The following is a 144,179-nucleotide window of genomic DNA, read 5'->3' on the forward strand; positions in this document are numbered from 1 at the left end:
TTGCCAAACAACACCTAGGCCCATTTCTGCATACCCAGGTTCCCATGCCTGCAACCCTCGACGGTACGCATTACACATGGTTAATGTGTGCGGTACTGGGATGTGGACGCACTTCTATGGACTCGCCACTCTGGGGATATCTGTTCATATGTCCTGCATTTCATGGACACATGTGTCATCAACCTTGAACCCGCTTTTAGTGCATGTATAGCTGTTCCGTAGTTGCGGCTGTTACTTCTTTTGCGTCAATCGCAGCAGGTGTTGTGAATGGAGCAATTTTTGGAGTCCTACAATGGACACCAGTGTGCATGTGTAAAGTGTAGAACTTGCTGGACTGTCACCTTCTGGCCAGTGGTTTTGACTACTGCTGTATGTTCCCCATTCGTAGATGTCTGTTTGACTACCCATATTATCTGTTACTTGGCATATTTATATCCATGTGTCATATATACGGGACGTAGGTCTGTTGTGTGTACATATATACATGTGAACCCCTCGTTTCATACCTTGCTTTGTTACTGTCTGTGGATTACCTGTGTACACACATCTATAACCATACCATACCTTTACACTGTACAGGTTCTGGCAGAGTGTACAGATGGTTGGCCCTTTATCTTAGGTGTGTGTTAAATTGACCGGTGTCTATCTGGCAATTTGCTGGCATTTCATGTGAGACTTACTTGATTCTATAGACTTGATTCTATAATTATGACGTGCTTCCACTGACTATGTATTTTTCTTTGTCTTCTGGAATCTTTATGTAACCAGTCCTTTTTGGACACTTTCTATTGTTGTTCATTTTTGTTTACATATATGACTACTTTGGTATGTTGTGCTATTATTGTGTGTGGAGCATTTCTCCCCGGGCCTCTACTGACACTGGACATATATCCAGCTAGACTAGCCTGGTCAACAAATGTAAACCAACATAAAACTTACATAAACATACGGTGGCACCTTCTGACAAGTAGGTCGGGTTACAGATGCATACCCTTCGTCGATCCCTGCTACTAACACACCCGTTATTCTATTCACATTCAATGTTTGTCTTATCACATATCATGTGTTTCTCACTATTTGTACCAGTACTTTGCATGGCATTGTCCGGTTCCATACTTTCAGAGGCTGAAAGTTTTGAGACATGTATAACTAATATGGAGGACACAGCATTAAGTTACCCTGCTGGGAGCTGATCACACACGCACAGGCGCACTTGCATTTCCTCATTGTGGGTTACGCGCAGGTGTACATGCATATCCGTATTCTGGGTTACATATGTTTACTGAGCCTGTGTGCTTATGTGGCCTGTATTAGTTGTGACTGTTCCAGTAACATATCTCTGATCCAGTTAACGGGCGTGTGCAGAACACACTTTCACCTTTACACATGTAACTGTCTTTGCGGCACAGATGCATAACTTACACATTCACATTTATATGTTCTATAGTCGTAATTCAAACGGGACTGCATTCACGTTGGCCGGTTGATGTGACCACTACACGTTTGCTGTTCTATCTCATTTATATGCATACCCATGGTACATAGCTACATTAACATATCCCCCCCGCACTCACTTATGTCACAGGCATCCATTCTCCTGCTGGGAAAAGTGCGGTACTACATCTTACACATTCCCTATTCCCTACTGCTCTTGACCCAGGATGCATATGGTGTGACCGCAGGGATATTCAGATCACAGGGGCTTATAGCCCCAATGCATACAGGTCTTTGATTGTCAGGGTGTTCCTGTGGTGCTCTGGGTTTGGTCTTGTCCGCCTAGTGTACAGAACTGCCCTGACCATGTACGAATGTCAAACGAGGCACATGGGCACGGTTTGTCCATGTCTATTATACCATAACCCCCGCATTATTCCTAACCGTGCATGCTGATTGGCCAGCGTGTTCGTTGTAGATTGGTTTATAGTAATGGCACACGGTCCGGTCGCACAGACCTATTTCCATTAGTATACCTCGGTATTTATAACCTGTCTCGCTATGTTACATGGATTTAACATAGCGTGACAGCTTTAACTGAGCCACGGAGATGTCTGTTGCTTACTTTGGGGCAGTCTCGCTCTGCTACACACATTTAACATAGCGGGACAGGTTGTACAACACAGCAACGGGGACATCGAGCTCTCTGTTGCTGTTTTGTATTGATTTGCTATGTTAACTGGGTTTTACATAGCGAGACAGTTTCGACATTAGCAACAGACATCTCGCGCAGTACGTCAGCACCGCCGTGGATGCCAGACATGTGCGGATGGGCGGCAGACAGGCATTATGCTGTGCCATTATGTCTGGGGATTAATAGTTTATTTTCCTAGATGATATGGCATAATAGCAATAACCCACGTCTGGGTGTGGGTACTGCTGTATTTACCCACGGTTGCCTTTGTTTGGTCCCTCGGGCTTTGCCCTCGGGACCGCACCACATCTACCATGGGTATATCCAGCATTACCCACACCCAGGCGTGGGTTATTGCTATGATATTCATTCCGTGTTTACAGACACGAGTGTTTGGACAACCAACAATAGCTTCTGCTATTGGCATACAATGCTGTGGGTGGTGCCGGTTATCATACATATGCCATGTTCTGCGTTTTTCCCATTCACACTTGTCTATCCCCTGTCCTCATTCATACGTGGATATTTATGTGGCACATGACTGAAGTATGTATTACCTGCAGGTATGCTGTGTACAGTGCACATATGTGACGGTTGGTTACAGTGTATCTGTGTACCTACCTCTGTGATACTGGGGACTACCACACATCCTTCGCAGCATTACATGCGTATGTACATACTATTATTTGGTGGCTTGTGGAAGGTTGTCAGAGCACCGATTACATGTGTCCCTATTTGTGCACGCATAGTGTTGGTCTTTGTCGGGCCTTCATTGCTATCATGGGTTGGACGGTGGTGTTGGTGTGTGCTTGGGTTGTATTTATACTGCCGATATGTCAGTGGGGGGTGGGGTTGGCACTTGTTCCTCTTTGCAGGGGGCCCCATTATGGACATTTGTGTCCTGCATCGACACTTGACACGTGCCATATGTCCTGTGATATTAACACAGTCGTGCATGTCTTCCTGCATTACTACTTGCGTGTTACAGGCATTTTGTATCTGGTACACATGACTATTATGTTGGATAGCTTAAGCTATTCGCATGCTATGACATAACCATTCATCCGGGCATATACGTGTTATTCTATCCTTTGCATTGGCCGTGGGTGTTTTGCCATATGGAACCACACATATCTACGAGTGATGTCCCACCTTGACAATCTGTGCATGTGGCAACCCTGCTGGGGTGACCTGCTTGGTGGATGGCTGTTCCGCCCTGTGTATTGTGTTTGACATGTCTGCATAGCTAATCATCGGTACAGTGGCTGCACATACTGCTTTGTCCAGATGTGTACAGTTATGGACACCGTGGCGTGTGAACACCTATGGGGTTTCGACAGGTCCGTAACCACATGCGGGATGTCCACATTCTGCCGACACATTCACATGCAGCCATTTGGATATCAGTACCTGGGATGGGATGTTGACATGTGGGGTACATATCTGCACGCCTGTCACTGCCTAGGACAATACTTCCTACTACATATGGGGTATACCCGCTGTGTGTAGGTGTGCAACTGCGCAAGGCTGCTAGCTGGATTGGGTGGACATTCGGACATGGGTGCGGGTTATGTGCTATGACGGGGTTGTTGTGTATTACATTTGCATGCATGGGTTCTGCTTCTGGATATTCCGATTCGGCATACGCCATCATATGTGTATGTGACGGTTACGTTGCTGTGTCTCACACATTTTACTATACACATGTTTGTCTGTGTTTGGGATATCTACTTTCTTTCTGGTTGTTATATGGCCACGACTGCCCAGCTGTGTACTCTCACTACCACTGTGGGACTGCTGGTGACCATGCCCATGGGGCTAGTTGTGTGTAGTTGCAGCGCGCTGACATGATGCAGTACACCTCCACTGGGTATGCCTGCTGACAGTGCATTGCGTGATGGACACGGTATTCCGGGTATCCTTTGTTCCGTGGACGGGAACATTTTGTACTTCGTGGATTTATGTTTGGTTCTCCATTTTGTGTGGATGGGTACTATGTTGCATACTCTGCATACGTTTCATTATCCACAGACACTGGTTGGTGCGGTTACTATTGCAGGCGGCATGTGAGAGTCAGCACTTTAGGTTGCTCATCGCCTGCCGGCTTGGCCACGCCTACGGGCGCATCCTACTTGGTCTCCCTGGACTCGCGCACGTGACCTATGCACGTGGTTGTGGTTGCAGCACACACTCATTACTAGCTGCTATGCCAGTTATACGCTGCACGGTCGGCGCAAGCCTTACGCCGGCCTTGCGCCGAGCTTCATGAATCCGGGGGCCTGTCTTTTGAAACATTTCCAAAGCTACTATATCAAGTATTAAAACTAAATGATATTTCATTGACTTATTCATGTAGTAAATTAAACTAGTTAGAATACAAAAATGGTGTACTAAGCCATTTTTTAATAATTCATAAATCAACTTACATGGTTTCTTTTTATTCTGCATGTGTTTGTTTTGTAATTTCAAAAATGGTGTAATATTATTTATATGTCTCATCTGACTTTAGAAAATAGTTATTTGCACTGAAGTGATTTGTGTGTGTAAGAACTGATTCTTTTATGTTAGTGTTCAAACCAATGACAGTCTTTGTATTTGCAAACCTATTCTCATCCACTGTTGCTTTGCTGATGTGCCTTCATAATTCTGTTTTTTTACTGCATGTTGATTACATTTCATAACAGGATTTTATTACAGATGTTGTCTGATTCCTGTGTGATTAAGAGTTGTGTAATTTAACAATACCACACATAGTCATACATATACCCACAATAAACCACAGTCTGCCATGATTTGTCATTTAGACAGCTTGTATGTGACATTATATCATAGCAAACTTAATATGATCGAGACATGTTAATTTCTAGAAATGCAATACATATCAAAGCAATGTAGATTACAATTCATTTATATAGGGTTAATTTTACTTCTGATGATCTGCATGTGCACTGCACCATTTTCATTTTCAGTGAAGGCTTGGGGTGGTGTTCTTCAGAAACAAAAATAGTATGCAGTTACTTTACAAAAGTACACTTAAAATAACATGATACAGTGTACTGTAACAGCAACATGAACTGCAATAAAACCATAAACATGTAGATGCAAGCTAAATAAAACAAATTAATTATGAAATGTTACATGGTAGACTACTGTAACAGAATATACATCATATACTATTAGTATTTTACCTAACATGTTTTGAAGCAAAATGCGAATGTTGTTCATGAATGAAAATACTACAGTATTTAGGAGCAAAAATTGGTTTTCATGTGCAGATGAAGTACAGTAGAAGTGATAAGCAACAGCTTAATTTACAGTCAAAGAAATAATGAAGGGAGGTAAGAAGATTAGGATATTAATGAAAGATGGATGGAAAGATTATGGGCTGGATTCATGAAGGCTTGCACGGAGTCTAAGAGTAGTGTAAGACTCCATGCAGCCTTCGCGATCCAGGAACAGCTCAAAGTCCGTGTAAGAGACAAGCTAAAACGGCTCTTACACGGAGTGGGCGTGGATAAGCTAATCACCTCACTTGCAGCCAAATAGCATGCAAATGAGGATGATTAGTGATCCAGGAAGCCTAGAACAGCCCGTGTAAGAGCCGTTTTAGCTGCAGAAATGTACTCAGTTGACAACTGAGTACGTTTCTGCAAAAACTGCAATGGAGCCATGTCAGCTCCAAATAAAGGGTGCATATGTGTCAGGCAGCATGCCAATGGCCAAATATGTAGCCATTGGCAAAGTAACCTGATGCAAATATATTAAAAATATAATTATTTTTTTTCAGCGATTGCCGATGTTTAAACCCAGCGCAGCCCCGCGCAAATGGGCTGCGCTGTATAAAACATAAAAATGAAGGTTATAAACCCACAAATGTGGGTTTTATGCAATACATGGAATGTCAATGCAGGGACCAGCAGACCAAAACCAACATGGCCACCGTGTAGTGGTTGCTAAGGGGGGAAGCCGAGTCTAAGAGATGTAACTAAGCATTAGTAGGCAATCTGATGCAAATGAGTGTTAGGATACTGAATTCCACTGTCACATAGCAAATGAGCACAGTCTGAGTAGTGTAAGAGTTACAGAAGGGGAGGAACAGAGTAGGAGATAGGTGACATCACAGGGGGGAATGGTAGAAAGAAATGCAGTTCATTGGAGGTCAGAGTTACATGACAGATGTCAGACAGATAGCATGGAAAGAGGTGTGCCACTAAATAAGCATGAGAAAGTCAAGAAATGGAAGGTGTACACTGTTGCCTACACCAAAGTTTCTTGCTGGGTGTGTATGCGCACGTGTGCACACCATGAAGCGCAAGTAAGGCAGTGTGCAAGCGTGTAAGGCAGACTGAGCATGTGGGAGCGTGTTGGGAGATGTTTAACACTGTTTGCGTGGGCGTGCACGCGTTTTAATCCGAATAAGCAGATTCTGAACCGTGTAAGCATGTGTACGCGTGTGTAAGCCACTGTGAGCGTGTTTCTGCTGGTTTGCACATGGCTCCTCCCTGAGGAAACAGAAAGGAAAAAGGAAGCAACAGATTTAGTAGGAAGCTAGCAGGGAATACTGCTGGAGCTAGCAGGTGAAAACAATTAGATGCAGGCAATTACACAGGCAGAATAGTAGCCCAGCCCAGCACTTAAAACTCTGCAAACAGCAGTGCAGGATGTTTCTCTCAAGAGACACTGGAAGACAGGAGTTAAGTTATCAGAAGTGAAAACTGAAAAAGCTGAACTCAGAGCAGAAATGTTAGGGGCTGCCATAGCTGTCATAATGAGAAATAGGTGACTTGCTGAGGGTGGTGACAATGCAGATGGTGCCAGACAACCCACAGTGAGGAGACGGAGAAGAGTGTACAGGCCCAGGGTCACCTACCACAGGTTACATGAGCTGGAGATAGTAGAGTACTATAGAGTGGACAGAGACCTCCTGCAGCAAATAGTGGAGCTGTGCAGGCCACGCCTCACACACAGAACCAACAGAGGGGAACCCATCCCAGTGGAAACCAAGGTATGTGTTGGCCTAAGAATACTAGCAACAGGTACCTTCCAGAGACCAACTGGTGATATGATGGGGATATCACAGGCATCAGCCTCCAGGGTACTGCACCAGTTCCTGGATGCCATGTCAGCACATGTCGGTGATCATGTATATTTTCCCAATGCCCGTGAGGTATTGGCCAGCAATATGCGTCTCTTCCAGCAAATAGTGGAATACCCTGAGGGAGTGGGTGCAATAGACTGCACGCACATACGCATCAAAGCACCAGCCGGTGAGCAGGGTAGGGCATACATCAACCACAAGGGCTTCCCCTCCATCAACTGCCAGGTCGTGTGTGATGCCCAGGGCATAATAATGAATGTGTGTGCTGGCTGTCCTGGGAGCTACCATGATTCCCACATCTGGCATTTGACGCAGCTGTACCAGACATTTGCCAATGGGGACATCCCGCACAGACACCTAGTGGGGGATGCAGGTTATGCACTGGAGCCATGGCTGATGACACCCATCAGAAACACACACACACCTGAAAAAGAACGCCATAATGAGGCACAAGCACAAACACATAATGTAATAGAGCATGTGTTTGGGCTGCTCAAGTAACGGTTCCGGTGTCTGGACACATCTGGTGGAGCCTTGCAGTACACACCAACTACATGTACCCAAATTGTCATGGTATGTGCTATGCTACATAATATCATCTTGCGAAAACAGCTGCAGCAGGACCAGCATAGGGCCGGGCCAAACAGCCCTCACCATTGCCAAGGCCATCACAGGCAGAGCGTGACTCGGAGGAGAAACAACCTGAGCCTGCCCCAGTAGGCAGAAGGAGGCATGCCCAGTATGCCCTGGCCTTGGCAAAGAGGCAACGCATAGCACATACACTGGCTCAGTAGGAACCCTGGGAATGATACCCCTCTCTGACTCACTCATATAGTAACAGGGATGCCTAACATGACACAACCTGCTCTCAAACATGTACAGGGAAGTGTAATATGCACATCTGACAGAGGCAGCCCTGCAGCACCACCTGAGGCATGAATGCTATGTGTTAAGTAATGTAACACCATGTACTATATGCACACCTGAGGACCCTGACTAACATCCTACCCTCACCAAGCATCATGCCACAACATGACAATGAGATGATCAAGTGCAATAATTGACTGAAGTATCACAGTTAGTCAAAGGGGATCCAATGTGTGCCAGTCTGGGATGACATGCTGAGCATGACATGATGCACCACCTGCTAGGACTGGTGTGCACCTATCAGTGCAGGCCATATGGATACTGGCAAAGGCTGTTGTTACCCACAGTGTGCCCTGAATAGGCAAGGCTCAAAACACAAACCTATCTCCATAGGTATCAGAAGGGATAAGAATAAGATAAGGGATAAGTCAAAACAGCAAGATGCATGCAGTCTAAACTCACCCAGTATGGAGAATGTTGATATCTGCGCTGTAACAGAAAACTGAGTCAAGGCTCACAACAGCACCCTAACACTACAAAGTTACACCTCATACTGTGCTGTACAGCCACAAAACATGGAACAAGCTACAAAAGGAGGGTGACTAGCAAGAATTGTCAAGGATAACCACACCCCCATGTTGGTACCACAACAAAAAGCAGCATGGACTAGCCATGGTCAAGTAACAGTGGCTAAAACTGCCCCCCAGTTTATAGCCTGCTACAGACTACTGTCCCAACATCAGGAACTGCACCTGGCCTATGCTGGAATACATGAATATATCAAGTCCTCCAAACCACATTATACTGGGTGACTGAAAATACCCAGACATAGACTGGGAGCATTATACTAGCTCCAACAGTGTAGGACAAAAGTTCATAGAATCCATAAACCAAAAGGCCCAGGAACAATGTACCACTCCCACAAGAGGGGTAAGCATACTGGATGTGATAATCAGCAACATGGGTACTGGATGGCAAGATGAGAAGTGTATTGCTCACTGGTAAAACCAGACCATAGAGTAATCACACTGGATATACAAATCCTGACCACAGTCCCTGGCCAGAAAACCACAGTGGAAAACATGTGTAAAGCAATATTTGCACTCCTCCAAACTGATGTGGAATCCATTAAAGATCCTGTGCAGGTGCAAAATATGGGCCACACATCAGAACCTGTAATACAGCCATTCCATGAACACTGCCAGGAATGCTTGGATTATGCAATCCTAAATTAAAACAAGACACAATGCCATACATGCAGGCATCTGGCATGGTGGACACCAGCCATAACCAAACCATGCAAGAGAATGAGGAAGCTACTACATGATAGAGCAAACATAAACAATGAAGTAATCACTGATCAGTAGTATGGCAATAAAATCTGTCCACACATACAATCCACTAAGGCCAGCCACAACAAGTTGAATCTGTGAATCCTGAGGCAATGTTACACCTGCCCCAAGTACACAGACAACCCCAACTCCACCCAAGAAATACAAATATATGTGAGAGATGCAACCATCTATCCAAACTGGAGGCTGAGCTCCCTCAACTCAGTACTCCCAAAACTAGTCAGGAGGGGAAGGTAACCACACACACCACAAACACAGTCCCACATAGACCTATCACAACTGCAAACCAAACACATAAACACAGAAAAACATTCCTGGAGGCACAAATTACAAACACAGCCCACCAACATATGCCTCTAAAGCAGACACCCAATCAAACAACCTCCAAACATAGCACATGCAACACATAGTACACAAAGCTGGTGTGCCAAACAGTCACAGGCCAGAAGGAGAAACAACATGCCTGATACAGTTGTAATAGGTGACTCCATAGTCAGACACACTGCTGTCCCGCACACCAGACTGAACAAGGGAAAGGGTACAGTAAGCTGTCTGTAGGCTGCCACAATATGCCACATAACAGAAGTATGCAGGTCACTCCAAAGCAAGTAGAAATATGATGCAGTCATAGTCCATGCTGGTGTGAATGACCTGAGATGTACCTCCCTAGACTACATGAAAAGAGACATAGATGAGCTCTCTGATTATGTGGTCCAGGCCGGTATGACACTCACCGTTTGCAGCATCCTACCCTTACCAAGAATAATGCCACAGTACAAACACAGAATGATCAGTCATAGCAAGTGGTACACTTACTGGTGTCATTCCAAAGGGATCCAATGTCTGTCTGCTTGGGATGTCATGCTTGACTAGCCACACAGCTGTTCTTGGGATGGCTTGCACCTGTTACCCCTGGGCGTCTGGATATTGGATAAGGCCTTTGCCACCTCCATAGAGCCTTTTGTAGGCAAGGCTGAAAAGACTGACCCACCACCCTAGAAAACATAAGTGGAAAGAAACGTAAGGGTAATGCTGACCAATGCCAGATGTGTAAACCCCAATATGCATGCTCCCAAGGCCATCCCCAGTATGGAGAACATCGATGTCTGTGCAGTGACAGAAACCTGCTTCAAGCCTCCTGACAGCACACCAGCACTACCAGGTTATACCACATATCATGTGTCATGGCCCCAAAACCTGGAACAAAACATAAAAGGAGGGTGAGTATCCATATTCAGCACAGACACCCATACGTCCAGGTAACTGACAATGCACAAGGCATTGGAGTCCACCCATGTGCAACTAACTGTAGGCAAGACTGCTGTACAGTCTGTAGCATGCTACAGACCACACTCTCACACACAGGAACCCCACCCAGCCGTCCTGAAGATACTGGACAGTATGAATGTCCCACCAAATACCAAACAAGGTACCACAAATTACCACATAGGTGGTAAACCATTATGTATGGAAGGAGTAACCAGGGACCTAGGGACACAAGTGGACAGTAACCTGTTATGTGACACCCACATTGCCAATGTGGCTAGGAAGACTGTCTACATTTGACACCGTATCAGGAAAGGATTCACATCTACGTCAACAGAGGTCATTGTGCCCCTATACTGTTCTCTTATCACACCCATAATCTAGTACAATGCCTCATATGGGATGTACCTTACCTGACAACTGCAGCAGTTAGAAAGACCTCAAAGGTACCTCACCAAGAGGATAAAGGTTCTCAAATATATGTCATATGCTGCCTGGCTGTAGACACCCCAGCTGAATGCAGTCACATACTGCCTACACAGAGGCATTGCATGCCTGTTGTAGAAGGCCATGCCCAACACAGGAGTAATGGACATGCTCCACCCCAGAAAACTCAAAGCCATCGGAGCTGTGAGAGTGAGAGATGTCAACCTCAACAAATAATGAAATAGGATGTGCTGGTGGGACAGATACATAATCCAGAGGCTCCCCACACCCTGGACCAGAATCCCACTCCATGTTAGGCAGAGCCCCTCACTGACACTATTCAAAAGGAATCTTGCCAAGTGGATGGATGATTGTAGAGTTACACTGGGGGTCTTCACTGTGTCATGTCCAGACAGAGGCACAGCAAAGCAAATCATAAATGGCCATCATATTCACATAGCAAGGTGGCAAAGCCACACACACTCTGGCTAGGCTAACAAATGCCCTAGGGTGGATAGCCTAGTATGAACCTATGAACCTATGAAGATACAAATTGTACAGGACACTAAGGATAATCCCAAGGCTTTCACAACTGATGGTAGGAACCGTGTTGGGAATTCACAGATATGCTCTGAATCACACAAATATCACAAACACACACACATATTGCCAACATACATCCTGACAGGTGCAGTGCAACCCCGAATGCAGAATATCTATCCCAGCAGACTGCTGGCCCCCTGACATTGCAGATGCTGAGGTAACAGCCAGCATCTACAAAGCAAAACACACAGCAGCAATGGTATGAGATCTTGTCCTGGGCTTAGTGCAACATGGACTCCAAGATGAATGGAATGCCAAATCACACTACTGCTCAATGTCAGCCTGACCACAGAATATGTACCCAAAGAGCAGTGTACAACAACAGTGGTCCTTCTCAACAAAGGTGTTGCCTGAATGGATACTGAAAACTACTACCCCAGAATCCTGAGAAGCTCGGTCTGCACAGCTATGGAAAGGATCAGCATGTACCACAGACATAAAGATATTGGGGACCTACTGACACCGGACCCTACCCAGTGTGGCTTTCTTAAGTGCAGATCCTGCCCCTAAACATGTTTGACTCAATTGAAACAGTCATTAAGGTCATTGACGAGGGCAATGTGGTCCACACAGCGTAGCTGGACCTTGCAAAGGCTTCTATTCAATACCCTACGTGTTCATTATAGATAAGCTCACCTGCTTAAATATAAACCCCTATGTCAGTAGAGGGGTTGCAAACCAGACCAAGAACAGAACAGACATGGTCAGACATGCTGCAGCCATGTCAGACTACAAACCAGATATAACTGGCATCCCACAAGGCTTGGTCCTGGGATCTCCCTCGTCTGGTATATATGTCCCATAGGTACAGGCAAACATGGAAGGACTGTGTCCGAACATGTTTGCAGAGGACTACAAACTGCTCACCACATATGATCCACCAGCTGACACAAGCATCCCACAAAAGGGCCACATAGAAACAGACAACTGGTGCCATAGCCATGTCAGCAAGCTAATTGCAGAAAAGTGTATAGTCAACCCCGTGGATATACAGTAAGTGCCCACCAATTACCACATAGGTGTTAACCCATTATGTAGTTAACATGTAATGAGAGACCTGGGGACACAAGGTGATAGATATCCTGCATTGGACAAACATGTGCTGTAGTGTTTACAGAAACATACCATATATCCACCTAATCATGAAGGTTGTCAGATCTAGATAAGGGGAGGTCATTGTGGCTCTGCAGTCATCCTTCATCAGCGGTACAATTGACTACAATAGCCCCTGTGGGATGTACCTCAGTGGACACCTCCATCAACCGTAAAGTCCCCAACAGTACCTCACCAGGAGTATCAAAGAGCTTGCACAGATGCCATGTGTTGCCTGTGTTGCTGGTATCAATAAACATGCTGCACCTTGTACAATCTGAATGGCAGTGAGCTATGCACATGAGAGACCTGAACCCCAGCACTGACTTACATAGGACAAGCTGTACTGCATGATCCATAACACAGAAGCCACCCCCACCCATGAGTGAACTCCTAGTACAGGCTACCCATAGAGTCACTTATCAATCTTCCTCAATAGGAATCTTGATGAGTGGATGGGAGATGGTAGCTTTATCCTGGGTATCACTGTCATGTCACAGGTAGACAGAGGCACAGTATACTAACCATGACATATGTCATGGCAAACTCCACTTACAATGTGTGTTGAAGGACAAACACACTCTCCAACTAGCATTAGACATGGACTAGGGCACATCGCTAGTGTTTGCAAATGTACACCTATGTTGTGGAATACACTACCAATGTTGGACAAGCCTGGTTTAAGTAGTTCATATCTGAACAGAATGCAACATGGTCAGATGTACACAACTGGCCCCTAACCAGGCTGTTGTGCTCACTATCGAAATGTAAAGCAGTGAGAGCACTAAAGCCCAGGATACTGTCCACCACAGTCAAAGTACTACCAGTACATTATACAGTACTACAGTGTTAGGTCAGTGTGAAAGGATGTTGACAACTGTATGCAAAGTATCCCATGCAAACACTGCAGGCACAGTATAATCCTGTTGTGTTCACACACAAAGCAGTTGTACAGTAACTACACAACATGACACACAACACACAACCATAAACGGGTGATATTTGTTGAAGTTCACTCTCATCCACAAATGTGGTGGGCTGCAGAGTCCAACATATGGAATGCTCACACTGGGCATGCTCACACACTTTGATAAATGAGACATATGTCAGACAACATGCCATGGGAAGGCTGAACTGGGCATGCTCACACACTTAGGCCAAATCTCAGTTTAGCAGTTGGACACACATATCTGGTATTTTTACGTGTTATTCCAGGAACCAACCACATTACAGCAGTCTGCCCAGTGCACACAGTTAAATGACTACAGAGACATACGTGATATAGTGGATCTCTCCCATATGCAAACATCTTCCACAGATGCACAATTTGTTCATACAAACAGGGAATGCTATGGCAATAAAGATGTGCAAACAGTCTATCAGCAACAAATAATGTGCATTTGACAATTAAACATATGGGTGTAGAGGTCAACACTAGGCTGTTTGCCCTAGGGAATGACAGCTTAGCCAGAGTGTGCTTGGTGTCTGCCTCCCCACAGGATGCACATTCCCCTTTCTAAACACCGATGATGTCAGCACCCTATAAGTACAGCAGGAGAAAAGAAACTTCCCAGTAATGCGAATAGCGTGCTCTGCTAATGCATCTGTCACAAGTGTCGTAACATAGTTAGGTAGGGGTTTGAATCCTGCAAATGCTCAGTGTGTGTATGTGTGGGGGTTGGTCTGTGTGTAAGTCTGTGGAAGCGAAATGTCCCTTTTGGCAACTGGGAAAACACACTACAGGATGCACATTCCCCTTTCTAAACACCGATGATGTCAGCACTCTATAAGTACAGCAGGAGAAGAGAAACCTCCCAGTAATGCGAGTAGTGTGCTCTGATAATGCGTCCATCTCAAGTGTCATAACATAGTTAGGTAGGGGTTTGAATCCTGCAAGTGTGTGTGAGTCAAATTTCCCTTTTGGCAACTAGGAGAACAGACTACAGGATGCACATTTCCCTTTCTAAACACTGGTGATGTCAGCACCCTATAAGTACAGCAAGAGAAAAAAAACCTCCCAGTAATGCGAATAGCACACTCTGCTAATGTGTCTGTCTCAAGTGTCATAACATTATCAAATTGGGGTTGGAATCCTGCAATTAACAAGTGTGTCATTTTGGCTGAGGGGGGTTAGTGTGTGTGAGGACAATGTCCCTTTTGGCAACTAGGAGAACAGACTACAGGATGCACATTTCCCTTTCTAAACACTGATGATGTCAGCACTCTATAAGTATAGCAGGAGAAGGAAAACTTCCTAGTAATGTGAATAGCGCGGTCTGCAAATGTGTCTGTCTCAAGTGTCATAACCTAGTTTGGTAGTGGTTTGAAACCTGCAAATGGCACGTGTGTGTGTTTGTCTGAGGGGGGTCAGTGTGTGTGAGGGAAATGTCCCTTTTGGCAACTAGGAGAACAGACTACAGGATGCACATTCCCCTTTCTAAACACTGATGATGTCAGCACTCTATAAGTATAGCAGGAGAAAGGAAACCTCCCAGTAATGCAAATAGCGCGCTCTGCTAATGTGTCCGTCTCAAGTGTCATAACATAGTTAAGTAGGGGTTTGAATCCTGCAAGTGTGTGTGTTTGTTTAAGTGGGGTTAGTGTGTGTGAGGGAAATGTCCCTTTTGGCAACTAGGAGAACAGACTACAGGATGCACATTTCCCTTTCTAAACACTGATGATGTCAGCACCCTATAAGTACAGCAAGAGAAAAGAAACCTCCCAGTAATGCGAATAGCGTGCTCTGCTAATGTGTCTGTCTCGAGTATCATAACATAGTCAGTTAGGTGTTGAAATCCTGCAAATGGCAAGTGTGCGTTTTTGGCTGAGGGGGGGTTAGTGTGTGCGAGGACAATGTCCCTTTTGGCAACTAGGTGAACAGACTACAGGATGCACATTTCCCTTTCTAAACACTGATGATGTCAGCACCCTATAAGTACAGCAAGAGAAGGGAAACCTCCCAGTAATGCGAATAGCACACTCTGCTAATGTGTCCGTCTCGCGTGTCATAACATAGTCAGATAAGAGCTGGAATCCTGCAAATGGCAAGTGTGTGTTTTTGGCTGAGGGGGGTTAGTGTGTGTGAGGACAATGTCCCTTTTGGCAACTAGGTGAACAGACTACAGGATGCACATTCCCCTTTCTAAACACTGTTCAGCTGAAGGCCATGGATCTGGCACAAGTTGTCTGTTTCTATGATGCCCCTTTGGAAGATGCTTGTGTCGGCTGGAGAGTGGATTATGGTGGCCAGTTCGCAGTCATCTGCATATCTGGTCAGCCACAGTCCGTCCATGTTGGCCTGTACCTCCAATAAATATATACCAAACAAGAGAGGTCCCAGGACTGAGCCTTGTGGGACACAACTCGTAACTGGTTTGGAGTCTGGCATGGCTCCAGCAATTCTAACCATGTGGGTTCTGTCCTTGAGCCACTGTGCAATCCATCTAGTGACATAGGGGCTTATATTTAAGCTGGTGAGCTTCTCTAGAATGCCCAAGTGGGGTATTGTTGTGAAGGCTTTTGCAAGGTCCAGGTAGGCTGTGTGAACCACCTTCCCCTCGTCAATGGCCTTGGTGACTGTTTCAAAGAAATCAACCAGGTTAAACCTGGTAGTGCTGGTGTGCTCTCAGTAGCCCTGAACCAGGCAACTGTTACTGCACAGATATCGATGTTCTCCATGCCAAGGAGTGTTTTGGGTGCATGCATCTGGAGGTTTAGACTTCTGGCGTTGGGTAGCATTACTCTTAGTTTCTTATCCCTTGTGATACCTATGAAGGTGGGTTTGTCATTTGAGCCTTGCCTAACATAGGCACTATGGGGGTAGCAAGAGCCTTCGCCAATATCTGAAAGCCCAGGGGTGACAGGTGCAGGCTGTCCCTAGCGAAGCAGGTAGTTCAACAGAAGATGAATATGTGAAGGTGTAGTGCCTGTGATTAGTTAGCAGTAGCATGTATGACTGCTCACGTGGACACATGCCAGGTAAGTCATATGCACTGTGTCACAGGCAATATACATGTGAACAGGACAAACAGTGACATCCTGTCAAGTGGGACATGGACATACATATACTAAGCTATGCAGATGGCACTAGGAGTCCACAGAAGTCCTATAACCATGCAGTGCAGGTGTGATCAGTATTCCAGGGTAATTGCAAGCAAACATGCATGCAAACAAAGCTACAGTAAACAGGGCTGCATGTAGTCCATTGTACAACAAACAAGCTGTACCAGTTCCAGTAGGTAACACTGCAAATATGCAGGCACTATGCACATGTACATGGAAATACATGGGTCAGATGGCTAGGGTCCAGTCTCAGTGCACACAAGTGTACAGACCATGTACTGTCAGGATGTACAATAACTGGATGGAAACCCATGTGCTCATACCTGCAGTAATACACATGTCAAATAACAGACAGTGAGCCTTCACTCAGTGGTTCCATACTTAGTAGGATGTATGCTACCTGGCCTGCCACCACAGTATCCCTGACATATATGGGGACTCTCCCTCCTGTGACAGTTAGTTTTGTGTGTTGGGGCTGTCTAGCATGGTATGAGATGTGAGCATGCAGTGCTAGGGTGCTCCTGTGTGTCCTGTACCAGTCATGTAGTACTGCACACATATCAACATCCTCAAACATCTGCATTGCAGAGTCCAGTGTGGGCAACATACCACTTGCAATTTTCATGTCCATTATTGCGTATTACTGCATTCATTACCTTATCCCCTGTGCTACCTATGTATGTAGCCTTCTGTTGACATCATTACCACCAGTATGCCAACATGTGCAGATGATACACTATGGTACTTACCATGGGTGTAGACAACAGGACATGACAATCACACACTTACTGCATCAGGCATGCTGTGATATACCCACAATTAATTCAGCACACAGTACTGTTAACAACATGATACTATTCTACACATCTATGTGGTCATCCTGTGCATCAGCAACATGTTAACCTGTACCTTCACAGTTGTTACAGATTGCAGGAGGTGGCACAGTTTCATCATATGCACAGAGTGTGAACTTGGTATGCCTGAGTCAGCCACTGATACCACCAATTGACATGTATGTGTATGTGTGTTGGTGAGGGACAGCAGTAGAAGGTGGGGCAATGTTGATGCAGTGTGTGCGTGTATGCGGTAGCCCTAGGTGTTGTCAATTTGCATGTGTGTATGGATGCACACAGTTCCACCTCATGGTTGCCATATACTGGTGTTTGTGGACAGCCACAGACTGTACCTGCCAGGTCATACAGATCAGTGTCTCTGGCCATGGACACGGTACCTGTGCCTTGCAGGGGTGCTACGGACCATATCCAGTACCAACCCAGACTGGGTACTGTCATCAGAAGCAGGTGTTCGTTGACTGGACACAGATCCCTGTCGGGCCCAGCCAGAGCCACGTGCACGTGGTCTCCTGGGGCGATCTGATGACAGCACAGACACAGCATTGCTGGGGCTGCTGCTGGCACTACGGGGGCGGCCGTGGCCCTGTTGTCGTCCGCGACGACTGCCAGCTGCTGCTGTTGCTGGCATACGGCCATGTCGATGCCTCAACCACCCACCATCGCCCTGGCTCATGGACATGTAATTGTGGAACCGGTCTAATATGTCCCCACAACGTCTGTCTATGACATCGGTGAAATCACGGATGGCAGCCACAATGTCACGCATACTGTCAGTCATGGCTGTGCGACATGCTGTCAACTCCCACAGACCCTGTCTGGTGTACCGTTCCATACGTGACTGTGCCTGCATGACAGCCCGAAACATAGCTGAGGTTGTAAGACCTCTGTGGGCACGTCTGACAGGGGCAGTATGCCCACGGATGCTCCCATGAGAACCCATGGACATCTGTCTGTGTGGTACCATCTCTGGGCCATGCCCATGGCTGCTGTGTGGGGAGGCATGTGCCACAGATACCACATTACCCTGGTCAATTCCCACTGTATGCTGTCCATCACCTAGGGACACTGGTGACAAAGGGTGTATTGGCAGGATAACTGTGCGCATTGATGGGGTCGACAGCTGTGTACTGTCAATCGGCTGACCAATGGTGGACCCTGGCATACTTTCCTGTGCCATTACACAGATGTCATCATTATCAGTACCCATGGCACCTGATTCAGGTTCTCTGCTACATGACACCAGAGCAGCAACAGAACCTGTGGGAGGGAAACAGGACACACAGTTTACAATGTCTACACATTACCAGTGATGCACACATGCACACATGCACAGATGCACACATGCACACATGCACACAGGCACACATGCACAGGTGCACACATGCACACATGCACAGGTGCACACATGCACACATGCACACATGCACATATGCACAGATGCACACATGCACAGGTGCACACATGCACACATGCACACATGCACAGGTGCACACATGCACCCATGCACACATGCACACATGCACACATGCACAGGTGCACAGGTGCACAGGTGCACACATGCGCACATGCACACATGCACACATGCACACATGCACAGGTGCACACATGCACACATGCACAGGTGCACACATGCACACATGCACACATGCACAGGTGCACACATGCACACATGCACACATGCACAGGTGCACACATGCACACATGCACATATGCACACAGTTTCACACAATTGTACAGTACTCAGTATGTGATATCAACACACAGACACAGACACACCTACATGCATACAAAGAGCACTACTAAGTGAGCCAAATAGTACTATTACTATCAACACTATTACAGGAATTGTTAATACACACTCACCAGCATGGATAGGCTGCATTGCTGTTATACCAGAGGGTCCTGCAGACGTGAAGAAACTAATGTCAGTGGGCACAACTGTGCCATTGTTACTGAGTATGATACAGGTCAGTAGTACAACAGTCGCCTTTCACAGGTCAGCTGCTAAAATTGAGGATATCACACTTGCACATTAAATACTATGGTGACAGCTACAAACCAAGGACACACCTCACACATGCATTAACTACGAGTGTACACAACAGTCAACTATACATATGGCATATTACCTGCACGTTCACTGTCTTGCTGCTGCGTGGCTCCAGCCTCCATCATAATGCATGTCTGCTGCTGTTGTTGTTGCTGGTGGACTGGAGCCACTACACTCATGAGTAGTCCCTCCAGTCTGGTGAGTGGGGGATGTGTAGCCACCCCACCACCTGTGGCGACCTGTTGCCTGTGGATATCTGACGCACACTGACGGACATGTCTGATTAAATCACTGCAGTGATGTTGTACCTACTCATATGTCCGATTATGCGTGCCTAGGTCATTTACCCAACAGACAAGGTCTTGCCACAGTGCAGCCCTCTCCTGCTGATTCTGGCTGGTGCAAGAAAAGAGTATTGCATAATCCCGCACCAGGCTCTGGTGTATCTCCTCATCCTCAGCTGTGGAGTAGGTGGGATTCCGCGGGTGGGCCATGTACCTGAGGAAGAAAATAACCTGATATCAGCAATATATGTCAGCAGAGTTTGGCACACATACTACACATGCTACTCAACTGTTATGATACAACATATCTCACATATATAGCATCTGTCTGTCTATTGGTGGATACACATGTAAATGGCCAGGTATCAGTGCTCAGCCAGCAACTGTGCAACAGTACCTGGCACACTCCATACGACATACTACCAAACCCCAGCAGTCAGAACACTGATTCAGGTCAAGAGCACCTCCTCACTCTGGGGGTTTGTAGCTAGGTATTGTATGGCCTACATCATCAGCTACTGTGAGCTGACCACACACTGATTGCCCTGGATATACATATCCCACCTCCACCACCAGCACAAACGACTATAGTGCATAACATTACAAATGCAAACTTTACACATTGTAACAGTGACATGGTATCCTTTCAGCCCACTGGGCCAGTGGCAGATACAACCCACAATGCTGACCCCTACACAATTGCTTTCTACAGACATCTCCGAGAATGCATGGATCATGCAATCCCATATATGACCAAGACACTCTCCACAAAGGGACAGCATCCTGTCTGGTGGACCCCAGCCATAGACAGCTTGTATTACAGAAGATGGAAGCTACTGCAAGACAGAGCATAATTCCATAAAGGGAGGGCATGTCTGAGCAGCACTAGTAAGGATCTATTTTCCATCATACAAACATCCATGGGCAACTTTGAGAGGGAAATCAAGAGGGACACTACAGATAACCAGAAGGACTTCTTCAGTTATGTTAGCAACCTGGTCAGGATCCATCCTCTATGCCCATAGTTAGTACACAACAACACATATTTCACTGACACCACAGATATTGACAACATTGTGGCAGACAGGTTCAGTGCAGGTGTCACCCCGCCCTCTCCCCAAAATAAGACATAGTTATCCCAGCTGACTGTAACCTCCCTGTCATCACAGATGTCCAGGTGAGAGCCACCCTCAGGACAGCAGAATACACAACATGAATGGGACCTGATGGTATCCCCAGTTGCATGCTACATAAACTCTGACAGGAGCTAAACACACACATATAGAAGTGCTATGTAACACTAGCCTGACTACAGGATATGTACCTGTACACTGGCGCACAGCAGTGGTTCCACTCCACGAAGGAGGCACCTCAACATACCAATACAATACAACACAATACATTACATTACAATACAATACTATACAATATGCTATTGCCCCTGGGACTACAGCAGCATACTGCTCTGCTACCCTGACCATTGTGACACATGTGGTGTGATGGTACCTGCTGCTGTCACACAGTTACACAGGGTGACTCATATGGCATATTACCTATCTGACTAACATTCAGCAGGGGTATGTGTGACATGTACTCATGGGGAGTCTTGCTTCTTAACATTGTGTGGTTCATTGCAGGGTATGTCTTATCTGTGGGTAGGAACTTTTACCTCCACATGTGCACTCTATTGCAGTGGCACGGACGACACACAGCAGACATTTAGGTTGTGGATGGTGTGAGGTGTTACTATGGTTGTTGGACATCTGTCATGGGTGTGACTTACATATGTAAATCCGGGAGTGGTAACCTCTATGTGGGTAGTATATGTGTACACTGTGGTGTTGTCAGTCACTGTGCATTGGTAATGTGTTTGAGTGCATTGTCACAGTGTTGTACATGTCACTGTGTCCTTCTCCATATCTGTAGCTGTCATGTGAGGTCCATACCATGGCATCCATTATGTGGTGTGGAGGGGTACACTGACCTACATGTCCATAGCTGACACACCATGTCCGCTGACACATACCATGTGCAGGTATTCCAGGGATAGTGTGCCACTGTGAATATCATTGGGGCCACTATTGTACACATTTATGACCCTGTTCACCCCTGACACATGCAGTGGTGGGCAGCCAATCACATATCTGGTGGTTACTGGTGTAGGTGATTTGGAATGTGGTATGGTACTACGGTTTTGACACTGGTGTTCACTCCATGCCTTTGTCACCAGGCACCTGTTGCAATACATCTGTACACATGTGCCTCACTCAGAATTTATATACATCTCTCTCTCTCTCTCTCTCTATATATATATATATATATATATATGTATATAGATATATCTATATGTATATATATATATATATATATATATATATATATATATATATATATATATATATACATATATCTGTCTCCTTCTAATGACCGATTCGCCGACAGGGAAATCACCGACAGCAAACGACCGACCACGCAGTTGACCGACACGCTCGAATCGCGACAGACGGAACACCGCCAAGGGGAATGTGTAAGCGACCTGGTAAGTATGCGATAGTGAGGGATTTAGGAGTAGGGAGCGGACAGGTAAGTGTGCAATACTCAGGGATGTAGGGTTAGGGTGTGTGATAGGTGAGTGTGCGGTAGTGTCGGAGCTTGGGGTTCGGGGTGTGTAAGTGAGTTAGGGTTAGGGTGCAGGTAGGGAGAGTGTGCGGTAGTGTCGGAGCTTGGGGTTCGGGTGTGTAAGTGAGTTAGGGTTAGGTGCAGGTAGGGAGGTGTGCGGTAGTGTCGGACCTTAGGGTTAGGGTTTGGGTTAGGGCTAGTGGATATGTGTTGTAGTGTACTGTGTTGTTTACGTGTAGTGTGTCGGTGTTATGGTGTTCGGTGTTTCGCGTTGTCGGGTTTGTGTGTTGTCGGTTTTCTGGCGTCGGTGATTTCACTGTCGGCGAATCGGCGTTTCGGTCATTAGAAGTAGACCCATATATCTATATATATATTTATATATATATATATATATATGTCTGTATACATATACATATATATATATATATATATATATTGATGTACATATATTTCTATAAATGTGGAGGGGGGGACACAGAAGGGGTGTGAGTGACAGAGGGGGTGGGACAGGCTGTGTTGAAGGTCGTCATATACAGTCATACCTGTAGATAGTCAGATCAGTCTGTCTATGTATATGTATCTACATATATCTATATCTGTATGTGTGCATTACATAGATATGTTTGTACAATATTCTATCTACATCTGTCTATGTATTCCTACATCTCTCTCTCTATGTATGTATACATATATGCATATCATATATATATATATATATATATATATATATATATATATATATATATATATATATACATATACACATACATATGTTGACATACATACGTATCCATATGTTAGACAGGTATATCAAAATGTTTGTCTACCATACTGTATACACACACTAACATACTGCTAAACATACATAACTGTGAAATCTACTTTGTACATGGCACTACAACCTACAATCAACCAACACTGATATGTGCACATAGATGCTCTCACATACAAATGTATGTACAGCCTTCACTGATAGTTGCTGTATGTCCCCTGCCCTTTACACATCTTCATATACATATGGATACAGACCAATGACACATATGGAGGGTTCACAGTATGTAGACCTTTATAGAATTACTTTACATTACCTGTGTTTGTAACAGCTGCTTGTGTTGCCATCTGGTTCTCTGTCCTGCTGCTCCACTTCCCAGTTGTCAGCTTTCAGGTGGCTGTTGCTGAACAATTTGTTTGTGTCTGCTTAATTGCAATTTTCTCTGTCTCTGTCTCTCTCTCTCTCTCTCTCTCTCTCTGTCTGTCTCTCACGTCCTTCTCAGGGTGCAATGAAAGTATTGCATGTGTGGACTGGGAGTACAGCATACTTTGTAGGTATCTGCATATGCCCATGTGATGGCCTCTGCACCAATTGTTAGCCAGCATTTGCTAATTGCATGCAGCCAGTTGTGTACTGATTGCAGTTCTCACTGTGATTTCAGAACAGCGCTATAAAAAGGTATGTGAGATAGGCGTAGCCCTTTCAGATTTTAAGGGCAGGGACCATGCTGTTATGCTGTGGACAATGCTCTGTGAGTGTAAAGGTTGGTATCTCTCTCATATTTCCAGGTGTGTTGTAGATTAACATTCCTCCATTCATTTCTCCAGTTTCCTGTACTAACTGTGTATGTACAATGACACCTACAACTACTACTACTGTTAATGTGTGTGTGTGTGCTTTCCTTTCACTTTTGCTTGCACTTTGTTGCTAAGGCTTCAATAGTTGCCCTTTACAGTCACTACTTGTATGCCTGCTAGGTGTCCTGACTGTAGTGTGCTGCTGTAGCTTTCCTATTTTCCATGTACATTCACACCTTGGAATGCTTGCTATATCTGCTAGGGTGTTACATCATGCAGTGTGGTCTGGCCATGGTGTGGGCCTTGACATCTATTAGGGTATTTGAGTATGCTGCTGAGCAGGCCCCAGAGACTTTCAGGTTCATCTGTTATGTGCCTCATGGAATGGTGCATATAAGTGGGGTACACCCATTAAAATGTCTGGTATGCTGCAGTTGTGACTGTGGGTTAGCATGAGCATATGTATTACTACACTTTTTCTGCCATGCAAGTGATGAATACTTTCAGGACTCCATAGTTACCATTGCATGTGTTACACCTTTCTGCCTACTGTTTGTACATTTCACATGGGGTCTGTGGGGCATCCCTGTAAGTCATTCACTGTTGCTATGTCTAGGCTCTTAACTATTCAAATATGGTGGTGTCAGACCCGTCATGTGTACAGATATTTGCAGGTTGTCCACATTTCTGCCTCATATTTTGGTCAATATCTCATGCACACCTTTTCCTGGCAAATCACTCTGGGCTCAAGTCAGAATATGGTGACAAACATTCAAGTTTCAGACTGCATAACCTTCCAAACATCCCACAAAGTGCAGACCCTGTTACTCTCTGAACTGTCTGCGTTTGTTGTAACATTATTTGTAATGTGTCCCTGGTTTGGGCCTTTGCTCCACATATTTTATTACTTGGTCCAGATGTGTTCCTGTAAGAGGTTGTGGGGTATGGGCAGTGCTTATCCTGCTGTGAGTATGTGTGTGGCTTGCAAGGTGCTATAGTGACATTACTACCTACTAGTTTCCAACTAGCATGGCTGTTTCTGTTCACGCACTACTATTATGGAAATCCACTAGTTTTGATAGTAATTCTAAATGGCATGCTTTGTGTACTACACATCTATATTCCCTTTACATTCATTCCTACTATTACATGATATATTTATTTTAGCACAATGTTCTTGTATAAGAGTCATGGCTTAGTGGTAAGTCATGCAGACTACTGTTTCCTGGGTTTGGGACTCACAGTGGGATTTTATTTTGCTTTTGAACTGAGTACAGGACCTGTCAATCAAAGTGACTAAAGCACTTTTAAGCAGTTGTAACCGGGTTAGCGCTGGTTTGCGTGGAGCTTACGCATGCACACTGGCGGTTAGCTCCGCGCACACCCACTTACAACCGCTTAAACGTGCTTACTCATGCGCACACCTGCGCTATTTTCTTTGAAAGAAAAGAAAATGGGGAGACAGGAAAGTGGTGAAAAAGGGGTCACAAAGAGAGTAAGACTGTAGGGAAACAAGCTTGGGATGTGCAGGAGGGATGTAGGTAAGGCCCATAGCTGCCCTTTCTTCATCAGCAACAGCTGTGCATATGTATGTAATTTGGTGTGACATTTGAAACCTTCCACCCCTGAAAGAGGTGTCAGGACAACAATAATACTTGTTGTACAGCCAATTGTAATTGATAGGTTCCATGTCCAGCAGACATGTGTGCGGAATGGGCAGCTACGTATGGGGCGTAATTATTTTGTGGGTACAGAGTGCCCTTTTTTTTTTTTCAGGTGAGAGTGGTATGTCAGGTGAAGGAAGTCGGTACAGCTGGGGAGGTAGGTTGGGTAGGTAAACAGACAAGACAAACAAGACGCATACAGGGGCGGTGTATGACATGTGTGGGGGGTTATGCAATTGACGGGGATGGAGGTTTGGATATCCAGAGCCCATGAGCCCACAGATGGCAACAGTGGAACTGATATCCCCACCCATAGGCAGTTGCCACTGTTCCTTCACTGCCCAGGACGGGGCTGTGCTGGGGGCTGTGTAGGCGGGGCAACAGGCATGCCCATTAGTTGCACCACCCGTGCCTCGAGCTGGCATAGGGGCTCTAGAACAAAGTCCCGAATCTCCCTACGCACCACAGTCCGGATGCTACGGAGGGTGAGTGGTGGTTCTCCTCTGGCCACACTTGCAGAGGGGGGGTGAGCCCCATCCCCTGCAGCGCTTCCACCCGCAGGTGGAACAGGGCCACTGAAGGAGGGTCCGGACTCGGCACTAGTGCCAGGTGCACTCACCAGCTGAGGTGGGAGAGGTGGGTCAGCTGGAACCCGCCTTTCCTGTCGTTCTATGTTTTGCATTATGTCATGACAGTTTGGGTTAGTGACATATAATACCATTCACAATTAGTTGTAACAGCATGCATTAGTATTCCCATTAACCAAACACCCAGATATTCACACCATTGAACAGCGTGCATAACACATGCATAATTTGAACAGAAATACACAGTCCAACAACATGCAGGGTTAATTGATGGCAACAGGCCATCAGGTGTGGATGTATGAACAGGGCAGATGCATCAACGGACATGCAAATATATATGACCCAACAGGACAAACGTCCAGGGGTGTTAATTGTGATTGCACATACCATTTTCACGTGGAATGGGTTATATGTGGTTATAGGGTGGGGTAAAGAAAGTAATATTAACACCTTGAATAACAATACATATGCTGTACATTTCTAATAGCTACAGTTATATACACACTACTGTTCTAACTACAGTTTCCTATATGATAACTATTTCAACTTGGTGATAGGACTGTTACTGCAACATCAATATACATTTTATGGTTCTTCATGCACATTCATATCTAGCTTTGTTCAGCTACATCATCCTGCTACATTTGCTTTATATAGCTGTAGACAAGTGTGGATGTTTGGTATATCAGACAATCATCCTATCTGCATATTGCCGACTGAGAGCAACATATCCAGATTTTGGGATACACATTCCAGATGCAGCAACACTTTGAACAGATTTTGCTGTTTGGTTTTGAATCTCACATGCATTTCATTCTGTCTTGACTGCAGTATACTTTATTCAGGGGTTATTACTACTCTATTGCTGGATTCATGACACTTTCTCACACTCTCTCACTTGCTTTCATTTTACTATTCAGGATGGTACTTCTAGGCTTTATTGACATGTTTTACCAGTAGTTATTACAATCCTTTCTAGCAGTCTCACTTCTGTCATGTTTCAGTATTTCCACAGGGATATATTTCACACATGTGATTTCATCATCTTCTGCAGCTATACTTTTCAGCCTGCTGCAGGTTGTGTAGTATTTTCTTACAGGTAGGGCATTTTTATTTCAGAATATTTGTCAGACAGTTTCATTTTTTTGGCTAAACTTACAGGCTGAAAACACTTTTGTAATCAAGCAATACTTGCATACACTTTCACACTGTTACTTGCAGATTTTATTCCTTACTGACTACACTGCACTCTTTTGCTGACTGTCATACTTTTACATTTCTTTACAGTTACTGGTAGTGGATTACTGACCTGCCTGGTGGCGCAACCGCACCAGCCTATCGCCATAGGCTCTGCGGTTCGCAGAACGGACACCTGCAGCTGTAATATAAATGAAGTAATATTGGAATACACATCTCCATAATATCAGCTAGTTTAATTTCTTACATACATAATTAAATGTTACTTACTCAGTAGTGGGGTGTTGGGTGTTTGCCAGGCCTCCTAGATCCAAAGGTTCAGTTGGTCCTGCTTGCGTCTCTTCAGGTCCGCATGGTGGTGACGGACCTGCTCACCAGTCCTTGGAATCCCTGTGGCACTGGTGAGATCATGAGCCAACTGGCCCCACGCCTCGGCCCTGTATGCCCCCAGAGGACCTGGCCCTGCATGAGTTGGGCCTCATGATTATGGACTAGGAGCCAGACCATGTACCTGGACTCCTCAACACCCCACCTCTGTGCTCGAAAGCGACTACCCTCTCCTACTCCTGTCATTCTGCCTGCAGGTCAGTTCTACAATTGTTTATGCTGTGTATTCCCGCCTATGGGGCTTATATAGTCTGTTTTTCCTGCACATATCTGTGATTGGCCATTTTGGAATTGTATCAACTTCAGTAAACCTGCATTGTCATGCTCCAGTTTGTATTCATTCCTATATATTAGCTATTATTGCATTTCTAAGTACTGCTGTCATGGCTTAGTGGTTTGGTACCTTGACTATGGTGTATAGTATCCTGGGTTTGAACCTGGCCACTGCTTTTTATTTTTCATGACTGTCTAGACATGCTGAGGGGTGTATCTGTGTAAAGGCAGTTTTGATACAGCTTGCTCAACTTTGCCCGTCGGTTAGCTCGTTTGCATGGTGCACAGCTCCGCGCAAACGGGGTACACTGCTTTAAGCCTCATTTGGCTATCGGCACGTATATTATGCTCAGCTCAGTTAGGGGCACATAGATTTAGCATGTTAGACCACTGCTCAGCTACGGGCACTCATTTTCCGCCAGTTAAACCACTGTTCATCTACGGGCACATGCACTCACTCTGTTAAACTGTAGCTCAGCTATGAGCACATCTGGCATTTTTTCTTCTTTTGTTACCTCACATGTCTTCAATATAAATGGGCTATTTCATTACATTTTACATAAATTGTGGTTTTATGTGTACATATTTGTCAGGGACTTGTTTCCTGCTTATTTTGAAAAAAAAAAAAAATTGGTGTTGTGGGGTTCGAACCATGAATGCCTGCTCTTCAGCCAACATCTCAACCGCTACGCTATTGCTTACTGGCTTATTTTGCATATTTAGTTCTTATATGCTTTCCCACTGACTGCTAACTGTAGCTGCGCTACGGGCACACCCACGCAAATGAGCGCACTCACGGTTAAACATCTTTACAATTTTAAAAAAATATATAACATGTTCATTTATATATATTTTATGTTCATAGTCTGTGGGGGCATGTGTTGTGTTGTGTTTATTCACATTTCCGTGGACTCTGTTGTGGGTGTTTACTTTGGGCACTTTTACACTTCTGGGGGCGTGTCCGCTTGCAGGGCTCAGCCTACGGACACGCCCCCTACTGTCTTACACGGACCGTGTTAGACTTAGGTGTGATTCAGCATGCTCTCATGAATATGCAAAGCATGCTGACATCACTCCGTTTAACTGCAGCCTCCGTGTAAGAGTTATAACTCTTACACGGAGGCTTCGTGAATCCTGTCTTATGTATGAAAGTATGAAATTAAAGATGGGTAAAGTGCAGTGCAAAACAGAAATATTTAAGGAATAACCGATGATGTGGTGTGGTATATTGAAGATTTGCTCACAGTTGGTGTGGTTTAATCACGAGGGCGAAACCTGAGTGATTAAATAAAGCCAACTGTAGGTAAATTTCAATATACCACAACCACGGTGTCTGTTATTGCTATTATCCAATGGCATTCTTTAAAAAAAATACTTACTTTTCTTAAATAATGTCTTTGTATAATGCCTCCATGCTGCCCTTCTGCATTTTTGTGGTATCCTGGGGCTTTTTCTGATGTACTGCGCATGCGTATGGGACTTATGTTCCCACGCTTATTCAGTACATCAGTATCGTGCAAAGGAAGCAATGGAGAAAGGAAGGTCTCTGTTGCTTTTTTTTATTTATTGAAAACAAAACAAAAAAAAGAAACTGGGAGACTTTTAATTAATGAAGGAGAGCTGGGACAGACAAAAATAAAAGGATAATCAAGTAAGTTTCTATAGTTTTGCAAAGCGTACCTGATTATCCTTTTATTTTTGTCTGCGCCATCTCCCTCATCCGTTAAAAGTCTCCCAGTTTCTTTTTTTTGTTTTCAATAAATAAAAGAAAGGCAAGAAAAGTAAAACACCTACGAGATATACTAATGGAAAAAACTCCAAGTGACCGGACCTTTTTCCATTGGTATATTCTCGGATTTACAATGGGCACGCTGGTTGGGCTGACAATCAGCATGCTCATTTCTGAATATTAATGGCCAGTCATTGTATAATTAGCAATAACCCATGCCTAGGTGTGGGCATCACAGGATTAACTCACAGCTGACGTGGTTTTATCATAAAGACAAAGCCTGAGTGATGAAAGGAAGCCAATAGTGTATCAGCCCTACGATATCCACCCAGTCATGGGTTATTGTTATTATACAATATTATTTAAGGAAGAAACTGCTTACCTTTCTTAAATACTATCTTTGTATAATGGTGTTGTAATTTACTTCCACATTCTTTCTTTCTTGTTTACTGATGTACTGCACATGTCCATGGAACTTACATTCCCACATTTGCACAGTACATGAGTTTAGTGCAACAGAAGCAATAGAAAAAAGGTGATCTCCATTGCTGTTTTTTTTTTTTTTTTTTTTTGCCTGTCTTTATAACCTCTTCCTGCAATAAACCTGGACAAAGAACAACATAATGGGGGGACAAAGATCCAAAAATAGGGAAAGCTTTTAAATACTGCTCCTATAAACTTAGAAAATTGCTGTAATAATAATAAGACATTTTGGGTTAGTTTGCATTTTCTGAAGGATATGAAGACTGAACCTGAAATATCTATCATTATTTAATGACTTCAATGCCAGTGGCATGCCAGAAAAAAATACAATTTTTATGATGAACATGGCAAAACTAGGAGGCAAAAATCTGTACATTTTGCAAAATCTGGACAGTTGACAGGTATGCCAGTCTGCTGAGATTTTAGGAGGGACAGCGCAGAAATACAAAAAAATATCAGGTACATTTCTATTTCTTTAGTTTTGCAGAATGTACCTGATTTCTCTTGTATTTTGCTCTGTCCTCTAAGCATATGACAATAGAAAATGACCAAAACCACAAAATATACACTCAACCCAGAAAAATAACAAATCACAGCCTACAGATCCAAATAAAACTTTAATTTTCTCTAGTGCTTCGGTCAAAAACCTTCAAGGAGTAACATACCATATTCCAGGAAAAAACTTTATATACAAATTCAATACACAATTATTCCATTATACAATTAGATAAAATACTTCCAATTAACTTTGCAATTCAAGCCTATAGGTGATAAAGTGTTGTATTTCAAAATAAAAACAGACTCTTTACAAAGAAGACATTCTTTAATTAGATACCCATCATCTGTTTAAAATTCACTTGTTCCAAAATGCTACTCTGTAATAATGAAGCATCACTATTGTGTTTTTCTTTAAAATGTACAGCCACCATTTCATCTTCTTTTTGATTTTTAAAGTCCCTAATATGCTCTAATAATCACTTTGAATGTTCCTTTTATTTCACCAAAATAAGACAAATTACATAGACATTTTAAAACATATATAATCCCAGTACTATTACAAGGAAAAATTCCCTTAGGCACAAATCTGGCATTATTAATAAACTTAAAAAGCACACCAAATAGTGGCATACAATACAATTATTACAAGGAAGTTCCAGAAATAGCTGGTTGTCGAATTAAAGTAGAGTTAGGTAAAACAAAATTACCTTGAACTAATTAAGATTTTGTCCATGTTTATATGACATACAGAGAGACTTATTTAATATTTTACACATATTTTTATCTTTAAACACAAAATTCCAGTAATACTTCAACAGAGCACTTTTCTTTTACTCATAATAGTATATGTCATGACAAAATACATTTGTTTTTTTCCTACTCAACATACGATTGTCACAAGTTCTGATAGTGCTAGTAACCTTTTCTGATTTTCATGATACTACAGGTTGTAAAACCTTTCAAACAGCTTCATTCAACACCTCTAACCTATATCCTCTCTTCAAGAACATATCTACAGATCTATCCATGCCATTAAAAAAAATCTTTATCTTCACTACAAATTCTAGATAACCGTAGAAATTCCCCATAGGGTAGTGCCAAGAGAAGGTGGGATGGATGACAGCTATTGCCGTATAAATACTGGCTCCCATCCAAGAACTTTCTGTGTACCCCACTATATATTTCACTATTTTCTAAACAGTGTAGAATTAAATCTAGATAACTCACCTTACTACCACATTGAAGTCCATCAAAGGCCAAATTATACATATTAGTCTGTAAATCTGAAACAAACTGTGTAACATCTTGTTGACTACCTTCACATATAAAGATCAAATCATTTATGTATCGAAAGTAACATTTAACATATTTTTTCATAAAGTCATGTCTGTATAAACCCTCCACTTCAAAACGAGCCATAAACAAATTAGTATACATGGAGTCAAAAGGTGCCCCCATTGCTGTGCCCTGCTTCTGTTGATGGATTTTATTATTAAACCTAAAAAAGTTGTTCTGCAAACAAAAATACACTAACTCAATAATAAAATTTGTTAAGGGTTACTCCCCCCAAAAAACAATAAAGACTGTATTCTTTCTTTGTGCCTGATAGTAGTATATAACCTTTTGACATCAAGTGTCATCCAATACATTCTTTTATTCCATTTTAAATGTGAAACTTTACTCAAAAAAACAAAACTGTCCTTAATATATGAAGCAACTTTTAAAACATATGGAAGTAACAATTTATACAATAAAAATCCAATATTATGTAAAAAATACCCACAAGCAGAAATAATTGGATGTCCTGGGGGGGTTATTCATGCTTTTATGTAGCTTAGGTAAACAATAAAAGGTGGCAAGGACACATCCTTTACTGTTAAATTTTCCTTTGACATCCTCCTGTGTTAAATATCCTAACTTTACACCTTTTTATAATAAATCACAAAATTGTATTATAGCATCTTTATATGCCCTAATGTTACTTCTTTCATAAACTTCCTCATCCGCCAAATGTTCCAAACACATTTTAAAATACTGCTGACAATGCATGATAACTATTTTATTTCCTTTGTCCACAGGTTATATGACCAAACCTTTCCTATCCCTCAATTCTTGCAAAGCAGTCCATTTATTCTATTTTAAATTGTAACATATTTATGATTTAGTAGCCAAAAATTCTTTATATAACTCTTCAAATGCAAAATACAATGTATCATACTTTCATTCGTGTAAAGTGGAATAAATCTGCTCTTAGAAGAAACAAAGTGTCAATCAAACAATACGCATTACGATGAGAATAATCTACATTAGTATCCAAATCAGAGCAGCATGAAAAAAAAAGCTTTCATTCATACTCTCCAATTTATTTATTTATTTATTTATGTATTTATTTATTTTATTTTACATTTGTTGACTGGGATAGTCCGACTGGATACATGTCCATTTTCAGCGGAGTCCCGAGGAGAAAAGCTCCAAAGGTAGTTACAAAAGAAAACATACATAGTACAAATTAAGCACAGTTTTCAGACTCCATAGAGACTAGTAAGTTATACAATCTCATAAACATATGAAATAGTTTAAGAAATTACAACAAATAAATTGCAGGTGAAATAGTATTGGTACACAAATATAACTAAAGATTTAGTCAGGCTTAGAGCAGGGACATAACCAATGAGAATTAAAATACTGCTTGAGACTTTTTTTGAATTGAGTTAGAGTTGTCTCTAGAGTAATGTCAGCAGGCAGTGACTTCCAAGTTTTGCCAACAGAGTTGGCAAACAAAGAGTCACCAGCTAAGTTGTTGGATTTGACAGTCTGGACTACCAGTCTATTAGATGAGCGAAGTAGTCTGGGGTTGCAGTAGCGGTAGATAATGTTTTTAAGTGCAGGTGTTTTTTCAGGTTGGTAAAGTACTTTATGGGCCACTATAAGTTGGTTGTACTGAATTAGCCTGGGGAGTTCTAGCCAACCAAGATTATTTAGGTTTGTACAGTGATGTGTTCTGTAAGGCAAACCAGTGGCAAATCTAGCTATGTGATTATAGCAGCTTGATAGTTTGTTAAGATCAGTTTCATTTCATTTCAAAACATTTCTGTTTCATTAACTCCATTTTAACTACAGAACATACTAGATCTTACTTAATTTTCATAAAAAAATCTCAAATGCATTTTTAGACCAAAACAGAAAATGTCCTGTTTCAAAACATACATATGAGGCAAACTGCTGGTATTATATGATAATAAAAAAAAGTCTGGATGGTCAATGGTACTTCAGTGACCAGACATTTTTCTATTGGTATATGCTCAATTTACAAACAGTACTCTGGATGGGCTGTCCAATCAGTGTGCACATTTTTGAATGGCATCTATGTTTAAATTGAGATAAGATGTAATGTAGTGAGAGATTAGACTATCATCACATTTGTAAGTACAAGTGGTATTTAGTAGGTGCATTCTAGATGATAGTTTACTGGATTGTGCATGCAAGTTTCAGAGAGAGAAAGCGTTGAAATGTCATTATATTCTCTAGCACAGTGAAAAGTGAATCATTTTTTCTTGTTCTGGAATTTTCATAACATTATATGCTCTTCTAAATTTAAACCAAAAGAAAGAAATGACACACTGACTGATTTTCATAACTGACTGACCACATGTATACTTTGTCAGATTTAATTTTAACTAGTATTGACCAATCTGTCATGCAAAATTAATGTAATTATGCAAACAGAGACAACAATGAGCCAAATTCCATAAGTTAAATTAATACTGTAGAAATAATATAAACAGTATACAGTGATCCATACGAATAATCCATTGTAGTAGCAGAAGCTACAATCAAAGTCAAAAATTAAAATAGCCTGATGGCATACCAGCACAAAAGCAACCTTTGCAAAGTGACTTGGCCAGGAATAGCATACTAAAGAAGGAGACCGGGGGATTACTACAATAGCTCTGAAGGACAATGAGATATAACTACTTTTATTTCATTTAATAATATGATACTACAAGATGGAATAAAACTTAATTCCATGCCTTCAGTATAAAGGACTTAGGCAACATAATTCATGTTGAGCTAAATCATGCAAACAAAGACCCCCCCCCTAGAATTCAATAAACTCCATGCCACCTTTGCGTGAAGCCTACATGGAGTTTATGTGTTTGCGCAGTGAGCAGCAGCTCTTAATGCATATTCATACCATGCACTGCATTCAAACATAACCAAGCAGGATTTCATGGTTGGCTACAGTGTTGGCAGCCAGGAAACTGTAATGCAACATGGATAGTGAACATGTTTACATTAAATCAAATTGGGTGAGGATTGAGTGGAATGCTATAATGATTATCAGGGTTTATCATATACTAATGTGTATGTTCCAAGTACAGTACAGGACATTGTAGACAGTGCAGAGTATTGTGGAATCCCATTCCAGGCAATGGCATCTAAATATGTTGAAATGTGTCAAGTGACCTATAACTCATGTCCAGTGATTAAGTCTGTACATCAGGGCTGTCTGCTAGGCTCTTTCCTGTCCATTATTTAAGTCACAGACATCACAAATGACATACAAATCCTGTGTCCCAACAGCTGTCTGGAGGACTACAGATTGTGGGCAATCATTCACTCAAACTGTGATATTAGTATAATACAAACAGTATCAACACACACCAAAGATTGCTGCCACAGCCATGACAACACATGAGATGTAGCAGTGGTGCAAGATCTGGGAACACATGTAGATAGCAATCTGAACTTCAATCAATTGTCCACATGATCTTAAACACAACTTTGTCTTCCACTGGCTGAAAGAGACAAGGTGGATGACATCAGAATTAGGAAGACTGGATGACTCAATAACATCATTGGCTGCGAGCCCCCCTAGTGAAGTGGAATCTCGAAAAACAAGCTGCTGAATAATGAAACCACTACTGTTAGAACTGCAAAGTATAGTGAAGCTGCTGGTGATTGAGATAATTTTTCTGTAGATTCTAATCAACTTGAAACTACATCACAGCACAAACTAGTACTGGCATGATTTCTGTCTAACAAACAGTTGGAAACAACAACAAGGAGAAGCCGAACGAAAGCAGGTTTTTAGGAAACAGCCTTATTCAGGTGTAATTACCTATACAGGCATACCTCCCAACCAAACTGAATTATTCACTTTTTACCAAGTTTTGGGGTCCAAATAATGGGGTGCCACGATTCCTGAGTGGCACCCCTTAATTTCCGAATTTTTCCCAGTTTTTATTTAAATTTTTTTTTTGGCTTTTTGAGCTGATATCATCGCCTGTGTGATGACGTCAGCTCCAACCAGCCTGTCGGAATTGAGCTCAAGGGCTCACGTACATGCATTTCTAGCTACCAGCCAAGCGAGAACATCTGGGATGTTATATCAACTATTTGCAAGCAGGAACATAAGGACTGCAGACAGAGGTGAATCGTCTCCTCTGGGATATCTGGTGAATAAATTGTCTCTTCTAAGAGGTAACAAGCAGGAACGTAAGGACCACAGAGAGGTATGCAAGCAGGTATCTGCAAGCCCACAACTGTTGAATTAAACTGCAGAGAGGTATGTGAACAGGTATCTGCAAGTCCATAATTGTTGAATTGAACTGCGGAAGTACGAGGTATTTTGAACTGAGCCCAGGTATCTGCAAGCCCGTAACTGTTGAATTGAACTGCAAAGGTATGAGGTATTTTGAACTGAGCCCAAGCCCAAGCCCATAATTGCAGGGTGTGTGTGTCCCATAATTATTAAACTACAGAGGTTGCAGAGGTACAAGGTCTTGTAATGAATAAACTGCAGAGTGTGTGTCTCCAGTAATTGTTGAATTGAACTGCAGAGATACTTATTGAACTGCAGACGTTGCAGAGGTACAAGGTATTGTATTGAACAAACTGCAGAGTGTGTCCTGTAATTGTTGAATTGAACTGCAGAGATACTAAGAGCCCATAATTGTTGAAGGGTGAGTGCGTGTGTGTCCTGTAATTGTTGAATTGAACTGCAGAGGTACTACAAGCCTGTAAGTGTTAAAGTGTGTGTGTTGAAGAGTGTTGAATTGAACTGCAGAGGTACTGCAAGCCCATAATTGTTGATGTATGTGTCCCATGTCTGATCCGTATATATCCCACAATGTAGCTATTGCACAAATTATAGGGCTCGAAGTACTCTAAAGTTTGCACATTTCTGAAGTTTGGCACACTTGATGACTCAGCTACATCTGCATAGAATGCAAAAGACTATTGGTTTTATTTTATCAGAATTAAAGAAGTCTGTTGAATTGTCCATTTCATATCCAATTTTGGACTGGGAACCACCACGACTAGTAGCAAACCATATCCGAGTGTCTGTACCCTGCCCATCGCACTCTATCAAGTATGAGTGCATGCTGAAACTGCTAATTTAGCTGTGAGTGTGAAGGACTTGTATACCCAATCACAAATGATACTTCTTATTTTGAGCTTAAAAAACATGATCTACATCAAAACAGAGGCATACTCTGTGTATATTTAACCGAATATATTTGTTTTTCTTGGTCATAGAAAACTTTATTTATTGCATTTGTTAACCAGCATTAAGCTTCAAATAATAATATTTCTATTTAATGTAACCTTGACAATTTATTCCTCAAGGGCAAAAGGCACTTTAGTTGTAGATAAAACAATGGAATATTAAGTTGTTTGCTAGCAACAACCTCTTCATTAGTTACATGTCTCTTTAATGTGGAATTATTAAGATGACTTTTACTTCTGCAGAAATTGTGCTTATTTACTGATACTGGTGGATTGTAGAAGTTTAAGTAGACTTTTATGATGGAAATGTTCTGAATTGGGCAGTTTTGTCATTATTGGTTCATGCATTTTGTTTCATTGCTTACTGGAAAATGTTCAAAACATACATTTAAAACGCGTTCTAACAAGCGTGCTGTATTATACAAGGAATATAATTTAATACATTCAGGAAGGTATATCAAAGAACACATGTATGTTTCATGTGGAAGAGGCCTATGATTTGAAAACATCCCAAAGGTAATCTTTATCCGGCGCTGACCAGATGCATTTTCTTTGGATGTGAGTTTCATTGCTGTTTCAAAGGGCAGAGAAGTTAATGCTAAGTATATTTTCATTGTGAGACTGTATTGCTTTATTTAGTAGATACCTATTAGTGTTTGTGCTATAAAATGTAAAAATCCAAATAATCATTGCAGAAGTAAAGCAGTATGCATATTACAGTGTTTATGGTAAGTGGGGTGAACTAGCCAAGTAATGGGACATTGGAATGGCTGCATTCTGGGGGACTCTGGGGCCATATTTTGCTTGTTTGTTCTTCAGTTTGCATTTGAAAGTTGGTATCCCATAATTCCATTGGAGTGGGTGAAGTTGCATAATTATGTATGCAAATCTTATGTTAATCAGTTTACAGATTTGTACCTATTTTTCATTTGCCTTTGTCCAGATTTTGATATTTTTATGTTGAGAGGTATGTATACAGGTGAGACCCCAGTCCAGATGGAGAAGCAAATCCAGGGCACTGATCCAGAGCAACAACAGGGAAGAAATCAGAAGTTCTCCTTCACTACAAAAAAGACAGACTTCGGTGCGCACTGAAGTCTGTCTTTTTTGTAGTGAAGGAGAACTTCTGATTCCTTCCCTGTTGTTGCTCTGGATCTAAGAATACCTCATACGTTTATCCGGGGTCTATATTGAAACTTCGAATGCTGAAAACAGTGAACGATGTTTCATCGACACATTTTCAGTGAAAGCTGAAAAATGTCGACACCACAGAACAGCGATTTCTTTCCTAGGGAAAGAAATCGCTGTTCCAACCAAAAAAAAAACATTAAACACTTCCAAACACATACACACATACCCTAACCCTAATTGTACCCCCCAAAAACAGTAAACAACTGAATACACATATGCACATAACCCAACCATACATCTAACAGAAAAAAAGTAAACATTTTAAAACATATGTACTTACCTTAACCCGCACCCTAATCCTAAGGTCAGTAACTCTTGCACATTTACGTAAACAGTTCCAAACACATACATACTTAACTTAACCCTAATTCTACCCCCCAAAACAAAAGTAAACAGCTGAAAACACATACACACGTAACTCAACCATACATCTAACGCAAAAAAAAACCCAGTAAACACTTTCATACATATGCACTTACCTTAACTGTCACCCTAACCCTAAGGTCAGTAACTGTTGCACATTCAATTCACACTCGGGAGCTATACCGGACAAGGGACCATACTACAGTGCAGAATATGGCAAAGCAACAAAGCAGTCAAGCGACTTCTTTCCCAAGGAAAGAATTCGCTGAACAGCCACTTCGCTGTTTTGCCTGTTTGCTCTTGATGTGTCAATGAAAACACATTCAACAAAATGTGTTTTCATCATTCTAATAGGAACCCATTTATCCCATGAAAGCATTTATTGATATGTATGAGCAAGCTATATATAATTAATTTTTTAACGAAAACAGTAAAACAATGTACTATAATCTTATTCATAATGAAAGGGTTGCATTAAAAAGTCTGTCAGAATCAGCTTATAGTAATAAAACAGGCAGATAAAGGTGAAAAAATAGTCATTATGGATGTGAACTATATAATGACAATGTATGATTTACTTAATGATACACTTACTTTTAGGAAAATAAACATCTCATTAGAAAAGAGTATGATCTTTGAAGTAAAAAGCTTTCTATATGATCTACTCCTGGATGACTGTATAACACCTGAACTTTATAACTATTTATATATGACAGATCCCAAGTTACCCGTTATCTATGGGCTATCTAAACTACATAAAAATAAAGTTAGACCACCTATGAGACTCATTAAGTCTGTCGATAAATGGTTAACCACAGCCCTATCAAAATATTTAGAAAAACATTTGAATCCCTTACTTAAGTTTAGTAAAAGTCTTATTAAAGATACAAATTATTTTTGACAAGTTTGAATGAGTGGTCATTTAATAATAGCTGTACTGAACTAGTTTTGATGACTATAGATATACATTCGCTTTTCACGGAAATACCAAATGAATATGCAGTGCAGTATGTAAGGGAATATCTTTGTTTGCATACAGATTTTGTTGGAACTAAAACTGAGATATGTTCAATGTAGAAAAAATATTACATAACAATGTATTTTTATTTAATGATTAATTATTTCATCAGCAACGTGGGGTAGGTATGGGTACCTCTATGCTAACTTCGTGCTAACTAGATGGGAAGAGGAACATATATTCAATAATAATGGAATGAAAGAATTTAAAGTGAAGGAAGTATTGTACTTTAAAAGATTTGTTGACAACATATTTATGCTTTGGTTAGGCAACTTAGATATTCTTACAAATGTTGTCTCCTATTTACAAAGCACCACTAATTTTCTTCTCTTTGATATGAATTATTTGAAAAAAATAATTTTCTTGACATCTGTGTTATATATATAAAGAAATTAAATTTAAGACTAAAATACATAGAAAGATGTGAAGGCTATACACTACATTCATTCAAAGAGTATGCATCCCCAGCATATATATATATATATATATATATATATATATATATATATATATAAAATTTATTGAAAAGCCAATTCTAGAGGCCACTGTGGTGCAGTGGTTGCAGTGTCACCTCACAGCAAGCAGTTATTTTGTCTAATTCTTGGCTGGAGTGCCTTCTGTGTGGAGTCTGCATGTCCTCCCCGCGGTCAAGTAAGCTTCAAAGAAGTGCAGGCGTTCTGTGAAGGTTGGGTGCTGGACTGACAACTTGACACAGAAAAACTCCACTGCCAATCAACAGTGGACTAGTGATCCACTGTGGCAACCCCTAACCAGGATAAGCAGAAAGACAACAACAACATTGAAAAGCCAATCATAAGAGCTAGCAGACTAAATGCAAAAGGGGAAGATTTTGTGCAAGAGTTAGATAGTATGGTCAATGATTTTTAGAATTAGAGACTATGATAAAAAAACTGATAGAGACTACAAACGAAATGGTGATAAATGAATGTGAAGGTTTAGGAAAACCTTATCTTCATGGTACTGATAGAAGAAGAGAGAATAATGCTCATGCTAATAATATGCATCAGTTGAATCAACAAAGGTATATTACAAAATATAATAGACATGCAAATGTGGTACAATGCATTATCAGGAAAAATTGAACAATATTGCAGTTTAATGTTGGTATTAAGAGTATTGTATGTAAAGCACCTAGGTATACGTATAAGAGAGAAAGAAATTTACTTAAAACAAATCCTGTATCATGTAAAGGTAAAAAGAAAGGTACGATACCCTGTTACAATTGTGTGTTTTGCACATTTATTAATATAGACTCTACTTTTCTGCACCTTATTGCTAAGAATGAATTTGTGTTTAATACTTATGCTACATGTTTTACTGAAAATGTGATATACCTTGTGAATTGTGTAGCTTGTGACCATTTTTATACAGGAAAGACAAACTAGAAATTCAAAGAATGCAGTAGCTCTCACCTTTCAGATATAAGAAGAAGAGTTGAGACTAATGCTTTATTTAAACACATTGCAGTAAAAGGGAACATTTTAAGTTTAGAGTCCTTCAGAAGGTATATCCTCATCCATGAGGGGGTAGCTTAGTTTCAAAGATGGAAATGTTAGAATATAAATGGATCAATTATTTCATAGCAGATGTACTACCAGGTCTAAATCGTCAACATAGTATTAAGCTACTATTAAAAGTTAGGCATGATTGCATATGAGAATAAAACTAGAAATGAAAATATAATTTAGTTTATGTGCATATAAAATGCAAATGTTTGATCCATTAATTATTGGTTTTCTGGTGTGCATTTTTTATTCCTGTATTTTCCTATTTCTGTGTCTCTTTATTGTTTGCACTTATATTTATGCACTCAAACATATGTATATGCATATTTATACAATAAATGCATTTTTATGCTTTTAATGAGGTTAATTATATTGAATTTCCTATAGGCTAGCCAATTAACTTCTTAAACTAGCTGTTAATTGTTTTTTTATATATAAATATGCATGATGCAGCTACTATTGTTGAAGCATTGAAAAAGAGCTTGTCTCAAAAGCTTTCCATTTGATATTACTATTGCTGCTATTTTTGTGTTTTAATAAAGTATTCATTGTGCGAACATTGTGCTCCTGTTTTTTTTTTCTGCCAATTTTACATTTTTACCTTGGAACAATTTGGCTATCTAGAGGTTTATTTTGAATTTTACACATGTGAGGTGCACATTTATTTTACTTTTCCCTGTTTGGGTGAAGTTAAGCAGTGCGCAAATGTGAGGCTCATTGCTGAAATGATGAGATGTATTACTGAGTGTATGGAACACACTTTCTGCTTAGCTGACTCTGTGGCAGGTGTAAATGCACTGATATCTTTCTTTTTGAGCCCAGATGATATAGGGTTCGAATCCAGGTGTATATAATAATTTTGAAATAATAATGATAATGGAATGAAATTATACTTTCAGTGACATTTATCATGTGTTACTGTAGTGCAGCGTGTTTAAGCGGCATTGCACAAAGCTAACTGCACCAAGAAAGTGCTACTTGGCATTAGTGTGTGATGCCAAACTCCATGCAAACATGTCAAGTACCTAGGAAAACCCTATGCTTAGCAGATAAAGATTCAAAATAGGAGAAGAAAGATGAATTATTGATCAGACTAGCATCTAAATAGTTGAGCTGCTGCACTGGGCAAAGGGAAACCCCAATGGTGATTTTACTTTCCATTTCTGTGAAACTTGTGACAGGCATTTGACTGTGGAACTTGTGACAGGCATTTCACTGTTCTAAAAATCATAGTAGTGGACATTTTGACATTTAGAGACAGGCCTAAGAAACTGAAACATGACCAAAAAATCTTGTGGTAGGTTCCAAGTATGGACTTATTGTGAGTAGGTATAGAATCAGAAGATCCTATAACAATACTTTTGACATAGAACAAAGTAGGGACATCAGGAAGGAATAGTACTGAATACATGAATGAAAATGTAGAAAAGCAGAAGACCTAGGACAGAACTTTGAGGAATCCATAGGCTGACGTGTATTGCATGACAGAGAGAGAGACAGAGAGGAGAGGAAGAAAAAAAGTGGAAACTTCCTACTCTAACTTTGAAAGACCATTAAGTAAGACAGCAGTGTATCTAAGTGACACTGGTGAACTGTTTAGCCTCTAAAAGAGCTTAGGGAGTTGCGTTTAATCAGTTGCATTTCTCAGTTCAACAAAAAACTGTTCCAGCGAACTTCTCTGTGTCCATATTATCGAAGATGACTTTTTTAGTACCTATGTTGCTGAGGGCTGTACATGTTAAGGAAGCTGAGCTGAGCTGAGATATCTGATATATAAGTTACAATAACTCCCTTCAAGTAATTCTTAGAGAGGGAAAAGGAAATCAATGACATGGTAAGAAGAGACGGTATATTTGAACGTGTACATTTCGCTATCTTTTTGGTCTTTATTGCGTAACTGATCTGCACTCGATTGAATATTCGGTATAGGAAATCTACCTACATTGAACTGAGCTCTACTTGCTGAATCCATCAAATAGAAAACAAACTTTAAATATATCAACTCCAAGATCACACAACAGTAGGGAAAAAGGCACATTCCATTACCGCATTGTCTGCAATCTCAGGAAAAGTACACACAGTCCCATAATGTAGTAGTGGAAGTGAATGGGATGAGCCAACTCATTTACTTTGCTACAACCGTGTAATTCAGAAAATGAACTTTTAGACTAAGTGCAGCTGAACAAAATGAATTTTACCTGGAAGGCCTTGACCATCTGCCTCCAGACTCAGGGATCTGCTCCACACGTCTGTTAGTTATATGTACTAACTCTATTATTGCAAAACCAATGTCAAGCAAGGAATCACCCCAAATAGCGAATCACGTTTTGTAACAACATAGACGCATCACCTGCAACAATCCTTCACAATGTAGAGTAGAAAATTGTGCTCTGTCTATAAAACCTCTAAACAAAAGTGCACATATGAAAAAAGATTTGCATTTCCTACTTTTCTTAAAACTACAAATATTGCTACTATATGTATGCAATACTACCTCTAGACTTCTGCAAGCACATAAAATATAAAAATCCCTTGATAGCAACGCCTATTTTAAAAGTACTATTTAAACACATTGTTATGGATATTGGCAAGTAACTAGTAAAATCTATCAGCGAGTTTCATATACATACAATGGTCTATGCAACAACATTTCCATATGTAGTGCCATTATGTAAATGCTAAGTCTAGTGCCAAAGTACTGGTACTGTTATTATTCTTTAGAGTGGGTATCCCTAAAGAACTATTTACTGACCAAATAACATGATTTCAAAGGTGCTGCATGAGTTATACCAGGTTGTTGTTGTTGTGTCTTTCAGTTTTTCCTGGTTAGGGGTCGCCACAGCGGAACTCTGGTCCGCTAATGATTGGCAGTAGATTTTTATGTGCCGAGTTGCCGGCCCTGATGCACAACCTTCAATGAAGGTATGCCCATTCATGCATGTCTCCACACAGAAGACGCTCTAGCTGAGAATCGAACAGGACAATGTCTTACTGTGAGGCGACAGCGCTACCGCAGCACTACACCAGGTAGTTAAAGTCAAACATTTGAAGAATTCATTCCAGCATACATAGACTGATGGATAATTAGAGAGGTTCAATAAACCACAGACATCTTGCAAAGGGAAGTTATTGACAAAGAATGTAAGAAATGGAACCATTTATTGCCTTACATACTGTTTGTTATAGCAGAGGTATCACAAGCTCCAAATGGATTTAACCCCTTTGAATTTTTGTACAGCAGGCATCCCAGAGGGCTGTTTAACACTAATACTGAGATATAGGAAGAAGAGAAGACATCATTTAGTAGTCTTATAGAACAGTATGTTAGTTTGCAGGATACACTTAAGTTGGTTATGCCCATAGTAAAACAGTACTGAACAAAATTTAACATAGAGAATTTAAGCAAACAGATCAGGTATTAGTGTAAGTACCCTCCACAAAAAACACATTTTTAGCTAGCAAACAAGTGCCATATGAGGTGATAGAAAGAATGAGTGCTGTGGACTACAAGGTTAGAGAGCCAGGAAGAAGAACAGAACAACTCTAACTCATTAATAAAACTGAAACAATGAAGACAAACCACACTGGCAACTGTAATTATAAATTAGCGCTTTCATTTACTAGCAAATTGTAAACTTCTTCAGATAAAAAAAACATCTTAATACACTCCTTATATAACACAATATGCTCTGATGTCATCAAAACACATAATTGATTAATTAGTCAATTATCCAAGTTAAATTCAAAAAAACATTTTAAAGAGCCTACTCACAGAAATCCCCAGTTTTAAATGTTAAATATTAATGCACCAAATATTGTTATGAAAGCATGTTGTAATGTAAAAAAAATATATATATATATATATATATATATATATATATATATATATATATATATATATATATATTATATAGTGTAAAAAACACTATCTATACAATGCTTTCAGTTTTAGCAAACTTTTTATAGAAATCATTTCATTTAAACCTGGTGGTGAATTTGCATCAAGTTTAAGTTGCCATAAAATTTCTTTTTCTTCCAGTTTAAGACCAGCTGGACCCCCCGGTCCAGTGTCATGGACGCAATCAATAATGACAAACTGAAAATTATGACCAGGATTGTGCATAACATGCCTAGCCAAAGCATTACAAGAATTCTGTTTATGAATGGCATAAATTTATTCATGCCCTTGATTTTTAAAACATCTATCAGTTTTGCCCACATAAAATGATGTACAAAGGGCACATAATCCTAAATAAATAACCCCTTTTGAGTTACAGTTAAATTTATTATTGATGTAGATCTTATGTTTCCATATCATGATAGAACTAACAGTTTTGATATATTTGCACCAGGAGCAACATTCACATTTATACATTCCGCAATGTGGTTTATGAATGTATGTGCTTCCTTGTTCCAAAATTTCCTTCAGGTTCAAACCACGTCTGTAAGTAAATTTTGGTTCCGGTGCAATGATTTTATTAATATCCACATCATTAAGCAAGAAAGACCAGTTTTTCCTAAAAATGTGTTTCAGACTTCCTACATCCTGGGAAAAGGTAGTAACAAAGTTAGAAAGTGGACTTTCAAACTCAGTTTTTTCTTTCTCTAGTGGTGTACCTAAAGTGGCTAAACCAAGTCCTACCTGATGATCCATATTGGGTTCTATACTAAAATTTGATTGGTTAACAGATAAAAGAGGGGTAAAGTCACCATTAGATCTTTTAGTGGTGACTTCCTGTATCAACCCATCCAATAAATTATCTGGGTATTTCCTTTTACTAAACATTTCCCTCAAGTTTTCACATTCTTCATAGAATTCAAAATCTAAACTAGTCATTCTGGATGCCCGTACGAGTTACCCCTTTACTATACCCCTCTTTTGATGGTAAGGGTGGCAACTCGAGAAATGCAGGAAGGAATTTGAATATGTTGATTTCCTAAATATTTTGGATGTTATATATTTAGAACACAAATCCTTCCTTAAACAGACATCCAGAAAGGAAATACTCTCATTATTAAATTCCCAGGTAAATCTGAGAAAGTTAGTATTCATTTCAACAGACTCAACTAATGTTCCAGCTGAAAGTTTATCACCTCTCCATAAGATAAAAATGTCATCCAAATATCTGGTGTACCAGACTGCATTTTGGATGAACAAAGGATTAGTGAATAAAAATTGCTTCTCCCAAGAGGCCATTACTACATTGGCAAAAGTAGCCCCACACGGTGAACCCATTGCCACTCCAGTTTTTTGTAAATAAATTTTATTGTTGAAAAGAAAATAATTATTTTTCAGCACTACATCCAGCAAGTATATAATGTTCTCTATTTCTTGAAAATCAACATGTTTATTAATTAAAAAGTCCCTAACCCATTCACACCCGATGTCATGGGGTATCGAAGTATATAAATCACAAACATCAATGGTTAAAAAATTATTACTGCTATCAAAAGATATCTCATTGATAGCTTTCAAAAAAGCCCATGAGTCCTTGCAAATTTGGTGTTCACTCTTCAGGACCCCTTGAAGCTTGGTGTCAATAAACTTAGCACAGCTGAAAGTAATTGATTGACGGCCGTCTATAATGGGTCGAAATGCAGGTTTTTGAATATTTTTATGAATTTTAGGTAAACTTTCACAAGAAAATTGAATTTGAATTCACTATTTAATAACTAGAGCAATACCAACCCTTGCACTGATTTGAGAATAGCAAGTGTATTTAATCCTATATTACATCCCACTCTTGCTTTGTTTGAGAGAGTTTGTGAAAATGACATCAGGAATTTGGCAGAAGCTCCTTTTAAATCTAGAGATGTTAATTTAACTAAAGATGAAAAGGATGCTTTGGGAAGCCTAAAATTCGCTGATGTTACGATAATGAAACCGGATAAAGGAGGGGGTTTGGTCTTTATGGATAAAGACGATTATCGAACAAGCATGAGTGAGTTATTGGAGAGTGATTCCTATTCGGAAGTATCATTGAATGAAATGAATGGGGCAATACGTAAGGTGTCTGGCTTTATTAGAGATTTGTTTATTGATGGCCGTATTGATATGGACACCTTTAAATATTTGGAAATATCTTTTCCTATAACTCCATGCATGTTTGGATTACCTAAAATTCATAAAAATATTCAAAAACCTCCATTTTGACCCATTATAGACGGTCGTCAATCAATTACTTTCGGCTGTGCTAAGTTTATTGACACCAAGCTTCAAGGGGTCCTGAAGAGTGACATGCTTTCATAACAATATTTGGTGCATTAATATTTAACATTTAAAACTGGGGATTTCTGTGAGTAGGCTCTTTAAAATGTTTTTTGAATTTAACTTGGATAATTGCCTAATTAATCAATTATGTGTTTTGATGACATCAGAGCATATTGTGTTATATAAGGAGTGTATTAAGATGTTTTTTTTATCTGAAGAAGTTTACAATTTGTCAGTAAATGAAAGCGCTAATTTATAATTACAGTTGCCAGTGTGGTTTGTCTTCGTTGTTTCAGTTCTAACACATTAATGTTCTGACGCCATGAAGTGACAAAGAAAGTTTTGTAGTTAGTCTGCAAGCTGACATTCATAGAAGGAAGGTCTGAGGATCTCTGTATGAAATACAAAGAGACAAATCCTTCTTAAAATTACAAAATCAGGAAGTGACAGAAAGTTTATTAAGATAAAGGTAGTGCTCTCAAAAAATTCTGACAAACAAGAACATAACATAGAGACATTACCTAAAGTGAAAGTTAGACTAAGAGTATCAGAGTCGCACAAAACAATTAATGGGAACTATTCCACTCTGATGTGCTGCTGATGACAAAGAAAACTCACATGGATATGTGTTGTGATGGACATAGCTAATGCTGCCCATGATTTAGTCTTGAAAAAAAAGGTTCTCACTAGATAATTAAGGCATACTTTAAAATAGTAAGGTTTGTTGGTGATTGCCTAACATCAAGTATGATTGATGAATCATTATTACTGGTGCATGGAAAGTGATTTTGGGAAGACATAAATATATGAATAATAAAAGGGAGTAACAAGTTCCAATGAGGTAAACATATTGATTGGAGACATCCAAAATGAAATTGTTAGGGATAATTGACAACATTATGATCTATACAGTGTATGAGCTGCCAACAATATAGTTTAGAGCTTCAGTATCCTGTCTGATAATAAATGGGAAAGGTTCTAAGTCCCTATGTGATAGCTGAGTCATCTGACAAATATGACTGTCAGCCATAAGTTCCCATGTGATAGTAGAGTTATCTGACAAATAAAACTGGCAGTCATAGATGTCCATGCGATAACTAAGTTGTCTGACATTTACGACTGCCAGCAATAAATGCCCATGTGATAACTGAGTTATCTTACAAATTTGACTGTCAGACATAAATGTCCTTCTGATGACTGTGTTATCTGACAATATAATTGCCAGACATAAATGACCATGTGATAGCTGAGTTATCTAGCCAGTATGATTGCCAGCAATGTGTCCATGTGATAGCCAGCTATAGCAGCACTTAAACTGCTACCAAAAGTCCCGAGAACCATGCTTTCTCTAATGAAAACATTTTAAACTATTTTTACAGTAGTCCTGCAGTAGTTTGAAGGTAGGTTAAAAATGCTGCATGTGTTGACTATATCTCAGACCAGCAAGAAAATAAATGTATTTATAAACTAGCCATTGCTTCACAATGTATTAACACAGTAAATCAGCCATGCTCCAGATATGTTTATGATTTTTTTCTACACAATTAGGGTATCTTTTTGTTTATACTACAGCTTTATTAATACCAATGTAGAAAAAAATATAGTAATTTATAGATTTGTACAAGAGCAGTTAATTACGCTAACATTCACACAATTCTTCTAGACTGAGAAAACACCACAGAAAATTGAACCTATATAAAAACAAGCAACACTGCGACTTTTTTCCAAACATGCCTTCTTTTAGTGCTTTGTCTAATAATTTTTGCTTCACATATTAGTTGGCAGACCAAAACCTGCAATACTATAAAGCCTGTTTTCCTAGTAAACAGCAGTATAACTGATACTAGAACATTGCTGAGCACAAAAAGGCACTTTCTTTAAATGAGTTCATTGCAGGGGAAATCCACTTTTCTCCAAGGTGTGATGCAATGTCCACAGAGTTGAGTTTATTATTAAGGAGCTGCAGGGCCGCAGGGTCAAAGTCGCCTGCCCCCCCCCCAACCATGTGAAAAGAGAACTTTAATTGTACTTCAGTTTTTTTTTCAAATTCAAGTGGCATCTGAACTTTTACATTCATAGTAATAACACTTTTACATTCATAGTAATAACACTTTTACATCCATAGTAATAACACTGATCCACACAGAACATTTATCCATTGTGTTTGTTAACCCTATCCACTCCTTTCCTAAATGAAAGCGTCACCTCATATTCAGTTATAAATGTTCAAATCAAATTGGTATTAGTAAATAATAACAAATCACATTATCCCATCAATGGCAATATTTGGAAACATAAAAGCAAACGTTTTAGTTATAGTCTAAGATGATTAGTCAATGTGTGTTAAATACATTTAGACAAGATAACCTTTAAAGAATATTCTTTGAGCAGTTAATGAAATTGTATTTATTTATTTATTTTTATTTATTTGTGTTTGTTGACTAGGATAGTCCTACTGGCTAGTGCTCATTTTTATTGAAAACCCAATGAGAAAAGGTCTAAATGGACAGCATGGATGTTACAAATAATGATGCATGCAATGAATTCACAAATGATTATATACTAAAAGATATTGGGCTGGATTCAATAAACCCTACATGGTCCCCTAACACCATGTGCATGTCATACCATGACATGCACATGGTAGCGCACTGTTTTGTATTCAGTAAGCAGCTCTACACAGTGTGTACAGCAACCATGGTAAACACCGTGTTATGTTAATTACAGCATAAGCAGCTGAGTTGTATGCCAGTCAACCAATCCAAGATGGAGGAGCTATTCAACAAGCTATAAAGCAACCATGTAGACTCTGTGCTGGTTTTACATGTGAATTCCAAAACCTATGGGAATACAGCCACTGAAAGGAGTCTACACAGAAAGAATGTTAGCGGCTGCTGTAGTTTTAATTTATGTGTGTGTAACAGGCTGAAGTCTATGCTGCTGCTGCTGCTAATAGACTAAGGCCAAGAAGGAGAAGGGTTTTTAGACCCCATTTAACTTTTCACTATATGCATGAGGTGGAAATTGTGCAGCAGTACAGGGTGGAGAGGGACACATTATAGAAACTCTGCAATGTCTGTTGTCCTCAACTCAGAGCAAGAGCAAACTGAGGAGAACCAATACTGGTTGAAACAAGTGTATGTGTAGCACTAAGAATTTTAGCTACAGGAACCTTTCAGAGACCAACAGGGGACATGCTGGTGAGTTAGCAAGCAGCAACATCTGGGATCCTGCATCAGTTCTTCAGTGCTATGCTACATCATACCAGTGGCCACATATATTTTCCCCAAACTCCTAAGGAGAAGGCCATAAATATGCAAGAGTTCTACCCTATAGCTCACTACCCTGAAGAACTGTGTGCAGCAGATTGTACACATGTACAAATCAAGGCACCACCTAGGGAACAGGACAGGTTGTACACAAATAGAAATGGCTTCCATCAACTGCCAGGTCATATGTAATGCTAAAGGAATCATCATGAATTTGTGTTTTGGCAAGACAGGTAGTTACCATGACTCACATATCTGTTAGACTTCCCAACTATATCAGATCTTCACTAAGGGTGATATCCCACAGGGTCATTTACTGGGGGATGCAGGCTATGCAGTGGAACTGTGGCTGATGACACCCATCAGAAATTCACACACACCCAGTGAAGAATGCCATAATGAGGAACATGCTCAAACCAGAAATATCATACAGCGTGTGTTTGGGCTACCGAAGTCATGGTTCTGCTGCCTAGATACATCTGGGGGAGCCCTGCAGTGAATCCCACCTACATCTACCAAAATCTTAACAGTCTGTGCCATGCTTCACAACATTGTCTTGAGAAAACAGCTTCAGCAGGATCAACAAGGGGAAGGAGCATACATCCCACCACCAATGGCAATGTCACCACAGCCACAGCCAGGTGAGGAGTCAGAGGGGGAACCAGCAGCTCCTATGGGTGTAGACAGATATAGGTATGCTCAATATGCCCTTGCAGTGGCTAAGAGGAAATGCATAATACACTCACTCTCCACCTAAGGGGGTAAAACCTTCATCCTAGGCACATACATATAGTAACATTGATGTCAGGCAATGGTCAGAATTTTTACCTACCCATGTAATGGCTGTGTACTCCTATTATCAGACAGAGTCAGCTCTGAAGTAAAACTGTGGCAAGTGCTGGATTTACACGGTAAGTGTTGAACCTGGTATGTTCAACAAGAATTGTATAATAATACAACTGAACAGCATATCCTTGCATGTTGTTACTTGTTAATGTAAGTAAGTAAAAGTTGGATGATTTGTACAGCAATGACTTTCACATGTGACAGCAGAGACTTACGTGAATACGTGTCCTCTATCAAGTTACATGCCTCTGGCATCAAAGATGCACACACTCATACCTCTCAAAGGTACTGATGGTCAATGAATGTTCTCATTTCAGCCTCATACTTTTGTACTGGCAAATCATGAAAGAGAAAAAAAAGGTGTAACAATAGCACTTCTGATTACAGTTAATGCTGTGCATCTGAGAAAGTAAAATGCCCTGACAAACATGCCTTTGCCATCAGTACACTTCTAAGAAATGCATACAGATAAATGCAGCATTTGCTAATGCACATATTAATATCTATATCTATATCTATAGATAGATAGATATGCATATAAAACAGATTTTTATTAGTGACATTTCAGCATATCTAGTGTATAGCTGAAAAATGCAACCATACTTGATCAAGATCAGTAGTCTTCTGTTCAGATAATCCCACAGTAATATATTCTTGTGTGTTAGCCTCATAAACAAGTCTCCTCAACTTCAGTTTTCCTAGCTAAAAGGTTCCCTTTTTATGGTGTAGATTCAGGGCTGTGAGCATGGTTAATATGCAAATGAGGTGCAAACTCATTAGAATTGTTTAATCCCAAATATTTGACTCAGTGTATCAAATGTAGACATAATGCAGGCACTCCCTCAATGTTTATAGTACTGTGGATTATGCTGCAGTTGGTTGTATGCAGAATCATTTTCATTCTGTGCTACAAAGATGTTTCTGTGGCACAGGGGGACAAGACACCCTTACAGTGTTTTGAAGGTTCACTGGAGAGAGAGGGAGAGAGTTCAAAACCAGACATGTATGAAAATATTTCATGTGTACCAACATAAATTGTTGTACTGTTGTTGATTTAATACATTAATTTTCTACCTTTCTCATAATGTTCCCTTTTTGTTTTTAAAAAAATGCCAGTGTTTGCACAGTGTGCAGCTTACGCAAACAGGGGGAACAGGGAAACACAATGAATGTCATGTTTAGCTGTGCTTACTTTGTTTGTACACCATTTAGTGGTCCACAGAAGAAGCAGACAGAATACCTGCTGACAGGGTGTAGACAGTGCAAAGGTCAAAAAGGATACATTGTTGCAGTTTTTGCTTTCCATTGCACAACACTACTAAGTCATGTTGAGTGGCACATAGCAAGCTTCCACAACAACTGCAGCCATTCAACACCTGCAGACAGGAAGCAGACAGTCAACAATTTCAGAATGGATACATTCTATTAATTCTGCTCAGCACCATGCAAACACTCTAAGCAGTGTTGCATGCTGGTTAATATACATAAGTTGAGAATGAATAGGGAATTATGCAACTGTTATTTAACTATTCCTGTAGCAGCAGGTGTAAGTGTAGGTCTGTAATCTAGATGGTCCCGAGTCCTAATATGGAAGGGTAACATTGTTTTACTGTTGTGACAGTTCAGTTTAGAGTAATGAACAGGAAAATATCCAAGTGTTATTTCAATATGCCTGTGGCAACAGCTGTATGTGTAGGGATGTCATACTCATGGCTCTGTGTTCTAATATAGGAAATTCCACACATTTTTACTGATATTACATTTCACATTATGTTAAATATCAGTTATACCACTTTATACAAAATTATGAATAGTGGAGCTGATATGAATTACGTGAGTGAGGAATAACACATCCTTACTATGTTTTGAAGGTTTGAATGTATGACTGAAGATATACTGTCTATTATACCATGACCCCCCCAAAACGTGCACGCTGATTGGCCAGTGTGCACATTGTAAATCGAGTTATACTAATGGAAAAAGGTCCGGTCGCCCGGACTTTTTTCCATTAGTATAACTCTACTTTTAAAACACTGTCTCGCTATGTTAAATGGGTTTAACATAGCGAGACAGCTTTAAAATAAGCAACAGAGATCTCCGCTGCTTATTTTAAAGCTGTCTCGCTATGCTAAACCCATTTAACATAGCGAGACAGGTTTTAAAAAAAAGCAACGGAGAAAGCAAGATCTCCGTTGCTTTTTTTACTGTTTCGCTGTTAAATGGGTTTAACATAGCGAGACAGTTTTAAAATAAGCAACGGACATCTCCGTTGCTTATTTTAAAGCTGTCTCGCTATGTTAAACCCATTTAACATAGTGAAACAGTAAAAAAAAAAGCAACGGAGATCTTGCTTTCCCCGTTGCTTTTGCCAACAGCTCTGATGTACTGCGCAGGCAACTGCCACGGATGCCAGACATCTGCGGAAGGGCAGTAAACAGGCATTATACTATGCCATTATTTAAGAAAAGTAATAGTTTCTTTTCTTAAATAATGTCATGGTATAATAGCAATAACCCACTTCTAGGTGTGGGTAATGCTGTATTTACCCACGGTTGGCTTTGTTTGGTCGCTCGGGCTTCGCCCTCGGGACCAAACCACGCCAACCGTGGGTAAATCCAGCATTACCCACACCCAGGCGTGGGTTATTGCTATACTATTTTTCTGTAAGTATACTTCTGCTCTCTTTACTTGGATGGACTTTACACTTGAATGACACACATACAGAAATGAATGCACATACAGGGACCTTAGCACACACAGATGTGGTTAACACCTCAGTCTGTCCTCTGCATTTATCAATGATGCATAACTATTTGTAAAAAGCTTTCTTATGTGGCAAAGATGGAAAATTACTGCTATGGCAGAAAATGCTTTGCCCTTATGCATAGGTTTGAATCCCACACTGTAAGAATTAATTTTAGTAATGTATAAAGGCACTCAAACATGTGTCAGCTCATGAAATTTATGTCCCCAGTGCATGTCTGCAAAGTTATATCAACTAACAGTTACAGCAGTTGACACCCCTCAAACTAATGTCAAGTGTTAGATTAAACTTTCAATTTCAAAACCTGATTTCCTCTCTGTTTGGCACTGTTGCTCTCCACGCTAACATCATACAAACAAGGTTGGCTTTGTTTTTTTTTTGGGTTTGCACACTACCAGTAAATGTGATAACTGGAAATGGCAGAAAACCATCATTCTTTATTGGTCTATTCTTGAGATTAGACATGTCTGGTGTTAAAGGTAAATGTGCCCAATTTAGGGCACATATGTGGGGTGTTCAGGAGTCCAAGATCTTTACTGGACTCTTAGTAAAGCACCACAGCCAAAGGCTTCTGCAGGGGGGCTATTCTGGCTCCCAGTACAAGTCTGAGGCATGGAATAGTGTGGCCAAGGCTGTATCCAGTACTACTGGTATCCCACACACTGCAGAATAGTGTAGGCAGCACTTTAATGATCTATGAAGGCACAAGAGGGATACTCTTAACCAGTTGTTGGATGAGTTCCAAACTGGAGACATTGTGTTAGTATCCTAATAAAGAGAACTTATAGTACATAGAAAGCTAAATATAGCCCACAATGGTGTGTATAATGCTCTTCTGTTCTTTTATTTGCTTTTCTTTTCGCAGCTAACCCTGAGATAGAGGTGAATCATCGAGCTCACTCTGAATATTTGGAGAGATTGAGGTGCAGCACAAAAGAAATCTTATTGTAGCACTAATAGTTAATGTGAAGTGCCTATGTTTTCCATACAGTAGTAGCAATATATGCATGTATATTCTAACTGTAAAAGCACGTATGCATGCATAACTCTGTAGCACAAACCAACTTAGGCAGCAAGTGTAAAACTGTAGTCAGAGGTTGTGGGTTCAAATATCATGTGTAACAAGTATACAGTACTGCAATTCTTTAATAATACTGCAGGATTTAAAACCTATAAGATTGTCATAAATGCCCTACTGTTAACTGTAATCTGTATATTTGGACCAAACATATGTGGAATATATATATGCACATTGAACGTATGACTTTCGGCAATCCATAGTTATAGTTTGCAGTGGGTATGATGCATATTTAAATGCAAAACTTCAGATAAAATAGTTGCATTATTATGATAATGCATTTTTATGTCACATATGATGCTATTCATTTTATCTTTTTCTCTATACCTAGGTATTATTTTTGTGGCATAAACATCTGATGGTGCAGAACCCCCATCAAGTTGTTACACCAGATGCATCTGTGCTACCTATTGATACACACAGTACACACATAGCTGTTTGACAACATTCATGGCATGTTTGACAGTATTCATGGCATGTTTGACAACATTCATGGCATGTTTGACAATATTCATGGCATGGGTAACATTCCTGACAGTGTAGATTGTGCCATATGTGTGTGTGTGTATATATATATATATATATATATATATATATACATATATATATATATATATATATATATATATATATATATATATATATATATATATGGCATGCACACCAGTCAACCAGTCTGTATTGATCATAATGTTGCATACAGGTATAGCAGTATCCCTACTAACACCTCCAGCAGATGTTATGGTGCCAGGACAGTGTGCACCATTACCTTTATACAGTGTGGACATGTCATAATAGTTGTACAAGTGTGTTTCTGCAGCATCATCTCTGATCACTATAAATCACATATGTTATGTCAGAGACATGGGATTACTAGTGGTATTACTCTGATATTGTCCATGATTGTGGTTGCTTCTTTTAATATTGTCCATGAGCCTTTACTTGTGTCCCACTTGCTGAAGACCTCTGCTGAGATTGCAAATATATTCAGCAAAATCATTTTGCACAGCTTCACAATATGCACCCTACTCCAATTGTATTGAACATATCTGCATTGTTCCTGTAAGGATGAGTATCTCACAGAGACATCTTCCCCATAGGTTGCTGCTACAACTGTCTTCCTTTGGCATGTCCTTGTCTGCTGTACATTAGGTTATTTATTTATTTTACATTTATTGACTGGGCATGGACCCCATTTTCAGTGGAGGCCCAGTGAGAAAAGCTCCACATAGATTAGTACAGCAAATACAGTAAATATAGTATACATGTTAATAAAGTACAGTACAGAATTAAAACATTAATAAAGTACAGTGTTAAGGCCAAGAAAGGAGCAAAAAGTAAATATGCTATAAGGAGGACAGTGTGTTGCAATAAACAATACAGTTGAAAGGACATTTTGTTCAGTCAGTTGGTTACTTAGTGGCTAGTACAGTAAACACCCATTGATTGAGTAAGAGTATAGAAAGAGATGTTGCAAGCTTTCATAGAAGGTTAAAGTATGATATGATCTAATTAAGTGAAGCTACCCAGGGTCAGAACAATTACATAACCAAGAACTATGTAAATGGAACCGGAGGAGTTTTTTTTAATTATTTTTGTTTTCAGTAGTCCTAATATCTAAGGGGATAATATTCCATGTTTTTGCAACAGAAATGGAAAACAAAGGGTTTCCACAGCTATTGTTGCTTTTGCCTATGTTAGCCAATGCTTTATTGGTGGATCTAAATAGGCATTTGTTAGAGTAGATATTAAGTAAACCATGAAGAGCAGGAACTCTATTGGGAAAATATAGAATTTACTGGGCTATTGTAAGCTGGTTATATGTTACTAAGTTGGGTAATGCTAGCCAGGATAGTTGCTTGATTGCTATGCAGTGATGTGTCCTGAAGGATCAATCAGTAGCAAATCTAGCTATTTTATTGTAGCAGGTGTTTAGTTTGTTAAAGTCTTCTTTGTTTAGGTTGATGACTATGGGGAGGCATAGAGGAGTGTGGATAGCAGGTGGGTTCTTGCGAATGTGTCTTTACTATCATTGGTGAAGTACTTTTCGCATCTTTATAGGGTTCCGTGTTTTTTATGGATTTTCTTTATTGTCTGTGCAATGTGCATATCGAATTTCATGTTGTGATCTATGATAACCCTTATAAGTTTGGTGTGTTGGACAGGTGTAATAAGGATGTTATTAGCTGAGAATATTGTGAATGGTGGTTTGGAATCTAAGGCTCTAGTGAGATAGAATATCATTAGCTGTGTTTTATTGGGGTTAAGTATTAGTTGAGAGTAAACTAACCAGGTTTCAACAGTAGTAAAGGACTCTTTTGTCAATTACTGGGGTTGAGGGAGTGATGGGGTGGAGCAGATTAGAGTGGAGTCATCAGCGTACTGGACTAGAGTAGCATACCTGGTAGCTTTGTGGAGAATATGTTGAAAAGAAGAAGTCCAAGAATGGATCCTTGGGGGACCCCTAGGGTGACAGGTGGGAGGGGAGATCAGGAGTTTTGCCATTTTACTGCTTGTTGGTGGTTGGTTAGATAGTCTTGAAACCACGCTAGTGTGAAGTGGCTGAGATTAAGATCAGAGAGAGCAGAAAGGAGTTTGGGATGGCAGACAGTATCAAAGGCCTTGGAGAGATCTAGGAATACAGTGGATACTAGGTTACCATTGTTTTGATGTTGGTTTACTGTGTTGGTAAAGCTAATAAGGGCTGTGGTAGTACTGTGATTGGGGTGGAATCCATGCTGAGTGTTGGTTAGCAGTTTATTAGTCAGGAGATTTTTCAACGATTTTAGATAAGGGGGATAGAATGGCAACTGGTCAGTAATTAGATAGTTCCACAGAGTTACCTCTTTTGTGGAGTGGCATTATATGTGAAATATTTCCACAGAGAAGGAATGCATTGTTCTAATAAAGAGCAATTAATGAGCATGGAGACTGGATAAGAGATGGCTTTGGCTGCGATCTTTAGATATTCTGCAGGTAATTTGTCAGAGGACAGGGTTGTGAGTTTAAGCCTATTTAGGTATTTATATATTGTGCTAGTTGGGACAGGCTGTGAGGAGAAGAGGTTTTGGTCTGCTGGTATGGAAGATAGGTTTGGATGTGAAGTGGGAGAACTATTATTGGTGAGAGCTAGGATGGATTTGGTGAAGTGTTTGTTGAACTGGGTGGCAATATTATTGGTAGTGGTGTCAGTGTTAGGGGATGGAGTACTGGTCTTTCCTTGTTGTAGGATTTTATTAATAGCAGCCCAGAATTTTTGTGGGTTATTTTTGTGTTTGGTTTGAATACCTATATAGTGGGCCCTTTTTGCCTGTTTTAATTTCTTTTTGGCTTTGTGTCTTAGTTCCTGGTATGCATGTCTATTAGTTTGAGTTTTATTTTGACACCACAAGTCCCATACTTTATCTCTTTCTTTTTACAGTAGACACGTATCTCTGGTCAGCCAGGGAGCATAGTTGATTTAGTTTTGAGAGGTCTGATAGGGACAAGATGATTTAGAATGTTTAGGAAAGTGTTATTGAAGTAGTCCATGACACTTTCCGGGGGAGAGATGAGAGCTGTCTCCAGCTGCATTGATTAAGTACAGATATGAAGTTATGGGTTTTGAAATTCTTTGTGTACCAGATTTGTTGGAGGGTGGAGGATTTTAATGGATTCACTTGGTGTCTAATTATAAAGGTGGGAAGGTGGTCACTGAGGGTGTCTGGGAGGGAGCCTGACAGATAGGATTGAGATGGTCTGTTAGGAAGGATCCAGTCTAGGATGGACTCCTTTTTTGATGCTTTATCTACCCGTGTTGTGGTTTTGATTAGTTGAATTAAACTATGTAGGCTAATGTGGTTAGTGGGGTGGACCGAGCTACAGGAGGACCAGCTGATATTAATGTCACCTAATATGATTGTTTCTTGTTGAAATTTTTGGGATGCCCAGTCTGGATTCTACTGTATTAATGTTATTGCCAGAGGCTATATAAGCACCCATTATACATATTTTTTTGAGTTGATGTTCAGCTTAGTGAACATAGTTGTGACATAGTTTCTGCATTACTGAACTTGGGTTGTTTGTTGACTAACATTTCAATGGTCAGGTTGTTTTTGAAGAGGAGAACAATGCCTCCACCTCTTTTGGATATTCTGTCTTGTCTAAGAACATTGTAAACAAGTGGAATAAAGTCATTATTGTTGTTTAGTGGTTTTAGCCAGGTCTCTGTGAGAAGGACTATGTCAGGGGAGTAGAGGGCCAATGTAGAGTGTAGCTGTGGGATTTTGTTCCGTATTCTCCCTATGTTTATGTTTGAGTATAAGGAGATCTTTTGATTTCCTGGGGGAGGTTAAAATGTCATTTGTTTGGTAGCAGAAGGAGTTTTTATTGCTTCTAGGGTCAAGGTTTGGGTGCACGTCTCCACTAAATATGTTTCAGGATACTGTTTGGATTATACTTTTTAGGCATTTAATTATAGATGTGTTATATTTTGTGGAAATGTGGTTGTTTAGTTGCTGTGGAGTTTGAATGTGGCAAGGTCAAGATTTGACATGTAGATAGAAGGAGATATTACTGAAAAGTCTAGCTTGTCTTGTGAATGGGTTGAGCAGGTAGAGGATTTAGTCTGAAAGTTTGAGTTGCTAGTGTAGTGATATGAGGTTAAGTGTGAGGTGATGAGGCTTATTATTAATGTAAAGGTTAGGGGCCACATTTTGCACTGGCAAAGTGTTGATGTATTGTTGTGAATTTTTTAGTAGGTATCTTTACAGGAGTGAGTAGGGATTTAGGTGTGGCTATACTTTATGCAGGTTGTGGCTAGAATGGGGGTTATTAGCCTGAAGAGACTGTACAATTTGGATACTGTGTGACTAAGCTGATGTGGAGTGAAGGTAGATGGTGATGTGGACTGAAGAGAGTGAGAAGAGGAGTGGCTATATAGAAATGAGGTTGGTGTGAGAGTGAGGCTTAGGGGAGTGGCTAGTTAGGTATAAACGTCAAGAGCCTGGGTGTGTGTGGGAATGGCAGTAGGGTAGGGGATCTGAGTGAGCCTGAGCTGAGTGAAGGGTGAACTGAGTGGGTGCAGCCAAATTCCAGGTATATGCAAGTAAAAACAATCAATTGCTCTGAACTATTGGCTGCTTAGTAGTAAATTAATTTGTCCATTACGCTATAACACTTGCTATTGTAGATATTAGTGAGACTGCCTTGGAATGGGCAGCTGGAAGCCTAAATACATTTATATAGTAAGAGCGCTATGTTTAAATAGAATGATGGAAAAACTGAAATAAAATGTATTTAAGTTGGGAAGCAAGTCTATAGGGAAGATATAAAATTCAAAAGACGTCTGGCTATCAATCAAATTACTATAGGCACTAGAGGAAAAAACTATAATCCAGTACCATGTGCAAGCTACCATGTGCTATTATAATACTGGAGGAGGAAGAAATAGAGTAAAAAAAATCCCTGCTGCTGGCTCAGGCATACAACTTTCAAAATAACCTTTATGTGGTGAAACATACATATATTAGTGTTTGGTTTTTCAGGGCAGCATAAACTCCCAATATCTTTTAGGTTTCACACAGCTGGATTTTTGTTCTGTAAAAGGAGCTGTAGCAGTGTTGTGAATGCTGGGTCTGCACAGCAATTTAGGGCTAAAGAAAACAGCAAGAGGGAAGCATAATAGTAAGAAAAAGCAGGAAGAAAAATAAACAGTAACTATGTAGAAGAGCAGTATCATCCACTGAATAAACACAGGAGTATTATCTGTAGACTATTATTTCAGTTGTAGGATTCAACAAATGTTTCACCTATCCTCTTTCCCTGTGTTCATTCCTACACTTCATCTCTGTGTCCCTATTCAGTACACACATTTCCCTTGACTGTTTATTTTACATGGCAGCCCATGTACCCTTACAGATCATTTGCACAACTACAGCACAGAATGCCAGGAATGGGATTTCACAATACTCTGTACTGTATACACTGCACCTGTACTGTGTTTGGACCATACACTTAACTAGCATACCTCTTAACTATCTAGATTTTTCACAGAATGTCCAGACTTTTGCCAAATATATCTTTCCTTGTGTTCCTTATCAAATTTGTGGTTTTCTGCCATATCACTGGGATGATCTCAGGTCTGATTTGACTCAGTAATTGCATATGTTTGAGTTTCACATTTCAAATCCTTCAGAAACTGTAGCTTCATGCAGACCCCTTGCTATTCTAGCACATTTTTAAATAGCTAATATGTCACCTCTGTCCCTGTTGTTGGCTCATTGTCCTCCCATTATGTTGGCCTTTGTCTCGATATCCTGCACCAAGAGACTAAGAACTATGAAAACTATTATATATTATATATTAAGCCCTGAACATCACTGTGGCATTCCGGAAAAAAAAATGCGGCCTTCAGTTCTATGACTTAAACAGGGCTTCTATTTATGTTGGCTTATATAGTTTCCTGGCCCGCAACATTATTGCCAGCCACAAAATCTCACTTATTTTCATTTAAACACAGTGCGCGGCATGAATACGCAATGAGCGCTGCTGCTCATCACAGACACACATGCAGTCTACATGGAGTTTATTGAATCCTAGTGACAATCCATTTGTAAGCAATAATTCATTCAAAACTGAATTAAAAGTACATCATTTTCAAGAAAATAGTTGCAAGTGCTTCAGAGACAGTAATTAATGGAATAGCTACCCAACATATGCCACCACATTTACCTGAAAAGACATTTCTCTGGTAAAACATTAAATATATGCTTTCTATTTAAACATATAGTTTATCTAATGATGAATATATTCTTGCAAAGTGACTAAGATCTATTCTGATGTCAGCTTTGCAAATGGTCTTTCCATAAGTACATTTAGTATATTGTTAATAGTTAACTCATTGTATATTGAATTATATTGCATTATTTTTACCATTATGTATGCTGTATTGTTCTTTTTTGTAATGTTTTCCAGTGATCTAGTTCATTAGATCAACAAACCAGATTGTCAAAACCTATATGGTTCAGACCATATAGTCGACAATTTAGCTCATTGTTCATCTTAAAAAAAGCCAAACACTCCACAAACAATTTTACAAGACCCTCTGCACCCCTCACATGGAGTGCTGCACCCCCATACCCCCTGCTAATTACATATACCTAGCCCAAGATCACATTATGCAGGGAAAAAAAGGGAACTTCCCTGATCCCCACTGTACCATGATATCAAGCAGAATGGTTCAACAAAGTAAATTGTTGACTATGGGTTTTGACAATCTTGTTCACAAATCAAATGAAGGTCACCCATTTTTCAGTCATCTAAATGCTCACTCCATGATCTGTATTGTGCTTTATAATGTTGTTTTGTTCATATACACTTGGATTGTTGTGACTGAAAAGGGTATATTTGACAAGTACACCTATCCAGTTAAGAACATTTAAATACTAAATCAATAAATTAATACCTCATCCGGTATAGTAACTATTGTTCTGAAATAAGGGATTCCATATATTTTGCAGCAGAAATGAAAAGTAATAGGTCTTTGCCTGAACTGCTCACAGTTAATGACATAAGTATGAAGTTTAATCCCTCTTAGCTAAGGACAATTCCACAGCTTATGATAACTCTAAGTCAGTCTGATCATAGACCTCATTAGCTAGTTGCCTTGATTTGTCAGTTTCAAGCAAATGTCTGCCATTTCATCTTTATAATCGTATATCTTCTCCTCATACAATGCAGATCTCAGTCATTGGTGATGACCAGCTGCAGTTGCTTGTACATCAGATATTTTGGCCACAATTTCAGTTTAGTATTACTTTGTCTTTCCTATTCTTTAATACAAGATGTATTTCTATCACATATATCATTGTTCTAACTGGCTCAAGTTGCCTTTCTCTGAGAAATTCCAAAGTTTGCTTTTTACTCTCTGGTACCAATGATGTGAAAGATATCAGCAGTCTAGATCTCAGCATTCTTCTCCTTAGCACTTGTGAAGGAGATAAACCCACAGCTTGTAATAGTGTATTTATATGGAGCAATAATGCTAAATGAATATCCATTAGATCTTACACACCATATTTCTTTAGCATTTAGTCTGTATCATGCGTTCAGCTTGTCCATTTTATTATAGATATCATCAACTTATAGTTATGTATTGAAAGTAATAGACTCTTGAAAGTTTCTGAACTGTTGAAAGTTAAATTGTAGACTATTTCTGTCATCATTTACTCAAGTTTTTCATGTCTTGCAAAGACTACATTGACTTAAGTACATCTATTAGCATTGTCGCTAATAAAATGTCCAGGCATTTCAAATAACAGTCACTGCAAAGGAAATAAATTCAGTTTATTATGCTGAAACAAGTGAACGCTTACCTTTAGCCACGGTAGTGCTGCAATGTTATGAGGTATCAGTTCCTGTCTCTCTGGTTTGTTTTTATGAATGTCACACTCCAAAGAGTTTTTCATCATTTTTCTATCACTTCTGTCATATTAGGCCAATAAATAGTATCTCTAGCTCTCTGTACTTAGACATTCCCAAAAGAGACTCGCAGATCTTTAGAAGTATTTGGTTTCCTCATGTAAAAACTAAGTTATTTTGTTATACAGTAAAAGTTGCTAAAAGTATTTAATAGAAATGCATTTAATCAGAATGAGATTTCTGGATCACATTTAGAGTGGTCCTGAGTCTGTGGAATACCAATAAATATTGCCATTGAGGTGCATATGGAAGTTTCTTCTTAGCTCTATAACTGAAGTATCATGAAGTGAAGACAAAGGTGGTGTAGAAACATTTGTTCTCTCCCCAGACGCAAATATTGTTTTTTTGTTTTGTTGTGAGTGTTGATGTTGGCAGTTGTCATCTTTTTTCCAATTATTTGTGCAAGGTACCTATATTTGAGAAATGACTATGAGTCCATATTAAAGTTTTGCTGACAGGAGTGCTCCTTTTCAAATCTGGAAGACCAGATCCTGTAAGTCCTGGCACTTTCTGAAAATAAAGTACAACTGAATAAAATAGCAGTAAAATCTGAAACGTGTTATTACACATTGAAAATAAGTTTTTTATGTGAGGGGAGTTGACTTCCCTGTATCCTTCAGCATGAGGTCATGCCTCCATACAATTGTTCTTGTTTTCCTTTTGCATGTTTATTCTACAAGTACTATATCCCAGAACACAAGAGAACTCCCAAGATGGCACAATATTTGACTTTCTATATATATTCTTATATTTTTGTACTTCTTTCAGTTCTGCTGTTCTAAATGTCACAGTTATGGGCCTTAAAAGATCAATAGACAGTCTTTTAGAATGTTCTGTGTTAACTGATTTGGGTGTATTTTGACAGATTGTAAAATGGGCTGGCAGCCTGCTGGATAGGCAAGCAAGTATGAATGGGCCATTGGGTGACAGTAAGTTTATCTTCAATATATCAAAGTATTCCCATTTTTGGCAAATTAAACTACACTGACTATAGAACTTTTAGATTTATTTGCTGGGTCAGTAGTGTCCTACATATAGTATTCTCATCTTGCGAGATTATTGTGGTATGAACCAGTTACATTTATGCCTTAGACTCATACTTAAATCATGAACTTAAAGTCTTCTGTACCAAGAAAATGTTTAAAGTTAAAACTAATATATAGCATAGTGTTTAAATAATGCAGCAATCTCCTCAAAATGTTATCTTTTATTAAAGTCAGCCCAATCTATAGTACCAATACACAATTTTCGTTGATTCTTTCTGAAATACTGCATTGGCTTTATTTTGTAGCTGGAGATTCTGTATCAGTAAATTTCATACTATTACAGTATTTTGTGACGGATAATTATATGTATGAAGCAGTCATCTCAAAGCAGGCAAAATTTTAAATCAGGTATTGCAGCTCTTAAAATATATTCAGATATTCTTGTTTTTGTGCTTAATTGGTTTATATTTTTTTTTTAAATAGGAATAGTCAGTAATCCATGAGAAACCTTACATTTAAAAACTGATCCATTGTTTCATTCAGATGTGGGAATTCTGAAAACACTATTTTATATACATTTCCCAACACTATCATTCAAGAGACCAAAATTTGTAATATTTAATGAAATAAGAGTCCAATCAATGTACCAAGAAACATTTAGAGGGCCATTTAGAAGGCTAGGATAAAACTCAGAGGCTAGGCAATTAAGGACATCTCTTCCCTCTGTTGTGGTCTGATAAATAAGAAATTAAAAAGATTAGAAATGTGATATGACTGTAAAAGCAAACAAATGTGATATTTTAATCCAAACATAAGGATACCATTGTCATATTTGTATCTTCATTTCAGGGATCCTACTTTGAAGTGTAAAGTAGAACTATGGAATGAAATGTGGAATGTCTAAAAAGAAATGTACAAGCATGTGGATTATCAGTGACGGATTCGTGGTAGCATTGTTTGAGTTTAACATGTTAATAGAGCCATGTAAAAAAATAAACTCACAGTAGTAGCATGTTATAACCATCAGAATCTATAGGCATTACTGAAAAAATAACCAAAATTCAAACCGTTCCAGAGTCAAACTGTTTCTTGATTCATCTTAAACATGTGTTTCATCTTAGTACTATGTTTAAAAAAAGTACATGACCACAACTTTGGTGTAGTATCACAGACTGGTGTACCCTGCCACATTACCTAAGAACAGGGCTCACAAGAGCTGCTCATGGGTATGAGCATAGGCTTATGTACAACAGAGTGATAAAATGCAATTAGTCAATCTCTGACTTCTAATGGTATTAACTGCTACATATATTTTTAAATAAAAATCTAAAGATGGAATAATTAGAAATTGATTTAAATGTGCTTTTTTACAAAAGGACTAAAGTGAGTGTAGTTCCAAGGAAGTCTTGGTGTTTCCTGCCATAGCAGTATACCATTGCTGTAACTAAAGGTCTTAGCAACTATCCATCATATTTTATTAAGTTCTTTTATCCTAGTAATGCATTTAGTACACACAGGATACTGAAAAGGAGATCCTGTGAGGTGGATGTCACAGTATGTTTACTGAGGTTCACTAGCCACACTGCAAGTGCTCCAGGGTAAAAACAATTGGTAGCAAACTTGAAGTTTAATTTTCATTAACTTACACTGACTGCAGGTTCTTATTTGGTTTCCTATTGCAGGTGTGTGTCCGGTCAGACTTATTGAAATCTTTATGTTCAGTACTCATCTCCAAGTCTATTCACATGGTTAGGCATATCAGATTACAATAGGGCATCAGTGGGAGAGGTAGTTCAATACTAAATAAGCAGAGGTGTCATGCACGGAGTTCTGTTAATCACTGCTTATGGTGTAGTATGTAGTGAAAATTGTTCACTAATCTTGAGGCTACGATGGAGATTTATTTATTTGTTTATTAACTGACATTTGATTACTGGGAAAGTCCTCCAACTGGGTAGGAGTCCATTTCCAGCAGAAGCCCTTGGAGAAAAGCTTTAATGTATTATAAAACATTTTAAGGACAATACATTTTACAGTCTTAAAATAATACAAAAACAAGTACAGTTAAAATATTTATAACAAATTAGACATAATATGAAAATATTGGTTAAGAACAGATACAAGTTATATGACAATGATTTAATAGGTAGAGAAATTGTAGTCATTTTATAGAGAAATTAAAGATAAGTTAGTATAATGCAAACAGGAATTGCAATACAAAGTAAGAGAAATGCAAGTTTATGGCATATTTAGAGAGAAAGCCAGGGGAGAGAATTTCATAGAAGTAAGGAAGTGAGTGAAGAAGGGAGAGTAAGGAGATATAAGCTATGAATATGTACTTCTTCACTTTCAAGGATATAGTTTATTGTGGTGCTGAGTTTTCAGCTAGGAAGTCTTTCAGAATGGTTTTGAAGGATGGGAGGGAGAGTATTAACCTCCTGGATAGAGATAAGGAGTTCTAGGCCTTAGCAACATGGTACAAGTTCAACAATGCCCAGCAGATTTGATAGGATTGTGGTTAGACAGGAGTTTTTGGTCATTGGATGATAATGACCAACAGGGAGCATAGTTATGTAGAATATTTAGTGCTGGACAAGCAGATGTATGCTGGATAATTTTGTAGGTGGTAAGAAGGTGGGCATGTGTTAGTTGATGGGGTAGTTCTAACCAAGAGTTACACTTACTATTTTTGTGATGAATTAAACCCTTTATTCAGTGATTTTAATGCTACTCTTATTTCTGGAAATGACAAACTAATTTATTAGAGAAGGTGCTTGCTGTACATGCATCACAGAGTACCTGCCAAAATAAAACTGCACTGCGTATGTATTAAATAACTCAAATGGAAATAGTCGTCAAATGCATGAACACTGGCAAGACCCGAAAATCAGCACTTCTGTTAAATGGGTGCACTTTGTCTAATGTATATGGGAAGAGGAAATGACTATGTATAAATCCAAACATTCCTTGAACTGTTTTGAGCCTTGATGAATATTTCATTGAGATAAAATTCTGAAATATGTTAAAAACTGTTTATGAATTACATCTTCCATTTATTAGTCTAAGCTGGAAAAAAGTGCTTTGGCAAATGGTGAAACAATAATTAAGGAATATGAACTGTTAATGCAAAGAACATAGTAATATAACAAATTGTTCTCTATTTATGTAAAATTTGAAAATGTTATAATATGTTTCTTTCCTGTAGATCTGGAAATATTGCATTACATTTCAAAGTGCTATAAAAAGGGGTTAAAAAAGTTGTCTTGTGAAGAAGTTTAAGTGTAGTTAAACCCAATGTGGATAAAATGATTTATGTCACTAATAAGTAGATTTCTTCTATTAAAACAATTTAGAAAGGTTTTTGGAAAACTATGTAAAGAAACTTTCATTGTCTGCATTCTCTAAAAATGTAATTTTTGTGACATTTTGTACTGTTTACTTAAAGACTGATAATTGTGGTGGCATTTTATTACATAGATTGTTTGTTCATTATTTATGTTTTGTTGATAGGTTAGCTGCACTAGGCCTGTGATCTTTGTTAGGGAAATCCAAAGTGCTATTTGTGCTGAATGACAAAAATTTTGTTAGGGCTGCAGAACAATTCCTTTACTCTTTTTCACGAGGGGGAAGAAAATTGCTGTTATTCAAGATGGCAATACTCAACATAAAGCACCGGCAGAGTGCAAGATAATTTCCAGTTTGGAAGGACCAAAAAGAGGAGAAGATATACTTATTATGCTAAATGGTAATAATTTCAATGATGAGACTTTGTAAAAGATAATTCCTGCAAGGAGATATGATATTGAGAGATTATGAAAAAGAAGTTTCTGTCAGGAACTGAATAAAAACTGTCATTGTTGTGATGGAGAACCAGGTATCAGGTGATACACTCCCTGCTGCAAAAGCTTCCAATAGTCAAACGGTGAATGTTGGCAGATAAATGGAATGAGAAATGAGTCATAGTGATGTGTAACAGGCAGCAATGAAAATACCAGAATAGAGAATGTTATAATAGGGTGGTGGAGTATAAAAGTTAGCAGGGATGGTTTTGGGAGTATGCTTGATGTAGTAAAGAAATAATTCTGAAAGAGTTGTATGATGCGTTAGTTGTGGTGAATGACAACAGTATATGTGGTAATGACTGTACAGAGTATTACGTTTTAGAGAGGTATAGGTGAAAGTAAAAAAAAAAACAGCTTTTTGTCACTGGATTAAATGCATGGGATTAATAGCAAGGAAATGTGGAAGCTGCTATTAAATCATATTATAGATGATACCGTGGAAATTGTTACTGAATTTATTAATAAGAAGGGGACTAACAGAAAAGTGAAAAACCATATTACACAATATTGACCATAAAATATTGCAGGTATGGATGGCTAAAGATATGCAGTAATTAATGGTTGAGGAAATAATGAATTAAAGGAAAGTAAGTTATGGATTTGTTGATATTCATTTTGCAAAGCTGGTTGATGTTACACTGAGAACTAAAGTTTATGACAATCTGTATCATAAGCAGGTTTAGAGTATTCTGAGAACTTATCAGTATAGGAAAAAGATAAGATTGTTACAGATATTACATATTGTCCAAATAGCCTCAAAGCTAGCCCTAAGTGGTGACATTCATCCTAACCCCGGCCCTATCAGCAAACCCCTAACCTCAATCACTGCCCCTCAACCCAACACCAACCAAACATCAATCATTTCCAATAGGGATATAGCAAATATATTAATACTAAATATAAATATAAGAAGTATAAACAAAACAATCCATGATCTCCATGCCAACATCTGTCTATGCTCACCAGATATTACACTACTTACAGAGACATGGCTAAACCCCAACACCAACAATAATGAAATACTTCCACCAGGCTACAATATCATATATACTGACAGAATAAAAAAAGGGGTAGTGATGTTGGTCTACTCTTTAAACACCACTTCTCCATAGAAACATTAGATGTCAAAACCTTAGAACTTAAAAATGCAGAAATAATATTTGCCAAACTAAACATCAACTCCAATAAACATATATATATATATATATATATATATATATATATATATATATATATATATATATATATATATATATGGTGCCTATTAAATGAATGAACTTTTCAAAGTTCGAATGTCATATGGTCGACACCATATAATCGAACTTTGAAAAGTTCAAAGGTGAAAATCAACGGCTCCGTACAGCGCAGAATGGGAAAATTTTCCTTTTCTGCACTGAAGTGTGGTCTTGGAGTTGGTATATTTAAGTAGGGAGGTGTGGTGCAGGGGGGCTTGCCTCCATGCTCGGAGCATTAAGGTAAGTTTTTTTTTTAATTTTTTATTATATATTCGATGTTTCAAACTTCGTTCATATGTTGTTGAACATATGAGGTTTGAAGTTTTGAATCTTGAATATATACTATAGACCCTATATATATATATATATATATATATATATATATATATATATATATATATATATATATATATGCGTATGTGTGTGTATATATATATATATATATATATATATATATATATATATATATATATATATATATATCTATATATATATAGAGGTTTACTATCATATGTTTGTAGTCACTGCGATCGAATGTTCAGATTTCCAAATAACATGCTGGAAAATCTGAACACCGAACACAGTAAATTCCGAACAAAGCATTTCAGTAAAGTTGAATGCCGAACATGTCAACTTTACTGAAATGCTCACATCTGCTCAGCAGTAAAACACACTTTTTGCACGGGAGCAAGCCCCCCTGCACCCCCCATGTGGGGGTCTGTACACCCCACCCCCCTACTTATATACAAACTCCGAGATTGCACTAAAGTGAAGGAAAGGGTACATTTCCCGATTCCCCACTTTAGTGTGATCTGCACCACAATGTCGAACCTTGTAATACCGAATGTTTGCTATTACAAGGTTGACATTGTGGTGCTCGCATTGTCAGATATGCTAATTAGGTTCCGAACATATGTCAGTCATACAAAGTGCGATCGCCTATTATAGAATAAACCTATATCTATATCTATATATATATATATATATATATATATATATATATATATATATACATACATGGATTCATTTCATAATCTCAAAATACTGAAATCTCGAATTTCAGTATCTCGAGACCATAAAGTCGAATCCACATAACACCGTCAGCCCAAAGCCACAAAATTTCAAACATTGAACACACAGCACACACCAGAACACACATACACCACAACACCCACATCACAAAAAAAAATGCCACACATCCACAAACCTACACCACAAATAAGCATGGGAGCAGGCCCCCCTGCTCACCCATGTGGGGGGCTATGCTCCCACACCCCCTACTTATATATACTAACTCTGAGATCGCACAAATGGAAAACAAAAGAAAACTCACACACATACATTCTACAGTCCTGCATGCGCGTGCGCGTGCACACACACACACACACGTACACACACACACACACACGCACACACGCACACACACACACACACGCACACACGCACACACACACACATCGCACATATTAGCACACTCACATACACTCAAACCCTTACAAAACACTCACTTACCTTACATTACACCTAAATCTACACACGGCAATGTATACCAGCAACATAAAACCCCAGACATTATGTAGTGTAAAGCCATAACCGCAAATTCAAGATATTTGAATTCACGATTATGCACTTTCGCTATTTCGAAAATTCAATTTTATAGTCTTGAGATACTGAAGTTCAGCATTTCAGTATTTCGAGATTATAAAGTGTTTCTCTCTCTCTCTCTCTATATATATATATATATATATATATATATATATATATATATATATATAAAATAACATCCTCCTTTGGTGTAGCAATAACCTACCCCAGGAAACACTCATAATGGGTGATCTCAATATAGATTGGTCAGATTGTGATTCTCCATACCCCAAAAACTGTATTAACATACATGGCTTCTTGCAACTAATCCAATCACCCACCAGAATTAACAAATCCCACCAACAAACATTCCACTTTAGACTGGATGCTTACAAACAGGCCTGCCCTTTACCCCCACTCAGGTTGTCTGCCAGACAGCCTCAGTGACCACTATCCCACTTATTTGACCAGAAAAAGAACAAACCCAACAAATAACCTATTCTACTACAAATAAGAAACAAAAAACAGCTCAACCCCAACAAACTTGTAGAAATACTTAAAAGCTGTAATTAGTCACCATTAAAACAGCTTCCACTTCAAGAAGCCATTAGTTACATCAACACTACCTTCCTCCATTCTAAACTCTTAAGCGCCCAGTAGATACATACACATTAAGTCTAACTATGCCCCTTGGCTAAAGAAAGAAACTCTAAATCTTCTCTGACTTAGAGACAAGGCTTGGTCTACCTGGAAATCAAATAAGTCCCAACTCACATGGCAAACTTATCAGAACTTAGAAACAAAGCTAAGAAACAAATTAAAATGGATAAAGTCCACTACTACACTGAAATACAAGCCAGGCACCACAAAAATTCACAAATGTTCTGGTCCACTATAAACAATATCCTTCTACCAGGGAAAACAGGAACACCCCCTCCGACCACTGCCAACAACTCAGGCAATATTGCTACTCGATTTAAAAAATATTTTACAGAAACCATCCTAGAACTATCCAAAACTCAAACTCCCTCAACAACCAAACCCCCAATCCCCACAATAAACATCTCACCACTGTTCTCTATCCAACCAGTAGCAACTGACATTATCAAAAGACTGCTGAAAAAATTAAAACCCACTAAACTAGCCACAGGCAGCCTACCTGCTGAATACTTACAGATAGCAACAGAAGGTATAGCATACCCTATTTCATTGCTAATCAATAGATCCATAGCTGAACACCAGGTCCCTCCAATCTGGAAAACCTCATATATCATTCCCCTACACAAAGGAGTCCCATCAACTGAACTAAATAACTATAGACCATTTGCAATATTGTCTCCACTATCTAAAATTCTTGAAAGAGCACCTCATAAGTAACCCACTGACTACCTTCTCACTAACAATCTCCTAACTAATACCCAACATGGATTCAGACCATACCATCGCACAACCACTGCACTAATGTCTTTCACTAACACTGTCAACTTCCATAGGACCAATAATAACTATGTGTCTTCTATCTTCCTAGACCTGTCAAAAGCCTTTGACATGTTCTCTCATGCTAACCTACTAAATACCCTCACTGACCTTCATTTCTCAAACTCCACACTTGTATGGTTCCAAGATTTCCTTACAGGACAGCAAAAAGCAGTTTCTTTGCAACAAACTCTATCACCCCTACTATCAATCACTCTTGGAGTGGCTCAAGGTTCTATCTTAGGCCCACTTCTATTCTCTATATTTATTAAAAAACTCCATCTAGCAACCACTCATGCATCACTCATCCAATATGCAGACAACTCCACAGTGATCTGTTCTGCACCCTCTCTGTTGGATCTTCAGACTCTAACTCAAAAAAATTTTCATGAAGTGAAGTCCTGGCTCACAAATGCTAACCTAATCTTAAACCCTAAAAAAAACAAACTAATGGTCTTCCTCACTAATAAAATTGTTCTCCTCTCTAACACCATCTTCATCTCCTTAATTAACAATACCATTATCACCCCATCACCACACACTAAACTTTTAGGAGAAGAAATCTACTGCAAACTTAAATTTGATATTCACATTTCCAAGACAGTGACAAAGGTGCATAAAAACTAGGTACTCTATACAGGAATAAACACTACTTTACCAAAAATGCCAAAATAGCTATTGCCCAACCAAACACACTTAATCGCCACCTTATTGTATGCAGCCCCTGTTCTCACTAATCTCAATAAATCTGAATTACAAAAACTTGAATCCTGCTATAATAAAATTACAAGATATGCCACAAATTCACCAACTAGATCACACCACTGCCTCGCACTCAAGCAACTCAACTGACTAGAGCTCCTCCATCTCCTACACTATACACAACTGACAATGGCCCACAAAATCCACTCAGATCCAGAAAAAATACCAGCCTTCATTAACTGGGAAAACTCGTGTACCAATAAACTTGCCCAACGTTTCCTGGAATTCATTAATTTAAATGCCCTGGACCAGCTTGTTCTTACCCCCACTAGAGGTAGCAACATCCTTGACCTGGTCATTACTAACATGGGTAACCATTGCTTTACACCAGTAGTTAACTCCTCCCTGGTTAGATCCAACCACAAACTAACCACCCTGGAAATCCACATCCCTCCCACTCCACCCCACCCACAAAGGTAACCACCATGAAAAACTTCTCCAAAGCTAACGTTGGGCTCCTAAAAACAGAGGCAGCTAACCTCATTGCACCCATGCAAATGTAGAATAGTTGCATGACCACTGAATCATACACCAATGCACTGTACAAACATGTACACAAATGCATGGATCTCGCCATACTCAATAGAAGCAAGATGCTCTCCTTCAAAAAATGAAGCCAATCTAGTAGACCCCTGCCATAAACAAACTCTACAACAGAAGGAGGAAACTGATGCAGAATAAGGCAAAGTCCCAAGACTGGAAAAACTCCCTTATCAGCCTCAACAAAAAGTTGAGATCCCGCATCAAATCCTCAAAAGCTAGCTATGAAAACAGAATTGCAGCAGATAGTAAAGACAACGACAAGGCCTTCTATAGTTATGTAAAGAATCTCCATGGCAATACCAAGATTTGCTCTGAGCTACTGCACAATGGCACCTCCTATACTGAGCCAACAGACATTGCCAATATACTGGCTTACAGATTCAGTGCCAACTTTACCCCTCCCCCCAAAGGACCAATCACAATACCAGTAGATTGCCAGGCACCGAGTATTACTGCTGCACAGGTTAAAACATCACTGTCCGAGGCCAAGAATACAGCTTCCATGGGACCTGACAATATCCCTGGCTATGTTCTATATGAACTACAGAATGAACTGGCACCTCATATGTATGCCCTGTTCAATCATAGCCTCACCTTAGGCTTTGTCCCTACCGAATGGTGCACTGCTACAGTCATCTCTCTCCACAAAGGAGGAGCGACTACAGACCCTGGGAACTATTGCCCCATTAGCCTGATGAGTCTGATATGCAAAGCTATGGAAGGCATCATCATGGACCTAATAAACAAGGATACAGGGAATCTCCAAACACTGGATCCCACACAGTTTGGTTTTGTGAAAGGTAGATCATGCTTGCTCAACTTGGATGACTTCTTTGAGTCAGTCACCAGAGCTGTGGATGAAGGCAAGGTGGTTCATACAGCATACCTTGATCTGGCCAAGGCATTTGATACCATTCCCCATTCAGGAATCATAGAAAAACTCACTAAGCAAGGCATCAACCCCTATATCACTAGGTGGGTTTCAAACTGGCTCGTAGATTGAACCCACAGTGTGAAACTAGCAGACTCCAAGTCAGACTATCAACCAATCACAAGTGGAGTCCCACAGGGTTCAGTCCTGGGTCCTCTCCTGTTTGGTATCTACTTCTCTGAAGTCCAAGCCAACACAAAGGGTCTCTGGCTGACTAAGTTCACAGATGATTGCAAGTTGGGAGCTATTATTAGCTCCCCAAGTGATGTTGACATCCTACAGAAAGGCCTCACAGAGACCAACAACTGGTGTCAGAACCATGGCCTTAAGCTCAATACCAAATATGTGTTGTCATCCCCTTTGGGGAAAACCCAGTTCCCATGAATTACCACATCAATGGTAGTCCACTGAACACAGAAGGCATTATAAGAGATCTGGGAACACAGGTTGACAGCAGCCTCTCTTTTGACCACCACATTGTCACTGTGGTCAGAAAGTCCTTCTATGTGGCACATCTCATTGCAAAGGGTTTTGCATCCAGGAAGAAAGAGGTCATTGTCTCCCTCTACTCTTCCCTCATTAGGCCTATCATCGAGTACAATGCCCCATTTGGCATGTATCTCACTAGACACCTGCAACAACTGGAGAGGCTGCAAAAGTACCTCACAAAGAGGATCCTAAGCCTTAAACATTTGTCCTATATGGACAGACTCAGAAAACTCCAACTATTCTCATATCACCTACTTAGAGGCAACCTCTGCTTGACATACAAAGCCATGTCTGATCCAGCTCTGTTAGAAATGCTACATCTAAAGAAATCGCAATCCCTCCGCACCACACACTCCAGTGACCTCAACCTCATTACCACAATCAACAGAATGTGCTGGAGGGACAGGTTCATAACCCAGAGACTAGCCTTGCTATGGAAGAGACTTCCCATACATGTCAAACAGAACACCTCACTGGCCCTCTTCAAGAGAAACATTGATGAGTGGATGTAAAATAGAAAATTCACCCTGGGGATCACTCCAGTGGCTCTACTCATCAGAGGCACTGGGAACTAAGGTTGGGTGGCATGATGTCAGGGTAATCCTATGGGTTAGGTTTGTAAAGGCTCCAAGGCCATTAGCCTAGTACACACCTATGAACCTATGAAACTTACAAACCCTTCTCCAACCCTACGTTATCAATAGACCACTATATTCCACCAACAAAAAACAAATAAAAAAATACTTATCCAGAAACCAAGCAGGGGATTCCCTATTTGCTAACTACATAGGTAAAATCTGGAATGAACTGCCAGTAAACATTACCTCCATAATGTCCTTACCTCTATTCAAAACTAGCCTAAAATCACTTCCTTAGCAGGTCATTCTACCCATGCTCTGCCCCCAGCTAATGGATAGCAACTCACTCTCAACTGTCTCCTCTACAAATTTTCCTGGCTAATTAAACACATAAACTATAATTATTTTTAACATCATAATGTAACCTACCTTCTAATGGCCTACTTTTTTTCATTGATGCCTAAATGCTACTGACATACACTATGGGCTCTTACTTATACTACAATATTTTCACTGTCTTACTATCTATATCTACTCATGCCTGCATAAAATTCCTCTAATGTACTACTGGATTGTAGAATGCTTGTGAGCATAGCACACTGTATACCAATATATTGTATACTACTGTTTCTCATCCTTTTATTGATGTATATAAGTCACATTTAAGTTATGTAATTTAACAACGGCCTATTGGACTTCAATGTATTTTATTACTTCCATTTTTTCATGTTATTCATATTTGTCATGTATATGTACTAACTGGAGCTTTTCTCCCCGGGCCTCCGCTGAAAAACGACATGTGTCCAGTTGGACTTTTCCGGTAAACAAATGCAAAATAAAATTAATAAATTATAAATTATTGTATTGAGTTAATGATTTGGGCAGATGTGTAGAAAGATAAAGACAGGGGAATTTGTTAAACAAGGATTTCCCCTAAGTGGGATACTTTTTATGTAGTTATGAGTGCCGCCATACTTTCATGTGAAGATATATTAACAGAGGCAATGGTTGTAACAAAACAGGTGGTAAAGCTGCTGGAAGTCTTGGTTTATGCTGATGCCAGTTATAGCAAATATATGATATGGATAGTGGGCGTAATACAATTAAATAAGTTAAAACAAAGGTAGGCAGGAGCAATAGGATCAAGTGATAGAGAAGATGGATATACCTTAAGAAAAATTATAACATCATCATTTAAAATGTTTATTTGATTAATGGAATATTGTTGGGGATAGCAAGGGATGTTGCAAGTTTATATATGTTGAATCTGACACACGAAAAGAGTTGAGATTTTGTATGGGTGGATCAAGACTGAAAAAAGGGCCATTATGTATAATGAATAAAATAAAAGAGGTTGAATATTGTTGTATTTAGGTATTTTTTGTGCAAAATTAAAATTAATAAAAGTGAAGGAGGAGAAACAGGAAAGTTATTGTAACAAATTTGTTGTAACAGAAATCTAAGGATGATTAGGAAATTAGCAAAAGGAAAACAAGAATGTCAATGGCAGAAATGTAAAAGGAGATCAAATACATTATCTTATGTGTAAACTCAACAGTGAAAATCTGGAAGGTATTAGGAGGATGTGGTATTCCAAAAAAGGGGATTTTATTTAGAATATTGTTATGAATATCTGGATGTTAAAAAGATGGGATAAGAAGAGCAGGAATCTTATAAAAAGATATATGAGTGGAATGACTTTATATGTCATATGTTTGGATATGTTTCAGTTAATGGAAATGTGAAATATAAAGTACTACAGGAAAGAAAATACAATGTGAATGGGTTCAGTATGGAAGAGAGCATGTTTTTAGATATTGTGATTGGACAATAAAGAATATGTGATGGATGGAAAATTAAAAATATAAGTAAGGACACAATTCTAATTTCATCATTAAAAAGTGTGGAATGAAGGGTTGGGAAAGCACATAATATCACTTGTTAACCAAGTAGGCCCACTGGACAAACAGTCACTTTTCAGGGACAACCCAGGAGCAATGTTTGGTTAAGTGACTTCCTCAGGGTCACTAGGCAGGCAAATGAGGGCTAAAGGAGTCAAACCCTATATTCTAGGAACCACAGCGTACAGATTTAACCCTCTGAGCCAACTGCCAGCAAGAGGAGTGTTCATCAAGTCTTTTGGACCATATGGAAAGGAATGTGTAAAGAGAATCCATGTAACAAAAAATGGGATCTGAGTGAAGTAATGCAGAATTTGAAGGTTTTATGACAGAGTGGGGGCTGAACTAGCTAAAATGTTATATTCTTACTGTTGTATATATATTTTATATATAAGTTTTTGCATATTTTTAAAAATAATTTGCATATACAGTGCTATCTTTATATTATATAATAAAGAACCCCTACCTTTTCCATAAGTTCCATGTGATTTTTTTACATCAACCTGAGCCATAACAATCTCAGGCAGATGGGACCTTAAGAAGTTAACTTGTGAGTGTTTCTGCCATTTCACACTGAGCTAATTGGAGGAAGGGCACTGAGCAAACTCTAATCTGTGATATATAACATTAAGTATCCTGTTTTTTATCTTTACGAGTTATTTATAGCACTTTTATTGTCTGCTATATACTTTTCTAGCTAGGTTCACTGTGTGTGAGGTATTAACTGGAAATTTTCTAAATTTGTTAAACATCTGTTTGGGTTTGTTTGTTTGTTCTGATTTCCTGCCAAGGAGTGCATCATATAAACTTATTTGTTTGCAGTTAAAAGCATTCTCTAGAGTCTCCTTGCTCCTTTATCTGTTTAAAACTTTTATTTAAAAGCTCACTGCTGCTTTTCTGCTGTAATAAACATTTCTGTAGTTTTTTTTTCTACCTAAGTAGTGTGGGTAGTTGTAGCATTGTCCATATTCAGGATTGTGTTTTGGGCCTAGTTGTTTGTTTGTAGAGGCTATGTGTCTGAGTACATGTTCCAGGCCATCTTAGTTTAGCCAAAGCCATTTTTGCATTTCAGTGAGAGGGAAGTGTTTATGGTCATTGGCTGATTGGGGTTACCTGGACTACGGCTTGGAGTAAGTATCTCATTGGTTCTTTTGAGCTTTTTTATAGTTGTTATAGGTTCCAACTTTCTGTTACTTAAGAAGTTAATTTGTGAGTGTTTCTGCCATTTCACACTGAGCTAATCGGAGGAAGCGCACTTAGCAAACTCTGATCTGTGATATATAACATTAAGTATCCTGCTTTTGCTTATTTTTACGAGCTATTTATAGCACTTGTATTGCCTGCTGCTTACTTTTCTAGCTAGTTTCACTATGTGTGTGGTATTAACTGGAAATTTTCTACATGTGTTAAGCATCTGTTTGGGTTTGTTTGTTCTGATTTTTGTTTCCAATCCTCTCTGCTTATTGATATCCTGTTCTTATACTTGGTGGCTTTGCAGTTACCCGCCCCTACTGTAAATTTGATCTGGGACACTCCTCCCAGTCTAGTGTCATTACCTCATTCTACCTAATACAGGGAGAACATTTGAGAAGGCCAACCCACTTAGTTTCCTAACTTTGAATTATCTTCTGCTCCTCCTGTCTTCCTCATTTTGATAAAATGAGATTTGACATTGTGGTGTTTCAATATTATGAAGTAGACCCATATATATATATATATATACAGCTCAGTTTGGCAGACCACCTACTTTTACCTCAGATCGCCTGTGTGTATGGTAATTTTGGTGGACTTTCTAAAATGTGTCAGCATTTACTTCAGAAAATGCATATCAGTACAATATCCCTGATTTTTATATGTTTGTTGTGTATATTATAGCATGTCTTTTTTTAAAATATATTTGTTAACCAGGCAACTACACTTTTCAGGGGCACTGTCTAGTTAAGTTACTTGCTCAGAATCACATAGTAGGCCAATGGAGGTAGATAGAATCAAACTATGTAGCCTTGATTCCAGGAACAAACTCATTATGAGTGTAGAGCCTTAATCCTCTGAACAAATTGTCAGAGCATTGCTAGATTCATCATTTTCTGGTAAGTAACTGAGGATTACAGTTGCTCAATAATGCCAGTCATTACATTTTCATAGTTCTTGTTGTTCAGAAAATGCATGCTGAGGCAAAACCTGTTATGCTGTTATTTTTTAAGTGAATTAGATTAGTCTGCCTCATGGGCGGTCACGGTGGTACAGAGGTTAGCGTTGCCGCCTCACAGCAAGAGGTTCTCCGGCTCGATCCTCGGCTGGGGTACCTTCTGCGCGGAGTCTGCATGTCCTCCCTGTGGTCATGTGGGTTTCCTCTGGGTGCTCCGGTTTCCTCCCACATCCCAAAGACATGCTGTAGGTGGAATGGATACTCTAAATTGGCCCTAGGAGTGAGTGTGTGCATGTGTGTGCCTTCTGTGGAAGGTTGGGTGCCGGGCTGGCAACTCAACACTGTAAAACTCCACTGCCAATCATGAGCAGACAAGGCGATCCGCTGTGGCGACCCCTAACTGGGAAAAGCTGAAAGAAGTAGAAGAAAATGAGTCTGCCTCGTATCTGTCTCTGATTTTGCAGAACATCTCTGATTTTGCCTCAGATTTATGCCCTGTCTCTCATTAATGCCTTTTTTCCTGATAACTCATTTAGGAGTAAAGTCAGTCAATGATGGCAGCCATGCAGTTTATAGTTATTCTTGTTCAGAAAATGCATGCCCATGCAACATCTGTTGGTTAACATTGAACTGAAGTAGTGAGGCACTTGCATCTCTTAGCTGTTAATGAACTGCTTCCTGTAATCAAATATACAAGGTTTGAATCCTTTCACCTCCATTTGCCTACTGTGGGACTTTGAGCAAATCATTTAACCAGACAGGTCACCCCTGAAAAGGGACACTTTATCCATGGGTTTAAGTTGTTAATAAACAGATAAATAGAATAATATTTAATATTTGCCATATTTGGTTCTTTGTCTCAATATTATTCTTGGTTTTGTACAGAATTCTTAAGCAAAGAAGTTGAGGCATTTTGTCTGTTCCTTGTAAACTTTGTGGTTTCCTTGCAAAATCTTGTGGATTGCAGTCACTAAATAATGGCAGACATGAGTTTCAGGCTGTATATTCTTTAGAAAATGCTTGCAACATACTAAGTATATAAGAGAAATATTTAAAATGTATTCCTGAGTTTGGTTTTTGCCTCTAATTCTTGAGATAAGAATTTGAGCAGGCAGAGGAGAGTTGCAGTGGATTGCAATGTATGGTTCTGACAGCTATGAGCTGAAATAAATTTCTGGGACATTGTTTATGAATTTATTCATTTTGCTCTCAAGAAGATATCTGAAGTATACAGTCATGCAAGTGGCCGTAACTGATTATCGTCTGTGTCTACACAGTACAAGGAGGTTTTAAAAAGAAAACTCGGCATTATGCATTATAATTACAAAATTTAACATAACAAAATCTAAATAAGCAGTGTCATCATTACACACAAAAGTATTTCACTAGTGCTTTAATAGACAAAAATCTAGTGAATATTTTACAATAATATTTATTCTTACCGTACATGCTGTCCCTCATCTTACGTGCATTAAGACATTGAGGCACAGGTGTTCAAGTATTTTATTATGCACAAACACATCAGGGTGGATAGAAAGAACATTGAACTTAAACAAACTAACTTACTGACTAGCTGCAAACATTGCATGTTCTCACTCTGACTGCTCACTCAAAATGGCACTCACTCTTGCATGTGCTCAGTAGAGATATGCACATGCCCACAGATTGAAAAGCTTCTTAAAGGTATATTACACACACTGATCTTCATCCTCCCTCTTTACTGAGCTGTCTTATATTAGCAAATGACATTTCAATAGGCATGCATTATACAAACAATGATAAAGAAAATAACAGTCATGTCCATATTGCCGTGTATCTGGAACAAGGTATCGAAATGCGACCTGGTCTTGTGACATAATTATTAGGACTGGGTTTAGCAACAGGGACAGTCACTGGGGAATGTTCTGTTTGAGGACTCACAGGGATTTTCTCAGGAACAGAGATTACTGATGGAATGTCCTCTCATACAGGAGCATTTGACAAGTCCCTCTGAGAACTAGAGTGTTTGTCACAGGCAATATGCTGTAACACTGGTTCAGATACTGGTAACAAATGCTTCCAATTTCATCGGAATTCCACTCCTTGTGATTCTATAATATACAAACAAGGCTCTTGACAAACTTTTCACAAATCCGATGTGATCAAAACCTTTTGATGTCTGCAGCCTCACTATCTCTCCTTTTTGTAAAGAACAAAGCAGTTTGCCGGATCCATCATAGTAAGATTTCTAGGACAAATGCTTTTTAACACTTGGGCTCTTACTGCTTTGTTGTTTTTAGCACACAGAACCAATAGATCACTGTTGATAGGTAAGGTAGTTCTGGTGTGTCTCGACATAAGATGTTGTACAGGAGAGCCTAGATGATTATCACAAAGAATGTTTCTGAGATTCAACAGGTTTAAGAAAACATTGGTATTCTCACGTTTAGATTTCTCTAACAACTATTTTGCACTTTGAACTGCATTTTCAGCCAAACTGTTTGACTGAAGGTATTCAGAACTACTTGTGATATGAAAAAAGTCCCCCTCTTGTGCAAATTTCTCAAACTGGTGACTTGTAAACTGTGCACCATTGTCAGAAATAACTCTGTGTGGACAACCATGGACAGAAACATGACGTTTCAACTTAGTAATGACAGAGCTGGAAGTGAGGTTGGGAAGTAGGTCAATCTCGAACCAATTTGAGTAAGAGTCTACTAACACCAAATAATGCTGACCATTCCACTCAAAGATATCTGTGGTGACTGTCAACCAAGGTAGTTCAGGAATCTGGTTTAGATGAAGTGGTTCTTTCTGTTGATACAGCTTTGTATTATTACATACTGAACAAGATGAAAGTACTTTCTCAATATCTCTTGAGAAAGAAGGCCAAAATACTAGATCTCTTGTCCTTCTTTTTTGTAGAATCAGTTCCTGGGTGGCCACAATGCAAGATCCTAATGTACTGAGGTTGCAAGGATTTTGGAACAATTTCTTTAGGACCTTTCCATTGTCTGACAAAATCTCATCTCTGTAAGGAAAATATGGTTGCACTTCTTCTAGTAAATAACATTGCTTTGATGGCCATCCTCAACTGATAAAGAGGTTGAGCTTCTGAAGAACTACATCTGAAGCTGTATGAGTTATGAGCTCATCAAGATGTGTGGAAGAAAAATATCTTATTTCCATGACCTCAAACTCAAGTTGCTCATTGTTATGTGGTTCTGTGGTTTTCCTGAGTGATCTGGATAAAGTATCGGCAAGATAAAGAAGTTTGCCTTTTGTATAAACAATACTGAAATCTTGCTACTGGAATTTGAGAATCATATGTTGCAATCTTGCAGGAGCTGAATGCATAGGCTTTGTCAAAAATATGACCAAGGGTGGTTGATCCATTTCGATCTGGATAGGTTGGCCATAAATATAATCAAGGAACTTCGGACATACAAACACAATGGCCAAAAGCTCTTACTCAATCTGGGCATACTGCAGCTCAGTCTGGGTAAAAGTTCTCAAAGCAAAGGCTACTGGTCTAAATTCTTGAAAAATAACTGCACCTAGACCAAACTTAGAAACATCAGAGGAATGATTAGCTGGTTTATGAACATCATAGTAGCTGAGAGTTGGTGGACTAGCAATCTTGTTTCAAAACATCAGATACTCTTGGGTGCTGTTCTGACCATGACCAAATTACATCTTTGCATGCCAGTTCTCATAGCAGTGCTGAAAGTTGGATTAAATATGAAATGAACTTGCCTAGATAGTTGACCATGCCAAGAAAATGCTGTAGGGCTTGAACATTGTCTGGAGCTGGCATCTCAAGAATGGCTGTTTGCTTAGAAGGATCTGGTTTTAGACCTAAACTGGTAAATAAGTGGCCAATATAAGTAACTTCCTGTAGCCTGAATTGGCACTTTTGTGGATTGAGCTTAAGATTCACTTCACATGCTCTTTCCAGAACTTTCTTGAGGTTTCTGTCATGTTCGACTTCACTATTGCCTCTTATTAGAATATAATCTACTATAATAGCACACGGATAGCCCAAAATATTTTGCTCCATTATGTGCTGAAAGGCTTCACTGACAGAGTTTATCCCAAATGGCATTCTCAGAAATCTGTATCTTCCAAATGGTGTACTGAATGTGGTCAGTAATGAAGATTTTTTGGTCAAGCAAAATTTGCGAAAATGAACTCTTTGCATCTAAGACAGAAAAAACAGTGGCATTTGGCATGAGGGTAGCAACCTCCTTGACTGTGCACATTGGATGATGAGGCCTTTTTAATGCTTTGTTCAAATCTCTTGGATCAATACACATTCTGATAACATCTGAGCTTTTCTTGTGAGCTACAACCATGGAGGATACTCATTCAAGAGGTTGTTTCACTGGACAAATTACTCCTTGTGGCACCATTCTGTATGTCTCGGCTTTAACTCTGTTTTGCATAGCTACTGGAACTTTCCAGGCTGTTCTGATAACTGGGCTGACCTCTGGGTCTAACTTCATAGAGTACACAACTGGTAGCTTGCCTAGTTTTTGATGTTATGCAGGCTTACATGGTGAACTTCTTTATTAAGTGAAAGCAGTCCTAGATTCAACTGTCTCTGAGGCCTAATAATGACTGAACGTGTCTCTTGACTACGTAAAACTGCAAGTGATAGCTGTTCCCAGAAAAAGAACATGAAAGCACCACTGAGCCTTTGGTTTTAATCTCTTCACCCCCATAGCTTAAAGCTTTGCACACTTTGTCAAATCAAGATGTTCTGCAGCTTTTACTCTAGCAAATATTTCTGTTGACATAACATTGCACTTTGAGCCAGTACTTACTTTGAGCTCTGTGTGGGTCCCATTAATTCAAACAGTAGAAAATATTTTGTTCTTTGCCCACAAATCTACTCTATTAACTGTTTCACCAAGCACAAACACTCCATCAACATAATAAATAGGGTCACAGCTGTCTAATTGATCAGCTTGCATCTTGGAATGCCCTCTTTATATAAAATAATGTGTCTTATTTGATTTATAAAATCTTTTGAAATGATTTCACTTATTGCAAGACTGACACTGTTGACCAAAAGCTAAGCACTTTTCTTGTTTGGGCTGGTGATCTCCCCCACAATCGCGACAACTAACTAGGAATTTTGGGAATGCAGCTAATTGTGTTGGTTTATGGAAGGTGATAGGGGTGGAAACAACCATGATCTCTTTTAATTTTGCTGACTCACCCTTGTGCTGCACTAAGCATGCCCGTTTTACAGAGCTAGGCTTGGAACTTGCTGGGAAGACTCAGGGTTTCCCAAGTACTACTACAGAGCCTGCAGTAGCTGCCATGTGTTTGGGCCTGTTTCTTTTAACCATGTGCTATATACTGTCTACATGAGCTTTGTCACTGCTTTCCACAATTATTCTCATTTGTAAGCATACTTGTGTGCCTTTCTGTAAGGTCGTATATCTGACAAACCTCAGTGACCTTATTTAAAGTTTAATCACTGTCTCAAAGCAAAATCTTTCTCACAGTATAATTATTAATACCACACACAAGCCTGTCTTTTATCAAATCATCTTTCAAATCACCAAATCTGCACATTTTAGTTTTATTTCTTAAGTCAGTTATATATGCAGCAACAGTTTCACCAGGCTTTTGATCCCTTGTAAAAAATAAGTGCATTTCCATTGTAATATTCATTTGGGGGCTACACATCTCTCTAAATTTATATTTTAAGCACTCGTGGTCTTCCCTTGTTTTAGCTGGTACCACAATATGTTGGTTTCCCTCTCCCCTCCAAACACAGCTGGGGCATACACAAATTAATATTCTCTTTCAATGGCTTCTGAATCAGCCAAATTATGTAGAATAAATGCTTTAGTATGCATCTTTGTCAGAAAAAGCAGCCTGTATGAAAATATTGTATTCCTGCTCAAACACTTTCCAATTCTCTGTAAAATTGTTATCAAACACAAGTGGCGCGAGTCAGTGAAATCCTTCTGCCATGCCCACAAAGTATAGCAAAACACAATGCAAACTGGCCCTTATACTTATGTATGAATTCACACACACACACCAGGTACTTGTAATAATATTCAAATGCACAATAAGCTCTTCAAAATACTGTACTCTATGAAATATTCTTTGAAATAACTGTACTTTGTGAAATAACTGCACTGTAATACTGCATGCACTTGTAAACACTTTGCAAACTTTGGGTACTTTGAATAGCTTTAGTTAATACAAAAAAAGTAGCACATAGTGAAAAACTTGGTCATTTTCCCTTGTTGTACATTTTATGAGATTTGGATATTGTTTCAAATGTTTTCATAATTATTTTGAATGCTTTTATTAATATGGCACAGTTTTGGGCATTTCGTTTGATAAAAAATTCATTTTGAGCATTCTGAATATTTTGTTTTATATATGTAGTGAAAGAAATCATTTAAGCAAGTTTTAGCACCTGGAATTTGTTTCTGACCTGTTTTGTGATTTGTTTGAGCAGTAGGGATGATCCACTCCTGCATATTCCTCCAACATTAACCGGTTGTGTCATAGATGTGACTCTGGATCCCATTCTGACACCATGTTGCTCTTCTTATGTGCATAAATATACATTGAGGCACAGGTGTTCATTTAAATATTTTATTATGTACAAACACTTCAGGATGGATGGAAAGAACATTGAACTTAAACTATCTAAATAACTGACTAGCTACCAGAGGTGCCAGAAGCTGTTGAAAGCTGGGGGTGAGAGGGGAACTTAGTGATCTAAAAAGGGCAATTTTTAAAAATATTTACTCCCTCAACACAGGTTCACTTGGAGGACGTTTTAAGCTTAGCTAATTTCCCTTTTGGTGCTTGAATTAACATTTCCTGACTGGTCTTCCCCATCCCATGGCTGATAATTGCATATTAGTCCTAGTGAGAATAACTGTGATCATACCATAGATAATTAGAGGGGACCTATGTAAGAGATGCAGCATTTAGGAACTGCCTCTATCCATTACTGGCATGAGGAGCAATCCTGGGGTGCATTCTATTTAGATACCCGGACTGAGTATTTCTGATGCCATTTGACTTGCTGATGTTCAGTAGGTCCATCTGTATTGGGTTGGAGGATGGCTTGTATGCAGTACTAGAACATCTTCCCACACTTATAGCCATCAACCCACTTATAATGATTCTGATTGTCCACCTCCTCATCTTTACTACTGTTGCAAGAAAAAGGCATCCAAACTAAACACAGTACATGACTCTGGGAGTTTATTACATAGGATCTCTTAATCAAACAGTGCTCTTGGGTCACCATGAAAAGGGATGCACATCTGCCTAGGAACCATCATAGTCTCATATAACAGCATCAAGTCCATTGTACTGAGTGTACATTCCAAAAAACAGGCCTCTTGGCTACAGTCATGTTGGACTGTTTTAAGGGAATTCAGGTGGGCAAAATACTCAGTCTTTTCTTTGATCACATTGTCTGCTACACTGTGGAATAACCTGATCTAGCTTATTTTTGACTTAGCTGCATAACTTGATCTGCACCTGTCTGCCCATCCTTGAATCCTTAACCAAATGATGACAGAAGACATATGTGGATACCACATTTTCAGATGCTCAAAGTGGGGCATTTTCCACTGAAATGAAAAATTTTGCAGTACAGTCCATGCTGTCACAAGAACAAATGTAATTGTTACTTTGTCATTAAAACTAATTGCTATCTGTGAAGACATGTACTAATGCCTATTTGTTTCATATGAAAAAATAATAGTATTGTTCCTAGCAGTACATTATGATATTTATTTGCTACTTTACCTGTTTTTTAGGACAAAACTATTTAAACTGCTGAGTCAAGACAATCCCTAACAATTTATTTATTTTATTTATTTATTTTATTTTACATTTGTTGACCGGGATAGTCCAACTGGATGCATGTCCATTTTCAGTGGAGGCCCGAGGAGAAAAGCTCCAAGGGTAAGCAGATACAGCATTACATAATACCAGCATTACATATTACAAACAGACTATTTACAGAGATTACACAAGTAAGCAAGTTAAACAAGTTCCACAGGTTAGAGTTAATATTGAGCGTAAATCAGGATTAAATTAAATTACACAGTAAACTGGTTAACAGATGTTTACACATTCTAGAGAGAGTTAGCCAGGCTTGATACATTGACATAGCCAGTTAAGTGACAAATGTTGTTTGAGTCTAGTTTTAAATTTACCTAAGGTGGAAAGTATGGTAATAGCAGCTGGAACAACCAAGACTGAAATGAAAAAGCTAATCAAAAGAGATCCCAGCACAAAACATTGAACCTTAAAGATTTTGTATTGACTATCCACATAATTATCAGAACTAATTGAACCGAAATGCTATAAGTTTACAAAAGTTAGACTCTGAAAAAGTGTTTTTTTTAAAGGGGTTTATATGCGTGTGTTGTTACTATATCACAAACAGCAACAGAAACATAAACCCCTTGCACTCAGCCAGCCAACATTATTGTAACAGAGTTAGTTATGCAAAACAACTACCTAATAACTAAAATTATGGGTGCTCAGCATACCTCTAAACCTCTTAGAGCAAGAAATCTGGACAAAGTTATAAATAAAAATGGCACAAAGGCCCCAAAACTGGGACAATTTTTAAATATTGCTCTTACAAACTATAAAGTTGATTGAATAAGTTTTGCATTACCATGAATTTTACGAAGGGTATGAAGCCAGAAACTCAAGCATCTGTCACTGATTATTTTTATATTTGTCCCGGTTTATGAGGTAAGAGGCTGAAAGTTGTGGCTGGTACTGTAAATGAAAATTGTCGTTGGACTTTTTGCAGGGAAACCTGCCAATGAAAACATTTAACATTTAAAGTAGATTCAGAAAGACCACATTTGCAAGATAGATGTCAACTCTCAGTGGAAATCTATATAAGCTGGCATACACACACACACACACACACACACACACACACACACACACACACACACACACACACACACACACACACACACACACACTTTCTCTCCCATACAGAAAAAAAACAATATTAAATTATACACGGACACACAGACACACACACACACACACACACACACACACACACACACACACACACACACACACACACACACTTTCCTTCTTTCTCAACTGAATCTCAACTGAATGGCCACACGCGCAGACACACATTTATCTTCTCTCTTGATGGAACTGCTAGCTTAAATTCTGTTTCCGAGTGCAGAATGTATTTACAGCCACACTGGTGAGCGTGCATGCTATGCATGCAATATCCTCCTTAAAGGAGATGATAGTCAACCTGCAGCTAAAAAAGTGGGAGCCCCCCCCCCCAGCTCCATGGCTCTGACACCTATGCTAGCTACAAACATTGCATGCTCTCACTCTGGCTGCTCACTCAAAATGGCACTCACACTTGCACGTGTTCAGTAGATATATGCACATACCCACAGACTACAAAGCTTCTTAAAGGCTTGGGGAGAAAAGCTCCACATAGATAAATTACAGATACATTTAGTTATTTAGACATGATCAGTATACACACAAATTATAAAAGACATGTTTTTACAGTGGTATGCAGCACATCAACAGTTACAGTGGAGAGAACAAACAAAAAAAGTATTAATTTAGAAATAAAGGTAATTAATACATTTGTGTTGTACAGCTGAAATTTGAAACATAGGTAGAATACATACATAGTACAAAGGTACAGTACATACATTGTAGATTAACCAGTGTTTGTAAATAAGATTGAAAACTATTATCAAGTATTCTAGGTTTAGTATGTGTACCTTATCCGCTTTCACAAGCCTGGGATTCAATCATGGCACTGCCAACTTTGTTTGAGATGTTGCCTGATGAGGTCTTTAAAGGAGGCTTTGGATGATGTGGTTTGAATGCTAGTGGGGACAGAGTTCCATTTTTTAGCCACTGAACTACTATATAGTGTGTCTCCAAAGCTATTGTTGCTGTTGATGACTTCTAGTAGTAGTTTGCTTGATGATCTAAGAGGCCTTTTGGCTGAGTGATGTACTAGGTTTTTGAGGGCAGGACACGCATTGGGGAGGTAATAGATCGAATGACAGAAGCAGAGCTGATTGTAGGTTAGGAGGTTGGGCAGTTCAAGCCAGTGGAGCTGTCTCAAAGCAGTACAGTGATGAGTTCAATATGAGCAATTTGCAGCAAAGTGGGCAATTCTGTTTTATCAGGCTTCCATTTTAGCTTAGTTCAGTTTTGTTGAGATTAGTCAGAATGGGAGATGCATAGAGTAGGGTGGATAGAAGTTGGGAGCAAGCAATGGTTGATCTTGAGTTGTTGGTAAGAAATGGTTTGATATGGTAGAGTGATCCCAGTTTGGCATGTACTTTTTTAATAGTTAAGTTGAGATGACTATCAAATTTTAGGCGGGAGTCTATGGTTATTCCCAATAGCTTAGCCTTGTGCCACTGGAGCGACTGGAGTAGCATTTGTGGAGTAGATAGTGACTTGACTGTTATCAGTGTTTTTGTTAGAACTGGTTATAATCATAAGCTGAGTTTTCTTTGGATTGAGGATAAGTTGGGCTTTGGTAAGGTAGTTTTCAACGTCAGAGAATGGTAGTTGAGTTGTTTGCAGGAGGGTGATAATGTTTTGTGCAGCACAGATTAAGGTAGTGTCATCTGCATACTGAATGATAGATGCATGCTGTGTGGAGGTATGGAGGTCATTTGTGAAGATTGTGAATAGCAGTGGTCCTAAGATAGATTCCTGTGGGACTCCTATAGTTATGGGCAGCTGAGGAGAGAGATAATTTTCCCATTTCACAGCTTGGTATCTGTCAGTTAAGTAGCTTTGGAACCAGGTAAGAGTGGAATTTGATAGGTGATATTGGTTTAGTTTGTTTAGCAGGATTTGGTGTGAGACTGTATCAAATGCTTTGCACATATCCAAAAAAAGAGTTGATACCTGCAGGCCTTCATTTTTGAGATGGTTTACTTTGTCTGTGAAGCAGAGGAGGGTTGTAGTGGTACTATGGGCAGGTGTGAAACCATGCTGAGTAGGTGACAGGATGTTGCTGTCTAGGAGATATTTTAGCATCTGGGTATGGCTGCATTTTTCTAGGATTTTGGCCAGGGGGGAGAGTAAAGCAATGTGTCTGTAGTTATTAAGTTCAGTGGAGGTGAATTATTAATATCTTAATATATTAAGATCAATGAGAGAAATAGACTGCAGAAGGTCAATAAAACCCAAAAAGTCAGAAGTCTGATAAAACAAATAAATGCAGTAATTTGAACTGTCCATAGGGACCCATGTGATATAATAGAAGTAAACAGGATATATTGCTGTGCTGCTAAATTAATAACTGATAAAGTTCTACCACAGGAACACAGGGTAGTGAGGGAAAGGAAGAGGACAAATTGAATACCATCATGGAAGTATCGAATCGAGAAAACTATAAAGCAATTAAGACAAGAAGTGTCACTTAAAAGACTATAGAAGAGGGAATAGATCAACAAAATACTAAGAAAGATAGACATGATTAAAGCAATGCACAGTATTAGAGCAGACCTGGATCTGTTATGCACTATCTCAAGTACAAACTAAAAATTTCAGCACAGGCAGAAAAACTTAGAAGATACACAGATAAATATAAAGGAAAAGTACAAAATAAGCAGTTTATCGATGACCCAAAAAGTTTTATAGAGAACTGAGAAATAAAGTAAAAGGAATTGAAAGACCACCAAAAATGAGGAAGTAGATACATTTTGGAGAAGTATTTGTGAAGATCCTGTGGAACATAACAAAGATGCTAAATGGATAGAAGTAAAATAAAGAATAAGAAGTTTAAAGGTACAGGATATGAAATGGGATGAAATAACAGCCAGAGAGATTGAAGCAAAGTTAAGAAAAGCCTCTAATTGGAAAACCCTAGGCCCAGATGTAGTACCTAACTTTTGGTTAAAGGTATTAACATCTTTGCATGAGGATTTAGCCATGAGTAAGAACTATTTATATGTGCACCCCCAAATGGGTTTATATTAGATAAACGAAAGTTGATCTTACCGAACGCTGTCATGATTGAAAATCCCAGACCTCAAACTCGATATTGTGGGGGGCTGTGCTCCCCCACTATATAGGTTCATAGGTAGGTACTAGGCTATCAGTCCAAGGGCCTAAGTAAGCCTAGCCAACAAGGTTCCATGGCTTACGCCACCCAAGAAAGCTATTTTCCTGTGCCCCTGTCGAGCACAGCCACAGATGTGATCCCCAGGGTGTATTTCCTATTTCCCATCACTCATCAAGATTTTTCTTGAAGAGTGCTAATGAGGAACTTTGCTTGCATAGATGGGTAGCTTGTTCCAGAGTATGAGAAGTCTCTGGGACAGAAATGTATCCCTCCAGTATGTACTGTTTATTGTGGTGACAAGGTTTAGGTCCTTAGAGCGTGTAGCTTGGAGGGATTGGGATTTTATTTATTTATTTATTTATTTATTTATTTATTCCAGTTTGATTACTGGGGAAGTCCACTGGGTCAACATGGCCCATTTTCAGTGGAGGCCTGGGGAGAAAAGCTCCAAGAATGCATTAAAACATATTACATATAGGATTTCAACACAATCAAGATTATTTAGAAAGCATTAAACAGTTTACAGAATATGATTACAAGGAATACAAGACAGTATGAGAGTACAGTTAATACAGAACTGTTTAAAATGTTGCTTTTTACATTAAAGTTATGCTTTTTACATTAGTATAGGTAAGTAGTAATTCTTTGAGATTCTTAAACTGAGTGATTAAGGTTGTATAGCTTTTACCTGTAGTAAGAAGTTACAGGGATTGAGAAACAGCGGAGGTGCTTTGAGTGCATGTAATACAGAAGAAAGTAGTACTCAATATTTACAATATTTACATGTTTTGTTGAGCACGTATAGCTCTAGGAGTTGAAGGATTGTCTAGTATTTACAAGTTTTGTTGAGCACGTATAGCTCTAGGAGTTGAAGGATTGTCTAGTATTTACAAGTTTTGTTGAGCAAGTATAGCTCTAGGAGTAGAAGGACTAGGTAGTATTTACCAGTTTAGTTGAGCAAAACTAGCACTACGGGTAGAAGTAATTAAATAGAGGGATAGAGCTGCAGGGGATTGCAGGGAGAGTTGAATATAGTTGCAGGAATATGTCTATAGGAGAAAGATAGGGCAAATGTGTCAGTATGAGGAGACTCATAATTGAAGTGATCCATGGTTAGGTAGGGGAGGAGGCAGGGGCATTTCCATTTAGTAGATAGGTGTTTGAAAATAGGACCTTGAAATTTTTGGGGTTTGGGGTGGTTCTTAGTGCAGGAGAAAGGGAATTCCATTTTTTGTCCCGGGCATAGGAGAAGAGCAGCTGGCCAGCAGGATGTTTAGGTTTGTGGCTATAAATTAAGTTCTGATGCTCAGATCTAAGGGCTGTGTTGGGAATATAAGGAGGGAGGATATTGGTTAGAGCAGGGCATTTTGTAGGATAAAATATGAGTGAGTGTGCTATGGAGAGTTGTAGGTAATCTAAGTAGTTTGGCAGTTCTAGCAAGTTCAGGGATTGTAGGATGAGGCAATGATGAGTGGAGTTTTTGGATTTGGAGGCAAATTTAGAGATTTTATTGTAGCAGCTTTCTAGTTTAGAGGTGATAGAGGAAGACAGATTGGTTAGGAGAGGTGTGCCATATATTAAGGAAGGAAGGATTTCTTTAGGTGTAACATGTCCAACAGCTCTGGGTTTGACATAGCTTTGTATGTTAGGCAGAGATCACCTCGTAGTAGGCAATATGCCATTGAGTAAAGCTGGAGATTTTTGAGACTGTCAGTGTAGGGCATCTGTTTGAGGCCAGTAATTCTTTTTGTGGGGTGCTTTTGTGGCCTTTCCAGCTGCTGAAGATGTCTTGTGAGGTACATTCCAAAAGGGGCGTTGTACTCTATAATGGGTCTAATGAGTGTTGAGTAGAAGGGAACAATGACCTCTTCTTTCCTGGATGAGAACTCTTTTGTGATGAGGTGTGCCACGTAGAAGGATTTCCTGACTACTGGGGCGATGTGATTATCAAAGGAGAGACTACTGTCCACCCGGGTCCCAAGGTCTCTTATTACACATTTGGCATTAAGTAGACTGCCGCCTATGTGGTAGTTCATGGGTACAGAGTTTTTACCAAAGGGGATGACAATGCAATTTTGGCATTGAGCTTGAGGCCATGGCTCTGACACCAGGCATCTGTCTCAGTAAGGCCCTTCTGTAGGACGTCCACATCATTTGGGGATTTGACTATGGCTCCTAGTTTGCAGTCATCTGCGAACTTCATTAGCCAAAGGCCTTCTGTGTTAACCTGCACTTCAAAGAAGTAGATACCATACATGAGAGGTCCCAGGACTGAACCCTGTGGTACTCCACTTGTCAATGGTTTGAAGTCAGATTTGGAGTCTGCAACTTTTACAGTGTGGGTTCTGTCAGTGAGCCAGTTGGCAACCCATCTTGTGACGTAGGGATTTATACCTAGTTTAGTGAGTTTAGCTATAATTCCAGAATGGGGGATGGTGTCAAAAGCCTTGGCGAGGTCAAGATAGGCTGTGTGAACCACCTTACCCTCGTCTAAGGCTTTGGTGACTGCCTCAAAGAAGTTGATCAGGTTAAGGAGGCATGATCTGCATTTCACAAACCCGAACTGGGTGAGGTCCAGAGTTTGGAGGTTACCAATGTCTTTGTTTATGAGCTCCATGATGATACGTTCCATGGCCTTGCAGACCAGGCTCGTCAGGCTAATAGGGCAATGCTTCCCAGGATCAGTGGTGGCTCCCCCTTTGTGGAGTGGGATAACTGTAGATATATATATATATATATATATATATATATATATATATATATATATATATATATATATATATATTCGGTAAGATAAACTTCTGTTTATCTAATATAAACCCACCCCAAACAAACACCAACCTGGTTAACAACAGGCAAAACAATGCTCCTACTTAAGAGTTAACCTGCAAGCTACTCTAAACATTATAGACCAATAATTTGCCTTCTGACGACGTATAAATTATACACAGGAATTGATGCTGACCGGGTTTATAGTCATTTTAGAAGAAATCTCAGTTATGACAGTAGAACAAAAGGGCAATAAAAGAAATTCATTTGGAACAAAGGATCATTTCTTGTTAAATAAAGTCATGGTGGAGAACTGTAAAAAGGGGAAGAATTTAAGTATGGCATGGATTGACTATAAAAAAGCATTTGATAGTATCCCACATTCATGGATAAAAGAGTGCTTAAAAATGTATGAGATACATGCTACACTGATTGACTACATTACAGTGACATTGAAACAGTGGCAGACCACTTTGCAATTAAGCCACGATAAAGGACAGATTATTATCCTAGGGATAAAAATTCAAAGGGGGATATTCTAGGGTGACTCTCTGTCACCATTGCTATTCTGCCTTGCCATTAACCCATTAAGCTGTTGACTTAACAGCTTAGGCCATGGCTACATTTTGGCTCCTAAAAAACAACAGTGTAAAGACTTCTCATCTTCTCTTTGGTGATGATTTAAAACTGCATAGCTCATTAGATGAGGAACTGAAAGTACAGCTGCAACCTGTCAGAACTTTTTCAGATGATATAAGAATGTCATTTGGTCTAGATAAGTGTGCAAAAGCAAGCTTTAAAGCAGGAAAACTGCAGCACCAGGAATACATCACTTGGGACAGGAATGTGATATAAAAGAACTGGAGCAAGAGGGGTGTATAAATATCTGAGAATTGATGAAGGCTCAACAATAAAACATGAACAAATACAAATAAAACTTAGTAAGGAATACTTTCGACTTAAATTAATTCTGAAAACAGTGTTGACATCTAGGAACAAAATCCAAGCTATAAACCAGTTTTTGTTCTTCTTGTCCTAACTTACAGTTTTGGGGTGATTGACTGGCCCCAAAATGTATTGGATAGAGTAGATAGAAAAACAAGAAGGATGCTTCATGCTCACCAAATGATTTATAAAAAAACAGTGTATACCAAGAGTATATGTTCCCCGTTCAGAAGGAGGGATGGACCTCCTTGAAATTGATTACATGTAGAGATCTGCAATTGTCGGATTCCACACATCTGCTGACTTCACAGGAGCCAAATGTAGTGAAAGTTTTGAAATATGAGGAGAATAAATCCAATATGACTTTTCTGCTTAATTTAGCAGAAGCATATCAGCATCAACCAGGAATGGAAATCAAACCAAAAGTATATAAAAAACAGGCAGCAACTGAATGCGCCAAAAAAACAAACAAAAGAAATAATATAAGGTGAATGACCAGATCCGAAGGCAAGAAATGTGGAAAAAGCATAAATATAGTTGCAAGTATAGAAAACTTCTTGGAGAACCTCATGTTGATCAGAAACAAATGCAGGAATGGTTAAGGAGAGACAAATTCAAACCAAGAGATGAAAGGTTAATATTGGCGGCCCAAGATAGTGGGCTGCACTCACGTTGGTTTACAAAGTCCAATGAACATGTGAGAGAAACAGACAAATGTAGGTTTTGTAAAACCTAATTGGAAACAGTTGCACACCTTGTTGCTGGTTGCAACATACTAATGACAGAATTACTGTATACTGAAAGGCATAATAATGTGGTGAGACTGTTGCACTGGGGATTGTGCAAACATTATGGTATTGAAGTGGTTGAAAAACACTGGAAACATGAGCCACAAAGCATCACTGAAAATGAAGAAGTCTACACCACATGGGATCATCCATTACCAACAGTTCAAAAGATAGAGGCGAGAAAATTGGGTATAGTGGTCCAAGAAAAGAAGATAAGAATAGCATTGCTCATTGAAATCACCACACCCAGTGACTACAGTGTCTTGAATACAGAGACATAAAGTCATAAAATATCAGGATTTGCAGGCAGAAATGAGAGCAATGTGGAAGAAAGGTACCCAGACAGTTCCAATAGTAGTAGGAGCAATGGGTCTTATAAAAAAGAATCTACAATCGTATTTAGATATGCTACCAATCCGTGTAACCCCATATGAATTGCAGGAGTCATTACTGGGCACATTGCAGGTGCTGCAAGGAGCAGTTTTAGCTGACAATAAAGATTGAAACAATAGTAATTTCATGAACTTTAATTGTACTTTAACTTAGGAATGGGGTCCATTCCCATCATGGTATTAGAAACCCAAAAGATTTGGAGAAACTAAAAAGAGCAAACAACACACCAGTGTCTCACAAACATATAAGGCATAACAATAAAACAAACATACTAGCCATTGGTGACTCAGTTGTGAGACACACTGATGTCCCCCTCACCAGGCTCGACAAGGAGAAGGTCACGGTCAGTTCTCTGTCAGGTTCCAGAGTCCGCCACATCATACATGCACTTAAGTCTCTCCACAACAGGTACAAGTATGACACTATCTTTGTCCATGTTGGTGTGAATGACTTGAGACATACCTTCCTGGACTATATGAAGAGAGACATGACTGAGCTCTCGGAGCATGTGTCTCAGGCAGGTATGACCCTAGCCCTAAGCAACATCCTACCTTCACTAAGAATGACACCACAATACCAACAAAAAATAATTGACTTCAACAACTGGCTTAGTTTCTGGTGTCTTTCCAAGGTGATCCAGTACCTGTCTGCCTGGGATGACATGGTTAACAGGCCTCGATGCTATGCCAGAGATGGCCTCCACCTGTCACCCCTTGGATTCCAGATCATGGCCAAGGCTCTTGTCTCTCTTGTTGTGCCTTTTTTAGGCTATTTCCTAAAGACAAAACTTCCAACAAAAAAGATCTGTCAAAAAGCAAATTGAAAGTCATACTGCTTAATGCTAGGAGCCTTAACCTGAAAATGCACTCACTGGAGGCTGTACTCATACTGGAAGATGCCGATGTCTATGCAGTCATAGAAACCTGGTTCAGGGCTGCGGAGAGCACCCCTGCCTTACCAGGCTATACTTCATTTCACACATTCTGACACCAAAATGAGGTTGAGAAGACTAAGGGTGGTGGAGTCTCTGTATTCATTAAGGAGAGGCACACCTTCAGACTAGTGTGCTGGCATGACGCAGTGGAATTACTCCAGATGGAACTGACAGTTGACAAGACACCCAGACAAGTTATAGCCAGCTATAGACCCCCCTCCATGGCTAAGTACACCCAATCCTCCTACCTGGACCTACTTGACTCCATCAAGGTACCCCCCCAGCACACTGATCCTTGGTGACTTCAACTACACCACCATAAACCGGGTGAACTGCTTATGCAGAAATGCACTCACTCAACAATTCCTTGACTTCACCAATTCTAACACACTAGACCAGCTCATCTCATCCCCCACAAGGGGAGATAAAATTCTGGATTTGGTTCTCACCAGCATGGGTGACTGCTGCACCACTCCCATAGTGTGTTCTTCCCTGGTGAGATCAGATCATCAGAGTCTCTCATTTGAAGTTTCTATCTCACCCAACCCCCCCCCCCCCCCCAGTTGTAACCAAGCTAAAAAACTTCTCAAAAGCTGACTACAACCTCCTAAGGGAGAGTATCAGTAGCTTCACACCACTGCCCCCCTCCGAGGATGCAGACAACTATACTGAACAGTACGCCAATGCAGTATACAAGCACCTGTACAACTGCTGAATTCAACCATACCCAACAGAACTGAAACCTGCTCCTCAAGGAAAGAAAAACCTGTCTGGTGGACATCCTCTATCAACAGGCTTTACAACAAAAGGAAGAAACTGTTGTCCAAGGGTAAAAAGTAACAAATTCCAAATTAGAAAAACTCCATCCTCAGCCTAGACAAGCAAATTAGATCACTAGTGAAAACCTCCAAAGCCAATTATGAATTGAAACCAGTCTCTGAAACAAAGGGAAACCACAAAACCTTCTTCAGTTATGTCAGGAACCTCGATGGCAAAGCCCATGTTTGTTCCAAATTAGTACTTAACAGTACCAGTTACACTGATCCTGTTGCTTTAGCTAACCTGCTAGCAGAACGGTTCAGCTCAAACTTCACCCCCATCCTCCCAAAGGCCCATTCGACATCCCTGATACTTGTCCCACACCTTACATCTCCGTAGATCAAGTGTTAAAGGCCCTATCCAAGGCAAAGAACACAGCTTCCATGGGACCTGATAGTATCCAAGGTTGTATTCTGCACCATCTCCAGCAAGCAACTAGCTTCACCATTGAGCACCCTATTCAACTACAGCCTAAGTACAGACTTCATTTCAGCAGAATGTAGAACTGCCATTGTCATCCCCATGCACAAAGGTGGTGTCACTGCTAACCCTGGAAACTATCACTCTATTAGCTTGACAAGTCTGGTCTGTAAAGCCATGGAGTATATTATTATGGATCTCATAAACAAGGACATAGGCAATCTCCACCACTTGACTCAACCCAGTTTGGATTTGTCAAAGGTAGATGTTGCCTGTTGAACCTGGTTGACTTCTTTTAGACTGTTATCAAGGCCCTGGATGAGGGAAAGTCAGTACATGCAGTCTACCTTGACTTGGTCAAGGCCTTTGACACAATCCCCCACTTGGGCATCATCAAAAAGCTAGCACAACTTGGTGTAAATCTCATTAGGTGGGTGGCCAATTGGCTCACCGATAAGACCCACAAGGTCGAAATAGGCACCTCCACCTCTGACAGCAGACCTGTCACAACTGGTGTTCCCCAGGGATCTGTCCTGAGACCCTTACTGTTTGGCATCTACTTCTCAGAGGTCCAGGAAAAGACAAAAGCCCTGTGACTGACCAGGTTTGCAGATGACTGTAAGTTGGGTGCTGTCATTGACTCCTCAAATGTTAACATACTGCAAGAGGGTCTCTCAGCAACAAATGACTGGTGCCAAATTCATGGCCTTAAGTTAAATGCAAAATAAATGCATTATCATACCATTTGGTAAAAACATGGCCCCTACTGATTACCACATCAACGGCAATCTGCTAAGCACACAACCTGGGGTGAGAGACCAGGGTATCCCAGTTGGCAACAATCTCACATTCAAACATCATGTAGCGGCAGTGGTCAGAAAAGCTTTTTACTTGGTTCATCTCATAAGTAAAGGAATAGCATCCAGAAATAAGGAAGTTAGTACCTCTCTGTACTCCTCCCTCATTAGGTCAGTAATTGAGTATAACACCCTGTTTGGTATCTACCTGTCCAAACACCTGCACCAACTGAAAAGACCACAAAAATACCTCACAAAGAGAATCCATGGCCTCCTACATCTGTCCTATGTGGACAGGCTCAAATCGCTATCACTCTATTTGGTATCATACAGATTGCTCAGAGGTGATTTGTGTCTCACCTACAAGGCAATATCAGACCCTGCTATACTAGAGATGCTCCCTATTTGTAAGTCTAATTCCTTGCATATTACCTGCTTGAAAAGCCTAAATCTAATATGTGACATCAGCAGAACCTGCTGGAGAGACAGGTTTGTCTCCCAGAGGCTGCCCTGTCTCTGAAATAGACTTTCCATACATGTCAAACAGAGTATCTCGCTGACCCTCTTCAAGCACAACCATGATGAGTGGATGGGAAACCACAAATTTGTCCCAGGGATTCCATCTGTGTCCCTCATTGACAGGGCGACAGGTGCTGACTGACATTTCTTTTTCTGGGGATAAACTCTTGGCTAGGCTTGTAAGGGCCCCAGGGCCATTAACTAGTAATGTCCTATGATCCTATGATCCTATGGTGATACTTGGTTCTCATCCCATCTGAATAAATGGGTCAATTGGGTAATGGTAGAGGAGCAGCTGGGAAGATTCAGAGGGAGCCAGGGATGGGATGGTAGAATAAAACAATATAAATGTCCTATACACCACAGTCAGAGCAACTTAGCCTAAGACATTTATGAATTGCTGCCAGCCATGACAGGGGAAAAGGGGAAAATCCCAGACTACCAACTGTGTCCTCCTCCTGTGCCTGTGGACTATTACTGCACAGTTCATGTGCGCATTTGGAACACTGATGCAGTCACTATAGACAAGTGTGATAAGGGCACAAATCAAACAAAGGCTGTCTGTGTTTTCAGAACAGGAGGACAGAATGAGTCTTATTTAAAAAATGTCAGGGACTGAGTAACAGGTCCTGTATGATCATACAACAGCTATGTGCAAATAATACTCATATAGCATTGAGATACTGTTATAGAATCAGAAACTTCTTCAATCTCAAAAGTAAACTAATGGTTCCCAACACTACCTTACTACCACACCGCCACACACGCATGCAAGTTACTGCTGTATTATTTTTCATCTCTCACACAAATTGGCATGAAGAAAAAATATATATATTGCTGTGTGGTGAATCTTGTCCTCTGCAAATCAGTGTGGTCCTTCTATGTACAGTGTGTTTTTATTCAAGTTCCTGAACTGGCCAAAATCAGGTCGAGAAGGGCTATCTTTAGATATTAGTTAGAGGAATTTCCTGATTACAGACACTACATGGAGTTACCAAACAGGGTGCCAAGATTCCCAACTGCTATGTCAGTTTGAAGTGGGATATTGGTTATATTGTAAGTTGTAGATAAAAGCTGTTTTAGCCAATGTGACAATGCTGGACATTTTTGCATTTAATTTTGGCTATTTTTCACCCCAGTATTAATTTGAAAGGATTAGTTCTTGCTGTAGGTATCTATATCAGGGGATGATCAGACAATGACACTCAGCTTACAGTCATTGGCAAAATTAGTTAGCCATAGGTCTGGAATTGCTGTTTGTAGGTCAGTGAAATATATGCCACAAAACAAAGATCTCACTAATGACCCCTGAGGTATGCCACCAGTCACAGTCTTAATTTTTGAAGTGACACATTGCTCCATATATATGTGGGGTCTGCTTTTTTATACTTCCGTAGTACCACACACATATTCCTCAAACCAATACCACCAAGAAAACAATCAATAGAATTCCTCCCAGTAGTAAAACCCACTCATTTACCACCCAAGACTCTCTCTCAAACTGTCTAAATCCTTGCCCCCATAGCTGTCAAATTGCATCTCTACAACCAACCCAGTACCCTCCTAACATTTTCTAATCCTAATTTACAACAAAGATAAACCCAAGTTAAATAAGATGTCCCTAACTCAGATTATTTTATTATTCCTCCTCACTCTACTAGCCTTCATCATCAGTTATCAGATCGGGTCTATATTATATCATCGCAAGTTTAGTTAATCGAAAAACTAAACGTCGATCAGTAATCATAGCAGATGCAAAACCGTGAATGGCAGTTTCCACTCAAGGAAACAAAGCTGTTGCTCAACACACACAAAAAAATTAACACAAACGAAGTGGGGGGCTTCACCCCCCACACCCTCGATGTGGGGGATGTGCCCCCCACACCCCTCTAACTAAATATACCAACTTTGAGACCACTCCACATTGAAGAAAGGGCAAACACCGCACAACGGACAAATGACTTGTTTCCCTAAGTGGAAACTGCCGTTCGCGGTTTTGCGTCTGTGATGATTAGTGATCAACGTTTAGTTATTTAATTAACTAAATGTGCGATCAGGTAATATAGATCCATCAGATCCACCTCCTTCAAACACTTAGGATGTCAACCAATTCTCACAAAGAATATCAACAGCTACCCAGCCTGCTTTTCTCCATAGCTCCCTATCTCTACAAGCAAACCATATCTGATTTATTTCTTTATAAATATCTTAAAACTAAGTATCCAAATTTAGGATTAAATACCAAAACGAAACCAAAATATAACTGGCTACACTCTTCCCTCTGTAAAGTATCAATGTAAAAAAATAGCAGAGATATTAACCCCAACCCAGGTCCTACTGGTAATAAAATCATCAATTCTAACCCCCAAAATAAACCAGTCAACTAATACATCACAGGAAAAAATAGAACCCAAACTCACCTTACTAAATATGAACCTAAGAAGTATGTGCAATACAATCCATGACATACATGCCTACCTTGCCACATACACTCCTGATGTAGTCATAGCTACTGAAACCTGGTTAAAAAAGAAATAAATAATAATGAGATCACCCCCCTCAGAATGCAATATACTCAGGCATGACAGCCAAAACAAGTGTGCAGATGGCGTAGCAATCATATATAAAAATTCCATAACCATCACCTTACTTCCACAGGAAATACCCACATTTAACAATGCTGATCTTCTAATAACACTCCTAAAAATCAACAATAGGAAAACTGTATGTTTAACGGCAATTTATATACCACCAGGGAATAATACTGATACTGTTGAAAGTATCCTGTGTTGGATATCCCAACAAATTAACCATGAAACTATAATACTTGGAGACTTGAATATAAACTGGCAATTCATAAATTCCAACACCCCCAATGAATCCATAAACTTGTTCAACTTCAGACAATTAATAACCACACTGACTAGAATCGACAATACTTCATTAGACTGGATTCTTACAAAAAACAGGCAAACTGACAAAAGCAGGCTGCCTCTCAGATAACATAAGTGAACGCATATCAACATATGTTATTAAAACACATCATAACCTAGATAAACATATTATCTATAATCAAATCAGTTTCAGTAAAGATATCTTCAATGAAACACTACAACAATATAGATGAAATGTACTTAGAGCAGTACCACTAGATACTGCTGTAGAACACTTTAAACACATTCTTACAGACCTTAAACAATCTAGCACCAGTATGTAATAAAAAAGTAAAGTCCACCCCCACAGCATGGCTAACAAAAAAACAAAAAAAAAATGACAAAAAGGGATAAAGCCTGGAAAATCGGTATAAAAATAGAACTCAAAATGCCTTCCAGCAATTCAGACATTTTAGAAACCTTGCAGCTACTACACACATTTTTTACCTGTAAGGCCTGTGGAGGAAATATCTGTTAACACCTTCTGAATGTTTCTAGAAATATTCAGGTGTATTAGTATACCCTTCATACAACTACTGTACACATTTATTTACCTGTAAGAGCTGTGGAGAAATTATCTGTTAACACTTTCTGACTGTTTCTACACATATTCAGGTGTATTAGTATACTCTTCCAATATATGGGTCTATATTAGAAGCACGAAAGTGCTTCTGTGTGAATGTGAAAAGAGCAACACAAATACATTGAAATGCATTTGAGTATTTTGATGTATTTGTCATAGGGCAAGGAGGTAGTTGGTCAACTACCTGGAGTTGCCCTTTCTATTGCTATAGGGCGATCTCGGAGTTGGTATATTTAGTTAGGAGGGGTGTGGGGGCACAGCTTATGGTCATATTTTAGGTTTTTTTCATGAACAGCTTAGGAAAAAATTTGATTTAGCATCTGTTCGTGATTTCTAGCTTTCCTGCATTATGTGTCGACTTTTATGTAGTCGCACATATGCACTTTTGCTAGAATAACATAGACCCATATATATATGTATACATAACCAACCTCTTACTGCAAGACATCTGCAAAAAGCCTGACAAAATGGGGGGAATAAAGTGCAAACAATGGTGACATCTGTGAAATTTGGCCATTATATGAGTAGAAGTTTGCTTGAGTAGCATGGTTTGTTTTAACATATAATTCCAGCTAGATTCAAGGTCTGAAACACAAATGAATATCTATTTACTGATGTCAATGCTCACATCATCCCACTGATTTGTGAGGAACCCACAACTGTTATGGGCAACAGACCAAATATATGAGCCACGCATCTGGACAGTGTCTAGACATCTGGACAGTGGAGAGGTATGACTGCAGTCATGTAACAGCACAGAAAAAACCATGACAGCTGCCAACCATGTCACCCAGCACCTTCTGAACCACAGTAAGACCAACACTGCATTTCCAAATCAGGTCTTGGGAATTACCCATGTATTTCCAAATATATCATGCACTACAGAGATGGAACTGTAGGGAAAAACAGACATCAGTGAGAAATTGTCCACCCACAACCATTTGCACCACAGTCACAGCAACATACCAGTACCCCAAATGAACTCTAGAGTAGAACGACTGTTTGACAAACATATCCTGATTGCCAGTCACACACCATACTGACATATACTGGCCAAACTCACAGTCTGCTGGAAATCCTGAGGTGGTACAGGACATTTCCAGTCTGTCCCTACAAATATATACACCTGATAGACCAGCAGCAACTGTAGCAGCATGCATAGTTAGATAGAAAAGGATCTATGACACTCACATCTGCTACTCTCCCTACACAGCCCAACAAACATTTACACACAACACTGCTAGACAATATTGGTAGTCTAACTATGGTCAGACATACATAACTCTCAACTGTACAGATTTCCACAGAATGTCCAGGGTGTGGGACCATATTTATGGCCACTGCTGCATACCACTTCCAAGAGTCTGCTAAATCACTGAGATGATCCCTGGAGTGTAGTCACTAAATAATGATATACCATACCTCTGAACCTCTTACTGCAAGACATCTGGGGAAAGTGTGACATACTTCAGGGACTGGGGCCCAGAAAGAGGGACATATCTCACAGAATAGTGTACAAACTGAAATAGTTGCTGGTGTTACAGGGTTTGTTGTAACATAACATCTCTGAAGGATATGATGTCTGAAACACCAATGGATGTCAACATTTACTGACTACAATCCTCACATTACCCTACTGATTACATAAAAACAGAAGTTGTCTGAGGAACACATCAAACATAACAGGCAAACCTCTGGGCAGTCTGTGGACATCAGAACAGTTGAGAGGTATGTCAGTGACATATCACTGTCAGACATCAAGTCACACAGAAAATGCATGTCCAGACAAACCTTGTTAATCTAGCAAACCTCTATGTGTATAACAGCAATACTTACTTACAATCTGTACTCAGTTCTGGATCTTTGTCCTCCATGCTGTGGGGCTGTCTCCACATGTCCTGTCCTGAGAGGTATTCCCACCTACTGTCTGTGAAGCTGTAGCCCCCACACCTCCATAATGTTCTCCACACAGGCAAGGAAAAGGGGCACAGCCCACATGAAGGATTTAATTATAGCACTGTGTTGCTATGGCACTGCCTAATGGAAAGACAACACAGCTGCTCTGGATGCAAGTAGCAAGTGGGAGACATCAATTGGTGCACAGGCCATCACCTGCTCATGAGCATTACCTACAAAAGGCAAGCTGCTGCCTATGCAATGCAGGTCTGAAACCATTTACACAAAGACAGACTGTAACTACACAAACCTAACCATCTGCAATGTTGTGAGGAAACTCTTCAGCACTATAACGGGTATGTTAATCATGTAAGCTTGTAATGGAATGCAGAAGGGGGATGCAATAATGTCAAATAGGACAGTAAACACTAGGCCGCAACAAGACCTGCTGGACTCACATGCTGCTGTCCAGCACCTATGACCATTCCCGCTTGCCCTGTCTGCATTGATATGGATTATATCTCTGGCCCCTGAGTCACGCCAGCAAAGGTCAGCTCATGTATGACAACTACTGGGGTGTCTGTTGTCCAATACTGAGTGCGACACTGCTAGGCCAGCTATCTGGGATGTTGTAATTATCCATATTTCACCTGTGAATGCTACTCTGATACATATGCTTGTCTTACAAATGTAAGAGACTTATATAGGTTATGTGCATAGTACACAACGGGTGCAGAAGTGTGTGTTGAATTGTATGTGATATAATGAGCTCATACCTGTCAACTGTCCAGGGTTTTGCAGACTGACCACATTTGTCTCATATTTGTAGTCAATGCCTCATACAGTTGTTTACTATCTGGCAAATCACTGGCAGCCCATTAAAGACTGAAGTCATAACATAATAGCATACATTTGATTGTCGGCTGTCATATCCTCTGGAGTAGACCTGTGAATGCAACACCGTCTTTGCTGGTAACTAAGTGTGTTTCAGCTAGATTGATAAAGTGACATTATTTTCTGGCCTTTGCCCACCAGTGATGTGTGCCTTTGAGCAGATGTCTTGCTCTAACAGGAGCTAGGTGTCTTACCATGAAACCCATGTCAATGCAAACATACCTTGTCCTGTAGGAAGCCAACATTTTTGCAGTCACTGGCACCTGCTTTGTAGCTGTGGAGAGCACACTAACCTTGCCAGGTCACTCATCCCATCATACATTTGGACCCCAAATGGAGGCCTGCAAAGCCACAGGAGATGGAGTGTTGAACATTATCATACACATACACACCTCCAGGCTGGCCAAACAGTATGACACATGGGAGACATCCCAAGTACAGTTAGTTGACAAAACACCTACTCAAATCATAGCTAGCTATAGGCCTCCAACCATGACTGTGGACACTCACCACACCTATTGGGACCTGCTGGAATCTATCAGGATTCAATCATCTACCCTGCTCCTGGGTGACTTCAACTACCCAACCATAGTGTGCATGACCTATGCCACCTGAACATGAATGCACAGATTCCTCAGCTTTTTCAATGGCAATGCAGTGGATCAGCCTGTTAACACTACTACGACAGGTGGAAATATCCTGTACCTGGTCCTAACCAACATGAGTAGCCACTATAGCACTCTTCCTTGGTAATATCTGACCACACAGCCATCATTGTTCAGGTCACCATCTCTCATGCCCACCCCCCACCCCCTTTACAGTGTTGAGCAAAATTAACTTTACACAAATTACTATAAATCTCCTCAGACCAGAGAGAAGTAGCTTTTCAGCCAACATCCCATCAGTTGGAACAAACAGCAGTGTCCAAGCCCACACCACAATACTGGGCACCTACATAGCTGTATGGACTCAACAATACCTGACAGGACAAAATTATCTCCCTCAAGGTAGGGTAAACATCCATGGTGAACAACAGCAATACACAAAGGCCATAATAGGTGGAAATAATTGCTGGACAGGGCCAAGAAGGAACAGGTGCCTTATTGGAAGCAATGTCACCTTGGTCTGCACAAGCAAATAAGGTCACTGTTGAATTACCTTAAGTCTATCTTTGAGTGCAAATTGGACACATCCACCAAGGCCAATCACTAGGAATTCCACACGTGTGTCTGCAATTCCAGAGGCAACACACAAATCTGCTCTATAGTGGTGGTCAATAACACCATATACACATACGGCATTGATAAAGGCAACCAGCTGCAGACAGGTGAAGTGTAAACATCACCCCCCCCATCCCACCATTGATACACATGTGCATGCGCAGCACCTGCCCACCTCCCCTCATCATCAGGAAGCAGATCTGTAATGCCCTCTCAAAGGCAACACACAGAAGCCTCCATAGGTCTGATACCATCCCTGGCTGCATCCTACATGACAAAGGCATGGGCTCTCAGATCCATTTCGCACTGTAGTCAACCACAGCCTGAGCACTAGTGTCATCCCATCTGCATAGAGGACAGCCACTGTCATCACTATATACAAGGGCAGAGCAATCCACCAACCCACCAACCCAGCCAATCATATGCACATCAGCCTAACTAGCCTGCTCTGCAAAAGCATGGAAGGCAATATCAAGGATATTATGAAAAGGGACATCGGCAACATAGAAAAGCCTGAGTCCACACAGCATGGTATTGCCAAAGGGAGATCAGGCCTGTTAAACCTGGTTGACCTCTCTGAAGTGGTCAACAAACACAAGTACGAGGGGAAGATGAACAATGCATACCTTCACCTAACCCAATCCTCCCACAATAATCCCCAGGTGGCCAGGATATATATGCCTACACAACTAGGTGCCAACCTGTATGTTACCGGATGGGTTACTAACTGGCCCAATGATAGTACCCACTCTGTCAATGTAGTGGAACCCACATCTAGTAGTAGAGTCTTCCAAAGTGGTGTACTCCAAGGATCAGTCTGGGGACTGTAAAGAACCCAAGGCAGTCGACTTGTCTGGTACAACTTTTATTAATATAACTGAAAAAATTAAAACTTGAGCAAGAAGTAGATGTTTTAGACATTATTAGTCATAGTCCGAACATTACATACAGTACAGGAAAGAACTTAAAAGATTATTTTGAGAACACTAGCAATAGACAAACATATAATAAATCTAAGATGAGTAAATGTGGGGCTTGCAAAACATGCAGATTTATTAATGATGGCCCATATGTGATGATACAGAATTATAATAGAGCTATGAAATGCCCAGGACATGTGAATTGTAACACAAAAATCGTGGTGTATTTAGCAACTTGTTTAGCATGTCCAGCATTTTATGTGGGAAAAACTGTAAGAAAATTGAGAGACCGTATAATGGAACACAATAGGGACATTAAAAACAGAAGATTTACTAACTCTTTATATGTACACAGTACCAAATGTGTGGATTTTAAAAGATTTATATTTTTTGTAATAGACAGGATTCCATACAATGTTAATAAGGGTGGGGATGTTAACAATTTATTAGAAGCAAAAGAATGCCTATGGCAACTTAGACTTAATGCTAGTAATATGCCAGGAATCAATGAACATGTCTCCATTTCTAGTATTTTAAAACATAAATCCTATTTAATTTAAAGGGATTTTATGTATAAAATGCATATATATTTTTTTTTATGAAATGGAGAACGAACGTTACATAAACACACATACATATATATTTTTAATATATTTTTAATATATTTTTATATATTTTAATTTATTTATATATATTTATATACAAAAATGTATATTATATTTTATGTTTGTATCTATATTTATATTTAAATTATATATTATATATTGTATATATTTTATATTGTACATTTTATATTTATATTTATATACTAATATACACAATACATGTATATATATATATATTATACATATAAATATATATATTGAGTATAGGCATAATGAGGCGTTGAGTTGAGATTGTTGTGATAATGAATTTGTTTATGGTTCATGTGTTAAGTAAGAATGGATTTGGAACTCCACTTTAAACACCTTGTATTTTTAAGCAGTTTGTTATTAACTAATTATATTCTCATTAATATGTATTAGGTAACAGTGGCTGATTTGTTGAATTTGAATTAGATAGGTTATATTAAGGAAGTGTATCAAAAGGAAATTACTCTGATGAAACCCACTAACGAGATGGGTGAAAGCGCTTAGTGTTTTGGAAGTATTACATTTGTTTCTTGCTCAAGTTTTAATTTTTTCAGTTATATTAATAAAAGTCATACCAGACAAGTCGACTGCCTTGGGTTCTTTACAGTTTTACTCGTTGGTTGTTCGTCATATACTTATCAGTCTGGGGACCTCTACTGTTTGAGATATATGTATCTGAGGTACAGGACAAAAGCAGTGGTCTGTGGCTGACCAGGTGTACAGATGCTTGTGAGAGGGCCACTGTCTTACATTCCCCTACTGATGTGAGCATCCCCCAAGAGGGCCTCACTGAATTTATGACTGGTGCAAGATGCATTACCACAAACTGAATACCAAGAGATGCATCATTCTCCCTGCTGTGGCAGATGTCATCCACACTAAGTATAACAGTAATAATGTACTGAGCATGCACTCAGGTGTAAGGTGACTTGTGCACCAAGGTTGGTAGCAACCTGACAGTTTCTCACCATGTGGGTACCGTTGTACAGAAGGCTGTCTACATGGGCCACTTTACAAATATGGGTATGTCATCCAGGAACCAGGAGGCCACAACATCCATGTACTCCATCCTTATCAGATGCATTACCAAAATACAATGGCTTCTTTGGTATGTACCTTGCCAAGCAAATGCAGCAGTGGTAGAGACCACAGAGGTTCCTGACCAGGCAATTCCAGGGACTGCAACATCTATCCTATACAGGTAGGCTGAAAGCCCTGTCTCATACAGACTGATCATAGGTGACCTATGTCTGGCATACAAGGCTATTTCCAAACCAGCCTTGATGGCCTTTCTGCATATCTGTAAGACAACTTGCACTCACACATCACACACGCAAGGCCCTCACCTGGTCTGTGACATGTATAGTACTTGTGGGCAAGCTAATGTAGTGTCCCACACAATACACTGTCTGTAAAATACACTCCCTCCCCATGTCTAGCAGAGTATGTGTATAATCTTCTGGAAGAGGAAGCTGGATGACTGCATGGGAAATGGATGAGACACCCCTGGGATCCTGCTGGACAGGGGAAACAGGTGCTGACTTGGAAGCAGCATGGGTGAAAGTCTGGGACAGGCTTATGAGGGCAACAGGGCCAATAGTCTGGTATCATCGTATGAGGCTATGCACCTAGTACTTTACATGTGTCCTGTATGTATTGCAGACTGTCCTGCACTGTTGTCTGAAATTAATCCATGTGAGTCTGAACTGTGTATGTACTGCAGTGATAGTGTATAGTCTTGTCCCCTCTTCAGTTATCATCACATATCATTATACCTTGTCATTTTGTGTGGTCTGTATAGCAGTAAGTCAGCTCTTACAGTACGTGCATATGCACTTGGTGACACTGTACAGCTCACTCCAATAGCCTTGGTCTTGGCCACAATTACTATTCTGCTACTAGGCCCATCACACAGTAGGATTTGTCACCCTTTGTTGTGGGCCTGACAGTAGCAGTGAAAGAGATGGATTGCCACAGACAGAACTACCATATGGTCTGTCTACTGCAAGATATCACTTTACATATGTTGTGTTCCCCCTCACAGGTGAACACAGGGATTGGTGTCTCTCCCCCTCACAACCTGATGTCAGTATCTTAGCGGACTCCCATGATGATGGTGGTCATAGTGAGGCACATGTGAATTTGTTGGTGCCTGGATTAGTGCCATTGCTTTGCATCTCATTCTCCATGTCCCCGCAGACAGTCAGTATGCCCACACATGCCCAGTCCCCAGCAGCCATGGATAATGGACAGGTTAAGGGTGGTGGCATGGAAAGGCTAGTGTGTTGACGATGGTGAGTGTGAGTGTAGACAGCAGCAATAGGCAGAGAGCAAGTGAGGTTACACACAGGCAGATGGACAAGGGTGCTCAACAGAGGACTGCTGCCCATCAAGTCCCTGTGGCAAGTGCTACGGCAGGTGTCCCCAGATGCATGTTATGGTCCATCATGGAGGCACAGGTGTGTACTGACTGCAACACTAGACAGATGCTCAGGGTCATGCATGCAGTTTTCCCTGCCATGTGTGATGACTTCCATGGCAGTTGTGATGCCATACGTCATCATGCCATTGTTGTGGACAGACAGTGGGGTGAGACATTGTCACTGCTCGACCATGCAATGTCTGTGCTTGAGCATGTGATGGGAGTTCGGCATTGCCCAGGTGGATGTAGGTCAGCGACATGATCAGCTGTGAGCCCACATGGCCGTGCACATTCACAGTCCTGTGGTGGCAGTACCAACAACACTACTGAAGGGAGGGTGCTGTCCATACTACACATTAGCAGGCCATAGGCACATTGTCCTGGCCAGTCCCATCAGGGACACAGGTCCAGCAGACAGCAGTCACCATCAAGGAGTAGTACTGCATCTGTCCTTGGGCCTGGCAATACCAGTGATACTCCTGGAACAACCAGTTCCCGCATCCCTGCCAAGAGACGGGGAACCATACATCATGCCATGTACGGTCCACAGCTGTCCAACATAGCCCTGTGTCAGGCATCCACATTGCTTGCAGGTGTGCAGACGAACACTCACACATCCCTATCCCAGGCCAGTCACCACCAGACACACACAGCTCCTCTGCACAGCCCAGTTGAACATCACCCCTCCAGACACACACACACATGATGTCAGCCATATGGCCCAGCCTAAGCCTCTGTCAATCCAACACCACACCCTGTGCATGTGATATGTGCGCCACAACCCTGTTATCCATACATCGATGTACAGACATGCTCATATGGGTCTGATGCACAGGGTGACTATGGTATAGTGTAGCAATGTCATGCTTTGTAAGATGCTGCCTGCTGGCAGTAGTTATTGGTACACATTGAGGTGTATGTACCTTGTTAGCCATGATGCACTATTGCTGTTAGTACTGTTGACTAACTATAGTGCCACATACTGTATTCTCATTGTGTTTCAGATGTCTGTGTGTCTGCAGGCTGTGGGCCTGCTGACAGTAGCAATGATGAGTAAGGCGGAGTGGAAACACAGTCACCTTTTCATAGCCAAGGTACAGCTGTACATGTACACATTTACCAGGTGTGCAACAGTGAGGGGCAATTGTGGCAGACAGTGTTACCTTGCATACATACCCTTGACACAGCCACCTAGCCTGCATATATGTCACCTGGGTGTTCTGTAGGACCGCAGGCTCACACATACAGAAGAGATTACTTGAGTACTGGCACTAGGTCCCTCACCACTTAGCCATTACATTCACTGTAATGGATTCATCTATCAGCACCTGTTGCACCTGCCATTTCTGTCACATCCACTCGACCATCATGCAGGTGATGAGGGTTTGCCTGGTACTGTGTATGACAGGTTTGGGGTATGTATTCCTGACACAAGTCAGCCTGTGTTAGTCTAACCTGACAATCACCAGCATGTGTGTCTGCTATCCCATATGCATGTCTGGCCACTTGTGCTGGTAGTGCACACAGAGTAATAGTCCTGTACATGGAACACCTGACGAAGGGCTGAGCACAGCCCCTACCTGCACAGTCTTGCAAACGATAGCACTAGGTACATAACACAAATAGCACAGTGGTACTGTAGTGTGGCAGTGTCTGCCACTAATATTGAAGTGGGTGACAATTGCAGGGACTGTTAGGATTGGCAATGGTGGGTTCAGAGGCTCTTAACATGTTAGAGACATCTCACACACACACACATGCACACCGTTGTATGGCAACATGCATTGAGACACACATGCACATGGAGATGACACTTATCCGAGTAGATGACCTACCCATCTATTAATGTATATAATACACAGTGATACAGCCATTGCACCACAGTGGTTTGGTGTTAGAAACTGTGTAACTGTGCTTGTACTGTTGATAATATCTGTATGGGCCAACACTAGGTTGGCAATGGGGGAGTTCACAGGGTGGAAGAGGCACTCAGAATGGTATAGCCATCACATACACACACTGAAGACAGCCACAGGGGCTGCGCATACAGAAGCACATACACAGTTACCAACAGACATATTAGTAACCCTACGTATCCCCTTGTATGTACTATAGTGCTGCACACACATGCTCCACATACATCATATGCCTGGGACATAACACACAACCTCTTACAACAGATAATCTTGGACATGCCTTCATGGATGTTGGGATAACCCATCAGACATAGTGACTGGTGTCATCTACTGCTCCTACATATCTGCACAAGTGATAGTGTTACAGACTTTGTATCAGCATGATGTGTCAGTCAGGTACAATGTCTGATGCTGGCATGTGTGTCAGTATGCTAACTGTGACATATTTGGCAATGATATCACAGGAATGCTCATTGTCAGGGGACACAGACCACATATAGGTTGCAAACATGTGGCTATCCCATGTACATCTGTAAAGATGACTGGTATGGGCTGCATAATGTTACATGGTAAATGTGAAGCAGATGCCATTAACAGAGTTTTTAATGTCATGGGTACGGGGTCAACAGGCCTTCAAATGGTATAACCTACACACACAATAGCCATTGGGGATAAGCTTCACACACTACTATAGTTGTCAGTATTGAGAATAGAACACCTACCTATCTAACTATTTCTGCTATAGTATTACACAGATATTGCTCATGCCACAGAGCTTAGAGGGCTGACAAGTGTACACAGATACATTTAGGATGAATGACATCAGCAGGCCTTGTAAAGTAGGGCAATAGGATGTATACCGGGTGGTACATGCCTCAAAATGGTATAACCCACACCCCAGTGGATATGAGTCTCATCCAAACACACACACATACACCGATGTGAGTCACACACACACACACAAACACACACACACACACACACACACACACACACACACTTGCCACAACTGAGTGCAGAACCCCTGCCTATCTAGTTATCTGTAGTATACTGTTACTTAGTTATTACATGCGCCACAGAGCTTATATGGCTGAGTGTTGTCAAAGGTACTTCTAAGGGTAATGACATCAGCAGGACTGCTAAACTAGGGCACTGGGAAGTGTTGTGGGTGGGATAGTCCTCAAAATACTTCATTCTACAAACATACTCTTGCACATACATCTATACACACACATTTGACAGACCTCAGAGTAGAATTCCTGCCTATCTAATTATTTGTATTATAGTGGTATGCAGTTATCACACACTCTGCAGAGCTTACAGAGCTGACAAGTAACCAAAGGTGCTTCTAAAGTGAATGACATCAGCAGGACTGCTAAAGTAGGGCACTGGGTGGGCAAGTGCTCAAAATACTTCATCCTACAAACATACACACTTGCAAACTCTTGCATATACACACACACACACACACACACACACACACACACACACACACACACACACACACACACACACACACACACATTTGATGGACCTGAGAGTAGAACCCCTGTCTATCTAGTTATTTGTACTATAGTATTAAATAGTTATTGCACATGCCATGGAGCTTACAGAGCTGAAGCTGTGCAAAGGTACTTCTAAGGGAAATTACATCAGCAGGACTGCTAAAGTAGGTCACTGGGAAGTGTTGTGGGTGAAAAAGTCCTCAAAATACTTCATCATACAAACATACTCTTGCATATACATTTATACATACACATTTGATGGACCTGAGAGTACAATTCCTGCCTATCTAGTTATTTGTACTATAGTGATATGCAGTTATCACACATGCTACAGAGATTACAGAGCAGACAAGTAACCAAAGATGCTTCTAAGGTGAATGACATCAGCAGGACTGCTAATGTGGGGCACTGGGTAGGTAAGTACTCAAAATACTTCATCCTACAAACATACACCCAAACTCTTGCATACACACACACACACACACACACACACACACACACACACACACACACACACACACATTTGGAGGACCTGAGAGTAGAACCCCTGTCTATCTATTTATTTGTACTATAGTATTAAATAGTTATTGCATGTGCCATGGAACTTATAGGGCTGAGGCTGTGCAAAGGTACATCTAAGGGAAATGACATCAGCAGGACTGCTAAAGTAGGGCACTGGGAAGGGAAGTCTTGGGGGTGGGAACATCCTCAAAATACATCATCCTATAAACATACACACTTACACACACTTGTACGCATGCACACACACATTTGACAGAACTGGAAATGGAACACCTGCCTATCTAGTTATTTGTACTGTACTGTTACATAGTTATTGCAAATGCCATGGAGCTTACAGGGCTGGGGCTGTGCAAAGGTACTTCTAATGGGAATGACATCAGCAGGGCTGCTAAAGTAGGGCACCGAGAGGTGTGGATGGAAATGGCCTAAAACTGTTTCACCTACAAACAAGCAAACACACACTCCCTCACTGTCACACACACACACACTTACATTTGCCAGGACTGAAATTAGAACCCCTACCTATGTAGTGATTTGTATTATAGTGTTACGCAGTTATTGTGCATGCTACAGAGCTTAAGGGGCTGATAAGTGTCCATTGGTACTTCTAAGGTGAATGACAGTAGCAGATGTCATGAAGTAAGGCAATGGGAAGTGTACTGAGTGGGAACAGTCTCCTAATACTTAGACCTACAGACACACACACACACACACACACACACACACACACACACACACACACACACACACAGGCAGGTGATGTGATATTATAACCTCCACCTCAGTACTATTACACAATGGGGCTCACCTTTTATGCTGGCACGTGCAATTGATTACAGCTGGTATGCCACTGTCCACAGTAGGACATCACTCTATGCCATTCAGGGTATCCACATGTATGACTCACTCTGTGTGTGTCCCCCTGTGTGTGTGTCTCTCTCTCTCTCTCTCTCTCTCTCTATATATATATATATATATATATATATATATATATATATATCACTGTCTGTCTCTAACTTCCCCATATCTATGTATGTCTATGCTTGACATATTATTATCTGTTGCCCAGCCTATTTTTTGTACTAAAGTGGGCCGCAACTTGAAACTTACCTTGGAGGGTAACATGAACAATAGTAGTGAAAAAATGAATGAATTCACCAAAGCCTGTGATTGTTGTACACAGTGTAGATATATACTATCGACTACTAGTTTGAAACTTGATAATATCAACCAGGACACAGTGTTTTTCAAAAAAAGGTAACTGTCAGACTAGCAAAATAGTTTATCTGGCAAAGTGTAATTCCTGCCCGGGGTTTTATGTTGGGAAAACTGAGAGGGCTCTCAGGTCCAGGATATATGAACACTTATATGACATTAAGAATTCAAAAGAAACCAATACCTTATTTAGGCATAGTAAAATATGTGTTAATTTCTCTGGATTTAAGTTTGGTATATTAGATACCATTGAAATAAACCCCAGGGGTGCAACTGGAAAAACACTTTAAACAAGAGGGAACTGTGGACAGCTTTACCATATATTACCAGACACCAAATAATAAGCCAACTGTAATGACATCTTATAATTCTTTTATTCTACTATTTCACTCAAGAAACTATATATTTACTGCAGCAATGCTTTGTTTTTCTACAAAATGTAACCTTAACATTTTTATTATACCTGCTTAAATCTTAGTTTTTCTACAAAATGAAAAAAATTCCTTTGTAAATGCTTAATCTTTGTTCTGTCTTGAACCCACAAATTACCACAATTGTAAACTGCTGTAATCTTTTTTGTTACCAATGTTTTAAAGCTTTGTCTTTAACCTACAAATGATTGAAATTGTAAACTGCTGTAATCTTTTTGTAACCTTTGTTTTGGAGCTTTTCTCCCCAGGACTCCATTGAAAACGGGTTCTTATTGGCCCAATGGACTATCCTGGTAAACCAACTGCAAATAAATAAATAAATAAATAAATAAACTGATGTGGCAGCTTCGTTTGGCAGCTAATCTGTGACCAGGATTAAATAATTGTGTATCTATCTTGCCTGCTTTAAAAGAAAGAGCGGAAAGGGTTTAATTTTATATAATTTCTCTACAGAAATGTATTTTATTGTATGTTTAGTGTTTATAGTGTATGCCTTTAAGGTATTAATTTATTCAAGAGATCTTTTGTTTGACTGGTGGGATTCCCCACCTATCCTGTGACAGTGTAATATATTTAAATCCACATGACTGTTTGTATATTGTTCTGAGGAAGTCAATTTTACTTTGATGAAAGCGCTTAACCTGAAAAATAAACTTGTGTCTACTAGTCCTACTGGTGAATTTGTGGTTTTTATCTGTTGCTCATATATATGTCTGTGTATCACATGCGACAGATGAAGATATATCACATATGGGCCACCTACAGCTAGCTGAGGATAATCCTGTCTGATTGGTGTGTGTAAGGACAGTTAAGGTATACATAGCTGTCTGTATGCAGAGATATATATACACAATACAGTCATATAGTCCAATGTGGATTCCAACATGGCCTGTGATTCTCTAAGTGTAGGAGCATGCCCAGTGTGACTTTCTATCAAGAGTGGGACTCCATTCCGGAGATAGGTGTACTCCGGTCTGTGGTTTTGTGTGCTACAGCCATACCACTCACAGGTAAACAGGACTTCCCTAGGGGTACTGTGTTTGTTTAGTAGACATTTTCTGACATATCTGTAGTCTGACACTGCAATGTATTGTGTCATTACCTAGTGACAGACATCCTCAGATCATCACAGTGCTTTACCAGAGGAATATAAGATGTGTGATGCACAGACCAATATTTTGAGCCCGGCTATATACAATCTTGCCCAACAAGGTCATTTGGGAGGTGTGGCTACCACAGGTTGATTGATGACACTGTGCAAACAGTCCAGCAACTTGGTGACATACTGGTTGGGGATCTCCTGCTTGTGTGGTATCTTTCTTACCTGAGAAGTCATATCCTGGTGTGGCCATACCTCTCAAGTGTGCATTATTTGGCAGATTGTCTAGGTGTTTTCCTAGACGTTATGTCCAGTCTACATAAACTTGTGTTTTTTATGGCAAGTTAGTTGCATATAATTGAAGACTGACATTGCAAAACAATGACAGACATTACTGTTTCAGACTACATAATCTTCAGACAATTCCTGCTAATGCAAAACCCCTCATTCTACCAACCTTCTCAGTATGTAAGGGCAATATTTACATTATGTGCCTATCATTGTGCCTTTGTCCTACTTTTATTTAAGACCTTGTCCAGATTTCTTGCTGTCAGAGGTTGGGAGGTATGGGTGTGGGTACAGAGTGCATTCTACTGAGCAGGCATGTCCATTATATGTATAGTATATTCCACATAGCACTGTGACTTCCAGGTATGTCAGTGGCAGAGCAGTACAGAGTAATGTGGTGAGCCACTGAAAGACAGTTATGTAGAGGTTGGTGGTTTGCTATGACTTTAGTAGGGTATTGGCCCTGAAGCCATTATAACCCACGTAGACAAGAGTGTAGCCCATGTCAAGACATGTCAGCATACAGAGCCTCTGTCCAGCAGGGACACAGGTGGGATCACAGGACTGTCTTCTGTGTTTCCCATGCACTTATACAGGGAGCACATCCCTAGGGGTATTGAAGCACTTGGCTTGCTGTTGACAGGGAGTGATTTCCACAGATGGGGAAGTGTGTGATACACATATCTGTCACACCAGCAAGCCATACTGATATCACAGCCCAGGTTGATGCTGCACCTACAGGTTGATGGAGTGGATCTTGAGTTCCAGATGTGTTACAGTCCCATCAAGGCAGGGTCTAGATTGCTTTCTATGTCAGACAGGGGTCACATCAGCATAGTGTGTATGAAATGGGGTAGAGGGATAGTGTTGTTAGACTATCTGTGTAGAGTAGGTGTTTGGGGATTGGGGTAAGGCCTCAGTGTTTGCAAGACCCTTGTGTGTTGAGCCTACATGGTCTGGGGTGTGTAGGTTTGTGGGGTTCTCATGTGATTTTGCCTCTGAGGTGTCCATTGTTTGGGTTTTGTTTTGCTGCAGACCTCCACTTAGATGGGTGTGTGTTGTGTATTTGCAGATGATGTTTACTGACTCCATACACTGTGTGGCACCTATGTTACTTCACAATTTGTTCTGGTGTGTACATTCTCCATTTGTCTGGCTAATGGTTCCCATTCCCCTTATGTGTGTCTCTTTGTCTTTCTGTACTCCAGTCACAGGCTTTGGCCACAGTAGCTGCTGTTATGTATTTGTAATTCTGATGTGGGCGGGGTACATGCCGTTACATCGCACACAGGGTTGTGGACTTCACACCTCTCAGTGTATCTATTTAGTAAGTTGTCCATCATTGCACCACTCCATTTGCTGTGGTCCTTAGACAGTTTGTGTTGCTATATGTTATTATGAGGCTACATGTGGGCCTAGCTGTCATACCACCACAGACTGACAACTGCACAGGCCAAAATATGACAGTCAGACAAAGGCACACACATGGGGACAGGGTGTTGATCATGTTCTGCCAAACATAGACAGTAGGGAGACTGGTTTGATGACTGCTTCCTCACTGTCTGCCATTGCTGTTTTGATATGAACCCTTTCTTGTTTGGTAAATATTTGGCAGGCAGATGCAATGTTAGAACAAGCAGAACAGATATACAAGGCATACATGTGCTCCTTCTGTGGCAACCTGTGTCATTCCAGGGGTATAACTGTTGGCCACTGACATGTTGTCAGTGCTGACACAGAAAGGTGGCAGCCTTTTATACACTGGCAGTACACTGAACTTCAGGTACCTCAACATCTTAGAGCTAGACATCTGGACAAAGCAATAGGTGATTTGGGGTCAGGGGCCTAAATGTAGGGACCATTTTTAGGTATTGGCCTTACGAACCTAGAAAGGTGATTGAACAGGTTTTGCAGTAACATGAATGTTTCTGTGGGTATGCAGTGTGACACTACAATCTGTCATTATTTTCTGACTGTAGTCTTGTGTGATTTGCCAATGCATTCCCAGGCAAACACTATTTCATGTTATACAGACCACAATTATGATGCAAACCTCTGGACATTGTGCAATAGATCTGTAGAGTTTAGAGGTATGGTAGGCATTGTGTAGGTTACTCCAAGCTGTGTACTGTCCATATGTGTGGCTCCCTGTCCATGACCTGTACAGCTTCCCTGCATTAACATATACTGACATCTGGACAGTCTGTACATCTCCTACTGTAAGTATGGCTGACATGCATAATAGTTGGTACTGCAGTTCTCTGAACATGGACCTGTCAAAGACAGCACTGTACCTAGGCCACTACAACACAACAGCCAACAGTAGGTGCTGGCCAAATCCTAACAGTATTAACCACACATAATCATAGCTCATTGACCCCTTCATATTGTGGACATGCAACAAGTTATCATGTGTATTGGGACAGCCCTGACAATGTGTGCTCTACTGCTATTTCCCCACAAACATACATGTTACTGCATTTCTATGGGAATATGGGGGGACACACCTGTCATCTGTACACATTTGCACAGACTGTGCTGATATTTGCTTTACATTTTGGTTCCATTCAGCATACTATTATGCCCTGTCTTGGGGACTAGAGGCATATCACTAAAAACCACAGGTCAGAATGTAATGGTATGCATTTGAGTTTCTGACTTCTTACCCTTCAGAGACGTACTGCAACTGCAAGACCTGCTGTGCTATCACTGTGTAAGTCTGTAGGGGGGTATTTCATCATTGTCACCATTTATGGGCCTTTGCCAGACATTTCTTTAGGGTTTTCTACAGATGACTTGCTGGGTGAGGCTGAAGCACGAGTCTGGGACCCCACACTGACATCCATGCCTGTGACCTATGACCCCCCAGTTAGTTGACCCCCCCCCACATATACTGCAATGGGATTTGTCACCTTGGGTACCACTGCATAGTGTGGGGAGGCTAGTATTGGGCAAACATCTCCTGGTGTCCCACATAGCTGTCAGTTGTCTGCTGCTATCCCAGTTGGCCACCCCATTCCCTTGCATGCATGCAGCAATACCATAGATATGCTACCAGAACATATAAATACATTCATTTATTGTTAAGAAGCCTGACTTACCTTATGCCTGCAGCAGTTGTGTTGATGGTGCTTGAGGTCTGCCTATGTCAGATGAACGTAGCACACTGCCTATACATGGTAAGTTACAGGTAGTGTGATGCGTGTGTCATCCATTTTACTGTGTGTGCAAGTCAAAGAGAGGTGTCAGTCCCTAAGTGCCTACAGTGTCAGTGTGTGTGCTATGCGTTGCCTCTTTGCCAAAGCCAGGCCATACTGGGCATGCCTCTATCTGTCTAGAGGAGCTGGCTCAGGGGGTTTCTCCTCTGAGTCCCTCTGTGCCTGTGGGGACCTTGGCAATGGTGGGGGGGGGGCTGTGTGGCCCTTACCCGTGCTGTTCCTGCTGCAGCTGTTTCCACAGGATCATGTTGTGTAGCATGGCACATACTATAAACATGTGTGCACATGTGGCTGGAGAGTACTGCATTTCTGATGGGTGTCATCATCCATAGCTCCAGTGCATAGACAGCATCCCTCACTAGATGGCCATATGGGATGTCCCCCCTGACAAATCCCTGATACAGCTGTGAGGAATGCCAGATATGGGAGTCGTGATAACTTCCAGGGCTGGCAGCACACACATTCATGATAATGCCCTGAGCATTGCACATGACTTGTCAGTTGATGGAGGGGAAGCCCTTGCAGTTTATGTAGACCCTACCCTGCTCACTGGGTGGGGCTTTGATGTGGATGTGCGTGCAGTCTATGGCACCCAGTACCTCCAGGTAGTCTGCTAAATGGTGGAAGAGGTGCATACTGCTGTTCAATCCTCAATGGTGCTGGGGAAGTAAATGTGCTCACCGGCATGTGGTAGCATGGCATCCAGGAAATGGCGGAGTAGCCTGGATGCAAATGCCTGTGAGACTGCCATAGCATCTTCATGATGATTTGCTGCAGTATGTCTCTATCCACCGTGTAGCGCTCTACTATCTCCAGATCATGTAGCCCCTGGTTGGTTACCCTGGGTCTGAACACTCTTCTCCTACTTCTCCACAGTCTGGGGTGGTTGTCAGCATTATCCTCCTGACTGCCCTCAGCCTCTAGCAAATACTGATAGATCAAAGCAACAGCAGCCCCTAACATTTTTTTGGTTAAAATTCCCCCACGTGTGTACACCAATTGTGCAAGTTTTGTGGGAAAACCAGACTGAAAGGTGATTGCAGTTTATACTGTTGTGCTGCAGATGCTGCCTGTATGATTGGCTGGCTGTGATACATTCCACCTGCTTGCTATTTTATTTGTACTTTATTTCTTTTATTCTGCTATTTGCCTTTTTTTTTTCTTTCCCTTTCCATTTCTACCCCTTATGTGGTGCGGCGCACAAACCCGATACCCACATGTAAACAGTCCTGCTATTTCAGTTTTTTTCGTTTTGTTTTGTTTTGTTTTAGACCTGGTGGGCACCACACAAACCCGTTTAATTAAAGTAAACACTTTGCAGTAGAAATGGCCTTCCCCTGGACATGAACACGCTCTTCATTTCATGGAATTAGTCAATTTAGCCTTGGACACCCCCCCTTGTTTAGCTGTGCTTAGCTAAACTCAAATGGGAGCCATGGAGCTCCAATGTGCTTACACCAAGCATGACACACCCCTTTTCATGTCTGCTGCTCCTCCTGCTTACACTGTTGAATTTTAGCTCCTACATTGTTAGCTGTAGCCCAAGAATGGTCTTCCATTTGTGATTCACTAAAATTTGCCCATTTGCTTACCCCACTGCCTTAGTCCCTGGTTACACCTCTACACCACAGCCTTCCTCCTTAGCAACCAGTGTTACTTGTTATTGTTTTGATTCCACATGCCATAGACTATAATGGCAAAATGCAGATGTCACTTAAAATTGCCTTTTCACATTTATTTTTTCATTTTCAGTAGAATCTTATTTGCACGCCGCTGCCCTATGCTTAAATGACCGAAATCAGCCCAAAAAAAACCTTTGATTTTTATAATTTTGCAACACTTTTCCATGCCAATGGCCATATTTTTGGCCATTGGCATGCCTAAGAATTATAATACATGCTTTGCTTTGAGCTGTCATGCCTCCATTTTGATTTTTGCAGAAATATATTCGGCTAGTAGCCGAATACATTTCTGCAGCGGACACTATTCTGGCACGGATACCTTCCTGCTTACTGAATCACTAATTTACCTCATTTGCATGGTTTAACCCAGCAAATGAGGTAATTAGCATTATTCAGTGTTGTCCATGCCAGAATAGTGCAGCCAGGCTCGTGCACTTCCCCAGCTTAGTTTACTGAATCGCACAGGCTCAGATCTCCATGTTCGGGCTGAGCCACTATTCGGACATGGGATTTTAGCTTACTGAATTCCGGGGTTTGTGTTCACCATACAATACTCTCCAAATACTATCCTTAAACAGAATACATTCAAACTCTTACTAAAATTACAAAACAATTTTTATATACAACTGCTGTCTGTACAATCCACTAAGTTGCACATGGGCTTTCTCTTTAGTAACTTCCAGCTCTGTATAATCTTAGAATGTATAATAACTATTGTTTGTGTATAAATGTAAATGGAAATGTAACTACTCTGTGTTTAACTGGAACTTAGTATAATGCAATGTAAGCAAATGCAGCTTTTCTCCTAAGGCTTTCACTGAAAATGGGTCTTACCCAGTTGGACTTTCCCAGTAAACAAAGACAAATAAATATATAAAGATATATATGGGTCTACTTCAAAAGACTGAAAAAAATCAAAAGACTGAATCCCAGAAGACTGAAATTTCAAAATACTGAATGCTGGAATTTGCCCCTTTTCCACTGTTGTGCGATCTTGGAGTTGGTATATATAGTTAGCAGGGGGTGTGGAGGTACAGTGGCACAAATGAGGGGTGCAGGGGGTTTGCCCCTACATTAAAAATGTGTTCAGTATTTTGAATTGTCAGTCTTTGGGATGCAGTCTTTTGGTTTGTCAATCTTCTGAAGTAGGCCCATAAATATATATACACACACACAGATATATATATATATATATATATATATATATATATATATATATATATATATATATATATATATATATATATGGTTTACTATGACTTATGCGAATGTCAGTAAGTCGAATGGGTGATGCCAGAAATCACAGTTTTCAGGGGGCAGAAAACCAAACTAAAAGTGGTCGATCATGAATAGTCGAGTGGCATAATGCACTCGACCTTTCAGCAAGCAACATGCCAAGACTGTGGAGGGAGGTCATGCTTCAGTGAGGAACAGGGAAGTAGCCCATTTCCTCACTGTAGTGCAATCTCGGAGTTGGTATATTTAATATGCGAGGGTGTGGGGGGGCAGACACCCCCACATGGGGGGGTGCAGGACGGCATAGCCCCAATGCTAAATAGTAGAGGTAAGCTGAGTACATCAGGTGGAAGACAGGAATGTAGAAAATGTCGAATACACATTTTCGTGTTTCCCATTTTCAACATTCCGGTCTTCCGCTGTTGTAAAATTTCAGCATTATATTTTGGTGTTGTCACTGTTCAACCTGACCCCTTTCAAACATACAATAGTAAACATATATATTTTATATATATATATATATATATATATATATATATATATATATATATATATACATATATATGGGTCCACTTTGTAATTTCGAAATACCGAAATCCTGAATTTCAGTATTTCGAAATTACATAGCCAAAAACTCATAGTTCCGAAACTGGCAGAAGCGCGAAATTCAAAATCCTGAAACACGGAGATGTTGAATTTCTGGTTCCGCTAGTGCGGTGTGTGGATGTTTGGGTGGAATTTAGGTAAGGTTGTGTGTGTAAGTGTGTTGGATAGGTGCTTTAGTGTGTGTAAGTGTATGTTGTGACAGTGATGTGTGTGTGTATGAGAGACTGTAAGATGTGTGTGTATCTGAGTTTCATTTGTGTTTCGGTTTGTGTGATCTCGGTGTTAGAATATATAAGTAGGGGGGTGTGGGGGGTGCAGCCCCCCCACATGGGGGGTGCAGGTGGGCTTGCCCGCCTGCTTATATGTAGGGTAGATGCATTTGTTTGATTGGGGGGGGCTGCATTTGTTTATGTGTGTACTGTATGTGTAGCATAGTTTCGGGATTTTGAATTCCGCAGTGTTTTTGGATTTGTGAGATGTGCTTGGGTTTTCGGCTATGTGATTTAGAAATACTGAAATTCGGGATTTCAGTATTTCGAAATTACATAGTGGACTTATATATGGATGTGTATATATATATATATATATATATATATATATATACACATAAACATACATGCATATGTTCTATATTGTAGTTCCTGTGTTGTCCATTACCTTACTTGGATAGAAGGAAGTTTCTTTGCTCACCAGTGGGAGTGGGGAGCCTTGAGCAGCCTACCTGTCCCTGTAGGAAGTGACCTCAGAACAAGAGCTGTAGTAATTGGTTGTTTTGGACCATTTCTAGCTCTTTTGAAGTTCCCTGTTTAAAATCCGCCTCTGGGCATTTTTTTCTGGCTATACTACTCAGACAAGCTCCTCGTGGTCCTGCAGAGTAGTCCTAGCTACAGAGAACTCAGAAATGCGATTACTTTCTGGATTTAAGTATCTTTGCTGTTTTTTACTTGGAATAGCTTCTCTAGCTTACCCTAAACAAGCTTAAACTGTTTTTTTAGCTGTTTGCTGCATTATTTTAATATCTGCACTTAAAGTTACATTTTAGTCGAATTTGATCGAAAGTTTGTTTGTTTGTTTGTTTAATTTAACTGTTAAGGCTGCCCACTAAAGTGTGCTAGCCCGTGTAACTGATTTATTACTGTTTCTGCATTTTCTGTGTGTTTCTATCTAAAAACAAAAAAAAACAAAAAAATAATCCTTGTTTTCCCACCTCTCCTCGACTAGTTTAGACCAGTTTACAGGCATTGCTGTATTCTGGGCTGTGGTATAGTTCCTGTGTTGTCCATTACCTTACTTGGATAGAAGGAAGTTTCTTTGCTCACCAGTGGGAGTGGGGAGCCTTGAGCAGCCTACCTGTCCCTGTAGGAAGTGACCTCAGCACAAGAGCTGTAGTAATTGGTTGTTTTGGACCATTTCTAGCTCTTTTGAAGTTCCTTGTTTAAAATCCGCGTTTGCATGGCTTTGCACAGTTGTGCGCATAGCGCAGCGCCGGTTAAACTTCTTCTGGCTCCGCCAAGTCTGCTCTTCAAATTTTCCCTTAAGGAAGCTCTACTCTTAGTATAATCAGACTACTCGCTACATTATAAGCCTAGCACTTGTTCTCAAAACTTCTCTACTAAGTAAGCACTCTCGGACTAAGTAAGCACTACATCCACCTACCACCCCTGTGAATATCCACTTCCCTTAAAGGCACAGCACTCCCTTATACTGTTCTAGCATGTCAAGTGGCAGATTTCTGGCGTCCACTCTAGTTCAGCTGGTAAATCTGGGTATCTTGAGACAATGCTACAATTGTCTCATGTACACAGACAACCCTCTCCTCCTCCCAACAAACACAAATACATGTGAGAGATGCAACTATATAGCCAAACTGGAGGCTGAACTCTCTCAACTCAGGGCTGGCATGACCAGACAGGAGGAGATGGTAACCACACACACAACAAACCCAGTCCCACATAGACCTACCACAACTGCAAACCAAACACATAAAAACACAAAGACATACTCGGAGGCTCTAATAAAGAACTTACCAAAACAACAGAGGCTCCCAAAGCAGACATCCAAAAACCCACCACCTCAAAACAAAACACATGCAACACATACTTCAATAAATCAGTGTGTCAATCAACCACAGTCCTTAAGGCCAAACACCATGCCTGATACACTAGTAATAGGTGACTCTATAGTCAGACACACTGATGTCCCACTTACCAGGCTGTACAAGGAGAGGGTGACTGTGAGCTGCCTATCGGGAGCTAGGATCCACCACATAACACACGCACTCAGGTCACTCCAAAGCAAGTACAAATATGACTCCGTCATTGTCCATGCTGGCGTGAATGACCTGAGACGTACCTCCCTGGACTACATGAAAAGAGACATAGAGGAGCTCTCTGATTATGTAGCCCAGGCTGGTATGACTCTGACCCTGAGCAGCATCTTGCCCTCACCAAGAATGATGCCACAATACAAAGACAAGATGATCAGCTTTAATAATTGGCTCAAGTACTGGTGTCATTCTAAGGGGATCCAATGTCTGTCTGCCTGGGATGACATGTTGGACAAGCCACGCTGCTTTGCAAGGGACGGCTTGCACCTGTCACCACTGGGCTTCCGGATATTGGCTAAGGCTCTTGCCACCCCATAGTGCCTTTTTTAGGCAAGGCTCAAAAAACAAACCCACCTCCTTAGGAAACAAAAATGGAAAAAAACTAAGGGTAATGCTGCTCAATGCCAGAAGTCTAAATCTCAAGATACAGGCTCTCGATGCACTCCTCAGTATGGAGAACATCGACGTCTGTGCAGTAACTGAAACCTGGTTCAAGGCTCCGGAGAGCACCCCAGCTCTACCAGGCTATACCTCGTATCATGCTTTTCGGCCCCAAAACCCGGGCCAAACCACAAAGGGAGGGGGAGTGTCCATATTCATCAAGGACACCCACACCTCCAGGTTAGTAGCAACACATGAAGCATCGGAGACCATACAGGTGCAACTAACCATAGGCAAAACTGCTATACAACTGGTAGCATGTTACAGACCACCCTCCCAATCTCAGGAACTCCACTCAGCCTTCCTGAAGACATTGGAGGATATGAATATATCACAAAATACCATCATACTGGGAGACTTCAACCACCCAAACATAGATTGGGTACATTATTCTAGCCCTAACACCCTAGCCCAAAGGTTCCTGGAATTCATAAATTCAAATGCACTGGAACAACTAGTCACCTCTCCCACTAGGGGAGATAATATACTAGACCTGATCATCACAAGCATGGGGACAAAATGCTCCACACCGGAGGTATACCCCTCACTAGTGAGATCTGACCACAAACTAATCACCATGGATATACATATCCCACCTCCACCCCCAGCACAAAAGACCACAGTGAAAAACTTCTCAAAAGCAGACTTCACTCTTCTTAAGATGGTATCCTTTAAGCCCACTGGGCCAGTGGATGCCACGTCCCACAATGCCGAATCCTTCACAAATGCTTTCTATGGACATCTCCAAGAATGAATGGATCATGCAATACCAAATAAATCCAAGTCCCTCTCCACCAAAGGCAAGCGTCCTGTCTGGTGGACCTCAGCCATTAACAAATTGTATAACAAAAGAAGAAAGCTACTGCAGGACAGAGCAAAATCCCATAAAGGGAAGACATCTCTGATCAACACTAGCAGAAAACTACGTTCTCTCATAAAAACTTCCAAGGCCAACTTTGAGAGAAAAATCGCTAAGGACACTAAAGATAACCACAAAGCCTTCTTCAGCTATGTTAGAAACCTGGGCGGAAACCCTCAGATATGCTCAGAGTTAGTTCACAACAACAAAAAATACACTGAACCCACAGATATTGCCAACATTCTGGCTGACAGGTTCAGTGCAAATTTCTCCCCTCCCTCACTCCCAAAAGAAGAAATACTTATCCCAGCTGAATGTAATCTCCCTGTCATCTCAGATGTCCAAGTGAGAGCCGCCCTCAACAAAGCTAAAAACACAGCATCAATGGGACCTGACGGTATCCCGGGTTGCGTGCTACGTGAACTCCAAGAGGAGCTAAACCCGCACATAAAAATGCTATTTAACCTTAGCCTTACTACAGGATATGTACCTGAACACTGGCGTACAGCAACAGTGGTCCCACTCCACAAAGTGGGTACCTCTACAGACCCTGGGAACTACTGCCCCATAAGCTTAACCAGCCTGGTCTGCAAAGCTATGGAAAGAATCATTATGGAACTCATAAACAGAGACATTGGGGACCTACAGACACTTGACCCCACCCAGTTCGGCTTTGTAAAGGGCAGATCCTGCCTTTTGAACCTGGTTGACTTTTTCAAAACAGTCACTAGAGCCATTGATGAGGGCAAAGCAGTCCATACAGCCTACCTGGACTTGGCTAAGGCCTTCGACACAATACCCCACTCAGGCATCATAGATAAGCTCAACAGCTTAAATGTAAATCCTTATGTCACTAGATGGGTTGCAAACTGGCTAAAGGACAGAACCCATAAAGTTAAAATCGCTGGAGCAATGTCAGACTCAAAGCCAGTCACAAGTGGTATCCCACAAGGATCTGTCCTGGGACCCCTCTTGTTCGGCATTTATTTCTCAGATGTTAAAGCAAACATGGGAGGGCTGTGGCTGACAAAGTTCGCAGATGACTGCAAACTAGGTGCCATAGTCGATACACCAGCGGACACATACATCCTACAAAAAGGCCTCACAGAAACGGACAACTGGTGCCGGAGTCATGGCCTTAAACTAAATGCCAAAAAATGTATAGTCATCCCCTTTGGGAAAAACAAAGTACCCACAAATTATCACATAGACAGCAACCCACTGAGTACTGAAAAAGTAATCAGAGACCTAGGGACCAAAGTCAACAGCGACCTCTCATTTGACACCCACGTTGCCAAAGTGGTTAGAAAAACATTCTACCTTGCACACCTTATCATGAAGGGATTCACATCCAGATCCAAGGATGTCATTGTAACCCTATACTCCTCCCTCATCAGACCCATGATTGAGTACAATGCCCCATTTGGTATGTACCTCACCCGGCATTTGCAATAGCTGGAGAGACCACAAAAGTTCCTCACCAAGAGGATCAAGGGTCTCCAACATATGTCTTATTCTGACAGACTAAAGAAACTCCAGCTCTATTCAGTAGCATACCGCCTGCTCAGAGGTGATCTCTGCCTGACGTACAAGGCCATGTCCAATCAGGAACTGATGGACATGCTCCACCTCAAAAAATCCAAATCCATCAGAGCCACGAGAGCTAAAGACTTAAACCTCGGCACAAGCATGAATAGGACATGCTGGAGGGATAGATTCATAACCCAGAGGCTTCCCATGCTCTGGAACAAGATCCCAGTTCATGTTAGGCAGAGCCCCTCACTGACTCTCTTCAAGAGAAATCTTGATGAGTGGATGGGAGATCGTAAGTTTACCCCAGGGGTCACATCTGTGTCACTACTAGACAGGGGCACAGTAAACTAATTCTTTTATATAAGGGGACCTTCACTGTGTCATTACTAGTCAGAGGCACAGTATTCTAAATCTATTCTGTGCATTTTTTTGTACCATTTCATGGGGTGGCGAAAGCCACATCATTATGGCTAGGCTTACAAATGCCCCAGGGCAGATAGCTTAGTACTAAACTATGAAACTATAAACTATGAAACTATTTAAGGTCAAAACTGCAAACGTTGACAAAAAACATTCAAATATACATAATTTCAAGCATATTAAATACTGAAATAAATGACCAAAACATAAAACCCATCTCCTCTCCTGATCTAAACCCTAAACCCCCCATAAAACTAGCCTAATATTCATCTGAATAGTGGCAGTGTTAAGGGAATGTTTTTTTTTAAGGGAAACTGTAGGGTTAGGTTTGGAGGAAGGGTCAGCATTAGGGTTAGGATTAGCACCCATTACTAAAGTTGGCACATGCACACACATAAAAAAGCAACACTAATCCCTCAACTATCCCCATCTCTAACCTTGACTCACTAACACACATAGCAACACTCTAACCCCTTCCAACCCCCAATCACCTGTCTCAATGAACTACACCATCAATATTTTGCCACTCTACCAGTGACATTAAACACTACCCCTGCATTTGTTGACCAAAAGCATGTTAGACAAGTCAACAACAAAAAAAGATTGATCTTTTTAGATAGAATCACAAAATAACAGTTCCCATTGTTGTATGTAGAGGCACAAGTCCCCTTGCACCGTACACGCTGTTAACTATGTATACAAAGTCCAAGACTACATAACAGCAAAGAAAGGATAATTTCTGTAGTCCCAGCTATGACAATCTCACACACACAGCAGCAGGAAGCAGGAAAATCCAAGAAAAAAAGGATGTTTGCTTTTCTAAACATTTGATCTTAGTAAATGCAGCTAAATATATATATATATATATATATATATATATATATATATGTACACACACACACACACACACACACATATATATATATATATATGTATATATATATATATATATATATATATATATATATATGTGTGTGTGTGTGTGTGTGTGTGTGTGTGTGTGTGTATATATGTATATGTGTATATATATATATATATACATATATATAAACATACATATATATGTACATAGATACACACACACACACACACACACATATATATATATATATATATATATATATATATATATATATATATATATATATATATATATATATATATAGGTTCAGAGGTTCATAGGTTGGTACTAAGCTATCGGCCCTAGGGCCTATACAAGCCTAGCCATAACAATTCCCTGGCTATTTCTTCCCACACTATTTACTTCCCTGGACCCCTGTCTAGCAGGGTGACTGACGTGATCCCCGGGGTGAATTTCCTTTTTCCCATCCAATCATCAAGGTTCCTTTTGAAGAGGGCCAAAGAGGCGCTCTGCTTGACATGTATGTTCAATCTATTCCAGAGTCTGGGGAGTCCCTGGGTCAGGAACCTATCCCTCCAGCATGTTTTGTTTATTGTGATGACAAGGTTTAGATCCCTGGAGCATGTGGCTCTGAGGGATTGGGATTTCTTTAAGTGTAGCATGTCCAGCAGCTGTGGGTTTGACATGGCCTTGTATGTTAAGCAGAAATCACCTCGGTGTAGACGATATGCGACAGAGTATAGCTGGAGTTTTTTAAGATGGTCAGCATAGGGCATCTGCTTTAGGCCTGTGATTCTTTTAGTGAGGTATTTCTGTGGCCTTTCCAGCTGTTGCAGATGTCTTGAGAGGTACATACCAAAATGGGGCGTTGTATTCTATAATGGGTCTAATGAGAAATGAATACAGTGGGACAATAATCTCCTTTTTTCTGGATGAAAAGCCCTTAGTGATGAGGTGTGCCACATAGAAGGATTTCCTGACTATTGTGGGCGACGTGGTTATTGAAGGTGAGACCACTGTCCACCTGTGTCACTAAGTCTCTTATCATGCTTTCAGTGTTTAGTGTACTGCCACCTATGTGGTAATTCATGTGTACATGTTTTTTCCCAAAAGGGATAACTATACATTTCTTGGCATTGAGCTTGAGCCCATGGCTCTGGCACCAAGCATCTGTTTCTGTATGGCCCTTTTGTAGAGTATCCACATCATTTGGGGATTCAATAATGGCTCCCAGTTTGCAGTCATCTGCAAACTTTGTTAGCCAGAGTCCCTTAGTGTTGGCCTGTACTTCAGAGAAGTAGATGCCAAAGAAGAGAGGTCCCAGGACTGAACCCTGAGGTACTCCACTTGTCACTTGTCTGGAGCTGGATTTGGAATCAGCTACTTTTACAGTGTGGGTTCTGTCAGTAAGCCAGTTGGCAACCCATCAAGTGATGTAGGGATTAATGCCCAGCTTAGTAGGTTTATCTATGATTCCAGAGTGGGGGATGGTGTCAAAGGCCTTGGCGAGGTCCAGATAGGCTGTGTGGACTGCCTTACCCTCGTCCACAGCTCTGGAGACTGATTCAAAGAAGTCAATCAGGTTCAAGAGACAATATCGGCCCTTCACGAACCCAAACTGGGTGGGATCCAGTGTTTTAAGGTTGCCAATGTCTTTTGTTTATAAGTTCCATGGTAATACTTTCCATGGCCTTGCAGATCAGGCCCATCAGACTGATGGGGTGGTAGTTCCCGGGATCCAAGGTGGATCCCCCTTGTGGAGTGGGATAACTATAGCTGTGCACCACTCAGTGGGCATGAAGCCTGAGGTGAGGGTATGATTAAACATGACACTTAGGTGAGGTGCCAGTTCATTTTGTAGTTCATGTAGTACACAGCCCGGGATGTCATTTGGTCCCATGGATGCTGTATTCTTAGCTGTGGAGAGTGCGTTTTTTACCTGTGTGGTCGTTATTACTGGAATTTAGCAATCTTCCGATATTGAAATGGGCCATTTAGGGGGTGAGAGGGGGGTGAAGTTGGCACTGTATCGATCTGCCAGGATATTGGCTATATCCTTGGAATCAGTATATTTAATGCCATTCTGTTATAGCTCAGAGCAGATCTGAGCATTGCCATTTAGATTCTTGACATAGTTATAGAATGCCTTGTGGTTGTCTTTGGAATCTTTGGCAATTTTATTTTTGTAACTAGCTTTGGAGGATTTTATGAGGGATCTAAGCTTCTTACTGAGGCTGGTAAGGGAGTTTTTGCATCCTGGGATTTTCCTCTTTTCTGCAACAGTTTCTTCCTTTTGTTGTAAAGTTTGTTTATGGCAGGGGACCTTTTTTTAGAGGAGAGTATCTTGGTTCTATTTGGGATGGCATGATTCATGCATGAGTGGATGTGCTCGTACAATGTCTTAGTGTAGGACTCAGCAGTCAAACGTTCAGTTCCCGTCTGCATGGGTGTCATGAAGTTTGTAACTTCTGACTTGAGCAGCATGAAGTTGGCTTTGGAGAAGTTTTTTTTATGGAGGTTTCCTTACTGGAGGGTGTGGGTGGGATGTGGATGTTAAGGGTGATTAGCTTATGGTCTGACCTGACCAAAGAGGGGGTGACCATAGGTGTGGAGCATCGATTTCCCATGTTGGTAATGACCAGGTCTAGGATATTGGAGCCTCTGGTGGAACTATGGATTAGTTGATCCAGGGCATTGGAATTTATGAATTCCAAGAACCGTTGGGCAAAGGTGTTGGTACATGAGTAGTTTTCCCAGTTAATGGCAGGGTAGTTGAAATCACCCAGTATTAGGGTGTTTGGTTGTATATTAATATTTTCCAGTATGTTTAGAAAGGTGTAGTGTGAATCTTGGGGCATGGTGGGAGATCAGTAGCAAGCAACAATTTGGATTGCAGTCTTACCTAGTGTTAGTTGCACCTTGGAGAATTTCAGACACATTGCGTTGGGCAACTAACCTGGTGGTGTGATTATCCTTGGTGACTATGGACACTGCTCCACCTTTAGTGTTTTGATCCTGGTTTGGTGGCCGAAAAGTATGGTAAGAGTTGTAGCCTGGTATTGCAGAGGTGCTCTCTGGAGCCTTGAGCCAGGTCTCAGTTACTGCACAGATATCAATGTTCTCCATTTTTAGGAGTGCCTCGAGAGAGTGCATTTTGAGGTTTAGACTTCTAGCATTGAGTAGCATTACCTTCAGATTTTTACATGCTTGTACCTGTTACGGTGGTGGTTTTGTCCTTTGAACTTTTCCTAAAAAAGGCACTACAGGGGTGGCAAGAGCCTTATCCAATAACCTGAATCCCAGGGGCAACAGGTGCAGACCATCTCTGGCAAAGCATTGTGATCTGTCGATCATGTTATCCCAGGCAGACAGATACTGGATCCCCTTTGAATGACACCAGAAGCTTAGCCAATTGTTGAAGTCAATCATTTTGTCCTTATATTGTGGTATAATTCTGGGCGAAGGCAGGATGCTACTCAGGGCTAGGGTCATACCTGCCTGGGCCACATGATTCGAGAGCTCTTCCATGTCTCTTTTCATGTAGTCCAGGGAGGTACGTCTCAAGTCATTCACTCCAACATGTACAATGATAGAGTCATATTTGTACTTGTTGTGGAGTGACTTGAGTGCATGAGTTATGTGGTGGATCCTGGCACCCGACAGACAGCTCATTGTAATTTTCTCCTTGTTCAGCCTGGTGAGTGGGACATCAGTGTGCCTGACTATAGAGTCACCTATGACTAAAGTGTTAGGTATGTTATCTTGCCTTAGGGGCTGTTGCTGGGTGGCACACTGGTGTTGTGGGCTATGTAACACTTTGGTTGTGATTGGTGTTTGTTTTTGTTTCAGCTTCGGAAGTCCTTGTTGCTTGGGCAGGTTACAGTTAAGGGCCTCCGCATATGTGGATTTAGTGTTGCTATGTGTGGGTGTTGGTGGTGTGAGTTTAGAAGGGCTATGTGTTGCTTGAGGTGTAGTGCGGGTTTTAACCTTCTCCTCTTGACTGTCTAGCACAATCTTGGGTGGAGAGAGCTTTACTTCCAGTTTGGCTATGTAAGTGCATCTCTCACAGGTTGTAGTGTTGGGTGGTAGGAAGAGAGGGTTGTCTGTGTACATGAGGCAATTGGCTTTGATAGCAAAGACAGCATAAATGGGTCTGGTTGTGAGGTACAAAATACTCCAGCCCCAACTGCAATCTTCATCCTTGTCTTTTTTTCCAGGACTACCCCTGCCATATCGCAACACTAGAAGAAAGTCCTATGACTTAAATAACCACAGAGGGGCCAGAAGAAGAAGGAGCCTCCACCATCCAACCAAACCAATACCATCAAGAACATGTGGGGGTTGGAACAAGGAGTTTAGTTTGGAACATTTCCAGCCACAATTTAATAGCAGCAGAAGAGTCACTGCTGACTAAAGGTTTGACTTTTGTCCCTACTACTGGGGCTGACATTACAGAACTGCTTGTTGAGTTTCGTCTTTTTGCACGTAATCTGGCATTGAAATTAATGTTTGGTAATGATGGTGAAAATAATGAAATTAAATCAGTTAGAAAGCCTAGTATGTTTGTACCAGCATTGCCTCCTGCTGTTGAGGTTTTTCTGTTAGCATGTGAAAATGATCTGTATGATCTTTTTAGCCATAGGGAACTGAATAAGCATAGTAGGGCAGACAATCTAACCAGAAGTGAACGACAAGCTTTGATAGAAATACAATGCTATACAAATATTGTTATTCACCCAGCAGACAAGGGGGGACCAATGGTGGTTCTTGACTCAACTTATTATTATGACAGTATGTTAACTATGCTTAGTGATTCAAGAACGTATGTCAGTATTGATGCAGTAACGGTGCATGATTTAAAACGTAGGATTGACAACTGCCTATTAGAATGTTTGAATCTAGGACTTATCACTAAGGAACTGTATGATTATTTCATAGTGCAGAATCCATTTATACCCCAGATGCATGGGTTACCAAAAATACATAAGCCTCCCATGAGGCCTCCATTTGGACCAATTGTAGTGGGTGGGGGCTGGTTGAGAGAGCCTATTTCTAGGTTTCTGGATAAACAACTCAGAAAAGGCTTGGATGAATCTGAGACAGTGTTAAGGGACACAGAACATTTTTTTGAGGGATCTATATAAAGTACAAAACTAAAAAATGGGTTGTTTGGCTTAAAAGACCACGAAAATACAGAATTGCCAAAAACTGCTGGAGCCACGGATGTCGGAAACAGTATTTTATTGAAAGCACTACAAACACCGCTAAAAACACATTAACGCTTTATACCAAAATTGCGTTTTCGTCTAAGCAAACCGACTTCATCAGATACTCTCCTTAAAACAAATCATCCTTTTATGAACTATTCAAAGTTCCTAATCCAATCAGAAACAATTAATTAATTAAAAGTTCATTGTATTCTTTTCCTATATACATTCAGCAATGCCTACTTTAAAAATTCTATAACTTATTTAACCAATAAATAACCCCAATACCAACATTTAAAAAACATTTTAAGACATTTTATATAAAAAATGTATAAACAATATAAATAAGTTTTACAAAAATCCATTTTTAATGTTTAAAAATAATTTTAAAAAGAGAACCATTTATATAGGTATAGCCTGCCATCTGCTGCTGAAAATAAAATGACGTCCATTGTCTTACAATATCCCTGCTTTCAATTTTAAAAGAGGCACAATAGAAATAAATTCATTTAAACCAGGGAAGTTTGTTGAATCAAGGGATATCTGCCACCATAGTTCCCTAGATTCTAATTTTTCTTCCCATAATCCACCCCTTACATCCTTTTTGACCTGCTCTAAAACCATAAAGTGAAATTTAGCATCATTACAATCCAGGGTATGTTTATACAGAGCGTTGGTCTCCTTTCCTGTAGCTATTTCATATTTATGTTCATATATTCTCTTTTTTAGCACTCTTTCAGTTTTTCCTACATAAAAAGCGTTACATTCTGAACATAAGCTTAAGTATACTACCCCCTTGGTTTCACAATTATAGTAGTCTGTACTTTTAATCCATTTTTGTCTACTTTCCAAATAAACTTTTTCCTTATCCACTATATTGTTACAGTGTGCACAACGTCCACATTTGTAAGTTCCCTTCCTAACCTTCTTATTCCTTGGAAGACCTTTGCTCTCCAACATATTTTTAAATGATCGGGAATTTTTGTACACAACCTTAACATTTCTATTTATTTTTTTCTGGTCCAAGTCAGTAAAATTAATAAATTTGGACCATTCACTTTCAGCAATTTTCCTTGTAACTTTAGTGTTAAAGGCATTGTATTCAAGAACCAAGGCATGTGTAAAGTCAGTTTCCTGTATTGTGGGGGGTGGAGTCACCACAAGAAATTTCATCTGATTTATTGTTACTTAAGATAGGTCTAAATCTACCTTCTCTTCCCTTAAAAACTTCATCTTGTATTTCCCTAATAAACTCTTGGGGATACCCTCTTTCTAAAAACATTTTATTTAATAATTTACATTCATCATTAAAATCATCCTCAGAGCTAGTCATACGGCTGCCTCGAACATATTGGCCTTTCACAATATTCTTTTTGCACCAATAGGTATGGGCACTTTGAAAATGAAGAAAGGAATTACAAAAGGTGGGTTTTCTAAATATTTTTGATTCAAACCTATCTCCTCTCTTGTATATTTCCACATCTAGAAATTGAAGTTTTTCAGTAGATACATGAAAAGTAAATCTTAAAAAATTAGTAGTTCCTTCCAGATACAGTTTAAATTCCTCTAATTGTTTTACCCCCCCTGACCATACAATAACTATGTCATCCAAAAACCTTCGGTACAATTTCCAATAACAACAAAATTTGGAATCCAGAATGTACAACTCCTCCCATTTGGCCAAAACTAAATTTGCATAAATTGCATCTATATAAAGTAACCAATGGAGAGAATAGCAAAAGCATTGAGGTCTTGGCTACTCTAGATGTGGTCTCACTATTTACATGCATTCCAAACCAGGAGGAGATAAGTATGGTGAAAAATATCTTAGAGAGGTATGGAAGATTTGAATCAAGATAGGTAGACTTATTCTGTCTACTTCTGGAATTGGTTCTAGACAATAATATATTTCTCTTCAAAGGCAAGTGCTACCGGCAGAAAAAAGGAGTTGCCATGGGCACTAGCTGTGCAAACTCCTATGCCAACTTAGTAATAATGGAATGGGAACATCATAACATTCTGAACAACTTGAACCCACATATAATAATATATTGGCACTTTGTGGATGTCTGACCTCTTTATAGGTTGGCAGAGGGATGAAGAGGGTTTAGGACTTTATACCCAATATTTGAACACCAGCAGTAACTTTATTAAATTCACCCTAAGCAAGTCCATGAACAAGATTGATTTTTTTGGATGTAACTATAGTCAAGCAAGCGACCAGTTTAATCACTAGCATACATAGGAAAGAATGTTATCGTCCTACATATTTGCACAGGGAAAGCATGCATCCGCAACATAGCTTTAGTAATATTGTTAAAGGACAGACTATGAGGACCTCATGCCTACCCTGTAATGACAAAGAGTTTCATGAGGGACTTCACCACTTACAGGATGACTTTATGGGCAGAGGGTATGGACGTGTGGAAATTGACAAGGCATATAGGAAAGAGAAGGGAGGATAAAACTCTATTTCTCACAACAGAATGATATGATCAAGCATACTAGAAGCACTTTTAGGAGAATGCCCATGGTTATTACTTATACATCAGAGGTTCATAAGATCGGGGAAGTGGTTAGAAGTAGCTGGCATATTTTACACACTGATGAGAAGTTAAAACAGCTGGTAGGCCAACAGCCAACTTTCGTGTATAAAAATAAAAAGAGCCTTAAACAACGTTTATGTTACCCTAGACAGTATAGTGACTTAGGGATAAGGCAATGGGGTACACGCAAGTATCAGGAATGTGCATATTGTGACTACATCAATCAGTCAATGTATTTTAAGCATCCAGAGACAGGCTATCTATGGAAACTTCGGGTTTCAGCAGATTGTAACACACAGAATGATATTTATGCAGCACACTGTCCCCTGGTTTACTAATCTTCCATGCAGGACTACTGTGAGTCCTGCATGGAAGTGGCCGCTTAGCAGGAGGACGGCAGCGCACCATACATATTAATGAAGGCATGCCACCCAACCTCCTAGGTTTACACAGAGCGTGTACGAGTGCAGGGGGCATGTCTGAGAGCAGAGCTCTCAGAATAAACACGCCCCTGCAATGTAGAACAGCACAAAGTGCAAATAAATGAGCAAGGCCTCTCATAGGTGTCCGCATATCCCCACCAACAGTCCCCAAAGTGTAGAACAGCAACAGGACATAAAAATAAAAAGAAGAAACACCTATATATATTTTTTAAAACTCCGAGTACAGCTAACCGTAGGTGCACGGGTGTGCCCATCCCTTAGCTATGGTTAAAGCAGCTTAACAGGCTGAAGAGGATAACAAGGAAGATATATGCAAATGAAGCAACACAGCAATAGTGTAGTGGTCAGAGCATCCGCCTAACGAGCAGACATTCCCAGTTCGAGTCCAACTGTAGCATAAAACATTTTCCATGTGAAACTGTATATGAACATTTTCTTACATTTTTCTGCTGTATAACCTACTAAATAACATTTAAATGTGAACTGGAGTACTCATTAAATGCACATGTAAAGTGTCAGTGTCATAATGAATAAGATACTGGTAAGCAGGTTTAAGCACAAATAAGCAGTAGTAAGCATATATAAGCACTAGTAAGTGTGTTTAAGTGCCTGTGCGCAGGGGTAAGCATTGCCTATACAGATTAAGCACAGTAAAAGTTAACTGAGTGTAAGAAACTGTAACCAGAAGTAAGTACTGCTCACCTCTTTAAGCACTGCTAACCTTAGGTAAGCAGGTGTGCCCATAGCTTAGCCTATTCAAAACCGGCCAATCATGGAAATGTGTGGGAAATTGGCTGTATTTAAACCCCACAGGTGGGCATACTACCCATAACTGGTTGTAGCTTCCTACTGCAGGCAGAATGTCTGGAGTGGGTGAAGGCACTCATTTTAGAGCGCAGCACTGGGGCATCCAGGAGTCAAAAATCGTGGTATGGCTCCTGGTAAAACACCATGAGGAAAGACTGCTGCAGGGCCAGTACCAGGGCTCGCAATATAAAACAGAGGCCTGGGACAGTCTCGCCTGTGACCTCACCAGTGCCACAGGTATCCCCCAGACTGGTGATTAGGTCAGGCACCACCATGCTGACATGAAGTGGTGAAGGGGGGATGCACTGGAACAGTGTATTCAGGAATCTCGGCAGATGCCTAATGCCCCAGTACTGAGTAAGTACTCATTCTACTAAATAGTTAATAATTGCCTAACTTGTGTATACTATGGTAGGTATGGCTAAATATCACTGTATTTCTCTGACAGCTGCAGATGAGTGGGCTGAGAATCAGCAAGCGCATGATGCTAGGTTGCAAAGGCTGCATCACAAGGCAGGTTAGTAATTATTCTGCATGTACTGTCATAACAAATAAATATAAGAGCCTTAGAAAGTGTTGTACCAGTAAAAATAAAGGTGTAATAGTCTGTGAATAAAGGTATAACCCCTGGAGTGCTTCTGTTTACTCTTCCTTCATATGTTGTTGAACTGTTGCATACTATAAATAGTACTGTTGTATTAAGCAGTGTTACCCACACTGTGGTATGCAGATAAAATGTGTATGAAGGTCTGTATAACAATGTTGGAAGTGCCAAGAAGTCAGTCATAGTGCACAAGTGAGGGAGACTTAGATAGAAAACAGTATAAAGCTTTACATCAATTCCCTGATAGCACAGTGTACTGTGATGTTAACTATATATTTTTTGTCACACACAGCAGAGGTTTGAATCCCGGGAGTGCTAGTAAGTTGTATGCATAATCATACCCCATAACTGTACAGATTTTGTTACAATGTTCAGAAAGAAAGCTGTATGCATACTTACACCCAACTGTACAGACTTTGCTAGAATGTTCAGATAGAAAGCTGTATGCATACTTACACCCAATAACTGTACAGAATTTGCTAGGATGTTCAGATAGAAAGTTGTATGCATATTCATACCCCACAACAGTCCCAATCTGTCCAGCATGTCCAGATAAATGGCCCATATCACCAGCCTTGTACCCTGTTCCTCTGAAAAATCAGTGTGATGATCCAAGAAATGTAGGCAGCCGTTAATGACATATAACTGATAGCCAAACGTGTACATAGTCAGAGAATGTATATGAAAACAAACCTGTCATTCTAGCACCTCACCCAAAGTGTATGAGAACAATTCTCAACATATGCTGCATTAACACCTGCATCTTGTCACGCCTGTATGTAAGACACAGGTCATCTATATAATAATCTATAAACATACCAGTGTACAATATAAAGCCATTGGGTAGTGTAATAATACATGTAAGGCACAGATCACTGCAGTGACTAAGAATGTTGTGAAAACTACAAGGATATATTAGTTGTTAATTGAACTCTCTCGCTCACCCCTACCATATGTGCCAAAATAACCCAATGACACACCTCAATCAGTATGTGTACACTCCAAATTTTGTTGGGACATATGTCCTAATGGTTTATACATATTTCCATTTGTTTCTATTCATGTGCCATGTTAAAATGTACCCATATTGGTGGCCTGTTGCCATCAATGAAACCTGCATGCTGTTGTAATGGCCACTGTTGTTTCATATATGCATGTGTTCTGCTTGCTCTGCAACTGTTTTAAATCTGGTGTTTTCGGTTAATGGGAAAACCTATGCATGCTGTTATAACTAATCCTGAATGTTGTTGACTATTACTATCCCATATCTGTCATAAACCTGCTACAACATAGCTCATATGGGAAGGCCGGTCCCAGCGGACCCACCTGTCCCACCTCAGCTGGCCATGGCACTGGGCACCAATACATCTGGGACCCATCCTGAGACCTCCTCCTCTGTTGGCCCTGCACCACCTTCGGGTGGAACCATCGCAGGGGATGGGGCTCGCCCCCCCAGGAGCATGCGCAGAGAGAAACCTGTCACCTGTTGTCATGTCCGGGCCGTGGTGCGTAGGGAACTCGATCTGGAGTTTTGAGACTAGCTACGCCAGCTTGAGGGCTGAGTGGCACAATTAGAGGGTGAGCCTGCCCCTCCTACACAGCCCCCAGCACAGCCACCTTTGGGGTTGTGAAGATGCT

Source organism: Protopterus annectens, chromosome 16.part0 (assembly GCF_019279795.1).
Source record: "Protopterus annectens isolate FY-2018-M chromosome 16.part0, PAN1.0, whole genome shotgun sequence".
Taxonomy (NCBI): Eukaryota; Metazoa; Chordata; order Ceratodontiformes; family Protopteridae; genus Protopterus; species Protopterus annectens.